General features: G+C 42.3%; 5 protein-coding genes across 10 annotated transcripts; 3 read left to right on the top strand and 2 right to left on the bottom strand.

Annotated features, from left to right (window-relative positions):
- Positions 1 to 290: 290 nt before the first annotated feature.
- Positions 291 to 42,283, top strand: rims3 (regulating synaptic membrane exocytosis 3). 2 transcript variants are annotated; one of them, XM_084378884.1, is made up of 7 exons: positions 291 to 489; positions 13,670 to 13,973; positions 33,608 to 33,749; positions 33,836 to 33,948; positions 34,663 to 34,764; positions 34,872 to 35,011; positions 35,141 to 42,283. In XM_084378884.1, the coding sequence occupies exons 2-7, from the start codon at positions 13,709 to 13,711 to the stop codon at positions 35,351 to 35,353; spliced, it is 975 nt and encodes a 324-aa protein (XP_084235010.1). In that variant the 5' UTR covers positions 291 to 489; positions 13,670 to 13,708; the 3' UTR covers positions 35,354 to 42,283. The 2 variants fall into 2 exon arrangements, with proteins under 2 accessions (XP_084235010.1, XP_084235011.1); XM_084378885.1 differs by having other exon boundaries at positions 291 to 482.
- A 955-nt stretch (positions 42,284 to 43,238) lies between these two features.
- On the bottom strand, positions 43,239 to 62,848 carry smap2 (small ArfGAP2). Of its 2 annotated transcripts, XM_084379235.1 has the most exons (9): positions 62,469 to 62,848; positions 50,322 to 50,455; positions 49,362 to 49,526; positions 49,141 to 49,200; positions 48,775 to 48,832; positions 48,489 to 48,646; positions 48,000 to 48,180; positions 47,242 to 47,753; positions 43,239 to 47,159 (listed from the first exon to the last, which is right to left on the bottom strand). In XM_084379235.1, the coding sequence occupies exons 1-9, from the start codon at positions 62,572 to 62,574 to the stop codon at positions 47,034 to 47,036; spliced, it is 1,500 nt and encodes a 499-aa protein (XP_084235361.1). In that variant the 5' UTR covers positions 62,575 to 62,848; the 3' UTR covers positions 43,239 to 47,033. The 2 variants fall into 2 exon arrangements, with proteins under 2 accessions (XP_084235361.1, XP_084235362.1); XM_084379236.1 differs by lacking the exon at positions 49,141 to 49,200.
- Positions 62,849 to 63,538: 690 nt separating this feature from the next.
- trappc3 (trafficking protein particle complex subunit 3) lies at positions 63,539 to 68,266 on the top strand. Its single transcript, XM_084379638.1, has 5 exons — positions 63,539 to 63,712; positions 65,233 to 65,330; positions 66,405 to 66,504; positions 67,258 to 67,440; positions 67,574 to 68,266. Exons 1-5 carry the CDS (start codon positions 63,671 to 63,673, stop codon positions 67,691 to 67,693), a joined length of 543 nt encoding a protein of 180 aa, XP_084235764.1. The 5' UTR covers positions 63,539 to 63,670; the 3' UTR covers positions 67,694 to 68,266.
- A 14,498-nt stretch (positions 68,267 to 82,764) lies between these two features.
- On the top strand, positions 82,765 to 89,205 carry LOC311272293 (uncharacterized protein; the record flags this gene model as incomplete). Of its 4 annotated transcripts, none has more annotated exons than XM_084378638.1 (8): positions 82,765 to 83,213; positions 83,257 to 83,618; positions 83,844 to 83,874; positions 85,060 to 85,849; positions 86,128 to 86,219; positions 86,354 to 86,464; positions 87,469 to 87,739; positions 88,990 to 89,205. In XM_084378638.1, the coding sequence occupies exons 4-8, from the start codon at positions 85,811 to 85,813 to the stop codon at positions 89,203 to 89,205; spliced, it is 729 nt and encodes a 242-aa protein (XP_084234764.1). In that variant the 5' UTR covers positions 82,765 to 83,213; positions 83,257 to 83,618; positions 83,844 to 83,874; positions 85,060 to 85,810. The 4 variants fall into 4 exon arrangements, with proteins under 4 accessions (XP_084234764.1, XP_084234763.1, XP_084234765.1 ...); XM_084378637.1 differs by having other exon boundaries at positions 85,804 to 85,849; XM_084378639.1 differs by having other exon boundaries at positions 85,804 to 85,849; positions 86,187 to 86,219.
- A 45-nt stretch (positions 89,206 to 89,250) lies between these two features.
- Positions 89,251 to 100,776, bottom strand: LOC311272300 (uncharacterized protein). Its single transcript, XM_084378645.1, has 17 exons — positions 100,303 to 100,776; positions 99,898 to 100,259; positions 99,642 to 99,672; positions 96,288 to 96,487; positions 95,680 to 95,887; positions 94,919 to 94,994; positions 94,478 to 94,731; positions 94,282 to 94,332; positions 94,032 to 94,108; positions 93,106 to 93,245; positions 92,509 to 92,706; positions 92,164 to 92,250; positions 91,592 to 91,845; positions 90,935 to 91,105; positions 90,420 to 90,560; positions 90,104 to 90,224; positions 89,251 to 89,870 (listed from the first exon to the last, which is right to left on the bottom strand). Exons 3-17 carry the CDS (start codon positions 99,666 to 99,668, stop codon positions 89,653 to 89,655), a joined length of 2,223 nt encoding a protein of 740 aa, XP_084234771.1. The 5' UTR covers positions 99,669 to 99,672; positions 99,898 to 100,259; positions 100,303 to 100,776; the 3' UTR covers positions 89,251 to 89,652.
- Between the last annotated feature and the right edge of the window lie 43,403 nt (positions 100,777 to 144,179).

Genomic DNA, 144,179 nt, shown 5'->3' on the forward strand with positions numbered 1-144,179 from the left:
CTTCGTCTAGATGGCTCACTCTGAGGTTACGTAAAAGCATTTTCAGGCAATTTAACACAAATGAAAACATAATTATGAATAATATATTTCTGTCAGGTCCCCCCAAATCCTCCACACTGGACCTTTAACCCGAGGACGTCTCATACAGGACTGATGTACAGTGTTTATCCTCCACATGGCCACACGTGGTCGCTGTTGGCCACGCCGCTGAGAGCAACCAGGCCTAATCTCCCCTCTCCTCCCCTCTCCTCCCCTCCTCTCCTCCCCTCCTCTCCCCTCCACAGCAGCGCGCCTCTCACCGCGCCTTGGATGCCGTGTGATCAGCAGCACAGAGCGGAGAAGAGAGCGTCCTGCACACCGCCGTCTGCACACCAGCACCGCAAAAATACAACCCAAAACGATGACATTCTTACAGATACGACAGAAGCAAACCATCATTTGACAACTTCCGAGCCCGCACCTTGCCTTCGCCGCTCCTTGCTGTAAGTGGTAAGTGCCTCTTGATTTGCCTTTTTTAAAATTTTTATTTATTTATTTATTTATTTAATTGCGGGGCTCAATTCCCGCACAGGGCAGCGATGATAGCGCCAACGGGCTGATGAGACTGAATAATGCAATTAATGGCAGAGAGGATGATCCAGCGCTGATCAGCTCAAACTGGGCGCTGTCAGCTGAATGTGTCTTTATTGTTATAATGTATAGGCCTGCTGTGGAGGTGCACTGGATGAGATGATGAACACTTGCTTCTCTTCTTTTTCTGCTCTCACCTTCGTTGCAATAGAAGCCCAGCAATGCCCAAGATGTGCTCACAGCTGACAGTTTCATGCCCTCTGCTACTTCAGCCAATCTCATTAACTGTCAGAAGGGATTAATATGATCATATGAGATGATATTGAGAAGATAATGCACATCAGGACTGTAGGGGAGTGATTGTAAGGTGACCTAAATACTCTTCTTTTATTTTTTTTTCAGCACCGATAACTCAAATGTATGAGGTGTTTGCGTGATTGTTGCTGAAGAACTGAGAAACTAATTTTGTATCCACTGAGCAGATGTCAGAGGTCGACTTTGCTGTGCCCTGACAGGGTTTCGTGGGGTCAAACGTGCACAGGAGCCTCAGGATAGGTCAGACGTGCACTGCTACCTCTTTTTTTCCGATTGTGTTTGTGAGCGCATTCAAGCGCCAGGAAGGGAGCGGGGAAGGGGGTGACGGGGAGAGAATAAGCATATTTTCAGATGCCCCGTCCTCTGCCAGCTCTCAGGTCAGGCCAAGTGCACGCTGAGGTGTGAGATTATATCAGATGGCCACACAGATCTGAGCTCAAACTGTGTTCCCCACCTGTGGATGGGGCAGAGACACGTGACGGGGCCCCAGAGTCTTTCTTTAAAATTTTTCAAAGAGCAGGCTGAAAGCTGTTTGATGTTTCTGACATGTGTAATTGTCAGAGTGTGAAGTGAGTACATTAACTGAAGGAGCGGGGCCCTCCTTGGCCGCTTTTAAAGGGAAAAGAATAATTATCCTCGCGCTTAACTCTTGAAATCCGCGCCTGACTCACACTTGATCCTCTGAGTAATCCATTGAGACAGAATTGAGACAGTAAAAGCTGGAAGGAGATTCAACTCACTCTGCTGTGGAAAGCCGTGTTTCTATAGCTCCATTTAACTCCAACATTTTAATCCAGAAAGATTTTTCCACAAATTCTGCATTCTTTATTAGTCCAAAAGCGAAGAGAAAAAGAGGCTGTCGTCCAATTTTCTGTCCTCAAACAGCTCACATGACTGTCTGTGAAGTATTCTATGATGTATTTGTGTCACATTTGGATGGGTGTGGCTGTCAAACAGATTTGAGACACACTCACAAATTCTGAGGGAACAAACCCTGTCTTTGTGAAATGTTCACCAAGGTGAAATATATTCAGAGCCTGAGCAATACTTGATTTTTGGTGGGAACTAAAAATTCCAATATTGATATATATCCACCTATATACACGCATTAAGTAAATGTAAATTAATGTGGTGTGTAAATGTGGTTATCGAACACCAGAGACAGGTTATTTTACAGCTCAACGATAAACTTTATTGTTTATTAAATAATACCAGTGCACTGAAAGAGGAAACTTCACTCTGACTTTAGTAATTATAGTAACATTTGTACCCAAGCATATTTTCTGCATTACAATGTCCAAAAGAAAACCTAATGCTGGCCCGTATTGGACAACATGATATACTATGTGTGCAGAGCTGCAACAATTAATCAATCATGTCGATTATTCAATTAATCGCCAACCATTTTGATAATCAATTACTGGTTTTCAGCGATTATCTAAAGAAAGAAAAAAGGCAGAATTCTCTGATTACAGCTTCTTAAAGGTGCAATATGTAAGAATTGGCATCCTCTCAAATTCATACAAATGGAGCGCAGCATGACATCAAGCAACCGCTAACTGCTGCTAGCTGTAGGTGCTGCTAGCTAGTTAGCTCAGTCAGTCATGCAGCGAGCAGTCAGGATTGGGAGCTTGAAGTGATAGGCTATTATAAAAAAAGGACAGGCCAGGGCTAGCGGCTAGCATGCTAACGTCAGTAGATGTCGCTGCAACACTACAGTGACGTCTTAGCTAAGATGTCAAAACTGTTTATTTTTTCACATTCTGTTGATATTGTTACTTTTTGAATGATTTAAACTCAATTTCTCACATATTGCACCGTTAAACGTGAATATATCCGCTGATCGCCATTTTTCACCATTTCCCCACATGTTATAGCCCAAACAACTGATCGATTAGTGGAGAAAATACTCGGCAGATTAACCAACAATGAACGTTATCGTTAGCTGCAGCCCTACGTGTGTGTGAGTGTCTATGAGTGTGTGTGTTTGAGTAGTAGAGAGAGTTGCATCAGATAGTGCGGGATAAACTGGCTATTCAAAAGGCCAGCCTGACTGTTATATCCACTGTATCATCCTCCATCAAAGAGTCTCTGCTCACACGCACGCACACACACTCACTCACACACACTTCTCAACATTTATAGCTAGAAAGGGCAAGGCAAAGTATAGTGCAGCACGCACAAACACAGAGACACACACACGCCCTGACACATCTGACCACACTTCAGATCTGTAGCTGGCAGCTGCTGGTCCTGCTCTTCTTTGAAATGAAAATAAAATGAAAACAACCAAGGGGCAGAGCAGACACTTATCATTGTAATGAGCAGGCTTCAGTGTGAGTGTGTTGTTGCATCTTATGTGGCCACACACTTGTAGACAACCCTCTGTAAGGCACAATCCCCTGGCCAACTGTTACGTATCATCAAAGAGGGCAGCTGTGATTGGCTGCCAATGAATGGTCGGTCAGTATCGCGCCTCACCTCCCGCTCCATTCTGGACTCGCTAATGAGGCACATATGAGGTTATTTTGCATACTCACACTCAACAGATATAGATGTGGGTTTTGACCTATATTTTTGAAGTCATAGTTTTCGTGAAAAAAAGTATGAACTAATCATGCAGTCGAATATCAATGTAGTTTTTCCAATCTATACTGGGACTCCGCAACAACAGACCTCAGAAAAAAATCAATTCCCCCGAACACCTGATACATGTTTGAGGCTGCTGCAATGGCAGAGGTGACCTCTATCGCATGCATGTGAGTTACTGGGTTACTAATATAACACCAGTCTAGGAGACAAAAGTCTTCTGTACTACCTCCTACAAAATAAATATACCAATATAAAAAAGGGGCAGTGTGTTTGAATTACCACATTTGTTTTGTTTTTTGAATTAATTATTTATTGACTTGTGCCATATTTATACAAAACACACAAAAAAACAACGTACCAGACAATGAGCTGTCCTGATGAATAAATAAAAAAAGTTCATGCACATTACTGTAAAACTAACATACAATCAAACATTAAAACTAGAATGGCACCCAATAGAGCGCATACCTCCGCCAAGTCACTAACTCACAGATACCAGCCACCTAAATACGGCTTATTTTTTACATCAACATTCATGCATTATTCAAAATTCCTGAATCCGTCCTTTTATCTGGATCTGCACCAAAAGTTAATGGGGTCTATTCTGGGCTGAGACCCATCCTCCACCAAAGTTTCGTGAAAATTTGTTTAGTAGTTTTTGTGTAATCTTGCCGACAAACCAACATGATAACAACCAGACGGGCAAAAACATAACCACCTTGGTGTAGGTAATTATGTAGGTCATAATCATTCATAACCAATGTAATCATACTGAATTTATGCAGATTAAAACAATACTAAGAAGACTTTTGACAGGGCTCCAGATGAACATTTTATACTGGTTGCACTGGTGCGCCTGACTTTTTCATTGAGGTGCACCCAATATACATTGAATTACTTAAGAACATTATGTACATTTAATTGCATTTAACAGATTTTTTAATAATCAAGACAAAAATATGAATTAAGTAAAACTTTTAAAGCCTTGAAATGTATCATATTAATGGAAACAGGACTAGATAACACCCGCTTGTAGAAAAAGACCACTATCAGCCTGACAGATCAGCCAAACACTCAAACCTTCAAGCAACCCTTAAAAATGAGGTCACATATAAAAGGAAGATGGGAGACAAATGGATTAAAAGCCTGTGATAGAAGTCTTAAAAACATAAGCGGGCTGAGAGATAAATATACAGCTCTTATCTTGTCCTCCCGCAGGACCTGACCACGTTCCAGTGCACACGTCCCTTCCAGAGGTTTAGCAGTAAATAAGACAGGGAGGCACGCTTTGGTTGACCCCAAAGGCCTGTTGTACCCCCCCACCTCAGCCCCACCACCCATGCTGTCTAAGCTGGGACTGTGTGATCCAGACTTGGTAAGCGGGAGTGAGATCCTGTGTGCTACTCTGCCCCGGGCTGGCTACCACAATCCCAGGTGGGACGGAGAGATGGGAGGGGGGCGGCTGAGGGGCAGCGAGAGAGATGTCACTGACCACATTAGTCACCAGAGAAAGCAGGCCATGAGTCAGGAAAGCTCCCGGTCTCATCCATCACGCCCCTCTTAACCCACTTTCCTTCCAGCCCAGCCACTAAGGCTCTTTATTTTTCTATTTTCTGTTAGCTGTCCGTCCCCCTGCTGCTGACGGAGGAACTTTGCTATCCGTCTTGTGACGGTGCATTGAGAGATGAGAGCAAGACGAGATTTAAGGTCAACCTTTTGAGTGCAACAAGGGAAACAGGCTTTCTTCTCCCAAACAACTTTTTTGCATTTTCAGGAAACCTAATTGAACAATTAAAGGCAATTTGTTCAGTCTGTGTCATTTTGACACCAGATTCCCCATAATGATGTGTAGAGAGACACCCTGTGAGCTGGTGTAACTGCTATGGGGTTGATAAGTGATGATATGAGAGAGGTCTCACTCCTCTAAAAGGCAGCTGGCTCCTGGACAAGGTATTTGATTCACCGCTGAGATGAAAACATTGTATTGCTAACTCAGCTGTGGAGGGATTAGCGGGGAATGTGGGGGAAGCAGGGGATGAGTGAGTGAACGATTGAAATGATACTTCACCATGATTTGATGATTATTGATGTGGCTTAATGCCAGAAGTATTTTCATGTAATTGCTAGTGTTATGAACCGGTAACCATCTACCTCCCAAATGTGTTTGTTTACTGCTTCATGAACTAGCACACAAGTGGGTAATCTGCATACGCTCAGTTCACTTATTGCTAATTATGTGCAGTATGGTGGTTTTACAGTACCACCATATAAAGTAGTTCGGATTAAATTGTTAGCTTGTTGTCTTATCATCCGACCACTCATGTTTTTACATCGTTGGAGAAATTTTGCTGTCTTCCATATTTTCATAACCAGCAGTAATGATATGTGAAACTATGAAAATATGACCCAAGTTGAAAAAAAAAAGCTAATTTGTCTAGCTTGATAACAAATGTTAGCTCGTTAAAATATTTATTCATGTCAATTAACACCAAGCTGATGTAAAGTGAGCATGTTAACTGCAGACAAATGTGTATATTAGCATAAGGTGAACAAATAAGCCTGCTAATTTTACATTTAAGCCACACGCCATTCTATAAAAAGTCTAGCAAGCGAATATTAGCATTGTAAAATATTTTAATTGAGAAAAGATGTTCTTAAAAAGTTGACCAGCAATAACATAACAATAGTTTACTGGCACATTACCGTAAGGACATCATGTTATAGAACTAGCATGCTAACGTGTTAGCCAAGGTTTTTGCGCTCCATCTTTGCTGAGTGGATACAGCTAAACACAACGAGTAGTTGTTATAAAGTTCTCTTGGAAATACTGTTTGGTGTTTACAAAGAAAAAAGGTGAATTTTGTTTTTCTTGTCCTATAATCAGTTCTTTTTTAATGACATATGGGCTTCAAAAAAGAAATTAAAAAAATACAGATCATGCTTTTCTGAAAATAGAGTTGTCATGTGCTGAATGCTTAGAAAACATGATGGCTTATCCATCTGTGTGCGTGCTGTTATCACCGGTCACAGATGTGTGCTGTTTGCTTTGATTCAACGTTCCATAAAAAATGTTAGACAACGTCAGACAGGCTAGTTTTACCCCTTAATTGTTGCTCTGATAGACAAAATGTAAACCTTTGCTCCCCTGCCACGGCTGATTCAACATGATTCAGCCAATCTGCGCGAAAACATGGTGTGACGGATCGAATTTATGTCTGCTGTCACAAGGTGATGCAGAGCGAGTGACTCAATGACTCACCTCATTAAAGATTTTATTGGATAAAAATTTGATTGGGCCAATGGGAGAGGCGAGGCGTAAGCGCTTCATGAGCTCCTTTTTCTGTTCATTTCATGGCTGTTAGTATTCAATTGACGTGTGTGTGTGTGTGTGTGTGCACCAGGCATATTATTGCTTTGCAAAGTGTGAAATGGGAAATTTGTGAATATTTAATGGTGCTGTGACTGTATCTGGACAATTTGTTTCTGATACACTGTAGTCTCTCGGTCAATGTGCTACTGAAGAAATCAAATCTGTGTCAGAGCTGAGTGTTTTACAGAAGACTTGGATGTTACTTCAGGTCCGCCAGCCAAGACCCATCAGTGTCAGTGCCCCTCGTCATTGGGCTCTTTCTTCTGCCACACTCTGGCACGCACAATCAGTGGAGCATATGTGTGTGTGCACTATGCTGGGTTTCTCTGTGTGTGATTTTGTGTGTGATCCATTTGGCTCACAGTCGTCCCACAAGCCTGGCACTCCTACTCTGTGTGTGTGTGTCTGTGTGTATCTGTGTGTGTGTATGAATGGCTGCAAAACCAACCTTCTGTTTTCTCGCCTTAAGAGACCCCTTGTGATCAGAGAGATACATCAGCCGCACACACACCACACACACAAACACGACGCCGGGCCAAACACAATGGCAGCAGGCGCCAGGCCGACACACACCGTATCATAACCTGGGAAGTTTCCATGGTTGCCTCAACAGGAAGTGAATTACAGCTCCTGCCTGTCCTTCTGCACTACCGGTGTGAGTGTTCGTCGAGTATTTCTTTTAATTCTTGATGTTTTTCACTCAAGTGTATGTACACAACACGTGTAGATGACCGTCAGCTCAGGGAAGCAGAGCATTGTGCTGCTAAACAGGACCGACAGCAAGATGTATTTTAGGTACGTAAATAAGGGACAAACTAAATAAAAATATATAAATGTACGCTTTATATTGAATACTGACTGACAGTCATCTACTGTAGGTAATACCTCATACAACCCCACATCAAAAGACCCCAACTATCGCTTTAATTAAAAATACTGTATCATGTTTTTATGTTTACATGTTTTAATTAAAGTGAGGCAAAGGCTCCTTGTGGTAAACACTGGCAGCTGGCATTCAAATAACCACACATGGCCACTTAAGAGTCAGTATAGCTCTCAGTAAATAGCATAAAGATGCTGATTTTTTAAATAATTTAAATGCCTGAGGACATTTGACTGCTTATTCATTACAGCACATTGCTGATATATATGTTTTTCTCCCATGTTAATTTAGCTGTGATTCAGCTCAGCTACTGTCCCACTTGGGAAAATTGAGTTGTAGCTGCCAAAAAAACACTTGGCAAAAACACATGAAAAGAGACTCGAACAGCAAACACAAGAAAACACTCAATTAGAGAAAGTAGCACGCAACAGTTCAAGCAAAAAGTAAGTAAGATAAGTGAAAACAACAAGTTAAATAAGACAATAACACAGATTTATTTTACTGTTTTTATTTGTTTTGTAGTTAGCTTGGCTTAATATGTTTTTTAGACACTTTGACCTGAAGTGTATCTTTACCATCTACTTTGCAGCTAAACTGAAGGCTAATTAACTGACCAGCATTAGCAGCGAGTGTGGTCTTCATACGAGAGAGCGACTTTAAAGAGACCATTAATGGATTACTCAGCCGTATCTAATTACAAGGTTGTGGCATTTGTGTTTATGGGAGAAACTGAAAGGAGAGATCATGTGTTAACTCTTGTTTTCTCTGCATCAACTTACACTGAAAGCAGACAGTCTTTTACATCCAGACAGTTTTTAAACCAGGGAAGACTCGATCTGGGAAATCTTGGTGTCTACCAACAAGGATCTGCGAAGTGTTTGAGAAATCGTCTAAAGCTCAGAACTTCACACGTTTTATTACATTTTGAGTCTGCGTAGTTTTAATGGTTACAAAACTGAACACCTGAGGTCTCAGGGTGTGGGGGAGGGGCTTTCAGCCGCCGGGGCTGGGTGGAGGGTGTCGATTTGCTGACGGGAGGAGAAATAAATGAGCTCTGAGATGAGAAGTTAAGAGAGCACAGAGACATATGGCAGGGGAGCTGTCTGGCCTCAACATGAAGATAGATGGGCTCCGGTTGTACCTTTAGGTCCAGCAGAAAACACTGCCGGGACATGTACATGGTGGCATCTTCAACTGCTGATATTAGAGATTGAAAGACTCCTCAAATCAGGTGCGTTTTTTTCTTTCGTTGAAATCATACATTATTTATGAACAGCATAAATATGACGTGCTGAAACTGTGTCTTTATTTCTTCTTGATATCACAAGGCTGCTTCTTGTCCCGCTTTAAATAAAATATTAATATTTTCTGTGGTTCACTTATATGCTACGGAGTTCACAAAATCAGAAACTCTTTAAAAACTGAGAAATGTTCTGCTTCGACGACAAAAGGACACAAAGTAACCACATGACAGCTTCGTAATAATGAGGCCGTTGCATTTGCAGTTGTATTTTACATATTTTTCTCAACTGACTCTGCTACCCCAAAAATAGATACCGCATAGATAAATTCAGAACTTTATACCCAAAAAGCTAAATAGGCTATTGTTGGAAAAACAGAGCTGCTTTCTCATTGTTTCAGAGCTTTTGCCTGTACCACACTGGTCTGTCTTATTGTAAGGCGAGAACCTCCAGAACAAGCAAGTAAGTCGACCATGAGTCAACATTTTGTCTACTGTAACAACATACATGATTTAAAAATTAAAAATGGCCATTACAAAAATATTGGTTATGAGTGTTTTGTGAATGATGGGTAACCAATTGTTTTTTTCTTAACATGTTTTGGGAAAAAACACTGCAAAGAGTCTTAAGGTTAAGAAAATTGCCAGCACCTTTAATGCTCAGGTTTAGAGCCAGGGTATTGGCTCTTGGTAAATGGGGGAATAAAAAACCTTTACTCATGCAGCTCCTCTAGACTTTACAAGTGTTATCAGCCCAAATGGATCAAGTTATGACGGTGAAGTGAGTCATTAGGCGGGGGGTTGGCACATTAAAAAAAATGTATTCACCGTTTTACAGCCGCTTCTTTCACAATGTAAGCTTATGGGAAGAAGTCTTTTGCGGCTGATGTGCATCACGTGCTGTTGTAATTGCACTGTTGTGCTATTCCTGGGGGCTTGGGCTGCATCGAGGCAAAACGACTCATGAAGCTTCGAATATGTGCAAGTAATTCTCATCGGAGCTTCGGTGCCCCCAAAATGGCTTACAGAACAGTATTCTCAAATGCGAAGCTAAGCTAACCTTGAGCTTATCTCACGGTATTGCTATGTATATTTCTCTAAATGTTGACTTATTCCTTTAACTGAATGAATCTCAGCATGTTAGTCTCACAAATAAGTTGTGAAACTTCCATACAGTATATACTTTATGATACCAACACAGTCACCAGTGTCACTTGTCAGTGTAAATGTACTCTGGGCAAACATATACAGGCCTACAGTACAATATATACAGTACTGAAGTTCACCCACACACACACACACACACACACACACACACACACACACACACACCATACACAGAGAGATAGAGAGACTGGAGATCTCATCATTAAGAGGAAAGGAGGAATGGATGCATGTCTCAGTCATTGTCACCATCAGTGTCATATTCCTCCTCCCTCTCTGGCTTTCACTCCATTATTTCCTCACAGATCAGGCCCCGGCTTCCCGCCGTGTTTTTCTCCTTGTCCATTCATTTTGAGGCGTCCTCTCCTCCCACGTTTCTCTCCCTGTCCTTCGTCTTCCCTCACTTCTTCTTCTTCTCTGTCTTCATGACTCTCTGAAAGAGACAGACTTATTCTGCTCATGGTCTCTCAGCATCCCTCCCCTATGCTCATTTTCTCCTGCTCCGCTCGCTGTGTGCTCAAAGTATACAGAAGCCCCCCAGAGAGTCGGAGAGAAGTGCGCATGGGCCGGAATAGAAAAGGAAGGAGGTGAAGGAGGGAGAAAAAGATGGGGGAAGGAAATAAGGCTTAAACGCACACCTGCATTTTAGATTTTAAGCCACTAACTCCCCTTACTCCCCCTTTCTTTACCCTTTTCCAGTCATAAGAAATGTCACTGCAGTAGATCTTCACAAAGCATGCGGTCTTCCACCTCCTCCTAGTGGGCTATTATTAGGAGTTTCATTACAAAATGCCAAAATTTGCCCTTTGCTACGTCAGTTCATTGTTCCCTAATAGCGCCCACTTTGGTTATTGTGGTTATACTAAATACCTCCCTGCAAAAAGTGCCTGTCAGCAGCATTTTTCAGGCTGTAAGCATCATGACTGTAGTGGTGTGACAAAGTGGGGCGATGATGATGATTTACAGAGACATCTGAAGCCCAGGACGTTTACATTGGAGTCCTCGATTCCAAGACGTAATAAGGGCAAATTCACTGTACTGTGTATGTATTATTTATGATTTCCAGTCATGGGAGTGAGAGTTTAAGTTGCATAAAGCATTTGTGCATCATTCCCTGCATGCGACCAGTCATGGAGAATGTAAAACTGATGACTTTTAGTCACGCTAGAAAACTTACCTTGGGTGGTCTCTTGCTTGGATCTGCCGCTTTGGTCCCTGGAGCATTTTATTCGTCCAACTATTGGATGGATCTGCATTCAATGTACAGATGCTGAAGACTGCTGTTTCTGGTGATCCTTTGAGTGAAACGTCTAAAAAATTCCCATAAATTTGGTACAAACATTTATGTTCCTCTTATAATATCTTTATGGATCCCATAACTTTCCTTATGGTGCTATCATCGGGTCAACGATGGAATTTTCCAATACTTTGGTTAATGGTCACATACCTGCAGAACTAATGGGATTCACATCAGCCTCAGCCGTACTCATGCTAATGCTACCTAGCAAATATGACCATGCTTACACACATTATACCTGCCTAATAAAAGCATATGATGTGTTTGCCATTTTCATGCTCATGTTAGTAATAAGCTGAAAATACTTTTGAAGTTGTTGCAATTTCTTGTTGCATGTGATTCAAAACATGTATGTGCACTTTTATTCCTGTAACAATCATTTACATAATGCGCTAAGAAATTTTATTAAAATGTCTAATTGTGTGCACCTCAATGAAAAAGGCGCACCCGTGTAGCCAGATTGAACAGTTAGTCTGAAGCCCTGCCTTGTGTTGGAGCGTGTGAACCACCTGAGCTGAACTCCAGCTGAAGTTCACAAGGCGAGTATTAAATGGGTTCTGAGACAGCAAAAGACCGCATTGCTGTACTTTCTGCGTAACAAAAAAGAAATAACAGCAGGGGTCGTAATGATTAAGTGAGAGAGCAGGTGGAAAGAGAAGTTATATGGGAGCGGAGAAGTGAAGAAAGAGAAATATTAATAAAGGAGTGTGAAATCGAGGTGTTGGCCACAGTGCATCTACATATTTCATGTGCCCACGGGCTGTCGTTTTAGCTTCGGAATAATCGCTCTGAAGTTAGGAGAAAGGAAAGGAGAGAAGGAAAGGAACGGAGAGACGCTGAATGTTTGACATGTCACATTTGGGGAAGCACAGGTATAAATGATTCTGTGACGTCACCCATTGGTTTGTGATTTCTGTATTGAAGCCTCAAGTTTGCCATTCTGGCTGTCACTGTCTTGGTTCTTTGGAGCCAGAAGTGTGATATTTGTATGAGAGAGTGGAGCTGGGGAAGATATCCAGAGCCTGACCGATATGCAGTTTTTGGGACAGATACCAACATTAGCGAGTTATGGATATATCGGCTCTTATACTCAAATTTCTTTTGCAGTGATCCCTCAAACGTGGGGACAATGATACATAATGAAGTTGGGATATTTTACAGAATAACAATAAACTTTTATGGTCTAAAATGACAGCAGTGTCCTGAAACAGTCCTGTCCTGTTGATGAAGGCTTGAAAGTGGCACTTTCAAGACCAGAAACTAATTCAGAAACTGTTTTTTGAGGTAATAAATCAAGTGAGAAGTAGGGTCATTTTCTCATAAGCTTACATTGAATCAGACTTCTTTTTGAAACCAGTCAAGTCACCACCGGCTGGCCATTAATTGGAACGCAGGTTTAAGGCAGTTTCGACTTAACATTTTAGGCCTGCAAGCTCCGTCCACTATTTAAACTGTCTGGTTTCAGGTATTTTTCATGCTGGCCCACTATTGGTATCGGTGACGCCTGTGCTTTTCCTACTACAACAACAAGGCTGTAGTGAGAGTTGTACCTCTGCAGGCAAAGAGTGGTGCATGCATCAGCTAGATATTACAAAGTTTATTGAAGTACGATGAGAGTGCGTGCACACACACACGGTTATCCTCCCAGGGTTCACCCAACCAGTGATGACTTGAGCTGCAGAGTTCATCATCTGTCACGGTTTAAGGTCAGACACAGAATGGGAATCCAAAAAAACACACGAGACAAATACCAGCTGACAGGGTCACCCCTCAACAGCAGGCCAGCCTTGACATTTGTGTGTGTGTGTTTGTGTGTGTGTGTGTGTGTGTGTTCCTGGAGATACTTTTTAACTCACTTGAACAGTCTGCTGCCATCTGCACTGTCCTCGTCTGCTGACCTTTGTGTTCTTTGTTTTCTCAGTTTGCAAAACTACTGGGGATCAGAGCGACTTTTCCGAGCTTTTCACTTTTTATTTTGTCTTTTATGGGGCAGGAAGTCGTTTCTGCTGCCTCTGCAATAAGGGCAATAATTGAAAACCAAACTGTGGTTGAGATTTCAACTCAGTGTCCTTCAGCCTCGGGGAGCTGCTGCAGCTGTAAGACAAGCTATTATTCTGTATTTCATCAGACACGCCGCTCATTGACACGTCCTTTTATTTGAGCTGTTCAACCTCTCCTCTCTACTTCCACCTTCACCTTACCGTCTCTTTTTCGCCCTCTTCCGTCTTCCTCTCTCAGCCCAGCTCCAACTTTCCGGCCCTCCAGTCCAGCGGGACCATGATGCTCAGCAGCTCTGTGGAGGTGCCCAGCCCGGGCGGGATGAGCGGCCTTAGCGGGCTTAGCGCGGCGGCCCGGAACGTGGTGCGCTCCTCCAGCATCTCGGGGGCAATGTACAGCCTGGAGAAGAGTCCCGGCAGCGGGGGCCCGGACTCCACGTCACTGGCTGGCAACAAGAAGCGGCGCTCCAGTCTGGGCGCCAAGATGGTGGCCATCGTGGGGTTGTCGCAGTGGAGCAAGAGCACACAGCAGCTCAACCAGCAAGGTCAGTTTCAAGTTTGAAAGGCTTCTGTTGGATGTAAACTTTTTTAGATTAAGTGCAAGTGAAGTGCAGTTTTCTCCCCCGACTCTCTATCTCAAGATGTTTTTCTTTTGTGTCATTTTTCCACCATTTGCACCATTTCAGCTCGTTCAGTGCAATTTAATCTTAAGATTTCTTCACTTTTTCTATTCTTCCAATTATCAGCTTCACAGTTTTACTTTCACTTGTCTTTTTTTACATCCACATCTGTTTTACATTCTTTCTATTTTGTCTATTTTCCCTAAGTGTAGGGATAGAAATCTCTTTATTTAAGGGCACTGATTCTTTCACTATCATTCAAAATTCCACAACATATGAACATGCAAATATGTTTCATTTCACAAGATAGATAGATAGTTTAAGTTTAACTGCTGGACACAAGATGTCTCCTACTTCACTGTAAAGTCCAGTTCAGGCTATGTGCACGTCAGGTTTCCACATTACACTTGTGTATCCTAATACTGGCCCTGGATTGGCCTCCAAACTATATGCGATGGGACAAATCATGCTCGGAGGCCCGCCTCTTAAAATCAGATTTTCATCAGGCACAGCGAAAATTTACACTTTGAGCAATGAATGTGAAAACTGCCTTCTGGCGTCAAACTCTGCACATACATCATTCTACACAGTGTAGCTTATAAATTCAACTATAGCACGAAGAAGGAAAAGATATTTCTGACTGGAGGGGGACTTTAAATTTTGGTGTAGATTTAAAGATCCAAATCATAATCCTCTCCCTGAGTGAGTACTGAATTTTTAATAGGTGGGACATTAAATCACCTTTACCCTCCTGGCTTGTCTTTAACATTTCCAAAATATTCCACGTGCCTTTATAATGATTAAATGCTTTCCTGATGCAGTTAAACAGTTCGAGGGAAGCGAAACACTGATCTAACAAGAGTGATTGTTTGAGTGTGCACAATAACATTAGCATAATCCACTCCAAAGGGTATTTGGTGGCGCACTGCCTCAGTTCTAATACCTATAATATCTTATTCAACAAGCTCTCACTGGCTTTACCTTTTGTCGTATTATCATTGTAATGAGCCCTTTTTAAAAAGCCTTTAATATTATTGTGAGCATCATTGTGTGCTGAACTCCAAAGTGGGTCTGACAGCTCGTATGCATGGTGGCTGTATGGTAATGATAGCGACACTACGTTCTTGTAAGTGTCCTGTGGGGTATAATTACAGATATTGTGAAACGGCAACAAAAGCATTTCTCACTGTGCGCCTCAGCGTCAGATACAAACGCACTCGCTCCTGGTGGGAAGCAGGAACAACGTGTCCCGCTCGGAGGCTTTGTAAAGGCTGAGAGGCTGGGCCAGGAGGGGCAGGGGATGCAACTCTTTCAATGCACTTCAATTCTTTTTTCTCATTCTTCTGTCTGTCGATAACAAATGCGTCATTCGTCGTCCCCACATCTTCCCAGAACACTCTGTCTCTGCTTCCAGTACACTGAACTGTAGCCTTGTGAGAACAGGGTCTGCATGTTACTTTTGCCTGCTCACTTTGTGGTCGTACAGTATGTGCGTGTTATTCGGTGAGAGCGCCGAGTCTTATTACAAGAGCTGAGCGTGGTTGCTTTCTGCTCCGTTAATCATAGCATACCCGAGTGTCTGTACAACTGTCAAAATCATACCTTTTTGTTTTGAGGTCTTTGGAAAAATGTCTTTCTGTGAAAATGTAATTAAACTGATTAACCATTTTAGTTGTTCTAAGCAATAATGTAAAAAAACACTGGCTCCAGCTTTTCAAATGTCAATATTTGCTGTTTTATTGTCTTCTGAGATATTAAACTGAAGATCTTTGTGTGTTCAAACGTTGTGTGTTCGGCTTCGAGAACTTGGCAGATCACATTATTAGTCCAAGTCAAACATCCCAAAAAGAACAAATAAGTATAGAGCCATACAAATCATAATCAGAATAGAGCTGCAATGATTAGTGGACTATTTTGGTAATCGATTAATTGATGCAGTTTGTAATTTTTAATGCAAAAATGCAGAATTTTTGGGCTTTTTTTCTGCTTTATATCATATCGTATCATATCATATCATGTCATATCAGCCAGACATAGCAGCAAACATGATGATCCTGCTCTCTGCATATTCAAGAGCAGACAGGACCAGTTCTTGGTCCTGATTGGATAACGTGAATATCAGAAAATGTCTTTTGTCTTTGCCTGAATGAGCAAGAGGAGGAAGAGACATGGGTAACTGACCAAACACTCAATAACAGTGATTACTGTTGGAATACAGAGCTATTAAACTATTAATTAAACGGAAAAAATATTGCGTATATGAATATCTTTAGGTTTTGGACTGACAAACATTTTAATACTCCAAAATTAGCAAAGTTATGATGATTGAGATCAGAAATTAAGAATAGTTAACAAGTCTTAGGATCTGATGAAGCACTCAACGCCAATTTTCGAAGCTTGAAAATGTTTCTACTTCATGGAAAAGACAGAATTTGGCCAGCATTTGACACCCAAGTCTAGTTCTCAGATGTTCAAATATTCATTACTCTAATGACACACAATGATGTAGCAAATGGTATCCATCCTCTGTCCCTCAGTGATCTGCACTCACACAACTTCAGTCCTTTGATAACACCTCTTCATCGGACCGTGGTTGTATTAAGTAAATATTAAAAGACCAGGCAGGTTTACATTTCTCTCTCACTCTCTGCTGTGAGGTGATGGGCCAGCGCTGAACGATAAGTGAGAAGAAGGAGAGGAAATGCGGAGGGATGGTGGTTTACTTCATACGTGTTCTCATGCCAGCTCTGACATGGTCACCATATGGCAAATGGGCAGTGCACACAGGAACACACACCTAAATCCTGCATCAATGTCTCATCATCGTATCATTACCTGTTTTTAGTACCCATCAGGAGATGGCTGTTTCTGCACACACACACACACACACACACACACACACACACACACACACACACACACACACACACACACACAAAGAGCTCGGCGCAATCATGCACAGCTGACACTTGTCTGACGCAGACAGAGCTGTCGATATTTTCACCACAGGGGCTTTCATGTCTCTGTGTTCGTGGTGATGAGGAGCGCACAATGGAGGGGAAAGTGGATGAGGAGGCTAGGAGGGGCTGAGGATGTAGAGAAGAGGAAGGGGAGACGAGGGGTGTGTCTAAATTTAGATGTTCTCAGCTGCCAGAGGAACACATCGCGCCTGGAACAAAAAATCCCAGTATCGGGCACCGCTCCTCACTCTTCCATCCACACCACAGCGCTCCTTCCCACAGCTCAGCTCCTGCATTGGAGTTTTCTTGCTGTGTTGGCTACAACAGGTTTCGAGATGCATTTCCAAAACAAACCTCTTGACTGCCTGAGCTTGAGTATGAGCAATAACTAAACAGATGGCTCCTGATACCTATTTGGCTGGACTGTGTACGGGACAAATGTGACCGATCCACATTAAAATACTTTAATTATTCTGTTCGACTCTGCTCATGTGCTGTGGTGAGCTAATTCTGATACTGCTGATGCTCATTCTACCCTGAATGTCCTCACAATAGGTGCATTTCATGGTGAAGCAGTGACAAACCTTTACTTGAAAGTGGAAGTGTTTACACTGCAATTTGAGGTAAGCTAACATTACAAAAACTAGCTCAATATAGTAAATAGCACTGGTTTTATCTCTACTTACTATTGGCAGATGCTATAAATGTAGGTATAAGGGGAGAAAAAGTGGGATTGGTGCACACCTGCTTGAAAAAACCTCAAGTAGACCCAAGAAACTGACTGGGGTGTAAACAGAATCCAGATCCAGGTATGTTACGTAAATTCCTTTACGTAAAATCCACTCAACAACAAGATTATGTCACTCTTCTACCAGGAATCGGCTGTTTCCTCGCAACAAACAAAGGTTGTTAACTCAATGACCCAGCGAGGCTGAAATGAGCTACCCTAATCTGTTGTTGCCCCTGCATTATAATTCATACCAGCTAGAGGCAAAAAATGTGTGCATGTAATTAGATGGGTGACCCACACAGACAGTCACACTGACCGAAGGTCACACAGACGGATGAACGGGCAAACATTCCCCCTCGCTTGGCCAAGTTCGATTAGGGTCCTCTTTGTGTTCCTTCCTGGCAATCATTAACGGCCCAGTCCGGTCAGCTGTCACCGCTCTATGTTCCGAGTGACACATGCATCGACTGGCTGATGGGGAGAGTCCAGGTGCCCGGCCCCCTGCTTCGCTCGGTTGGCCACCTAATAGCTGATAAGGCACGGGTTCAACTGGTCCCCAGAGAAGAGGGAATGTGTGAGGGAAGTCATTTGGACTCAGGATGCAAAAAAGGAAGAAGAACCTGGATAAATTCAGCTTGCAATGTCCTCCCCAAAATCCATGAAATGCCTTCATTCTGTATCCCCAGTTATCCTAAATGTATTGCATCCTTTTTATGACTTTTAAGATGATATCACCAGTCTTCTGTCTGTTTCTGTTAAATTAAATAATTAAGTAATAAATTCGATAATGAGATTTATAAGGGATGCTTCAATAGGAATATACAAAGTGATGAGGAGGCTATTGGAGACAAAAAAAGACAAAGTGAACCGAGACAGTGAGCGAATATGTCAGCGGCTCAACATTAAAGCGTTATTAGGTGGTAATTTGGTTATGGTGTTGTTATTGTGTCAGAGTTTCTGCAGGGTATGTTCTAGCCGTGCTCCATTTTGTGAATTGGATCCAGTCAATTTACAACTATCAGTAGAATCTATTCTGGTAAAACTCTTACGCAAGCGAGGAGGTGTTTTCGGAGATGCTTTCAAGCAAGAATTGCATGTAATTTTCACAACAACTTCATTTCCAGCACCATTCGTAGACTGTAAGGTGTGTCCTCTATTTGTAAAGAATAATCACTGTTTTCAAAATGCAGCTGTTATCTTCCCTCAGGTGGTTGAACTTTCAGAGCTTTGGCTTGATTACTCTTGAAAGATCAATCTTTTTACAGTAGTCATGATTAGTGGTGTGACAATACATTATCAATATTTGTTTTAAAGATGAAGTGAAAACAAACTCGTTAATCCTCTCTGGAATAAAACTCCCACCAGCATAGCTCCCAAGGTCTTTGAGACACACAAGCTTTCCCAGCACAGCCAGGTAACAGCACAAGAAAACAAGCTATCACTGCACACAGAGTCTCTAACTGTTTTAGCGTGCACTGCAGAGACAGATGTTCTTGTAAGTTAAGATGTAAAAATGATGATTTTTTAAAAAAGGAAACCAATTAGTTGTTCAGTTAAGAGTCTTATTTTCTCTTTTGTATTTTACTATTGCTCTTAAATAAAGCAAAAATAATTGAATGATGAAGAATCGCAGACTCGATTAATCGCCCGAATAATCGGTAGATTGATGATTGAAATCTGCGGCCCTGCTTCTGCATACATGTGTCAATTATTTTAACATCTTCACATGCACTCATTTTAGACGCCTGAAAGTAGGACAAGGACATTTTTTTTTATTATTTTTTTTTTTTATGACTGCAGCCCTGTCAACATTTTCAGACGGCAGCTGAGACCTCAGACAGTTCTGAGTGTTAATGAATGACATTTAATTGCGCCCTCCGGCGTTGTCAAACAACGACGTGTAACTTTAAAGAGTCGTAACTCGTCAGATTTATTTAACGTTAACATCTCAAAAGTTTCACTTTTCATAGCGTGATATGGTGCCGCATCTGTAGTCCTGAGCTGACGTCTTTCTGTACATGCTATCTGTCTGAATAAAGGTGTCAAGGTTAAAGGGATTATATAGATTATCTGTAGTTAAGTTGGATAAATCTTTTATCTCTGTATTAATGTTCACAACACTGGTGTAGTTGCATAAGGTGTGCTTCCAGATTTAGATCTTAATCTTTGATACTATATTCATGCATTCTTACAATCACACTGTATGTTTTTCCTCCATAATGTATCTCAGTTTCCTTCATGTCGTTCGATTCCCACTGCCTAGGCTGAGCCCTGGCTCCCACTGTGTCATTGTCTCATTATTCTGGGTTTTGTAACAGGCGAGTGTTGGGGATGGCATTTAGGTTCTGTCTGTGTTCCATGTATTGCCTGCTATTATTAGCAACAGTGAGGAGAAACACACACACACACGCAGACACTCACACAAATGGTTTCCCAGGTTTAATGGGTGAGTCACTCCTCCGCTCAACACGGTCTTATCTCCTGAGCAGGTTTATCCATGACTGTGAAAACAGAGCCAGCAGAGCAGGTCCCGGTACACTGTGAGTCTGCACGGAGGGGACGCGGCTCGCAGAGAAACACGCGCCTCTGATGAGATGCAGCGCACCGGGAGAGTTAGATTAAAGGAAACCAGGCGTGGGTGTGTGTCTGTTTGAGTGTGTTTTTGGTGAGCGTCCCAGCGAAAAGGCTTCAACTCTCTCCCTCCCAATTTGTACCTCATGTTTGGGTGTGTGTGGATCCAAAGCATTTGAAGGCTTTATTGTCACATGCAGAAATAAACCAGATATCAATGCAGTTAAATTCTTTACCTGTGAACCTAAAAAAAGAAGGATAAAAATGCACTTTCATATGAGGAGGAGTGCATATACATTTGTGTATTCCTGTACATTTACACTCAGTCGCCTCGCTCCTTCCTGCTCCATTTAGCTCGCTCAACCCACTCAACACCTATCCTCTTTTTTCTCAACCTCGCATTTCAAATTCCTTCAGATATCCTTTATTTAAATCTTCCTGTCTTCGGCGTGTTTATTTCTGTGGCGGCTGTAGATGCTGCTGGAAGAACACCAGAGACTCAAGAAAAGAAACAGAGACGGAAAAGTAAAAAAATAAAAGAAATCTGACACGGAGGAGGGGTATTTGTTAGTTTGCTTATTAAATTGATTCCAGCTTTGTTCTGAGACCAATAGCAGCCACATTTCTGAGTGTGCTGTTGTCACACAAATCATCTGGAGTTGGCTGACTGTAACAAAGAAGAGGCTTTCACCATTACGAGTTATGTTAAGAATCCCATTTGCCTCGCTTCTGACTCAGTATTATTGTGTTCCAATAAGATAACACTGCTGTTTCTGTTTCATTTCCCTGCCTATACAAACTGCCTGATTAAGTGTCTAATCGCCAGTGCTCCTCGATACATTTTGTTTTGTTATTGTGTAATGCCAATGACCCAAAATACTAGAATCAGAGCCTTTGCAAGCTTTGTTTGCGAGTGTAGAGCAAAATTAAAGGTACAAAGCTTTCACACCAACAGAAATTCTACCTGAACAGCTTCAGTATGGAGCCTCGCCATTGTTGTGATAGCCCATTATTCCAAAACCCCAATAGTCTGTTTAACATCCCATTATTCTGAAAAAAAAATGTCCCTCACACTGAAGGCCTGTTGTTCCAAAGACACACACTCTGCTTTCACTAACTTAACTCACGTAACCAGCGTAGCATGATGTTTTCCTGAACTAAATGTGGTTTTGGTGCCTAAACTTAACCAAACTGCAACCGTTTTACAACCTTAACCAAGTGTTCATTATCGTTTTAGTGACAAAGGTCACCTATCTTGGTCCTTTCCTGCACTTCCAAATACAGTAATATATCAAGGACAGAGAACTCCAGATGTGTATGTTTGGAACAACAGCCTTTAGAGCAGTGGATTTTTGTTTTTGGGATAACAGGCTGGCAGACAAATGGGCTTTTGGTCCAATGGGACATTTAGGCGTCTGAATAATGGGCCCTCAGAGCATTGGGCAGTCCTCGAGATCATATTCTTTATCGGGGCTCTGGGCCACAGTTTATCTCTATTCTGGTGGGCTGGATCTGGCTCAGACTTGGGCCAGTTCTGGTTTATTCGGTTTGCTCTTGGCTGACATGTGGCCACGCTACCGCCTGCTTGTGGCTCAGATCTGGCAAGTGCCATCATTCCACACGGTATGTGGGCCGGATGAACGTGTCCGGTGAGGGCCAGATCTTGGCCACAACAATTTTGCAATCTGGCATAGAGCCCCTTTGAACGTAAATCATGAATGTGACTGGCTTGAGTTTTCAAGTTTGAAACCACTTAAAGGAGCAGATTTATTTTTTTGTCTCAAAAGAACCAAAGGAAGGACTGAAGCAAGACAAAGATGTCGAATTTACTACCAGATCATTAGAAAGTTTCTGGAAACTCAAAGTAAAACAATTTTTGTGGATTCTCACCTTTTTCTAACATGAGAACAGCTAATGTAGCTTGTGCTCAAATTCACGCCATACTGTACAGCTGTTTCTGAATGTTGACCACTGAAGGTCAAACCCTAACCCAGTGAAGGTTGTCAGCATACATGTTGATAAATGTCCATCAAAGACAATCCCAGACTAGGTGGCTTTTGCTAATAATTCTGTTTGCCGGCTAACGTTATTCTCAAACTGCCCTCACTGTCTGATAGCCTGCAGACTAGGACACATGTTAGTGTACTTTTCCGGTTATTACTGATAAGCAAAGAGCTGCGCTGATGCTGTGTAACTCTGTTGACAGGAAAATGCTCGGCCAAAGTTTTGCTTTAATCAGTTTGTCTGAACTACAGTGTACATAAAAAATCGTTTGATGGTTTCCTAAAGAATGTTGTGCTCCCCCACAGAGATAGCTCTGCAGGACGGGCTGATGTGATGCAGATGGGAGATAGCTATGGATAGCATTTTCTAGGAGTCTGTTTCTCGTCTGGTGTATCAGCTCTAGACACAATTCAAAACCAATAACTAAAACACTTTCATCTAAACAGAAGTATGCCCTGTGTGTGTGTGTGTGTGTGCAGATATTCCCTCATTGTCACTTATGTAACAGTAGAAAACTGTAGCGGAAACTCTCCTTCCCAGATGACAGTCAGCGTTCTTTCAATTCCATATTCTTTCCTCCCTCATAATTCAAGATGCGTATCATTTTTTAAATGTTCCTCTGTCTTAACAATCCTATCGGTGGTTCTGTGAATGTTTGAGGACGTGAAAGTGATCAAGGATTGTTATGGCAAGAGAACGGAAAACAAAACAATAACCCACCAAAAGGTCACAGATTACCATCTCCGCTGGTTAAAAACATCTACCAGAGAATAGACCAGGCGTTTTAGTACTCAGGGGTGTTTTCAGGGTGACTCACTCGTGCCCTACTTCTAGCTCTGTCTCTGAGTCACAGCTAGGAAACACACTTCAGGAATTTTGGCAGACATTTTGGAAAGCTTACAGTGATCATATCCATCGAGGGAAAAATTCACCGCCGAGGAGGAGAATTGTGAACAAAATGAGCAACAGTGGATACAAAGCTACGAATTGTTCGAATAGTAACACTGGAAGCTGTTGAATCTCTGCAGCATCTGCGCCGTGGTAACACTTGAACTGCCCTTATATAATAATAGGCATTTCACAGGATGAATACACATGATAGCTATTCATATTCAGTACGACTAATGGAAAAAATAGTCCTTGTGTGCTTCAGGTGAGACTGCCGTTCTGTTGTCTCCCTCACTCCAACGCCTGCTCCGCCGTCTCATTTTTCTTTTGAAGCGTATTGAGTCACTGGCTCTCCTGACACACACAAACTGAAACCTTACTCGTGTCTCTAAAAGCTTTCCCTTCCCCACCGGTGCTTTTAGAGGCTACAAAACACCAGCTAAGCTGACCGGCAATCACTTTCTCTCCCCTTTCTGTCTCTCATCTCTCCACTCGCCGTACTCCCTCGTCGCCCTCTTTGTGCTCCTTCCAGCTCGCTGACGTCTTAATTTTCCCTCTCCTTTATCTCTCCTCCCTTCATCTCCATCTTTTCTTGCTCTCGCTTTCACTCAGAGCGTCTATCATGTTTTCTCAATCTCGCCCACCGACTCCTCCTTGCTCCGTGCTCTATTCTTAGCCAGACAGATTGGCCAGCCATTCATCTGTGAATCTGTCCTTCTTTGTATCTCCATACCTGCGAACCTTGCTAGATTCTGCACGTAGAACAATGCCCGTCAACCAAGTGTGAACTGATCTCAGTTGTAAAGCACTTCACCCGCAATCTGATATAAATACGTTTGTTTGCTTTCTTGCTGAGAGTTAAATAAGGGTTTTGATACCAGTCTGATGTCTGTATGTAAATATGAAGCTACCGCCAGCAGCAGGTAGCTGAGCTGTTGGCACAAAGACAAGGACTATCCTGGTTCCGTCCAGAGGTAACAAATCAGCGGAGGCAGTGGTGTCACTGTGAGGCTGTCAGAGACTCCAGGATGATAAGGTAGCTATCAACAGGTATCTGCGCATGAATGCAGATTCTGCAGGCAAGGGACAAGAGTTTGGTATCGGAAGTCTCATTGTTACCATTTGTAGTCCGAGCAGTATTAACCAATCACGTGCAAACAGTCCTCGTGGAGAGCTGAAGAACACATCAGCTACCATCTGATAATGACTTAGCTTTATTAGCTTTTGTAAAAACTGGCTTCTTATCAAACAATCCAAATGTTGTCAACCCCAACTCCACTTCTTGCATCTCAGTTTGCTGATAGGATTATACATAATGATCTGTCTATGCTCCTTATCATGTATCTGTATGTTTGCCGACTACAGCAACTCTAGATGTTCTAGATATTCGTAAGCACAGAAAAATTGGCCGTTGCCGCCAGAGGCTTAATCACCATCAGGCGATAGCCAGTGGGTTCCAAGGAATGGCCACATGGAGTGGATTTGCAAAGGGGCAAAGTAATCCTGCATTTTTTTAGCGAGCAAACTTGCGCTGTTAACCAATAATAAGCTGACCTTTGACGGATTGGAGGGTTTCAGAGTCCGAAATGGAGGAAGTTATTGCAATTTATGAGCGGTGTCACAGCATCTGGTTCTTCTCTGACAGAGGAGGCAGACAGTTATGAGACAGGGAGATGATGGACAGGACAAGCCCACAGGAAGAGCTTAACTGCGTAATTACAACGTCGTAATGCACAGTGGTCGAAAAATACTTTTTCCCCATAAGTTCAGATTGTAAAAATGTAAAATGGTGGATAAATCTTCTGAGCGTCACAACCCACACAAGATTACTCATTTTACTATCTGAGTATAATCCTTCAGGTCAAACAAGATTTGGAAAGTCGAGAAGAGCCACACAATTAAAACATTTTATCCCCTTTCCAGTTAGCAGAGGGCTAGACCAGAAGTTAGCTGGCTCTCTAATCTACAAGACTCTATAAGTCTTACAAGTCTCTGGTATCAGCCATGACATGCAGGTAATTATCGGTTATCATATTGGCTTAATAAATCCAACATTTCATGCAGGTGTTTTTTCCAAATGTCAATCGATTTCCTTAACAAAAATGCAGCTCCACTCAATTCAGTCAGAGCATGTGGTTTGTTGATGAAAACCATGGAATATTTCCTGTTACACACCATGTCTCTCACAGCAGAGCCAGCTGAGGTGTTGTTCCTATATGTTGGGCGCTTTTAGCTGATCTGGCAACCCCGCAACAATAGAGTAAGAGCTCTCAGAGTAAGCAACCTGGATCGAAAATGAGCAAGAGCACTTAGTGGCACCCCAGCAAGGCTTTACCAGGCAGTCAAGTGACACCGAGCTCAAGAGTGTGCGTGGTGAGTCACCATGTTGTGTGTGTGTGTGTGTGTGTGTGTGTGTGTGTGTGAATATCGGTGTGTAAAATACCTATAATCAGGGTGTCATTACCACTCCTCTCGGCATAGAGAGCTGTAAACAGACAATTACACAGAAAATACACCAGCCTGCTGCTGGGAAAGAAAAGGTGGACTGGAGAGCAGCTACTGGCGCAGAGGAGCAACACACACACACACACACACACACACACACACACACACACATACTTATGTTTGATTTCTAAATCTGTGTCATGGCACTGGGAGGCTGCTGCTGCACTGCAGGAAACATCGACTAAGAGATTTTGTTTGGTTTTAAGACTTAATATGTTTTTTTCCTTTTAAGTCAGACAGCACATTTATTTGGGTGCACAGTTTTTCTGCAGTGTACCAGACGTGTTCTCTCTTCGTCGGTGCGTATGTTATGTTCAGTGTTTAACGTGCAACTTAAGGTTTTATGAAATGTTTAAAATGTCTGTTTCGTCTCATCTTCTTCCCTATACGTGGTTCTGCCATCTTGCATCATTTGCCCGTCAACAGTTGAGTAACCAAGAGGAAATGACATCTGAATTAGATTACTCCTTTCCTCATAGTAATTAATTGTCATTAGACAGGAGTCCGTGTGGCATATTAACTCACTGACAGACATCCTGCCATACATGGAGGTTTCACATTTGAGGAAATCATTTCCGATGCAACATGGTGCTGAGAAAGGCTAATCGCCTCACAATGTCCACTCCCTGGCTTATGTCCCTGCCTGAGCTGTTAATGTGACTCACACGCAACAACAAAACAGGAGATTAGTTTTGTTTAACGCTCATGCATTATCATTAAACACAAAGTAGGCTACACTTAACTCTTCGGCACATTTATTTGCTTTTACACGCACTGCTAGAGTTAAATGACTGGCTTAGAGAAGTGGACTGGCTGGCGGTGTCTCATAAACGGCTGAATTATCAAGAACAATGTTTTAGGAAGAGCACAAACACACAAACACACACACACACACACACACACACACAAAGCAGCCAGGGAAGAAAGCACAGACATAAATACAACTGAAGAGACACGCGTAGAGATTCACAAGTCGGGAGATGAGGGAGATACGTTTAATCACTTTCCTGCAGAGTTAAATGAGGAGGTTTGATATCAGTCCTGTACCCGCACCTGCTAATTACTGAGCATTAGAGGTAGTTGGTGTGTGGATTTTATAACCTTCAGACAGAACCAGGCTAGCTGTTTCCCCTTGGGTCCAGTCCTTATGCTAAGCTAAGCTAACCCTCTGCAGTCACCAGCACATAGACATGAGAGTGGCATCAATCCGCTCATCTAAATCCACGTTTTCAGCTAATAACCACAGCAGTTAGAGGTCGCCACCTAACAGCAAGCATAAATATGGGGATGTAATAAGCTGCTTTTATTTTTTGACCTATACGAGGACGGACTTTTAGAAAGTGTTGCCCAACGTGTATGTAGAATGTCACAATGCCTTTTTTGCTTGGGAAACGCTGGCATGCTGTCCAAAATCACACACTTGGGAAGCATTATGCTTAGAAAAACAAAGCCAGCGTAAGGAAGAGCGTTTGTTGTGACAGTATTGTGTGATCCCTGTGTAGAAGGAGCTCACATCGAGGCACAAAAAAATCAACAACGCTTATTTCTCAAAATGTCTCATTGTCTATTCCTTTCACACATTCGCTCTTTAAAACTCTGGTTTCATCTGGCTTAACCCAACCATCATCTGATGTGGATTCATAAGTTGTTGTTTTTTTTCTTCAGATTAAGCCCACATGGGAGTGAGAAGAGCACATGGACAAAAAAAAACATGTAAAACAACCAAAACGGTTTCAACTTTGGTAGAAAAAAGTGTGTTAATGTAGGATCCCATTACTCAAAGACTTGACAGAGAAAACACATTTTCAGTAGGGTTCTACTAGTGTTCTCTCAACTGGAGGATACTTTGTATTGAAGTGCCCCTGAGCAACGCACTGAAACAATAAGGCTGCTGATTTGTCACACCAATGTGTTCACGGAGCTTTGTCAAGTTTTAACCAGGGGTATCCTGCAGGATGAAACATTGTTGTACCAAAGTACAATAAATCTATTATAAGTTACATGAAGTTTGTATAATAGCATTATATATATATATGTTTATACTATATATATGCTCTGTCAACCTCTGGCTCACCGGCTATGATCTTATGTAACTGTATGACACATAAACACGTCTCTGAATCACAGATTCGTAAATACAGTCTCTTTTCTTACTTTAGCTTCTTCCTCCAGTCTTTCCTTTCGTCCAAATTTAGAAAGGGTCCATCGGTATAGACACCAAAACAGATCTTTCATCTCCAGCACTCATGCTTGGTTACTGTTGCTATGCATGAGCGTTGCCGTCACCGGTGCATCCAATAGGCATGTCGGTGCGGCCAGGGAGTCTAAAAACAGCATTCTATATTACAGCATATAATGAGAGAGGCTTCATCAGTGCTCTCTCCAAATGTCAGAGCAGCTTTAATGATCTACTGAGCATGCACACACACACACAAACACACGTACACACACACACACACACACACACACACACACACACACTTAGAAGCTATATATTGTGTGCGTGCAGTCAGTGTGTGGCTCTTTTCTGCATTGTTGGCGTTTTCAGTAATCCCACCTTTCTTTATTTCCCTCTCTGCTATTAATTCTCTCCACTGAAGCTATTAGCTCCTTTCATCCCCGCCACTTCTCCCGTCCTAATCTTCTAGCCCGTGACTTGATCTTGCCTTATCGTGACTGTCAAACGTGGCTTGCATAAGTATCTTCAGCCAATACCTTGGTTTGTACGCACTCAAAGAAAGTTTTGCATGTGATTGCTCCCCAGGCTGCACCTTTCTATGAGTTTGTCTTCAGGGACATAGAATTACTCATCACAGTGGAGCCAACAGGAGACACTTTTAACAGCCCTGTAGCACACAAAGAACCCTCTCCAGCATGGTAAAGCACCAACAGCTTATGTAATGTTGTTATCCTAGCTGCTCAAACAGTGTATATGTGCGACTACCTCTAATTACTTCCTCCAGGATGTGTGTGCATTTGATGTTAACGCTGTGTAACAAAGTAAGTTCAGCAGAGCAAGGAGGAGGAGGAGAAAATGCTCTAAATAATTTAGACTGGATGGACCGGGAGCAGAGATAAGAGTTGTGTGATAGAGATGGACAGAGGCCAAAACGAACTGGGGGACTACCAGAAAAGGAAAGTGCGAGTGATTTGATGAAGCAGATGAAGCCAGTGTAATGAAGGAATCAGTGCATGAGGGGTGTTTGGTAGCAGGGACGTGAAAAGAGACAGCGAGGAAACAAAGAGCGTGAGATAAAGAGCTGCAATAAAGAAGAAAGAAAAGTGTTGGGAGATACGATTTAAAGACAGAGAGGAGAAGTGGTGGCAGATTAAGGGGTGAGACTCGTGGAGAGGACAATACGAGCAGAGAAAGACACACAGAGAGAGGGGAAAGGCTTATGAGCGAACACGCCGGCCGGGGCTCTTGGTGCAATGCAGACGGCATTGCCATGGAAACGAATGGAGGGAAAGCGCAGACGAGGAGGAGGGGATTAGAAAGGAAGGAAGAGATCACTGCTTCACACCATGGGGGGATGGTGGGGGGATGTTTTGATGGGAGGGGAGGGGTCGGCTGTCAAATGAGTAACAAGTACGGCTCTGAAGTTAAATGGATGGCTACTTGATGGTTCAAAGATGGGTGTGTGGTGGAGAGGCCCCACTCGTGTGATTGTACTCACTTTTATTGTGACAGATTCATCATCATTATTGACACACTTGGCTGAGACATAGATCAGACCACACACTTGTAACCTAATTATGTTCAATTATGTTTTTAACACTAACTTTTCTTTTAAACAACCTTTATTTTTACCTCGAAAGACCATTGAGGAGGTATCCTCATTTACAGTAGTGTCCAGATGTAGAACAACTGCAAACAAAATATGTTAAAAAAAAAAATCTGATTATTTTTGACAGATATAATGATTGGAATATGATTAATGATTTTCATTCACTTTAACAAAAAATACTTTTTTTCTTACATCTGGAGAACAAGATTTGTAGGACAGGGCACCTCTGCAGCACTACAGTTCTTCATTATAATGCTATTCTGTCGCACATTTTTCCTTTATTAAAAAGTTGCAGCTGCTGCAATTTGGATGTTGCCATATTCCTTTTTCAATGTTGTTTCACTTAATTGTGCATCCCCTAAAAACAAAAATGTGTGATAGCTAAAAGCTAAATACGGGATAATATATTTTCTAAATAGTAAATGGAAGAAATAAGTACGTTGAAGTACAAATAAATAATAAAATCAAGAAATGCAAGAGTTGTAAACAATAAAATGACAGTATTGTAAAGTTTAAAGGTCCCATGTTGTGTTCATTTTCATTTTCATACTTTTATTTTGGATTTCTACTAGAAAATGTTCACATGATTTAATGTTCAAAAATATTTTTCTTATACTGTACATTTCTGCAGCACCTCAATTCACCCTCTGTCTGAACGCTCCACTTGAGTGCCTGTCTCTTTAAGACATCCCTCCTGAAAAGCCAGGTCTGCTCTGATTGGTCAGCCCTCACAGGCCTGAGTAGGCACCGCCCACTGTGTTTCTGCATCAGTGGGCACAGTGTCTGAATACGCACTGTTCTCTTGAGTGTTTTCATATTTTCACACAGAGAAACATTTATGTAGCACCTGTATACCTGCTTTATAATCATAAAAGACATAGAACACTCCCTTTCTACAATATGGGACCTTTAAAGGTGCAATATTTTTATATAAGAATTTTACTTGAAAACATTCAAACATGAACTAAAATTATCAACTAAAATTAATGAAGTTAGCATGCTAACCAGCTAGCAACATTCCATCCTAGTCAAACATTTATGTGCTAGTGTTGGAAACGATGACACTCCCCTGGTGCTCCGATCTCCCAGTCTGGACCACTAGATGCATGGCTAATCACGCTAACGAGCTAACGCCAGCTACAGCTAGCTGTTACTCTGGTAAAATACTGCCACCTGTTGTTTTGAGTATGAATTCGACAGCTGGACAAGTTTGACACATTGCACCTTTATGGCCTTTTGCAGATCATTCCGTGTATAATGAGCACTGTAAGAGAATTACATTTTTTCTAGTTCAATTCTGATTACTGGAAGCTATTCCCTGAGTGAGTGCCAAGATGATGTGAGTTCAGCGTTAAATGGGATGAAATATACAGTGGAAGCATCTGTATTAAAGCTGGTCTTGCTTGACTTTTATATGCCTGTACGTATATGCTTCAATTAGGAGCGAGGTGGAGTTCAGGTTACTGTTGCAGTGATGCTGCTGGTCCTTTGTTTCAGTCCAAAGTGCAGAAGTTTCTGTGAAACGTTACCTCGATAGATTCATTAAAAAAAAAGTGATGGAGGATGAGCCTATCGCAATGGCGCCAGTTGTCTCAGGTGGCATTGTCTGGGTCCAGATCCGAGGGCGGGGGTTGTCATGGCAGCAGGAGTCCATGGAGTTTGTCTGGGAGTGATGCTGCAAGCACATGCACACACGCCACACACACACACACACACACACACACACACACATGCCACACACACTCTTCCTCTCTCTCTGTCTGTTGGAAATATTCTTGACTGCAGGATTATAAATAGAAGGCAGCAGAAGGCAGCACCCCTCTCTTCATCTCCGACACCCGTGGGACCCCATCATTCTCATCTTCCTCCTCACCCGTTTCTCCTCGACACTCACTCTGACTTGTCCTCTCACTTCTTTCTCAGCCCTCTCTCCCCTTATTAAATCTCCTCTTTTCAGCCCCCCAAAGTCTCATCAAGTGGCTTTGTTTGCTGTCTGTTTATCTCCATAGTGATGGTGATGATGCAGGGTGTCTGTGGTTGTCATGACGATGAGGATGGGCGCGGCGAGGATGCTTAATGAGCTCGGAGCTGCTCAGGCTAATGAAGTGGGACGGCTGTACCTTCCTGCGTGTGCGCTTAACTGGCAACAATGAGTGTTAAAAGTCTCCTTTGGTGACTTCACTGCACCACTCGACTATGTGCGCTCCTATAGAGGGGAGATGTACGAGTTCCTACAGCAACTGCACTCGTAATGAGCTGCATAGACGCTGTACTGAAACAGGAAGCTAATCAGTTTGTTCCCCTTGACCTGCTTTGCGGTGATTTACCTCCAAATTAACTAGTTGAAGGGGAAAACTTAGAGATGTCTCTAAAAGGTTTAAGACATTTCTAAGAATTTAAACTCCTGCAGCAGGATTTAAAAAACACATCTGCCAGCCTAGAAAAGCCACTGTCAAAGGGAAGACCTAGAAAAGAGACTTTGTCGAGGTCTTTATAAAAGCGAGCTTTGCCGACACAACGGCTCACAGCAGCTTTTTCATCCTCCCATCCGACTAAACTGTCGCCCTCGCCGCTCACGTGCAGACACAGTGCGTTAGTGTTGAACGGAGGTGTGAATTTACAGACAGTAGTGCTGTCTAGTGTCAGCGTGGTGTTTGTCAGTGAATGTGTGCACGTGTCTCTGTGGATCCTTCTGTTGAATGGCTTTGGGCTTCTTCTTTTTTTTTTTATTGCTTTATTGTTTATAGGTGTGGACCCCAGGGAGAATGGAGGTGTTTCTTTTTGTCTCTCTTCTTTTACACCTCCTTCCTCTCGTGTACCAGCCTCCAACCCTTAATGTGAATGTGTAAAGGGTCGCCCTGTCGTTTTGGAGGAGAAATTCAAACTCAGAATTTTAATATTTACAATATTAATGAGGTAATAATACAAACTCAGAAAAAAACATCTTTTCTATAACTGGATAAATAAGCTGTTGTCAGAGGAAAATAAGGCCAGCCAGCAGAAAGGTGGCAGGGTCCGCCAAATATAAACAAAGTAAAACAAATATATATAAACAAAGTAGAGCAGGAACAAATTGTGTTGGCCTGTAGGGTCATTTTGTTTATTCAGTTGAAATAAAATGAAAATGAAGGAGGTAGTTTATTTTCTCTGTTTGTGCCCTGGAGTGCATTGTTGAGAGCCTGCATTGCCTCCTCCGACCCTTGGAACTCTGGGTAATGTTGCGAGAAAGATAGCGAGACAAAGACTGGAGTGATAGAAAAGATGAGCGAAGGGTTGTCTCTGCCTCGCATGTCCTATCCTGACTCACTTCGACTGCGCTCTACGACTTTGAACTCAGCATGTCAAGCCACACAGAGATACAGTGTGTCATTACAGGGGATGATGCCCTGAAAGCTTCTTCTGGGGTTAGCAGCTCTCCGGCTTGCTCCCGTTCTCCCCGCGTCAGCAGAGCTGTAAAGCCTAAATACCTTACCCTCCCCCCCCCCTCAGCTCAGCCTCGCTGACTTCCTTTCCACCCCGCCGCCACTCGCAACATTCCTCAAGCTGCCAATTTGTGTGCTTCTACCTCGCAAGTTAGGAGTCGCCCCCTTTAAAGCTTATTGCCCCCTACTCACAAGAGCCATTGTGTTTATAATGTGCAGTAGTAAACCCTGCGAAGTGGAGAGATTTTCCAATAGTGCTGGGACGTCTCAGTGGAAATTAGGTGAGATTGCCTTCTCGCTTGAGTGAACTTGCTTCAAAATAAATAGTGGCGAGGTGGGCCGAGCTGAATTTATCCTTATTTCTAGTGAGTTGTTTTAAAAAAGCAGACGTTGTGGATATTTCTTGTACAGCCTTGACGGAAACATCAAAAAGTGGTAACAAAGAGAGCTTCACTTGAAGGAAAGAGACGTCTACCTTTAATTTAGCGTCTGCAGAGCAAGATATGTGGGGCTTCAGATCTTTTCAGGACACCTACTGTATTTCCGCCTAAATCTCAACAAAAGGCTTATCATGCAGGTGCTGCTGCGGTGTAATACCTGACTGCCTTATCAGACAGCTCTACGACTCCCTCTGATTATTATGCTCAGTGGATTATCCCGCTGAAATAAGGGTGACCTTTGTGCTTCTCAGACGGCGGGACGAAGAAGCTTCGCAGCACCATCAGACGGAGCACGGAGACCGGCATCGCGGTGGAGATGAGGAACCGGGTGACACGGCAGGGCAGCAAGGACTCCACCGATGGCAGCACCAACTCCAACAGCTCCGACGGAACGTGAGTATCCAACCTGCAGCTCACCCACCCGACTGTCCGTACATGATAACCATGCATCCGTCATCATTCTGCTTTTTCCCTCTCAGGTTTGTCTTCCCTACAACACGCCTGGGGCCTGAGAGCCAGTTCAGTGACTTCCTGGACGGACTAGGCCCCGCTCAGATCGTAGGCCGGCAAACACTCGCTACACCCCCCATGGGTAAGCCAAGAATGAAGACTAACACAAAATGTTTTCCTCTTCAATCCACCTCTTTCTCATCCAACAGTGGTTGATTCTCTCTAAGATTACATGAGATTCGTTACTGGAGCGTATCACATATGAGAAGCAACCAGACAATCAGAGATAATTAAAGCTGTAACACAAAAGTATATGAATTCTTGGGCTGTAGGATGACGGTGAACCAAAAACAAAAATCACCACCAATATTAAACCAACTTACAAACTGTTCAATGCACAGCAGCGTCTAAAAATACTTCAAAATACTCGTGTATTCACTCAGCACGGATGAAGTTATTCTTGCATGAGGTATAAATCTTTCATGCAAAGGTCATCGCTTGTGAAAAACAACAGAACAGAGAGCTGTGGTCCACAGCACCTGGTTGTGAAGACCAAGAGACTTACAGCTCTGTGTCGCCCTCTGCAGTTAGATATCTGCCACTGCAGCCTCAGTGTGCCCAAGCTTACAGCAAAACATGGTTAACTGAGCACCTCAGTGTTGAACTGAAACTGCCAAAATCAATGAATGGAATAGATAGATGAATGAATAATTGTTTTCCAATTGGGGAAAAGTTGACCCCATGACACACTTTGACAACCCCCTCATTTCAGATTCAGTCATATTTGAAGTTCTGGATTCTGATTATACAGATTTCTATTGGACTGTTAGAGATGGTGTTGTCTTTACCTCTACAGGGGATGTCCATGTAGGCATGGTGGACAGAGGAGGGCAGCTGGAGGTGGAGGTCAACCAGGCCAGAGGGTTGACCCCCAAACCAGGCTCCAAGAACATACCAGGTACTCTGAACTATCTTCACCTCCTGCAATACAAGTCTATTCACTTGGCTCATTTGTCCAATCCGTGTGCCCATGTCGGAGTTTCACTGTGTTGTATTTGTCCGCAGCGACCTACGTGAAGGTGTATGTGCTGGAGAACGGCGTGTGCTTGGCCAAGAAGAAAACCAAAGTAGTGAAGAAGAATCTGGACCCCACCTACCAGCAGGCTCTGTTGTTTGATGAGAGTCCTCAGGGCAAAGTCCTACAGGTATGGGATTCATTTTTGTTCCTGCTGACACACAATCTGAACGCTGATAAATGTCCATCCTAAAATCTTTTATCTGTTAAAAAATCTTCCTGCGCCAATGAGCATAATGTATTCTCCTCTTCTCTGTAGGTAATAGTGTGGGGGGATTACGGGCGTATGGACCACAAGTGCTTCATGGGAATGGCCCAGATCCTCCTGGAGGACTTGGACCTGTCTGCCACAGTCAGCGGCTGGTACAAGCTGTTCCCTACCTCCTCTCTGGCAGATCCCAGCATCGGACCCCTCACCAGACGCCTCTCCCAGTCCTCCCTGGAGAGCGCCACCAGCCCCTCGTGCACCTAGACACCCACGTAGACACCCACATGCGCAGGCACAGGCAGAGTCATGCAGACATGGACACACGTACTGTATATACACAACGACTGTATTTGAAGTGCAGGACAGGTAGACACACACACACACACACACACATATACATACATGTGCATCTGTGCAGGAAGAATCTCATCCACATGACGACACACATCCTTTACTGGACATTATTTTACAACGTCCATATTGTCACCCACCGATCTGTGTTTTTAGTTGAAAAAACGTTTAGCAAACTCAGCTTGAAGTAGACATAATTTTCCCAGAACATGTCTCACCCTCCCATTTCAACATTTCCCACCGCGACACGCCGACGACCCACCGGGTGCCATATTCTGCATTCCAAAGTACCAGATCTCCGTGGCACGACTCATCCCAGGGCCATCCCGATGCCAGTTTCTAAACTCTCTATGCCAAACTAAGAAAAAAAACTTTATTTTTTAAAACCAAAGCAATTGTTATTGTTGTTATTATTACTATAAGTAGTAGGTGAAGTAGTATACAATATAAAGTATGGATATGTAGCAGAGTCAATGACTTAGATGTAATGCAAAAAAAGAAGATACATTCTACACACACGGGCTGAGAACGGTAGGCCAAACACACAAACATACCTGGGCAACAGGCTTGGATATTCACATAATGGCTATTATGTGAGGTAGCAACACTGCTATTCTATAATTTTCACAGGGCAGAGTTTATATATAGATATACATATATATATAAATAGATAGTTAAAGACTTATTTGTGTTTATGTATGTATCGGCTGCATTCTGCATGTTTGCTTGCAACCCTCGTAGAGACATTTTAAAGCGCTTTAATCTTTTTCATTTAGCTTGACCGATGTAACGGGAGTATAGTGGCGCTTTATTTTGCAATCCGAGTAAAAGAGCACTGCACTGAGCGAGGGAGGAGAAGGATCGGGGGTGACAGGGGGAGCGCTATCATCAGCCATCTGCAGAAGACGAGAGTAAATTAGTCAGCCAGCTTTACCCAGAAACGCATTTCTGATCCTGCCTTCGTCTTTAGAGTCTAAAGGACCGTTGTAGCACACAGGGCGCTCAGCACAAAGGCATCGTCGGAAATGTGTCCAGCTCCTGTCTGGGGTTCTTGTGTTCCACATCCAGGGGGTGCCACAGTCTCTCTCTCTGTGTACTCTATACCAGCACCTAGACTTGTTTGAACTTCCTGTTGATTTCCCCTGTCGTGATGTCATCTTTTTTCACACTCTTCCTAAATCGATGAAGGAGGTAGCGTGCCTCTGTCTTTCTCGCCACAGCTGGCACCAACTACAACCCTCGTCTCTGTCACACCGACTGTAACTGAACCTGTTGTAAATGTGTAAACATGTATTTGATTCAAGACGAGTTTTTCTTTTTGATATCTGACTATTTTACGCCAGTATTACTTTGCGAGCAGGGTGTTTGTGACCCTGCCATATATGGTGATTTTACTTGTTTCAGGTGCAATATGTCACTCTTCATATTTCCTGTCAGGCTGTTTGTAATGAAGATGGCACTTTACTGTAAACTATGTATTATGTTTGAACATGGTTGAACACCTGTTTACTTATTTTTTTTTATGTTATTAGGTCACACACACTGCAGTGTGCGCCTGTGAATCATTTAATGGAATAACAGCATGGAAATGTAACTCGAGTGTATTTTGAATTTCAGCGTGAGGGCTCACTAGGACAGCCGAAACAGGTCAGTTCTGCCACTGATTTTAGATTGAAGTCTGAGAAAATCATTTGTTTACAAAAAACTTCTACAGCATAGACTTGCACAAGTGAGTACATTTAAATCTAACTGTAAATTTAGATCTAAAAAATGTATTTGCATTTAAAGAAATGAGTCATGCAATAGGTGCAATATGTAAGAATTTGCCACCTGTCGAATTCATGATCAAAACAAACAGGGGGCAGCATAAGACCAGACTAAAGGCTAACTGCTGCTAACTGTAGCTGCTGTATACTACTTAGCTCAGTTAGCCATGCAGCTAGCACACCTATTAGCTGTTGTTGTTTACTACTGGAAGAAAGAGTCTAGGGGCTAGCTAGTTAGCATGCAACACCACACATGCACAGACCTCTTGGACACAACTTAAAAAACTGTTATTTCTTCACATTCTGTCGATAATTTGTGCTAATCATTGAATGTTTTAAACTCAAATTCTTACAAAGTGCACCTTTAAAACAAGAACAGACGCTTTTTGTGTCTATTTTTTAGACAATGCCACTTGGTTCTTTCTATTTGAAGCATTTAATTTGAGTTTAAGAACAAAAACCAGGTAAGACTGACCTGTCGGCTGTTCAAGTAAAATGTGCAATGGTTCATTGATAGCAGAGGAGTGGCAGGGCAAACTAAGCTAATGGTGTTTACCGTTTTCTTTAAGATGAAAATATATTTTCTCTCTTTGGAGCGTGCTTTGAATCTGTCTGTCCTGAGACCAACACCAACCTTGTGTGTTGATGAAGACATTTGAGATTGTCGTATTCCACTAGTGTTGAGACATGATTGTCTCGAGCTATAGGCTCTTAAAAGCTTGTGCGTGTTTACGAGCTCATATTACGTTTTATCACCACCACATGTTCGATCGTTTGCTAAGGACTGTTTCGCTCGTTCCTCTCGTCATCTTTCTGCAAAAAGGGAAACTCTGAGGCATTTCATCTTCTCAGCACCTCAGACCAACAGAATTCACATTCGATGCTCTTTGAACTTTGGATAAAGGGATCTCTGGCATTCTTGAATTTTTTTGGGATTAAGATGACGGTCACTTTTGACCCTCCAATCATGTGTACAGCCCTTTTTAGATGAACCATCAAGGTCCTGGTTCCAATTTCTTTGTACGTTTTGGAGCTATTCCTTGTTGGATCTGTTACAGTAATGGTCATGTATATGAATTAATTTTATGTACCTTATTAATTTGTATCTATTTTTGTGGACAGCTGGCATGATGTAAAAATAAGGACTTATACTCTTGGTAATTGCACACATTCTCTTCAGTGCGCGCCTTTTGTGAAGACAAAAAAAGCTTGGTTGACAAGAGAGAAAATTAATGCAGAGAACATAAAACAAAAAAAAATATTTAACAGAAATCTAAAAGAGATTTCTAGACTTATATAACATCCATGCTGAATGTTTAGTCCTTGGTAAACTCCTAAAAAAATAATGTTAATATTTTTCCATGTGATTTCCAATATTTTGTAGCTTATAAGAGACCCGTGTGTGTCCCCTTTGCTGTACATTGAGTAGCCCTAGACATTAACAGTACTACTGATTGAAAGTAGAGGGAGAGACAATGCAAAGAGATGTATAATTATCGTATAAGAAGTGATTTCTATTGAGAGCAGAGAGCATTAGCCAAATTTTGATTCCTGCAACCAAAAGGAAAGTTGCAACATTGCCTTTCTTCAAAGTGTTGTGAGGGTGTATGTCTTTATCGTACTGCGTGATGCAAAAAAATGAGTGGCAGGGTGGCAAGATGCGAGTGAGAGGTCTAAATGTGTAGATATATTTTAAAAAAGCCACCTGTAAACTCAAGTTGTGGACCACGGTGAGGAGAATTTAAGGATCAGGGTTTCCATATATGAACATAACCACCTATTTCTCTCGTCATAGCATTTAGGGTTCTATAGATTAGAGAGAATTTACTGTAGTACCACGTTATTAAGATGCATTGTCTCATCACACGGTCATTATTTATTTGGACAAACACTCAACCGTTTTAAGTCAGTCGAGAAAGGATGAAGAAAGGGAGGTTAAGGGCTCACAGGTAGCAGGACAGAGTTACAGCAGGTTGTCAGAGAGTCTGAATGGTTTTGGGAAGCTAAGCGATGCTTAGATTTTTGTAAATGTGAAGGGAGATGCATTCCAGCACGTTAGCTAAATGTTGGATTAACCAAAGCGTTGATTAGACACTGAGCAGTTTATGGGAAACACAACCCGTTCACCAGAATGACTGTTGGCGGTGTACATTTCTGCAAACCAAACATTACATTCACGTTTACAAATGTTGAACGTTATCAAACGCACTTGCAAAGGCTAAAATGTGGTCTCTAACAGTGATCCCTCGTACAAAATGTCCAGTGGTTTCATTCTTACAAGTGTTAAAATGTTGTCAAACGCACCTATAAATGTTAAAATGTAATCTCTAACAGTGGTCTCTCGTTAAAAATATCCAGTGGTTTCATGCTTTGAGATGTTAAAACGCGTCTTGGACAGTGATCTATTGTAAAAAAAAAAAAAAACATCCCGTGGTTTCACACTTACAAATGTTAAAAAGCCTTCTTGAACGGTCTTGTGCTGAAAATATCCACTGGTTTCATTCTTACAAATGTTGAAATGCTTTCAAACACGCTTACAAATCTTAAAACCGTGATCAAGTAAAAACTATACAGTGGTTTTCACACTTACAATTCTTAAAACGCCTTCTCGAACAGTCCCTTGTTGAAAATATCCACTGGTTTTTATTCTTTATTCTTATTTTATTCTTATTCAAATGTTAAAACAGCGATCCCTCATAAAAAATATCCAGTGGTTCCACGCTTACAAATGTCACAACGCAACCTCAAAGTGGTCTGGCAACCGTCTTGCCCAGCCGTGACGACACCACCTTGCATGAAAGTCTCATATACATGTAATCTGAACGTGATATGACACATAATGTAGAAATGTTGTTATGATACAGATGAAATTTGAACGTGGTTTGCAGAAATGTACAAAGCAAACATTTCACTCTTGCGACTGGGCTGAGCAGCATGGAGCATGTGGAGCTTGTGTTTCAGACAGATGAAGATAGCATTAGCTTGAGTCGGACAGTATCTCAACACGGCTCAGCTGAGGTTTGAATGTAAAGGTTGCGGATGCTTGGAATGTAAACCCATACGCTCGCTTGCTTGCTTCCCTGTAAAGTCCACATTCTCCGAATCAGTTTTGTTTTGTGCAGAACTTTTATAATGTATCCTCAATCAACCCGAGTTGTCTCTTGAGCGCTATGTTGAAAATGTATTTTATTTTTGTAAGGAGAGAGGTATTATTCTGAGAATGAGGAGGAGAGAGAAGTCAGGTGTGGAGAGGAGGTGTGGGCAAAACCTGCCTTTAGATTTTTGCGAAAAATGAGGGCTTGTTCAGTTTACAATGGCCTTATTTTTGTGTAGGAGACATTGCTTCACTATTGTAGCACACAACTGAAAGTTTTGACAAATGTATTTTGCTTGAAATATTGTAATGAAGTTATATATGTGTATATGTATAGTTTTATGAATGTATTTCTTATCCTTACACCAGAACTGAGTGTAATTTTTGTGTCATCTATACCGTCTCTTTGAAGACTTTCCAGGGACCTCGCCTGTGTTGGTTCAGGTATCCCCCTACTTTTACTGTACTGTATACTGTACGTCTTATTCTTTGTGTGTGTTCATTTGAAAGAGCAGCTCTTGTGGTTTGAAACAAGCATGAACTCCGTCTGGCGAAATGCATTTTTATTTATTTGAATCGCCACGATGGGTGTCAAACAGAAAGGATTGCTATCCCCCCTCCTGCAGCAACGAACTAATCGATTCATCTATCAAGCTGATGGGATTGTTATGATTTTTGTACTTTGAACTAGGAAATGTTTGCAGCATGGTTACTCTGATGATTTTCTTGTATTTAATCTCCATGATGGTATGATATTGATGATAATAATAATGTTAACGACAGGTGACAAGTGACGAGGATGTCAATTAGACCCAGTACGAAATCAAAGGAAATTCATTGAAATGCAAATGAATTGTCAAAAAAATGCTGTATCTTAACGTAGCATGGACTTTAGCCTTCCATTTTCTGAACTACTTCTTCTGGCAATAACCACTGGCTGTAGCCTCTACTGTACTTCACTTCTGGCCTCGGCCTCGTTCTTACTCATTTGGGTCGTAGCAAACCTCAGGCTGAATCTGTATCAGCTGATGATGACAAATAGAATATCAAGTCGAATCACATTGTCAAGCACTAGAAGCAATTTAGACTCAACAGAGCATGCGATGCATTGTGAATAACTGCTATTTTATGATAGCCCCCACGAGCAACAAATTTCTATCTTTTTAACTTTTTATTTGACTCTTGTTTTCTAACGAAGCATGCATTCCACGTGTCTGTTTGCCAATGTAGCAGCTGTCAATGAGAACAAAACAGACATTATTCCTGAGCTGATGGGCAAGTTTTTTGCTGCTGAATATGCCAGTACGTCTTCATCCGCGTCTATAAACGTCTGTAACCACAGCACAAGTTTCCTGAGTAGGAATTTTTTGTCCTTTTAGCTGTCTCTTAGACTATATTAAGGCCACTGTAGCTCCCCTCCCCACTGTCAAGACAACCTTCATTTTATCAAACCCAGCAAAGCACAAACCGCACTAAAACAACATGAACTAATGGCTGAATGTGGGACGATTTGATTATATTTAACGATGTTTCCATCTTGGAATCAAATGTAAAGATGGATGGGAGCATCAAAACATTCAGCCGAGTTAAATTGGATTGCTGGTCTTGGTAAAAGAGCGGTTCTCTTTTCTATACCGGCCTTAACCTTTCCACCGAGGAGTGTGTTAACAGAGTACGTTTTAAAGGGCAAAGCATAGCAGACGGTCTGAGGAAAGGATGCAGTTTATGGCAAAGAAGAAAAAAGGGAGCTGTAATTTTATACCTGTGCTTTGTAAATGTTTTCTATGTGCAGTATTTGATAATGTAAAACTGGTATTTTTGTGGTTTGTACGCTGCAGAATTGATTACTTAAGGTGCACGTAGTTTTGTAAGAAAATAGAACCAAACTGAGGAAAAAAATAACAATTTCGGATTCAGAAGCCTGTATTTGCATGCCCTTTGACATCTGGACGCAAAGTCAATAAAGTTTATTTGAATCACAAACAGTTGTCCTGTGTATTTTAATCTTTTCAGCGTCAGCATTTATTTAGAATTGTGTTTCAGGCAAACTGACGAATGTAACTCCAAAGGTCACTCTCTTTTAGCTCTGTTTTTGGTCTCCACCAACTCCAGAGGAAGAAAGTTAAGTCTTCAGTGCTCCATCATGTTCACGAAGCTGCTAACTTTGTCTTTTGTTTTGTGCTGTAGCTTCTTTGGCCAAAAATAGAGCCATGAGAGTGACCATAAACAAAAGCTGCAGACCAAAAAACTAATACAATGAGCTGAAAGTTTCTATGAAACATTGAGAGTAACTGCATAGATGAGTGATAATTCTGTTTACCACGAAGAGAGATTACACATAGTTGTTTCATTGACTTTAACAGTTAATATAGCTCCTTTAAAAATGGACATTACATTCAAATATGGATATTTTGCAGTTTTTTCTGTGAAAAGTTGTTTTCAGTATTTATGGCTGTATGTAGAATCAAAGCTTGCCTAAAAAAAATGAAAGAAAATGAATTACCACATATAAATGTATATGACTGATATAATAGTGATCCAATGGGTGTTTAGCATTTAAAACATAAACATTTTACCTTGCTTTTACTTCAACCATGTCACTGATGTGTTTGACTGAACAGGGTTCACAAAAGCATCATAACCAATTCATGACGTCAGCAATTTACATGGCAACAATGAACTTCTTGCGGCCTGTTTCCTCACTTCACAACAAATCTTGATGTGCCCATGCTGCTTACATTGCCAATACCAACAAGCAAGGCTACAATCAAGAATAATAGGTAGTTTTTCTTGTAAGGAACTGGATTATTAATACAAAATACACCATTCATAAGCTTTACTCAAACAGCCTGCAGAATGTCAGCATTTAGACAGGACTGATATGACAGCAGGCCCAAGAATGTTTGAACATTTTTTAAATCAATACCAGGTATCAAAATTATTCAAAACAATATTTATTTTGTATATTTTCACAGAGACAAGTATTGTATGTTACATATATATTCTCAAATTGAAGTGACTACCTTGTGTCAACATGAAATCAAAAAGGGAAAGAACTCATATACAGTACATGTTCATCGATATTGTTTCAGAAACATAATATACAGAGAAAATCTGATAAAGGATAAGATACACAATATCTTGATTGCCAAGTACATAAAAAGATACATTCCTTCATTTGCTCTTATTTCACAGAAAATATACCAGACAAAACAAAGGAACAGATCACAAGCAACCTAAAGTTTGAGATAATTACAAATGAAAAAGCTGCTCAGGTGGAGCCTCCTCGCCCACAGAGATGAGTTGTTGCTGCCTCCAGGAAACTTCTCATCGCTAGCTGAAAGATCTGCTGTTACAGTGCACAGGCGACACATTGTGTTATGGTGATATTGCTCCCAGCAGAGAAAGCGACTGCTGCTGTCACACTGTTGCCTCAGCTGCCACAAAAAGAGCTAAAAGTGAAAGAAATACCTGGAAGGAACAGACGAGTTTCTGAGTTGCGAAGGCTGCTTGTTTATTATTAATGGGAATCTTATTATGCCAGAGTGTCATCATTTGTTTCTCTTTCAGCGGCTCCTTTTACATTCTTACCCCTCACATTCACAATGGCAAATTAACACAAAAATGCTTGTATGTAAAAACGGAAAGATTATTTACACTAATGGCTTCATGCATTTATAAGAATGGACATATTTAGAAACACTTTCAGAGAAATCAGTACAGAGAGATGGTCTGTGTAAGCGTGTGTTGGGGAGGTTGACTCGAACGTTGAGAGGTGACAGATCGTGGTCGTGCAACCGCTTTTTCTTTTTGCTTCACAATGTGGTTTGGCCAAATTGTAAACGCCCCCGAGCGACCTGAAATAACGCGTCAGCCCGGTCACAGTTTGCTCCTAACTTGACGGTAACATTTAAACTCAGTTGACTTGAACGACACACCAAAAAACGGACAGGACGCTGCTGACCACTGATCATTCAGAACGCACAAGTGTAAGTTGCTCGACAGAATCGTAGAATATCAAAAACAAACGCACCACGGCAACAATCAGGTGTGTGTGTAGTCGCAATGAGTCCGGTACAATCATGAAACACATTCAGGACAGCACATTCATTGAGATTTTTTTTTTTGTTGTTGGTCTTGGTCAGAGACTGATCGACGTGTAGAGAGAAACATTCAGAGACACATTCGGATATCATGATAAACATACAGTACACACAATCAGAGCTAGATAAAACATTCTCCTCATGCAGTTCAGTGGAAGAATCTGAAACACGACCGACCTGTACCGTAAAGTGTCCTCTCTCTCTCTATTTCTCTCTTATTTACGGACATTCAACATTGTTTGAGGCCTCTATTGTACAAGGTAGATTAACTTGAGGTGTGTGTGCGTTAACTCGACATTATACATGATGACTTGGCATGCAAGTAGTGACTTTTTAAGTGTCCCACCCTTGCTGAGGAAATAGCACAGTGAGTTGATACATCCCAACATTCATTGTGTAAGAGCAGGTATGACCGAACATACTGTTAAAGGACGGCTGAATTGAAGTTTCTAATAATCACTAGTAACTTGGCTATACAGATGTAACAAAGCATCGGAATACCTTACAACCTTAATAAAGCTAGCATTGATCTTTGGTCTCCCAAAATCCAGGTTAGGACTTTTGACACTTAAAAGTTGAGATTAGATATTGGTTCTAACAGGAGCCCTCTTTGAATTGAGCAGAAGACATCATCATTAAGGGATGCTTAGGTAGGTTTCATAGCTACTCTAACTTGTGAGACAGTAGGAACTTATCAATAAGTAAAGGGATTTCTTAAGTTTTAATATTATTGGAGGGGTAGGATAACTTAAGTGTTTAGGAAGGGATACATTGGTTTTTGTAAGATTTCACAGTTTTTCCTACTAACGCAGAGCAAGACAAAATCATGTCCTGTCTACTTGCAGCTTGAAGGTGTGATAAATTAAGAGACTAGCCAAACCAAGCTTAAATCGTCTGACAGGAAGGGTTGTATAACTTTAAAACTATGTCACCTGAAGAATGAGATCTTAATCCATGTGAACTTGAAAGCTGGTTGGGAAAACATTCATCATAGTTGGTTCTTCACAAACGGGGTTTGCGGCTAAAATGAAGCTAATTGTTGCTGCCGGGAATGATTTGTTAAGAGACAATGCTAATGCTGGGTTAAGAGAATAGTTCAGCATTTTTGTTTGACATAATCTGAACTCTTATTAACTTTCTTGCCAAGCGTTAGACGAGTAGATCGATACCACTCCCATATCTGTACATATGAAGCTAACGCCAGCAGCTGGTTAGCTTAGCACAAAGACTGAAAACAGGTAGTCCAAAGTAACAAAATTTGCCTACCAGCACAGCAAAAGCTCACTAACATTTCATATCTCATTTTTTTAACAAGATAACAAGCCTCCAGGAACTTGATTGGCTTGAAATAGCCAGGAAATGGTCCACACTTGACACCGCAATGCGTTAGCACTTTTTTTTTGCATGGATTAAACAAACATGATATAATGTATTAATTAGTAAGCTTTAGAGATGCTAGCAGGTGGATTTTGTCTCTCGTTTCCAGTCTTTATGCTAAGCTAAGATAACTAACTAACTTCATATTTGACATACACTCACAAGAGTAGTATTAATCTCCTCATCTAACTCTCGTAAATACGTGCATTTCTGAAAATGTCGAACAAATGAGGAAACAGTAAAATCTTATGTTGTTTTCAGACAGAAAGCAAGGTGATTTTTTGCAAGGTGCAATTACATATGAGGTCAATGCTAAGATGCAAATAGACACAAATGAGCAAAATTTGCATCACGCACATATTTGCAGGAGTATGAAGTATTCAACTGAAACATTGGTGTGTATCCTGAGTCGTGTGGGGAGGACCAGGCAGACTGGAGGGACGGAGCCCTGCTCGCCAACGGGCAGTCACTGATCTCTGGAGGAGAGAGTCGGGGGCAGAGCTGGAACTTCTGGAGGAATAAACACCTGAAGTCACACCGGATTCTGCTCTGACCTGGAGCCAGCGCCTGCCTTTGCTCTCTCGTTTACGGATAATGTAGTTACATATTCTGGTTGTTTGGTGTGAATAAACGTGAATGAGTCCTCAGTCAAACTCATTTGAGTAACACCAACACAAATGGTCCTGAAAGTTTGCTTTGCTTTCTGTCTGAACACACCATCAGCCTTGCAAAAGTGAAATATAATTCCAGTGCGTTTGAGTAAAGCTAGGCTAACCTGCGCATTTTATAACTTGATTCTGATCAAGTAAGAAAAACTGTAAAAGTCTCCAGAAACCAAGTTTAAGTCAAGCAGTTAGTTGACACCTACATACAGCAGATGTGCGTGCACACACACACACTCACATACAGGCTAAGTATGAAAAAAGATTTGTAGTCCTAAGCCATTAAACTCTGAACCCTGTTGTCTTGGTTATCATACGAAAATGTTCTGAAGGCAAGCATGGAAATATGCAAAACATGGCCATGGATGAGACGAGAAGAGGAAGCATGGGCAGAGAGGAGAGAGAAAGAGAGGTAGTAGTGGTTTCCCAAACCTTAATCTTCTTCACAACTGTCTTCTCTTCCTCCTCCTCCTCCTCCTCCTCCCTTGCATTAGAAAATGTCTCACAGAGAGTCTAATCCAGATTCCTACAACTCAGTCCCCCTCTCTTTTGCGGATTATTGGCATTACTTCACTTTTTGGATGTATGAGATCATTTCCAAATGTGTGCTGTCATGTGCGATGAGCTCGGAGTCGTCGAGCTTCCCATGTGTTGACTGCTGTATCCCATCATGCCGTTGGTGTTGTAGAGATTCGTGCCGGCCACGTGCTGAGTCATCTGAAAGCCGCAAAACACACATTGTTACTACTTTCAAAATTCACATGGTTGAAAACAAATATGCACACAACCCCAAACACACCTGGGTAATGTTCCACTGTAGCTGCTGAGCATGTTGCACTCCATACACCTGCTGATGAGGTAAACCTCCAACCTGCTGCTGTACCATCATCCCACTCTGCTGCTGTCCCATAATGCCATTCTGCTGTTGTCCCATCACCCCAGGCTGCTGCTGCCCCATCATCCCAGGCTGCTGCTGTCCCATAATTCCATTCTGCTGCTGTCCCATCATCCCAGTCTGCTGCTGTAGCATCATTCCGCTTTGCTGCTGTCCCATCATGCCCTGGGTCATCCCCGTCATGTAAGGTGATGCCATAGCTCCACTAGGTGGAGCCATGACACCCTGTGCAGCCATCAAACCATTCTGCTGTCCCATCATGCTGTTCTGTTGAACTCCAATCATGCTGCTTGGTTGCTGTGCCATCATGGCCATCTGTGATGTCATCATGGTGCCTCCCATTCCCCCTGCCTGGGCTAAAGAATGGTATGAACCGTATGGGTGGGTCAGGTATCCCATTTGGTTCATGTACAAGCCTGCGAAAAATAATGAAGGTCAGGAAGCAGCAATCTGCAAGCAATCAATCATGCTCTCGTCTCTTTGAAGAAACTAACTCACCAATTATATTAAGATTCAAAGCAACAATATATAACTTTGCGGATATGGTTGGATGGACGCCAACCCAATGTGTATTTGACAACCTGGGAATGAGACTCAGCAATCAACTATCTTTCTCCAAAATTGGAAAAGGCACGTCTGAGAAATGGTTTTCCAGTTCTCACCTTGAGTAGCCATACTGCTGGCGTGCACTGACGGGGTGGAGGCGTACAGGGAGAGAATTGAGTCCTTGGACAGTTTCTTGACAGCGCCCTCCTCTGCTTTGGGTGCTGAATCCAGGAACAGACTGAGGTTTTCAGGCACAGAGGCAGTCACTCTGCTCTGAGGCAGGGAGCTGGAAACAGGCTAGAGAGGAAGGACAAAGAGGTGGCATTAGGCTTATTACGCTAACTTCAGCATGCTACTGTGCTCACAGTGACAATGCTAACATGCTGATGATGTTTAGCAGGTGTGTTTACCATGTACAGTATCCTACCATTTGCTAATTAACACTAAACAAATTACAGCAGTCTGGATTTCAGTCTGGATCAGAGTGGTAGACTGTCCAAAAGACCGACCAACACCAACATCTCTTCAGCTTGCTTGGTAAAAAACATAATGGTGCTGTGGAGAGCAGACAGTGAGCAGTGTGTACAGTGTGCTATCTCTCCTACCGTGGTTTTAGTGGAGGAAGCAGAGGGGGGTGCTGGCAGTGAGCTAAAGAGATCCAGTGCAGAGTGTGCCAGAGCTGGATGAGACACCGCTGGGCTCTCATTACTGTCTGGAACACATCCTCCACCATTAGACACCGCAGGACTTGGAGCAGGGGCATCTAGGAAAGGATAGATGGAGGCATGGCTGTTATGAGCAACCTTCAACTTGACCCACAATTTACTGTATATTATACGTAAGTGCTATACTGTAAACGTGCGTATGTGTGCGCATGTGGGTGTGCAGTACCTAATCCAAGCAGGTCTGTAACAGACTGGGAATCTGTCTTCGGGCTGATGTCTTTTTTCTGTCACGAGAGAGAAAGTCGATATAATTAATGCAAAATGTCGGCACTGACAAACGAGCTTGGATCCAGAATCTTTTTCTCCACACTCCCTGTTAGTGAAATGACCTCCCACTCATGCCAAAACAGCAGAGTTACTCCCAATTTCCCCCTGCTGGCTGAAAACTCATCTCTTCAAGATGAACCTCATCATACCTCATTCTCGTCACTGACTGACGGAAACCCTCTTCCCTCTTTCTTCAGCTCAAAAGAGATCGATTAAATGTTCAAAATCTTCAGGGACAAGTATGAACATGAAATGACGTGCTCACCAATTTCATCTTCTCAAACACAACCGGCTCCTTGGGTATATTGTCACAGCTCTTTTCTTTCTGTACAGACAGAACAAACGTTACTGACACTTCAAGTGGACTGACCTTCCTCAAGAGAGACGAGACCAAAAAGTGTGATTCGCTGTCCTGTCAAGATTATTTTCCGTCTGCTGATCCTGTTTGAAGCACAAAGCTTTTTCTGTCTGCGTGTGAGGACTCACCCTAAGCATCTGTATGTCAATGACCTTATCCATGTACTTCTTCTTATCGTACTTGTCCCTGATGAAGATCTCTGCAGACTGGTCCGTCTCGGGCCTCTGGAAGCACTCAGGTAAGAAAGCCTCGTAGAGACGTTTGGCTTTGGCGTTTCCCATCTCCTGAACACACTGGTGGCAGCAAAGCACAACAAATCATGTCACGCTGTTCTAATACAGCAAAGACACAACATCCAGGGTACTTCTCACGCTGCATGTGGTGGAGTCCTCATAATAAAACAGTGTGAAATCCTATTGTGGGGGAAAGAGAGAAATCAAGATGCTGACCATAGGAAAACGATCAAACTGGGAAGCATAATGCTGACTTTCAGACAAGCTGAACTGGATACTGATGAGAAAGTGTCTACTTCCTCCACTATATGTGATATGTCTTTCAGATCCAGAAACCAGAAAGATTTGTAACACAAGGTTTTGTGTTCTAAAGCTGTTGGTTCAATACAAGAAAAGCACTTTAACAGTGGCATTTGTACCAATTAAACACTAACAGGCTCCTACTGGTACTTAAATGCAGTGTGAAAGAAAACAAGACCACGGGGAACAACGGAGAAACAACTGGGCATTTTAGAGGAAAGAAGAAATAAATTATACTCATTAAGACACTAAACCTGTTCAGGGCTCTCTGCTGTAACAACTGTAACATCTCTTTAGCAGCTTTTCTGTTTGGGCGCCTTACCTAATTACTGCCATTAGCAAAGGGCAAAAGTGTTTGTTTTTATTGTACTCCATTCATTACTATAAGGAACAGCACCTACACTGTATTCAATCCAAAGAACATAAGCTGGTATTGCCTCTGCAGTGAGCTAACTTACTCTAACTTAGTTATATGTGAAGCCAATCATCCTGTACTATATCACATTAACATTGAAACATGTATGTGGTGTTTGGCTCTGCAGCGTGACCTCTGACCTGGACCTGCTCCTGCGTCCACTGGTCCAGATTGACAGACTTGACCTTGGAGATGTGGACTCCCAGGTTTCGGTGGATACCGGCACAGCGGATGCAGATGAAGATGCCCAAATTCCAGGACGCCCATCTCGGACCTGGCGGAGAGAGGAAGCTAGCGTTTAATTGTTTTTAGGAGCCTGGTAAAGTAAGTGGGCAACAGAGCAAAAACTAAGTGAGGGGATGGAGAGTGAAGGTGGAAGTGTAATAGAGAAGGTAGAGAAAAGCTCTGATTAATTTTAGTCCAATTATAGAGAGACAAGCCTGAAATTCAATTATGAGTTTGAATCCAGCTGGGAACACATCTAATCCTGTGTAAGTCATACGGTGTCCTGACACATAATGGGATCCAATAGTTAGCCTACATAGCTGGGACTGAGCAGAGAGAGGGGGAGTAGCAAGTAACGCACACAAGCAATCACACGCACTCAGAGCCTGGATACCTGCAGGGATGATTACTCATTTGGTCATGAGCCTCTGTGTGTGGGTTGCGTGGTTATCTGAGTGGGCCATTTTGTCCATCTTACTGCCATATGTGTCTTAATGGCTGCACTGGATTGTTCCCCATATGTCTTCTATGTGTCATGAACCAGACAACTGTGAGAAGGGGGGAAATAAAAACAACACTCTCAGGCTATTTTGCTGCTGAAATTATGCAACCGACCTCTTCAGAGAATACAGTCGGCTTCAAAGAGAATACTGGCGCTCCTCTCCCCATCCCTCCCTACATCTTTCTCTCTCGTCTTGCCCCTCCTCCTCCATCTCTTCCCGCTCACCCCTCCCTCCGGGGCTGAAGCACTCTCTGCCTCGGTCTCCACCTCTCCCACTCGTCTCCTCTCTTGCAACCTTGCTACAAGTTGGTGCACCGCGGCCTTTACGCCACTAGGTGGAAGAGCAGCTTTCGATTTGGGTTTCTCAGTGGACCCTCCTGCCAGCCAGAGTCATTGTGCTGTTTTTAAGAAAGGCCATTCTATGCAAATGAAGAAGGAAGTTTCAGAAGGGAAAACATGCAAAAAAGCTACATCCTAACAGCAGCAGCGGAAACAGTGTCTGGGTGCTGAGTCAAATAATAGCTATGTGTCTTGGCTGCATCCTGCTAAAAGGGTTTGCAATCATAAGCTCTGTGTGTTCATGTTTTTTTTTTTTGGTTGCCTATATTTGTGAGCTATATTTTCAAATGAGAAAATGGGGAAAAAACAAAAGCACAGAGGGTAAACCAGTAAACATAAACAGAGGGTCACCAGACAGACAGAGCATGTCCATCATCCTGACCGTCTGGCTGCAGCATTAGCTGCCACGCCGGCTAATAATAGTAGAATTACTCTGCAAAGCCTGCTTAACCGCTGTAAACACTGGCACTGACAGACAGCAAGAGAGAGATTGTCTATTGTGTTTTGAACTCCCTGCACGCTGGAATTAGTTTGTTCTCCTCATCCTCATTCTAATGCTCCTCTGTGTCCTGGCCGCCATTTCTTATCTCTGTCATTCACCACCGCTGCCTCCCTCCTCCCCTCCCCTGTCTGTCCATATCTCTCACTCACAGTTATAATTCTCCCTTTCTGTTGCCCTCTCCACCCTTAGTTCTTGGAGTTTCGCCCAACTGCCGGCACTGTTGTGTTTTTATTTCTTTGCGTATTGTGCTGACTTCATATCTCTCTTTAGCCATGCTAGTGGCATGGCTTCAGGGATGGCAGTGTTGGACCGCTGATCCACAGCTTTGGTCCAAAGTGAAATATCTCAACAGCTATTGGATGGATTGGTATGACATTTGGTACAGAGAACAATGGTATCCAGAGGATGAATACTATTTTGATGGTCCGCTGACTTTTCCTTAAGTACCACAATGAGTTTAACATATTTGGTTTATTAGTGAAATATCTCAACAACTACTTGTTGCACTGCCATAAAATCGGATACCTCCATATCACCCAGAGGATGAATTCAAATGTTCCCTTGACTTTTCATCACAAGTACGTCGGACTTTTTTTTGCAGTGAAATATAATATAATTGCTAAAGGGTTCATAGACAGTGTATCATCATGACTTTCTTGAGCCCTTCACTTCCTTGTATAGAGGCCACAATGAGGTTGGCCTTTGTAGTTTTGACTTAAATGTCTTAACAACTACTGAATACTGACGCTCAGCTTAGTGTTTCATGCTAATTAGCAAATGTTTGCATGCTGACAGCCTGAACTAAGACGCTGAACATGGCAAACATCATACCTGCTACACATCAGCATACAAATGTTGTCGTTGCGAGCATGCTGATGTTAGCATTCAGCTGAATACAGCCTCACAGAGCTGCTGGCATGACTGCAGACTTCTAGTCTTGTTTCCATGAAGGCCATATTTTTAGGTGTCCATTGGTGCAAGCACAAGTGTAGGTCTCATCACGAGCTGAAGGTTAGTTATTTAAGTGAATCACACCTGCACACTGCACCACAGTAGCCTCTTTGGTTCCAATCCCGAGTAAGAGCCTGTATGGAGTGTGTCTGTCCAGCAACAATGCACACACCTCCAGGTACTTTGAACAGATATAGTAAGTAGAGAGTAGGAGGAATAGACATCTAAAAAAGGAAGGAAAGATCGAACAAACAATCTGTACAAATCCGATTGTCGGTGTTACAGCGTTTGCATTGCAGTGTCCATTTCTCCACTGTTGAGTAAGAGCAGTGAGCAAGCTCTCTCTTCTCTTTTTGTAATCAAGAACAAATGCCAATGCTGTCTTTGAGGTGTAATTAAACATTTACTAGGTTTGACTTATAAATATGTCCTCACTTTTTACAGGGCAAAGTACCCAAAAGTAGAGGGTTCGCATGCAAGACCAATGAGTCATCCCGGCAAAAACTGGCTGTGGTTGTGGTTGTCATACATGCAGCTTGAAGCACATCAGGGGAGGAGAAGGCTGAGCCGGGGAGCGGGCCAAAAACTGAGACAAACAAGAGGGGGTTTTATAGTCATCAAATGGTGGACTTTAGCTGTTTGATGACCCGCTGGGATGTGCAGGGGGTATGACGAGCGGCGAGTGCAAACACAGATCTATAATGAACCTCCATGTCACTCACCCACATACACGCTCATCGGCAATACAACACTTGTGAGGACCTTTACGAGCTACATTCATTTAGAAATCCCTCGCTGTAAATGTCTCCAGCACGCTCCAGACTCTGATACTTCCCATCAATAAAATGTTACAATCAAAGGGCTGCAACAGTGTATTTGCAGTGTTATGCACATAACTATTACTATACGCATGAATTACTTTCCTACTGATCATTTTTAAAAGCATGCGATACAGTTTCAGCTAGATGTTTTCCACATTTTATCCACCCTTTGGGAAACCATTGATTCCCATTCATTTTCATATAGTATGAAGATCATTCAGCAAACTCTTGGAACTTGAGTTGTTAAGTGTAAGCCAGCAAAGGGATTTTAGGCTACACAAATAAACTTGACCTAAACTATGTAATCCACTACAGTTAATGTGAAGTCTGCATACATTTAAAATAATATAAATAAAATGTGGAAAAACTGGAAATTGGAACACTGAACGTCAGTACCTCATAATGACAAATAATGAAAATTTGTCAAAAACTAATACAGACTTAATGTTCCCAATGATGAATTACACGTCTCAGGCAAGTTTCAAGATTCTGCCAACACATTTTCATACCATACGTAATTAAATAGAAATCAGTGGCTGGCTGGAAGGTAACCATAATCTGGGAGGAATTTCTTTAATTTATCAAATTTATGAGCATATAAATCATCTAAAATGTGGAAATAGAAGAATACAGACCACTAAATTACTTGTGTGTATGAATTACTGTAAGTCGCTTTGGACAAAAGCGTCTGCTAAATGCCCTAAATGTAAATGTAAATGTAAATCTAAATGTAGATGGGTGGAGAAAGAATAGCATTAAAGACCCTGGGGACCGTGAACAACAGAACTAGGTTTTTAGCTAGAAAAGCTAATTTAATTGTTAAAGGAAGTCAAAGACTCTTGGAAAACTGTTTGAGTTGCTTTTACTACAAAACTTTTACTACATAACTTTGCACATCTGACAAAACAAGCTCCAACAGCTCAACTCAGTGTGGTACATCACACTTCTAATTGTAAAGCCCCTGCGCATCTCAAAGACAACCTCCAGTTTGGGGGAAGCCAGGCATCTCTGCTATCTTTACATTAAAGAAAACATCTAGCACTTTATTGTGTAGTCATTGATATTTTTATAGTCGTAATGATGTCCTGATGTCAATGTCAGTGCTAGCACCAGGCAGGTAATGGCAAGCAGCCAAAAGTAAATAAATAAATAAATAAAAATAAACAAGATAATGAGCACATTGACTCCCCTCTTGGGAATAAATCAGCAGTGTGGGAATATTTTTGGATTTTGAAAAAAAACAAACAAAAAAAACAGGTCAACTGCTAACTCTTGCTACAGCAATATCAGCTGCTTTGTTTAGTCTCTATAGAGTCAAACTTCTTGTTGTTAAGCCACGTCTTAAGTCAAATGGGCATTTTATCATCATCCAAAGAATCAATATAATAACGTTTCATGATGAAACTTGTCATTTACACCCTTAATGACACACAGGCACACATTTTTTTCATGTACACACCCACTGACTGACACTGACACACATACACACACGTGCACGAGCAGGTGCATATGGCTCATTAGCCTATATCCCACAAGGATAAATGGTGCTCTGCATGCACCCAGTTAATCCCACAGAGCCTCAGTCATCAGTGGATCCTACGCCCTCTGAGCTGCCACCACACAAACACACACTCATGTATACACAAACACTTGTCCCATCCTCCGGCCTCTCAAGAATCTAAAACGATCCAGAAACCCTCAGGCCGCCCAGTGACCCAGTCCCAGTCTGAGCTAAACAGATGGACCCCTATTGATAATTTACTAATACACACCCACCATCTGTGTGTCAGTGCGAGTGTCACGACTGTGCTCCTGCAGGTGAGTCACTGAGGTTGAACGAGTTAGACATCAAAAGATGAGTAAGACACTCCATCACTGTGAGCTTTAGGCTCTTCTCAAAACACATGTTTAGCTTTTATGCGTCATTTGATCCTATTACTGATGTTATTGCTTGTACTCCTTCAAGCTAATATGATCATTGTTCCTGTCATGTTGCAGACAACTTTGTAATCTTATTAAGAGAACAATAAGAATGTTTCATCCAACTATAAATCTATGTAATTCAAGACATGAGATATAAACTGATGCCACCTACAACAAAAACACTACCTACAAGTCTGAATTTAAATTCCTCCTCAGGCCCTATTTTTCACTTGAAAGCTCCTGTTGGTGACACAAAAGGGGGGGGCAACATAACAGTAACAATATAATAGCCTTGAAATACCTGCCCGCCTCTGTGAATGTGAATTGTTTGAACTCTATGGTAATTTTTTAAGATGGTGTCACATTTATTTGCAAGCTATTCTTAGTATTTTGTCTTCCAGGTGTACAGTGACAAGGCAATTTTTAGGTAAGCTGGGCATTGCAGATGTTGGTTTGACTTTATCACACTTTTTATGTGTTTTTCTATCATACACAGTTGTACAAGGCTGGATTACCAACTGCCTTGTGGCCTCAGACTGCCAAACAAACTTTGTTAGAGAATGGGAATATGACTCTCCAAAGCAACAATATCAAATGACATGATGAGGACCTTAAAGCAACATTATCATAATCATTTTGATGGTACAGTGACTTCGATGCGTGGGTAGGACCACTGTGTGCAATGCTTTACGGCAGTACACCAACTGTCACTGATTTTGGTGAAACTGGATCATGTTTTATGGGGAAAATTATTTCTGGTTTTTCCTCCGATGTCCTCCGGCTGCTCTGCCTCAACTCTGTAACTTAAGGAGTTCCCTGAAAGCAACCTGTAACTGCAGCTGTGAGTTAGCTCTGCTAGCTGATTCTGCTTAGAGCAATGCCAGGAAGTCTTGGTGTTTATTATGGGATGAGTAGCACTCACTCTTTAAATAATTATTGTACGTTAAATACATCTTGTACGTTTTTCTAAATAGATTTTTGCTTGGCATCAAGTTTTATGGTCACAATTCATCTTGTAGTTGTTTGCCTTGGTTCCAGCCTGTTAAGCTTCTATGCCCGCCCCAGAGCCTACAACAGCCAATGAGCCACTGACTGAGCCACTTACATGCCAGTCAACTGATGATTGATGCATCATGTAGCCAATGGGATGTCAAATCCAGAAATACATGATTTATCCCAGTTTCTACAGCTGTAAACTTGGAAATGATGCAAGTGTATGTTGTTTTGTGCATTTTGCAAATAAGGAAATAAATAACTATAATGATTATTTTGCCCCTTTTAGTTTCAAGCAGGGGTCATTTGAGGTCACAAAATGGCATGTATTGCCATGCACCTGGATATTTCCTTAGAGAAACATGTGTTAAGGGTCCATTTTCAGTGTAATTGATTTTAAATTTGAGCGTGGACCATGTAAGACTATATGATGTGGACCCGTTGTGTTTTCCCAGCTAATAGGGGCAGTTTAAGGTTATCTCCAGGCTTCTTTTTGCATTAAGACATTTTGGCAAGAATGATACATAAATAATTCGGTGTGTTCAAACTCCTATAGATTAATGCCAGAAGCACTTACAGAGCTTCTAACAGCTTGTGAAAAGAATTCAGCTTTTATATAAAGAGCCCAAAACCACGTCTGTGCTTCAAATGGTTCAACAACAGCCTTCAATTTACTTTGGGCTGGACTGGTATCGGCATTTAAAGGATAAATAAACACACATTTTTGAGGAATAACAGCAGGTTAAAACTATTTCTAAAATGACTTTGTGAAACATCAATAGAGTGAATTTTACTTCCTGAACTGGAGCCGCTGTGGGATCAATAAAGGATTATCTCTCTGTAGAGGGGCTCTGAATCAAGATCTAGTTTTTATTACCATCACCTGGCTGTGTGGCTCTGGGCTGCTAACAGGGACCCAGCAACTTATTTTTCCTGAGCAGGTTAATCTGGCCGTGGTCGTGTTTAATACACAGTCATATACTGTAGACTCTACCACTGTGCCGCCCTCCCCTTGGTACTGTGGGACTCTGAACTCTATGTCGGCTAAAGGACGCAAACAGCCAATCGCCTCCTTGTTTCATTGGAAATCCCTCCTGGCTTCTGATTGGATGAGATTAAGGGGTGTGAGGGGAGGGGAAGTCGGTGGTGGTGGTGGTGGAGGGATAAGGCATGGTATCGCCAGGTGATACAGTATCTCCACGGCAACCGTGGCTTGGTGTGTGCGTAAACACAAGTACAATGGAGACAATAAAGGAGGAAGGCTTTCATGCAAACGCACGCATGCACGCGCACACATGTGCACACACACACACACACACACACACACACACACACACACACACACACACATACAGCCCCTTGAGACTGAGGCCAGAGGTAGAAGTGTTGACTACATTATGCACCTGCCTCGCCCTCTCTTCCCCATTTCTTCATTATTTCCTGGCAGTACTGAGGAGTTACAGTAGAAGTGTCACACTGTGAGGAAGTGGTAAATAAACAAATAATACAGCACCTCATGCGGTACAGAGGAAAAGAGAGACAGGAAGTTGGGCAGCACAGGCAGTAAAAAAGCAAGAGATATGGTTTCAGTGCTGCGGTATCTGTACAGTAAGCAAAGATAGGGACGGCCTGATTGCACCGCTGATGTGTTGTTGTGTGTGTTTTTTAACTGTGTTCACGCACTTGGCTCCATAGATCTCGCCACTTCCTCTTCAATCACTCAGAAGGAGGCAGGTGAGAAACGCACTGTAATCTCTGCCATAGCAAACAAGATTAAACCAAACCTCATCATGCTGCCATATGGTCAAACGCCCGACTTGACAGAAGGAAAGGGAGGGGACAAAAGTGTTTAAGGTGTGCACGTGTGGGGTTTTGTGAGAGTGTGCGCTTGTCATCTAATACGCACAAGAGTAACCCATCAAGACTGAAGAACATGTGCTAATCAGGTAGGAGGTAAAATACCTCTCTTCAAGCATCCACCTAGGTTACAGCGTTGGCTTATTTATTAGCACTGTCACATGAAGAAAGGTGGGTGTGGTGTATTTTATATTATATTATTATAATTTTTTTACAGAACTGACAGAAAACATGCTTTAGATTATAGTGAAAGACCACTAAAAAACTATTTGTTATTATTAGTAAATGAATTCTTAGATAATGGTCAAAAATGTGCTTTGAGAGGTAACAGTGACCTTGACCTTTAACCCCTGATCACCAAAATCTAATTAGTTCATTCTTGAGTGCAAGTGGACATTTCTGCCAAATTGGAACAAATTCCCTCCAGGCGCTACTGAGCTGTCACATTCACAAGCATGGGACAGACGGACAACCCGAAAACAAATTCGCCTCCGGCCGCAGCTGTCGAGGATACATAAAAATGTCCCTTTCATAAAGATTAAACCAAGAGCTTCAGCGTCCCTGCTGTGTGTGTGTGTGTGGTTGCTATTTTCTCCCCTACACCTTCTGTAATCTTATCTGCAGTCTAATTAGATCAGTCTGCTGCACAGCGAAGTCACGCCAATCAAAAAAAAGCATCGCACGGGCATGTTTGATGACCACGTGTTTGAGTATGTGAGAAAAAGAAAACAGATCGAAATGAACTTGGCCTCTCCACGTGTCCACCGCTTCACAAATACAAAAACGATGCCTTGTCATTTGTTTTCCGTGCGTCTCTCAGCTGTCGTTTTGTCTTAGAACAGTCACGTCTTTAGCTACAGTGAGCAGCGAGAGTCTGATCACAGTCTGCCTTCTTAAATTTGACTTCTGAATAGTCACAAGTGTCTTTGCCTGAAGTCGGACAACATCTGTAGCTCTATTTATACCTTATTAAAAAGAACATCCAGAGGCCGTAAGCAGTGGAACAAAACCTTGTATTGATAAACTCAGCATTCATGGTGTCCTGGTGACGTCAACTGAACCTCAACCAAGTTCTCTACAAATCTTGCCATCGTCTTTGTTCTCTGTGTGTGAGGGACAACATCTGATGAAACTCCATTTCACCTTTGTGTTCTGACAGGGAAATTATAACCTGAAGCGCCATATGGTTTGAGAAGTTGTCCATGGAAACTACTTTTAAAAGGGACGGACACTTTGGCAGGAGATCGGATGAACCATCTGGATATCACGGTCCATCTCGGGCTAACTTTAACCCATCACAGCAACGAACCACATGATGTAGCTGAAGCCAGTCAGGAGGAGGGCGGAAACACGTTTTCCATCATGAAAAGCTTTCAGTGCCGTCATTTGCTATACTTCCAATTAAGAATACGCTGCAGTTCTGATGTTACTGATGCTATAGCAGCATCTATGCTAACCTCTCTGGGAGCCGCCATTGTCACCTAAACCTCACCCACAGCTGCCAGCGGTTTCTCATAGGATGCATGATTTTCTTGCGTGATCTTGCGAGTTTCACATGATTGTGTAAATCCAACTACCTGGTCAGCCAGGTAAGGACAAACTTAAAGCCCCTGTTGGTAAGAAAGTTGATGTTTGAGTGTCATTCCCAACTCGTAAAATACTGTAGGTAACTGTAGGTATTGACAGTCGCTTTCTTTCTCAGCAGCTTTTTGAGCCGCTTTGTCTTTCACGTGAGATATTTGTGATGTCAGCATCAGCACCGCAGATCCTTTTTACCTGAATTTGGCAGCTACCTGAAATAGATACAGAGATGCCGACTCAGTAAATGAACGGGGAGGAAGAGGCAGAGAGAGACGGAGAGCCAGAAAGAGAGACAAAGAGAGAACACTTGGATCGTGACGTCTCAAACGAACAACTGGAGGTCAAAAAAACAGGCTGTTTGCCTGCACCAGCTCTCCGAATGTTCCCGTTAGAAATGTTTCCCCTCTGGTATACAAATCCAGAGAAAAGCTACCATAATTCAATGATTTCTACTCTTTCATCCCCTCCTGTCATGAAGCAGAAAGAGTACTCGTGGGCACAGACAGATTAAAGGATTTTAATGCATGGCACAACTCAGATACGAGAGTGCTTTGTACACTTCCCTATTTGTCTGATTGTTTGTCTATCTCTGTGTCTGTCAAGGAAGCAAACACAGATCTGAACTTGAACGCAGCACCACAGAAAACATCTCACTCCCTGTTACGTATGGGAAGCTGCTTACTCATGCCATTCATCAAGTTTTCATAAGGAAACCCCGGCCTGCAGTGATTTATGTACATTCAAGGCCTTCACTCGAGAATTTATGACAGAGCCGAGAGCAGTGACACGCAGCTGCCATGTTGAGGCATTTCTCGGACAAGGTGTGGAGAGGCCATTCTCATCAATTACAACACCAGCAGTGTTGCCGAGTTACATCAGAGCCAGTGTGAAATCGTAACAAGGGAAATAACACTAGATATTGGTATCAAATAAGCTAATACTGAAGCAGGGTTGCCTTTAAAACCTCACATAACTTGCAAGAAAACAAGACATTCGTCAAAACAGGATGAGACAACTTTCTAATAAACATGTTGACGGTTCAGTGAGACAAAATAGTTGTATAGACATTTGCAGTTTGGTGTTTTCATGTTTATCACACTTTATCTGCCAGAGCGTTTTGGTAAAACACCTCCATTTTAGAGGCCTAGAAATATCATGGCAAGTACGTGGTAATTACCACGCAACGTATTTGACATTTCTTTGAAATTACCCCCAAATTACCACAATAATCACCTCAAAATTGATTGAATATCATTTAATGATAACATTCTGATATTTTCCAAAAACAATGTTCATAAAGAGCTGCTAAAGGATCTAGTTTGAAGCCAAGCTGCAACAAATCACTCATATTAAGTCGCCTGCTGAGGGGAAGTTAGACAGAAACAAGGCGGAAATTCAGCTGCAACAAATCACTTCATTTTAGTCGCCTACTGAGGGGAAGTAGGAAATTAGGAAATTAGACATGGCATGATCAGCAGATGTCAAGCAAAAACCAGTCTGAAAATGTATTAAAGAAGTTACCAACAATTTATACCAGCTGTGCTTATTGGAAAATAGCAAAACACTATTATTAAACAATGTTGTGGGTGGTTTTCAATACATTTTGAGGCAATTACTCTGGTAACTGACTGGTTATTTCAAAGAAATGTAAAAATGTTACTTGGTAATCACCGCCTGTTTACCGTGCTTTACAGTAAAAGATGTCATCAACTTATTGACAGTTTAAACAGACAAACATGCCACAGATTGTTGATTCACTCTCCGACTCGGCGTATTTGTGACCAAAACATCAGTGTTTACACACCAGCGTGGCAAAACAGGTTCAGCGCATAGCTGGTGACATAGTCCAAGGCCTCGCTGAAGCTACAAACAGACGGAGGGACAAACACACAACACTGTGTCAGCGTCTCGCTATGGTGATGCAGAAGGATACTATACCATCACCCAAGAACATTAATAAAACATGAGGCACAGAATGACGTCAGAACCAATGCCTCACTGTGACTATTACTCTCTCAGCAGCCTCTTCACTGAGGGTGACAGGCTTATGACATGTGCCTATAATGCCGTTAAATATTGTGGTGCCCTCGCGTTGACAGCTTCTGTGTTCCCATCTGCACCCAGCTCATAGGAACAGTCTGTTCAGGGTGACTCAAAGTCAATACATGTGTCTGTCTCTGTCTGTGGTGTCCATACAGGGGTTCAGGGAGCCTCAGGTGTCTTTGCAAGGGCTCCTAACAGTTGGAGTCAATTTCACTGATGATCTCATCCTGTTATATAGCTGCCCGATACTAATTATGAACAAAAACCTTCTCAGATGGAAAAAAAATCTGTTATGTATTGAAGCTACCTGGAGGTGATTATGGATCCCCCCCCCCACCTATTAGTTGCTGGCATGATGAAGCAGCATGCCACGCTCCAGCCCTGTGAGGATGTGGCCCCCGTGTCTTGCACCATAGTACAATGTAATTGGTCGAGGGGGTGATGAATGCAATGCCGCATTTTCCAGCGTAGTAAATGAGGAAGACGGGTCGATTCATGCACCGACCATCATCATCCTCACGCATGGACGGGATCAAGACAAACACCTTACCTTTGGATTCGCAGTCAGCGCAGAATTTGTTCTCCTCCAGCGCCAGCAGAGAGTTGAGGACAGTCTGGTATCTGTCAACGTCTTTCACAGATTTGCCCGTCATCATCGCACCGGTCCTCCTCCTCCACAGCCCCTGTACAGTCCGTGCCGGCTGTAGTCTGATCGCCCTCTTCTTTCACCAAACTGAAGCAGTGTGTGTGTGTGTGTGTGTGTGTGTGTGCAGCGCTCCCTTCCTCTTCCTCCTCCTCGGTGTTAAAGCAGCAGAGCGAGTTTTGTTTCACAACGATGGGATGATTGCCTTTCAGCCAACCAGCTTGCGGGATTGTTCGAGATGAAGAGAGCCTAATGAAGGCAAACACACCATGTGATCGCTGTGATTCAAAATGTAATGTGATGGGCGACTTTAAAGAGCATCTGTAACCTATCACTGCCTGGTACTGAGTGATCCTCTCTCTCTCTCTCTCTCTCTCTCTCTCTGTCTCTCTGTCTCTCTCTCTCATACACACACACACGCACACACACACACGCACAGTGATAAATCCACTTCTAAAAGCCACAAAACACAGCTGTCATAAACAAAAAAAAACATTTTAAAGCTGCATTCCCCGCGTTACAAACAAAATCTCAGGTAGTTTCTTACCTTATTGACAGTATCTTAACTATTTATACTGCCATCCTGTGGTCGATCATAAGAAGTTTGTGAGAGTCAGGTCTCACTCTGGTCCTCTGTTCCCCTCCGGGACACCAGAGGGCGATAAAACAACCTGCCTTTGAGGACGACAGACGAGGAAAAGCTGGAGAAACAGCTGACTGAGGAGCTGCGTCAAGTTAGAGAAGGGTCACCGAAGCAAAACCGGAAATCACACGATTCGGTCTTCAAAATAAAGTGTGTAGTTTGTTTCTACAAGAAGACGAAAACTTATATGCAGGCACACGATAGCAACAATAAGTCGCTTTTGTCTTAAGATTGAATTTTCTTGAATTAACTTTTCCCTAAAATCTCTATTACTCAGATTTTCTTCCCAATAATTATCTTACTCTAAAGTACGACCGGAAGTTAGCGCCTTCAATCCAACTAGCTTGAGGTTAGCGGAAGCGTATGGCTAAACTGCTGATTACGGAAATAACTGCTTAGCCAGAATCAAATAAATAAAGGATTAATATCGACTCGCCACCTGTGTAAGCCCGTAACACTGTCCACAATGTCCCGGCAATCCAACCGAACAACAGACAACAAGAAGATGGTAGGCGACTCCCGCAGGATTAACATTAGCCAAACCTATCTAGCATAGCTAGCAGAATGATAACCGGGGCTAGCAAAATAGCTAACCTGACAACTGTAACGCTACGCCTGACGCTACTCGTCAACCTTTTATCTTTGCTAGACAGGTTTGGATAGATACACGAACAGTATTAAACAGTTGAATACGTATTTCATTCATTGTTTAATGTCACTGACTTTGACAGGAAGTGTAGCTACTTCGTTGTAGCACGCAAGCTAAACAGTTAGCTAGCCTTCGTAGCCGTACACGGTACACGGTACACTAGCCCGTTCACTTTAAAGATAAACTTCTGAATGAAATTAGTAACATGCGTAACAGTTATTGCTGTCATGCATCCTCACCTGGGCAGATGAAACTAAATAATTCAACATTTTTGCTGAGCTGAGCTACACTGTCAGTCACAGTTTCCTTTAAAAACAATGTAAACACTTAAGTCAATAAGAAGTCAGTCGGTGACTTTACCATCTGCGCCATGTAAGGGGTCTGTACTCGTATTCAGTTATGGATCAGTTTTATTAGCTCTGTTACATGGTTAGCGTTACAATTTTCCAGCTGCAGTGAAGCCCCAAACTTTGCCTGCGTATACGTAAAGACTTTATACATTACATTAATTCACTATAAAGTAGTGTTTACTTATTAAAACCTTTATTCTGTGTTACTGATGTCGGTCACCGTTTCAGCACCGGGAGCTGTCCATAGCATGACCTGTAAGACTTCCTGTTGCAGGAAGTAGGCCGGCATCTGTTTACACTCCTCTGTGTACATTGAATAATTAACTGATAGATGGCAAGTTAAGATCGTGTCTTATTATCTGTCTATGACAAACTTCAGGGTGTTTTATAAGCTTGAGAGAGGTTGTGTTATTGGCTACGCTGCGTAAAAAAACGTGGCCCTTGCTATCATTGTAACGCCAATACCACCAGGGTCTACTGGCTACTATTCATGTGTTATGAATATACGGTATAATTTATATTAGAAGAAATCTAAGAGATTGGTTTTAGACCTTTTTTCTGTCTGTCTGTGTTAAAGCTTGCTAACCTCAGGAATCTTTACGACAGATGTACATGTATGTTTTTGGTAATGGAAACAGTTTTCCACATACAGCAATAAGAAAGCCTGCTTTTATACTATTTTGATTTCCATCAAGCTGCCATTTTTTGATGAAGATAAAGTGCGTGACAAATCAGCATCATAACGAATTACTGTGCTACTGCAGAGATTCCCTGGACAACATAATTTGTCCTCCATGTGTAAGATGTACACATGTAGTTTTTCTTTCAGTGAAAACGGAAAGCGTGATGCAAAAAATCTCATCCCCACCAACAGTGAATCATGTCACTGTCGCGACATCTGTCAGAATAATCACAATATGATTGTTTTGTACCATTTCATGAAGCGCGTAGTTTGCCACACTCTATCATCGTAATTTCTTTTTGAGCAGCATTAACAGTATGATGCCTCTGTTGTTTTCTCTCTTGCAGAACTCTGAGCTGTTCACTCTGACGTACGGGGCGCTGGTCACCCAGCTTTGTAAAGACTACGAGAATGATGAGGAAGTGAACAAACAACTGGACAAGATGTAAGTATCTTCATGTACTGTCATCAGGCCAACTGTAGTTTACAAGGATCGGTGTGCTGGTGTGAAACAAACAAAAATCTTTTTTTTGTCAGTGATTTACGCACACAAAGCATGTCATGTTTTCTTCCTGTTTCATTAATTGCATGGATCATTTTTATTAAACAAAATATCAGTATTAATCTAACCTTGATCATGTCATACATCATGACTTGCAAAAATATGGTGGAATTTGTTGCTGGTACAGTTTGAAACGGACAACTTTCAACATCACAATATACAGTACATCACATATTGAGTTCATAAACTTTTTTGCTTTGCTTCAACATGTTAAAGTTTATCTTTTGCTTGTTCAACCGAGGAAAAAGAAGTGATTTATTTCTTGCCTCTTCGGTGTCTCTCTTTAACTCACATCTTCACACCGCTCTGACACATTCTGTGGCCCCTTTATTCATCATACACCTGCACACCAACCAGAGCAGAGGGATGACATAATCAGGTTTTTATTTCTCTCACTTCTGTGTCAGAGGTTCCCCTCCGCTCGTGTAATTTCATTGAACCTGTCGGGCCTTTGAAGAAGAGATGTGTTTTCATGAGAAAATAAATCTCTGGAAGGCCACGCTGGATACCGTTCCTCCACAAAATGAGATTAAGAAAAAAATCGATGGGTCTCTAACTCGAAAAATTCAAAACATCCTGTCATGCTGACAGGTCTTTGGACTGGATGTACTCTGCTTTTCTGGTTGTGCAGCAACCCTAAGCTCTCTCCGAGCTAAGTCGTGACGAGGCTCGTCTTACCTGGCCTTAGAAGGCAGTGAGTCTGCACTGCCCACTCTGTTAGTCGCCAGCCAACTGGTCAGAGGCAGACCATGTTAGGATCGGGATGCATCGGTTGGCTTCAGAACAAGTTGACTTGACCTTCTAATCAGACTTATAACCACCTGCCAAGTGTATGACCCAAAAATGTTGGAACCAACTTCTATCTCTTTGCTATCATTCTTTCCTCAATCCTTTCCCCTCTACAGTAATCAGCAATAATGACGTTGTTTCTCTTTCTCCTCTGTCTCTCTTTTGTAGGGGCTATAACATCGGAGTGCGTCTCATCGAGGACTTCCTGGCACGCTCCAGCATCGGCAGGTGTCAGGATTTCCGAGAAACAGCCGATGTCATTGCTAAGGTAATTGGAAGGTTCCGGGCCAATCAGAGCGTGACCGTGGACTTTTCCCAAGATGGATGGAGGGAGGAAGAAGGAGAAGGAGGGATGACAGAAAAAAAAAAGATCATAGATGAAACATCCGAACAATTGATGGGGGAAGAGGGGAAGGATGTTGGGAGGGGTAGGGGAAAACTGGTGATTAAAAACCTTCTAGACCTTGGGGCCAAGATGACGTTCCTCTTAGCTTTGTGTGATGGTAGCCTAAATAATCAAAAGGCGAGGGTTCAGTTACACGTGAGATGTAATGTAATCTCTTCCCTCGGCAAGGTGATCATCATGTTACTGTTGTGAGATGGCCTGTGGAGTGTCAACATACCCTTGTCTTGTTTTGTCAAAACTCAAGACACAAGCAAACAATGACCGCTCCTCGCAGGCCTGACTGTGTGTTTAGCACTCCAGCTGTTCTCAAGGTGTTACAGATGCTTTGTTAGTGGAGTCGTTCCACAGATGTAACCTCACACGAGCTTAGGGAACTGGCTCTTGGTCATGAAGAGGAGGGTCATGTCTGTAAATGGCCTGAGGATATCACGTGTCCTACAGGAAACTCTGAAACCAACTCAGTCATTCTGGAATAGATAATTGTTGAGTTTAGGCCAGATCGCAATGCCAATTTCTACATAATGTTGCTTTAATTAAGGTGCCATCAAACATTACTTTTTTCTGTGGAGTAATCCTCCATTGTTTTCTTTATTTGTGTGTTGTGGTCGTTGTTAGCTTGCGTTTAAGATGTACCTGGGAATCACCCCCAGCGTGACCAACTGGAGCCCAGCAGGAGATGAGTTCTCCCTCATCCTTGAGAACAACCCACTGGTCGACTTTGTGGAGCTGCCGGATAACCACAGCACACTCATCTATTCCAACCTACTGTGTGGGGTCCTCAGAGGAGCCCTGGAGATGGTAAGGTCAACACTATTTTTTTAATAAATTGATGGTCAACATAGAATTCAATCGTCGACAGAATTCCTGCACAAGTGAATGCACCAGTTTCAGTTTGTACGTAGAAACATACGTGTCTGTGTGTTTGCTTTAGGTCCAGATGGCCGTGGATGTGAGATTTGCTCAGGACACGCTGAGAGGGGACAATGTGACAGAAATCCGCATGAAGTTCATCAAGAGGATCGAGGAGAACCTCCCAGCAGGAGACGAGTGATGGAAAAGAGAGCTTCCCTCAACCTTTTGTGTCTCATCCGGGGAGGACCAAGTCACAAACGGAACAACACCGTCACACACAGACTGAAAGGAACGAATGAACTCAGAACATCAAGATGAGCAGCTTATCTCGATAGCCTGAAGGACGTTACTTTGCAACCTCGCGTTCTGGTATCTTAATCTACTGTGTTTTTTGTTCTGTGTGATTGGAGAAGAATGCTAGGAATGCGAAGTGACTATTGAGATACGCAGAGGATAGAAACACTGTACACTATTGGAACACAACACAATAACATGGCCCTGTTGAGAAGAAGAGTTTGCCTCTGACCATTTATCTGTTGCCATCCCTCATGAAAAGTCCCTTTTATTATCTGTTATCTGAATAGAAGAATGACGTCTTCATCATGTATGAACTTTTTTTTTGCTCCCGGTGTGAGGCTGGAAAACCTTACATCATAATGTTTGTCTGTTTTTTTTTTTTTTAAAGAAATCACACTCTATATCGCTGCCAATTATCTGGCATGTTAATTTATGTGGATGGATATGTCAAATAAATGCGGCATATTTAATATGATGCTTGTCATATGTGTTTTGTGTGAGTGGAGACACTCTATAACATGCCTGTTGGGCAACCTGGAACAGTTTTAACTAGTTACACACACACACACACACACACACACACACACTGTGTCCTCTGTCCCACCTTGTCAGATCTGCTCCAGTGTACTGTGGGAGCGTTATTCCTTTGGAGTACCGCAGCCGCTCTACAAGGCAAACAATAACAGACCTAATGCCTCTCTTATGTTTGTTCAGGGTACATGGAAGTAATCTGTGTGCTTGCGGTTGTGTGTGTGTGTGTGTGTGTGTGTGTGTGCGTGCGTGCTCGTAGAAAAGGACTCACCAGTGCTCAGTTCTGGCTGTCACACCTGTGAATGGCTTTACATCACCCAGAGGTAACGAACAGAACTTCTCATTTAGACCCGCTGCACACCTCATCAATAACTGAAAACACAGGCGCTCATTCACAACACACGCACACACACACACACACACACAAATCCTCCCTGGTCTTGTATTAGAAGCAAGAATCTGGTCTGGATACCACTAGAGCATTAGCCATGTTTTTCTTATTCTCAGTCTTTTTTGTTTCATTGTGTAACAGAACAATAACATTAGTACCAAACTCATGAGTCTGCTGAAAGCTCTTAGAGGATGAGATTGTAAGATAGGGATTTCCTTTTGGAGAAATCTGTCAGCTATTAGACTGCTGGAAACCTTCAGGCTCTACACATCCTATTTTATAGCTGCTATTACACGAACCCATTTATGCTTTTACAGTTTTCAGGCGGTCGAGGTGAAATCCTCCAAGAGGCCACCAGAGGTTGCTGTGCACATTAGCTTCCTGAGCTGTGGGCAGCTTTCAGCATGAGGCTTAAGTTATGTACATTTTAGCATTTTTTGGCCAAAGATGGGTACTGTGGGAGAGATACATTCCCTTATTTGTGGGAGTGAAGTCTAGAGCTGCCAGACAACATAAATAAAAGGTTCATTTCCAGATTATGAATATGAGAAGAGCAGACAATATGCAGTAGATGAGCACAGTGGCCGATGCCAATATGTGGACTCTAGTTTTGATTTGGCAGGAGATTAGACGAACGATGACAACATGCAGTCTTTGTACTTTATAATCCCGAGGAAGATGTATTAGGATGGGATTTCTTAGTATTATTTGCTGTCTTAAGCCTCTGCCCACTCCTGTCTAGGGTAGTGCTCATTTAAAAGGATGAAGAGTGGAAAGTGGCGGCCGACAGAATGCAATAAGCTCGGCGTGCCATTAGGCGAGCTCTCAACACATTACGTGCGCATATCTATGCACCCTGTAGGCCCGTGATGTGGATGTTGGATGGAAAGCGGGCAGGAAATAGTTTTTGTGCAGAAGCTCAATGTAAATGACTTGGCAGAATTAGAGCCGTGTACCTGGGGGATGGATGGACAGCTGGGTTTGTGTATTTGTGAAAACCTGTATTATTCTGCCATATGCTTGCAGGAATTCGACTTGACAAACACACGTATATATGCACACATACTGTACGCGCAGGCCAACGCGAGGATGAATTTATTACAGCCACTGTACTCACAAATAGGTGTTAATACACACTAGAAGGACCTTGTCCAAACAATTATTCAGTCTCCCGCCACTTTAAGTTCTACTAATATGTCTAGTGAGAGCTTTGTGTTGATTGTTTTCACAGTTTTAACCATTAAACGAGAAAGTATGATGACTACAAACCAACTAATGCTGCCTGATGACTTCACTCCTCGTAAGCTGTGCATCTGTGATTTCTATTAGTTTCGCAAGACAGCAGATGTTGTCACAGAATGAAAACACAAGGAGAAAAAAAAAAGACTTGCTGAGGCACTTTAAGGTTCCAAACTGTAGAAAGTGAGATTAGCATGTCTTTTTGGAAAATAAAGCAGGTCTAGGTTCTATATAAATACAGTGAAAGTGTCTCAATCCATGGAGAGAGGCACTTTGCTTTCAGAAACTCACCCACAGCCCAAACAGCCCGTCCCCATCAGAAAAACGACCATATGTTGACTGTGAAAGAAGCTCATTACAACCCATATTGATGTTTGTTGGAAGGCGGCAACCGTAGCGATCATTACGGCAGCAAAGGAGGAAGTCAGGTGAAGTAGTATCGAGGGCGACAAAGTCTGCATAAGGAGGAGGTTGGGGTGGATGGTTGGGATAAACAGCAGGAAGTCATCCAGGAGAGTGTTGTTTGTGTCCAGTGTGAAAGCAAAAGTCAGTGGTGAGTTATTTTTAACTGACTAACACAGGTAAGTCACGTACACACGTAACATCGGTACATTTCTGACATCATTTATGTTACTGTGCATTGAGGTGCTGTCGGAATTATTGGAAAATGTTTTTTCAACTTTCAACCTGGGAAGTCAGAGAAAATGTTGCTGCTCAAGTTGCAGAGTTGACGTCATATGACGCTGGAACATGAAGGACAAAAGTAGACATTGGGCTGATGGTCAGACACTTTTACCATGGTCATGTGTTGTATAATCATTTCCTTTTGTTCTTCCTCTCTGCCTTGTCACCCAAATACAGGAAACAGCTGTCAACATGTTGTTTAAACGCTCCGAGTGATAAAAAGGAACTTCTAATCAACGAAACAACTTCTTTTTGGCGTCTATGTTGCTCCCAAATTCTTACATGACGCACATGAACACACCGAAAATGGAAGAACAATTCCCCAACTCAGGAAATAGGACCATCTGAGGAGCACCTGAATGCAGCATTAGTAAAGTGTTTTCCTAAACCTAACCAAGTAGTTCTGTCGCCTAAACCCAAACTCTAGCTGCATGACAAAGGTCGGGTACGCCTGTTGTTGAGATGCTGCAACAGTCGTGTTGTTTTGGGAGGTTATTCAGTTGGTTAGGTATGTGTTGTGCCACGACACCGGCAGAGAAGATGCAGCAACATAGTGGGCAGTGTCAACAGACTCTTTGAAGCATGTTGAATAGAGGTGTTGCATCAATGGACAGTGTCAGAAAAATAATGTTATTGTTAACATTAAAGCATTTGGACATTTTCTACTAGACTCAACAAGTATCAGCCTGAAAGTAAGCATAATACGGTACCTTTAAGACCGTCACTGGCCATGAAGAATTGCTTCAGAGATACTATTTTTATCTGTTGTTTTTTCCCTTCTCCTTCTCTTCTAATAGTTGTGTGCACTCTAGGAGACGGACATTTCCCTTCTCTCATATTTCAGTTTGTTTGATGTCTCCCACTGACGCATGCGCCGTATTTATTACATATTTTATCTTGTTATTGTCGTTTACGTTATTTATGGAGGCCGACCATACTTTTCAGAAAACTTTATTAGGACAGACCTGGAAAACAAGTAGCAAATGTTACGGGCCCGAGACAACGTGCGCCGATGTGCTTTAAGCCAGCTAAACGTTTCCATGTGGCCTTTATGGGAAACAAATGGTGAAAGGCACGCTGTGACAGTAAAGCCCAGCGCACAGCCTGGTGTTGACCGGCGCTTATTGAATACCGCATCCCTTTCTTCTATCTCCACTCCATCCATTTTCATCCATCGGTTCTCTTAGTTGTCCCACTTTGTTTTCTCAGTCCTTTTTCATTGTTTCGATTTTCCTTTCCTTTTCTTTCTTTTTTTTTTTAAGCCTTGTTAATGTTTTGCTGATGTGCTCAGGCAGTTTCTAAATCAAAGAGAGGATGTGTGGTAGTCATGGGAAACATGCTGCCTCTCAGGTGAGGTAAGGGCTGACGGAGGATGGAAGTCACCCAAGATTTTCAGAGGTTTCCGGAGTGTGTGTTTTGTGTCTGGTCAGTGGAAAGAGAGGGCATGACAGCGGGACGGATGGCGCTCTTTGAAAAGGGAATGCAGTGAGTCAGCAAACAAGTGTGTTCATGGCAGCAAAAGATCCCAGACAGACTGAATAATGTTCCGAAGCGGTGGGGCGAAGTGGTCGATTTAATGAGCGTGTCTCTGCTGCGTACCTGAAAAGATGCTCGCAGGAACACGGGAGCTGTTACATCATATCTAAGCTCGACACATCGTGTCGTTCCGGGTGAAAGTGTGATTTTAGCGGTTTGCGTGGATGTTCGTGAGGATTTACAGGCATAAACACCTCAGTGAATAAACGTGGATGTGGTTTTGAGAGGTAATTACGAGATGATTTGTTATTTAGTCACAGTGTGTACCCACTAAGATCTGCTGCAGCATCTGCAAGCCATTTGGAATATGAATCATCACCCTCTTCCAGACAAACTGTTGAGCACTTCCTATAAATCTAATAACTCATGCTTTGCTCAGCCATTTAGCATGTGGCCCTACATTTAATAGAAAGTGAGAAAACTTTTAGGCCTCCTGAAGTTATGTTTGGGTCGTCAGGAGTGTTGGCAGGAAGGGCGAAACGAGAAAACAAAACTAGTAAAGCACGCCTCCCCGAGCTCCAAAATAAAAGCATGGATCCGATCCAGCTAACCCGTTCAATAAAATCCTGGATCGCCAGTGTCGCAAGGGATTCGTGTTAACAAAGAAAACATCTTCTCGGCAGGAAGACATGTCAGGTTGATGTTGGTCCAAAGCTGGGTCTCTTTTCTGTATCAGCAATGACCTGGCTGGTTCCACAAGGGTTTCAACCGGAGCCCTGGACGCCTCCGAGCCATTTAATGCCTTGTTTTTAGTTTTTCCTCCTTCCCTTTCTTCCAGGCTTTTTGGATGGGAGCTGCTAAGCTGCCTTCACTCTGCTTCCAATTTCCTCCTGCTCTTTTGTTCTTCCTCTTTTCCCTGGGATCTGATGAAGAGGAGTTTCTCGACGCTCCTGATGATACAGGTTTTACCTGTTCCAGATCCTCTTTATCTTTGTGCCTCATTTTCCCACAATGCGTTCGACTTTTTGTCTTGTTTTTTCCCCCCTTCTTTCTTCCCTTTTTCCTGACCCCGCAGCCGTTTCGAGCTGGAGTTTATGTAACAGCGGCAGAACTTTCCAGCTTGGAACGGCCTCACTTGAAGATGGAGTGAGGAGAATGAGTGGGAGAAAGCGAAAAAAAAAGTGTCATGTAATATTACACTGCTAGTCCTGAGGGCAAACGGCACCTCACCTTAGCCTTCATTATTCCAGGGCCTTTTCCTCCAAATGCACATATGTAAGAATATATTTATATCAGTCTCCCAGGCAGTAACAAATACGTTAATTCCAATTGAAAAGCAGGAATGTGAAAGTCCTGGTTTGCCCTGGACTAAAATCAAACCAGGCTTCCCTCCCAGAGCACAGGGCTGCCTGGAGGCTGCACACCAGCTGCACTGGACGGGATATCGCCGCTCAGCACTGCCAAGCATGAACCGACCGTGTGTGTGTCACATCAAAATCATGGAGTGACAAAACACACACCATACACTGATTAGATCGAAGTACTTCTGATGACGTAGCTCTCCCGGGCAGGCCATCTATCTAACTTTTTAGAGCATGATATCCGAAGCTGATGTCCCGGCATAAATCTAGACACCAGCTCAAAGGGTTTATGTCTTCAGCAAGTCATTTATTATCCGCCCACTGCGAGCACCTTTCACAACAGTCAATGTGATTGGAAGGGGTCTGGATGTCCTATTATGCAGGCTAGACATTGCAGGTCTGTGAGTATGACTTTCCATATAAAACACCTCAAGCTGTCACACTGGAAAATGAGACTGACTGGAGTCTGACAGGTGGACCGAGGCTTATGAAAAATTCCCAGTGTGGGAGATGCGTGATGGGGCATTATTAGCTGTATTTCCGTTCAACTGTTGTGTAAATTGGTATGCGGTATTTGAAATGGCTCCAAATGAAATGCTAATTATGTGTGTTTCCATTAAAGCCAATGCCCAAACCGATCAGCGTCAGTCCAACACGTTCAGCTGTTACATAAAGTAAAAAGGCTTTGAAGAAATGGTGCTGGGCAAGTTGTTATTTTTTCACCACCAATGGCGAATGGTTGTGACATGTCATGCTCCACTTAGGAATATTTCAATGCATCAATTTATTAGAATAGCACTGAGTAGACCTTTTTAATGTCTTCCCTACATTTGTATGTAGCTGTCATAGCTGAAAAATGCTAACACCAGGATGCTAACATGCTCACAATGACAATGTTAACATGAGAGTGATTTGCAGGTAATATTTAGCATTGTCACTATCTTAGTTTAGCATGCTGACAATTACTAATTAGCACTTAACACAAAGTGCGGCTAAGTAATTATGGTAATATTGGTAGTTTTGGTCAAAAAAGTTACATCTTCTCCTGATTGTGGTGCTAAGTAAAATGTTAGGGGATCAGCAAAGATAGTTTATCCTGTGACAACATGTTTCATAGTTGCTCACTCAAAACCAAATGTCAACCTCTTGACTTCCTGACCTCATTTTGTGCTTGACAAAATGTCAGGAGTCAATTGGATTCATCCTCGGGGGACAAAACCTCATGGCAAACCATCCAACAGCCAAGTTGTTGAGATGTCTTAGTCTGAACCTGGCTTGCAACAAGTATGAGATTTTTGGGTAACAATAACCATCTCCAAAAATATCACAATTTCACAATATCACGGGATTAAACAGTTCACAGTATGATAACCGTCAATTTTCAATACCGCAGCATACTTGGAGCAAAGTGGTGGATCGACTGACATTGCCATTTCTAGAACTCTGCCTGTAGTGTGGTTGATAAAAATGATAAATTTGTTTTTGTAACTCCTCTCTTTTGTCTTGATTACAAGGCCAGACAGTTGTTCACATTGACATGTGTAGTGTTTCTCTACACATCCAATATATTGGCTTCTGCGGTGGCGTGTCTGCCCAACTGTAAGGCCTTCAAAGTCTTTCAATCGCTGCCAAGTTTGAGACCTCTTCTTCACCTGCTGGGCAGAGACACAAAGGCCTCGGGGTGATGAGAGATTTATGTAATGAGCTGTATTCATCTGACACACCCAAATGCACAGATGCGTGCTTCTTCACTGATCCATTATGGAGATAAGAGGTCAAATGAGATTAGAGACATTGGATTTAAAAATGCATTAGAAGGTGACACATCTAACACAGCAGGGGCGATTTTCTCTGCCATGTTATTGCCTGTCATGATGTCCCAATGATGTACAATAGAGTTTTACTTCACTCTGTCTGAGAGAGTGCAAGAGGACATGTATACATACATCATATTAGGGATGTATAATGGGAGTCTATTCTCAAATGGCGACGTTCGTGCCAAACTTGTGTAGCTGAATGTTCAACTTTTACCTTTCCCATTTCCTCGCTCATGTCACTCAGTAATGTGTGCCCCGAGCCAAAAGTTCCTCTTAATTTTATGGCCTTGAAAACGTGCCGTTTGCGTCTGCGTGCGTACATACATGCGGAGGATTTCTCCCCCCACACGTGTACATGTGTGCATCTGCTTCACCTGCGAGCCTCCCTCTGTGATTTCGTTACTCGTTCGACATAGAGGTGCTGAAAGCGCTCTCCGCGGGCCTCATAACGCGCAAACCTTTTTCCAATTAGCCGGCCAGGTTGGGCTCAGTGGTGCTTGGATCTACCGTAAATCCGACACAGACAAAACACCCACTGGGTCCTGTTCCAAGGGGACAGATAGAGCGGAGAGGAAGGGGAAGGAAGTTGTCAAAAGCTGTGTAGCATTTTGTCGGATGGTTTCCGGGCCTCTCATGCTGCAGGTCAGTGTCTGGACCTCTGACTGTCAGCATCCACATCAGTTAGCCAGTTAAAGAACAGTCATATGGTTTCATGCAGGGAAAGATTAAAAAGCCAGACGGACTCTGATCTCTGTGGCCGTGTTACAACCACACACATGTATACAGGCAATCACAAACAGCCACACACGCAAACATCAAGTCTTTTCTCTCCGGACCAGAAGCATGAAGGGTTTCAGAAAACAGCGGGATTGTCACCAAGTGAGAGTGCCTGTGTGTGTGAGTCTTTCCAGCCTCCGTCCTCTGAACACACTGCGGTTTATGTTTCACAGTCACTACAAATCAATTTTGTTGTTAATATGTTGTGAAACCATGTAATTATTTCCTATTTCCCCTTCTTTAATTCTATGAAAGCGTTTCTTTGATTCAGAAATTCAACCATAATCAGTTCGACCAAAATTGTATATGCAAGAAACAAAGGAAAGTGAAACATAATCACTGAAAACAATGTTTTTTTTTTTCGGAACACCACATTTGGTTTCATTTGCACACAACATGGAGACATTTTCAGCGGACATAAAACCGAGTGCAGCTGAGCGAACGGGTCCTGGATGTCCTCGGAGATGTGCGTTGGAAGACAAAAGCATGACTCAGACAGCACGGGAGCATCCAACGATCACATGTTTTCTCCTCGCTTTTATCTCTCCCTTTTGTCCCCTTTCCTGGTTTATCTACTTCTTGGCAGGTGTGAATGAGTGCAAATAGATGATGCTGTGAGAAAAAATGAGCACATGCCTCAGCCAAGCAGAAAGTGATGACACTTTCTTTTGAGCGGTACGTTCATCTGGCATGAGTAACAACTTTGTGTCTCCAGACTGCAGTGAATCATCACATGATGTTCTTATCAGAGCATTAAACATGATTACCCTGTTGAAAACACAATATAATGAAAAATTACTAACGCAGATAAATGTAATCTGTGTTTCTCAAACTTTTTACACCGTGCACCGCCTCGGAAAAAAATAGGCTCTCTGAATACCACTGTTATGACCGACATTAAAATACGCAGGCCGAGTATATCCATCTTACAGTTTTGCTGCTAATGTTAGCATGCTTAAGCAGCACTGCCTATGTAACCACTAGTGCTCATGCTCGGTGCACTATCGGTTAATTTTCCTCCTGCTCCGCACATAGTTCCCATTTGGAGCCATGTTTGTAGTGTTTTTTTAACTTTTTACTTAAACTCTGCTCACTATCTTGCCATCACAGTTTGAGTTTAGCTTGTGACTTATGCACGTGCAACATGCATGAACGTGACTAAGGCATTACTTATTTTTCAAGTTTCAGTTTAGGTATTTTATTTTGGAATCCTGCAGTGTTTTGATGATATTATATGTTTTTAAATTAACTTGTTTCATCGTCAAAAAACATTTCTAGGATTCCTCCACATACCACCAGAGGAAGCACTGTTTGTGAATCGTGGATTTAAATGATTTGTCACATTCACCCATTGATAGCAGAGGCTGCCATGCAAGGTGCCAGCTGCTCATCAGGAGCAATTTGGGGTCCAGTATCCTGCTCAAGAATACGTCAACATGCAGCTCCGGGAGCCGGGGATTCGAACCAGCGACCTGCCGATTACTGGACTACCCGCTCTACCTTCTGAGCAACAACCATGTGGAATCATAAATGATCTCACTGGTGGTGATACATTTTGTAGTAATGTGATGTGATGTGACCACAATTCTGTTGAAACACTACATCTACTCTAACGCCTGAGGCCAGAGGCACCGACCATCCTAATGGCGACACCTCTGCCATGAATGCTCGATCCGCTAGGGTGGATCTGGTTGCGGCGGCTCAAAGAGTGGACTGTTCAGGGACACAACCCCCCCATTCACACCCAGCTCTGGTGCTGCATGGTCTGGTTCAACTTTACAATATGAAGGGGGGTCTTAAAAACATGCCCTGTCACTACTCACACCTGCCCATGGCTCACCAAATGTTGACACGTGTGAGGAGGAAGGTGGGGCTGCAGCTCTAGCGGGGTATTTATGACATCATGACATCATCAGGCCAGGTGATGGAGTGCTGTGTCATGTTTTGTTTGGTTTTCCAGCGCTAACCGTATTAGCAATAACACCAGCTCTGGGAAAACATGTCAGCGGAGGATTGAGCTGTGATTGGCGCACAACGGTGAGGAGAGGAAAGTAACACAAAATAATAAGCCAAGGGGGTGATTGTGTTAGGAAGAAATCCAGGTTTGTACATAGGTGTGTAATTATAACAGGGTGCCGTCAATCACAGTTTCAGCTCCCTCGACCGGTGCCCCTTCTCCTTCTTCACACCTCAGTGACCCTTGACCCCCCCGACACACAACACAACACTAACACTGGGCTCCTTGTGACACATGACGTACCTCTCAACACCTTCATACACAACGTACTGTATGATGGTCACATACACGTGGCGCTAAACACACACGTGTACAACTGAAGGTTAATTTAAAGCACTATATACAAGAATGAACACATATCACACATACTGCGCCATTTTCTAAAGTATTTATTTTGTTTTTAGATTGATTTTCTACCATCGAGGATTTTCGCATGCTACAAAATGACCAGGGAGTACATTTTTTATCATCTTTCAAGTAATCACTTTGGGGATCCTTTCACCTCGCACCATCATCATGTCCAATATTTTCTTACTTTGCTAAATGTTAGCATGCTAACACTAAGATGGCGAACATAGTAAACATAAGACCGGGACACTGGTCCAGTAAACTAGAGTGACTGTATAATCTTAATCGTGATCGTGTTCAACTTTAAGGTGATCCATTAGTCTTTCACCCAGCACCATTGGTTGATGTTAATGTGGCTAGTTAGCAAACGCCAGCTAAGCTAACCACCTTCACAGTCCAGAAAAACAACAAAAAATGCCAGAAAAGGCTTCTGAAAGAGTTTGCGTTTAGTTTTTGACAATTTAAATTCCAGGAAACACACAACCTTGTTAATGTTTGTACGACAGGCCTTAAAAGTTGCATTAAAGCTGCTGTAAGTGTTGTTGTAATATTAGCTAACTTCCTGCGTGTCTTGCCGTTAACAATCCCCTCCCTCCTCTCTACGTCACCACATGACCGAGCACTGATGAGCAGACAGGTCTGCCTCTTTCTGGAGTTCTCTGTCCTGATTGGATAAAGTGGGCAGGGATACCAGGACATGTCTTTTCCCTTTTACTGCATGAAACATGGGTAACTGACCAAACACTCTATAAAAATGATTACTGTTGGAATATAGAGCTAATTAAAACGTATTTTAATGAAAAATATATCAGTTACAGCAGCTTTAACTTGTGACAATAATGTCATTTAAATAAAATTACTTATGATGGATTATATCAAGCTAATATATTCTCAGCAAGATTTTATTGCAGAACAATGAATGGTAAGTGAGAGGCTGCCTAGAAAGAGATTTACTGTGATTTGTAGCTGAAACAGCCCATGCTCTTTAAGTGTGTGAACAGGAATCATAGAAAGAGTGGAGACTGGACAGAGAGAAAGGCTGTTGGATAGACTTATGAATGAATAGATGGATGAATGAATGGGTTGTGAAAGAGTGACCCAGTGGTCCTCTTTCGCCATTTTATGATTACTTGTCTGCACAAGTAAGTTAAAAACTGAGAGAGTAAGCGTCGACATTTATGGCGACCGTGAAAATAACAGAACGGCTGTGGTCAGTGATGCAAGGTGTGGACGCTTGAATCAGCAAGGAAAGAATGACAGGCGCAGTGGAGGCTTCCACGAAATGTGAGTCATTCATTAGCACCTCTTTATAGAGTTGTGTACTTCATTTTAAAAAAGGTGCTCTGTGCCTAAAAATAGGTGTAAGCGTAAGCAAGACGTTTGGAAAACTGCATCTGATATTTCCATTTTCACATCTTGGGCACTTATGTCAAGTGTGTGTGACGGAGTAAGAACCAAAATGATGGTGGTGGTGTGATGTGTTCAAAGACACATCACACCACCTGTAGACCCGCCCTCACTACTGGTGTTCAGAAGGCCAAACAGGCCTTTAACACCAACAGGCAGCTCCAAGGAAACGTATAATTATTTCCATTTACTGAACACGTCCTCTTTTTGCATGTATGGGTACAGTGTATGTACAGTGTCTGAATTTTCCAGTTGTAAGGAATCATTCAAAATCAAATGCCTCACATCTGCATCGTTTCATGTATATAGTAGCGAACATCAGAGAACTTTCTTTAATCCAACAGAGACTTGTTCATGTTGAAAGGACTGTGGGATGGTAGCTGTGTTTCCTGTCTAATGTTTCAGGGCACCCGAAGACTGACGTGAAAGGAGTGTCGATGCTCGCCACAGCTGACGGATGAGGTCACTGCAGGAAAAGGAAGTGGAGTGCACTTGTTTGACCTGTCGAATGGGCGTAGGAAATGTGAATCGTCATTTGGGGCCAAGCCAGGCCAGGTCAGTCTGTCCGTCTGTCTTAAGCAGCCGATCTAGCTTCCGATCTCTGTCGCGTGGTGATTTTCTTTTTATTCTATTGTCAACTCAGATGATGCAAAGGACCACAGGTTTGCATTAAAGTTCAATTTCATCCAAACTGCTAAATGTAGAGTGACAAGTGTTGGCGCCTTAAAAGGTAAAACTAGTTATCTGTGCTGAGTTAGCAATGAGGAGGACAGCTGAACTTAAAACCCTGGTATGCTCAGAACTAGTTAGGGTGTTTAAAGCTATTATGACTGACCACACTCAAAGCTGACAACGAAAGCATGAGAAGCCTGAAGAGGTTAACCTACAGTACCGTTCTTTGCCCTTCTTTCAATTAAATATAGTCTCCATTTATGATATAAGTGATGCTAAACCCTAGAGGAGCGGCCATTGTTTTTGCAAATCAACAGTTGCTCCACTCGCTGGTCGTTACACGTAAACTCACATCAGTAGCTGCCAGTAGGTCCTTATCGGACACTGATTGGTCTGAACCGCTGTGGTTCAGACACGAGCACATCGCTAGATGCCTGACAAGATGGATTCTCGTGATCTCGCATACCCAGCTGCCTTGTAAGGTAAAGATAATGTGTAAGACATTACCCCATCATTTTTCAGATGGGGTAATGCTATAAATGCTTACAAAAAGTCACAGATTTGGTTGAGGCACGCAGACGCCTTTTTCAGGCGGTATTTCAAACCTCATTCAGACCCTCTGCAGAGGTGAGAAGGTGAGTTTAACGCAGGGTCTGTTCCCAGGTTTATCATTCTATCTATCAGTCTAATTGAAGGAACTGATCGGTTCCTCTTGACAAGCTTCGGTGGGAACAGATCTATCACACAGACCATCCAAAGTAATTATGAAGCCAGTGGCGCGAGATAATCGGCCGCTATTATCCGTGTCTGGATGAGCGAGGGCAAACAAAGCTGTCCTGCAGTGGAGAGGAACAACGGTCATCCCGCTGCCCATAATACCTAAACCACTTTTGAGGTGAAACTGGAGAGGATGTCCCATGCTGTGGGAGAATGTTGGCTAGCTGCGGGGATGAGATATGGGAGAAGAAATTAGAAGAGAAATAATTGTTTAATAGAGATGTTACACATGCCAGATAGAGGGGTGGATTAAGGGGTTGGATTGGATGAGGCCTGGCCTCTGTACATGTAGCGAAACCACAGCAAACCATATATTCATGAAGTCATTCCTGGGCAGTTTTTGGCATAAACCACTGATTCATTTTCCTCTTTTCAGTGTCCTGCTCCATCCTCATCTCTTACTCACTCAGCTTCTCCTCTGCGTCAATTTCTCTTCGTGGTATTATGGTTTCAAATTGATAATTCCCGTTTACCTTCATGCTTTTGACACACAGCATAAATCTCTCTCGCTGGTCTTCAACATTGACTTGACACCGCATAGCAGGCCCAGCCCAAACGCACTTTCCTTCATAAACCTCTCGATCCTATTTCCCAGACTATTATGCTTGCATATTTCAATCGGCATGGAGCGCAACGGAGGGGTGGAGGAGAAAGGGGGGAGGGGGAGGGGAGGAATGAAAAACACAAGGAGGTCAGCGAGAGAGACATTTCTTTCTTTCACACCATGTGTTACTGTAAGATATTCATTTCCTCTGCGATTCCTCTCCCTCCCTCCAGCCTTTTTGTTTTTCTTCTCCATCACTGTCAGTGTGCACTGGCTGAGGTAGTCCAGGTCGCATCAAGTCCACTGGATCCCATCTCGATCTTGGATCCATCCTTCCAAATCGGTTTCCCAAATTGTGAACCGTGCAGAGTGCAGCTGTGGAAACCCGATAGCCTTCTGTTGTAGTTCGGAGCCGCCAAAGCCCATTAAAAGTGAGCATGTTTGACATCTGAGCCTGCTTTTGTGATTGAACTGAAGGGACAATCTTATTTATCAAATCGAATCTAGATAGAGATCTTTGACTTCATGTGAGATTTCACGTCAGGCTTGGATTGACTGTGAGGTAACATGGCAGCAACACGACCTGCTAACAGGACCTTCATTTGCAAACCAATGAAATGTTATTAATTCATGTCATAGAGTAATTAATAGAGTCTTAAACATCGAGGCAAATGGGGGGAAAAAAATGATCTGTTTCTTGTTCTCTTTGTCCATTTCTAAACCCTGGCCTGGACTGCCTCTCCAGCACGCCTGAAGTTATTATTTAACAGTGCAGCATGGCTCTGAGTTAAGACATTCTCATCATAAAATCATAAAAAAAACACGACTGTGGTTGTTCTTTAAAATGCAAAGCATTCTGGCAGTCAGAAACAGAACATAAGTCATTCCATGTGGAGGAGAGGTATGAAGGTATATTTGGTGCAAAAGTCCTGAGCAGTTGTGACAGTGAATTTGTATCTGTAGAAAAAGAGTCACACATGTGTATCAGTAAAGTTGAAGTCACAGAGAAGGAGTTGCACACCTGTAGAATTTTTTTGTGTCCCACAAATACAACTCAACAGTTACACCTTCTCAAATTCTTCATTACAAGTACACAAATCCTCTGTTACAAATCACAAATCAAGAAATTCCTGCTCTCACACATTTTGCTCCAATAAATGCAGCAAAAATGGTGCAAAACACATTTGCACACCTGTATCAAAGAATCTGAAGCTGTGGACAAAATTTGAACATCTGTAAATCAGTATGTGAGTCCGTGTAATGAGAGTTGCACACCTGTAGAATTCTTTCTCACAAATATACATTTTTTTCTTGGATATTTTTTCAGCACACATACAAATCAGTAACTACAACTGCTTGAATCTGCTGCTACGGGTCACAAGTAAGTAACTACAACTGCTTGAATCTGCTGCTGCGGGTCACAGATGCCGTTTTCCTCTTTCAAATCACAAGTCGCCCGCGCTCTGACTTTTGCACCAAATATCTCAGCGTACTTGGGGCAAAAGTGATTTGTGTACCTGCAAACGCGATTCGTGTCTGTAGAGAATGGGGCGGGCTTTGTTCGGGGAACAGAGAACTCCAATTGGCCAGTTCTTCTTCTTCTTTGAGTCGTTATGGTGGTAGGCAAAGTTGCTTATACGCCATTGCCGCCACCTATTGGCTGGAGCGTGGAGCCGACCGTGGCATCTTAACAGGAAACATCCCGCCTAGCCATCAGCCAGAGCTGCGATCGCGCCTTGAAAAGAACGCCTTGACTCAGCGGAGCAGTTGGCGTGTGATGTTTAAGGTACGTATGTTTTCTGATATCACCACCGTTATACGTCTGTGTATCGTTTCATTATGCACTCCAGTCAGCTACGTTGGTGAAACATGTTTAGTTAAGTTAGCTCCCCTTGCCTCCCGAAACGTAACGTAGCTAGCTAACATATTATAACGTTAGCTATGGTATCTAGTCGTCTGTCGATATACCCTCATATTCAGTTATGTGCATTGATTCTGTTTTGCCTTCTAGAAAAATGTCAGATCAGGCCGGGTCTTCCCAGGTGAGTGTCATATCGTGAGTATTTACTTAACATGAATGATGAATGATGTTTCCTAAATAATTATAAAACAATAAGGTGAAGGCTAGTATGTGTAGGCAGTGGTGGAAGAAATATTATGATTTACTTAAATAGTAGTATTTAAAGAATAGTTTGGGTTCTTTGAATTGTGGTTGTATGAGGTACTTGTACACAGTCAGTGTATTACATACAATAGACTGTGGTACAGAGATGCAGACTGGAGTACCAACATCAAGCTGGACTGTGTACTGCTGTGTGGATGGCAGCAAAATATATTTTTAACACAAAAAAAGGCAAACCTAATAAAATCACTGTTTAAGTGTGGGGTATATTAAGAATTTGTTCAGTGCTTTAACTTAGTGTTAGACAGACTCTTTTGAAACGTTAACACACTTGTTAAATCACTTTCCCAGCACTAAACTCCCTTGACTTCAACATAATTTTAACCTCTCACACCAGAGGAGCTGCTGGTCTCTGACTGCCACTTTGATTGGGCTGTTTGTGTGACTTCAGTAAATTCAGACTCATTCCAACATCAAAATCACAAAATACCACAATTAAACTGACTGAGTGAGGCAGAAGTTGACCAGCAGCTTCTGAGCTCTGAGAGGTAAAATCACTGTTTTTGTCAAGGGACACTGGTGCTGGGGAGAGAATGAGTTAACAAGCAACACAAACTTCAAAAGGCTGTCTAACTACAAGGTAAACAGCAAACATATTCATTATATAAAGAACACTAAAACAGACATACATTTACATACAGACATTTATTAGGTTTGCCTTTTTTATGTGACTTTAATCCGTTGTTAGTGTATAGCCTCATTCACAAAATTAGACAAAAATACAAAATTCTATGTAACTGGAGACAAAACTTTGCTTTTGTTCTCTATGTAGATCACAACCCATGAAATATATAAAAGAGTTAATGAAATCTGTTGAGAAATGAAAACTTAATACTGCTTTTGTATCCAGATAAACAGCAGTTCCTCTGTTTACTTGTATTTGTTTACTGAACTGTGCTTGGATCATGTCTAAATCACAACCAGGCAGAAAAGATCTGGGTATACCTCCAAAGCATATAAGCACAAAGCGTGTCACATATTCCCCTCCCCCAGCCCCAAAATGTTAGAGACATCATTGTACCAGAATGTTTTGTTTCTCCTCCAGGAAATGGTGCTCAGCCAAATACTGGACAGACTCTTCAATAGATTGTCAAGTTGGCTTGATCGTGCCCCTCTGGACCGAGACTACCTTGACTTCATATGCTCACAGGAGCTGGTTCTTCTTAGTGCATTATCAAGCGTGCTAGAAATCCCTCAAGCAGTTTATGATGCCCTAATGGAGGTACATCGCCTAGTGTCAGGGCAAAATGAAAGGGAGACATTTGTAACAGTTTCTCTGGAGAGGGGAAATACTGGTCGTCCCACGGTTGCAATATGCAAAGAGTATGTGTCTGAGCTCCTTAACATGGGCCTGACTGTGAAGTATATTGCCAAGCTCATTGGGGTTTCTAGGTGGACGCTGCAGAGACGTATGAGTCATTGGGGTTTCTCTGTGAGGGGTCTGTACAGTGACTTAAATGATGATGAACTTGACGTGCTGGTGTCAGCCATCCACTCCAGCAACCTTCATGCAGGGTACAGAATGATGTTGGGACTGCTGCGAGCTCAGGGACATAGAGTTCAGTGGGAGAGGGTTCGTGCATCAATGCACAGAGTTGACACTGCAGGGATTGTGTCAAGAATGTCAGAGTTGCGGTGTGTGGTACGCAGAACATACTCTGTCCCAGGCCCCAGATCACTGGTGCATATCGACACAAACCACAAACTCATAAGGTTGGTTGTGTTAGTTAAATAGAAATCTATTGCAGGACTTGTGGTAACATACTAATAGTAATGTTTTTCAATTAAGGTACAATATGGTGATATTCGGAGGAATAGATGGCTTCTCAAGGAAGGTAGTGATAATAATAAGTTAAAGGCCCTTTTCACAGCATGTGTTTTTAAGGTAGCATAATCATTATATAATGACTAGTAAATTGTTAATGTTGTTAAAAGTTAAGATCATAAATGTCATATTTACTTGAATCATGCTTACAACATCAAAATTTTCTTAGTAACAGACATCAGTTTGTTTTTCATTGCTGCACCCAACTGTGTGACTAATAAGGTCAGGATAGTTGCTATAGTATGTATGATTTAGGGTATAATGGGGTTTTTCTGTATTATTTTATAGATTATGTATCTTGGTGTTGCCAATAACAACAAGGCCTCCACGTCCCTTGCCTTTTTCAGTGAAGCTGTTGAGAAACATGGCTTACCACAAAGGTAAATCCTGTACATTTAAATTGATATATCCTACCCTTAACTATATCACACTAACTGTTCTTCATAGTAAATGCTGCATCTGAAGGAAGTGTAAAAATATGCTGTCCTCAGTTACACCACATTCAATTCTCTAGGGTTCGGGGTGACCATGGAGTGGAAAATGTTGATGTGGCTCGCCTTATGTTCTCTATCCGAGGAGCTGGGAGAAACAGCTTCATTGCAGGGAAAAGTGTGCATAATCAGAGGTACTTATGAAAACACACATACATACATATATCGTCACCCTCTTAAAATATTGGCCTAAGTCATTTTCAAGTTTTTCTAAAAACAGAAAAAACGGATAGAAGATATTTGGTTCAGTTTTTTCTGTTTTTAGAAAACTTCAAAATATGACATAAGCCATTACTTTAAGAGGGTGAGAATATGTAATATACAGTGTGTATAGGGTATACATGTATGTAACAATTCAGTTTACGCAAATAGAAGAGATGTCTGTTATTAAGAACATTTTGATGTTGTAGATGTGACTTTGGTAAATATGAAAATCTTGACCGTAACTTTGAACTAAAATTCTTTGCTGTCCTTATGTAACTTCAGGTTTTCAGCATTAACAATTTACTAGTCTTTATACAGTGGTTATAGTACTTTTTTAAAAAACACATGCTGTGAAAAGGGCCTTCAAGTTATTATCATCACTACCTTCCTTGAGAAGCCATCAGTTCCTTCAAATATCACCATATTGTACCTTAATGGAAAAACATTACCATTAGTATGTTACCATAAGTCCTGCAATAGATTTCCTTTTAATAAACACAACCAACCTCAATTCATGCTAAAGCACCAGTGATCTGCAGCTGCATGTGGGTTGCTGGAGTGGATGGCTGACACCAGGGCATCAAGCTCATCATTATTTAAATCACTGTACAGATACACACATATCAAGAAGCTTAGACACATATCTTAAATATTACAACCCCGTAATATGCAGGGAAACTGTTCCTTTTCATTTTGTACAGACGCTAGGCAATGCAGTTCAGTTAGGGCATCATAAACTGTTTTAGGGATCTCAAGGGCAGTATGGTGGCTAGCTTGCATGGGCTTCTTTCAGTTTTTCACTGTCTTGGCATGTCTTTCTTTTATTAGCATGGTACAATAATAACTGTATTCGGCTGACTTTATTACTTGTTTTTCAATGCAAGTATTCTCAATGCTGAAATAATTTGAATTCTAAATTATGTGCTTTTAACAGAATTGAACGTCTCTGGCGAGATGTCTTCAGAGCAGTCACGTGCCACTTCTATGACATGTTGCATCACCTGGAGGAGGATGGTCTCCTTGATCTCTCCAGTAGCACTCACCTCTTCTGCTGCCACTGGGTCTTCATTCCCCGCTTGCAAGCACAGCTTGATGTTTTCAGGGATGGCTGGGACAATCATCCCATTTCAAGTGAGAGAAATCGCACTCCCAACCAGCTTTGGCACATGGGACTACAGTGCAACTCTGAAGAGTACAATGATGAGGTAACTATTTCTGAAATATAGTCGGCACATCACGGAGTTGAGGCAAGAGAAATTGTGTTGCTACAAGCCAGCATGCAATGCACACATTGAGCATAATCTCATCACACTCATTCACTCTTTCCTCACCATGGTTTTGCTGAGACATGGAAACAGACACAGACAGTAACACAGAACACACACTGCTGCCCTGTTGACTCCCGTGATCATTAATTTAGAGGGTTAAGGGTTAGGTTCAGAAAGGGGTGAATCATAAATTATGAGGCTATCCTTTACCTGGGCGGACCACACCTTCCACTCAGACACCACTACGTAAATTTGCAGATATTACAGGCTCTGCTTACCTTTAAATTTTGGGCCTGTGGGTCTGATGAGAGGGTGTGGACGCCTCTGGTGGTGGGTTCCTCTGATTCTGTCCCCTACTGGCTGAAGGTGTGCTGAAGTGTTGTGTAAGAATATTGATGTCCCTTGAAACCTAAGTCCCAGGCCACTGGACCAAAATTTTAGGTGGTTTTAGCAATGTTCAATCAGTTCAGGAAAAAAGCTTCTCAATAGTGTTCAAAAAGATCATCAGGAGTCAGAGTCTTGAGCAGCAAAAAAAACTTGCCTCTGAGCTTCAATGGCTAGTGCATTAGCTTATATTCCCTTTAGATTTCACTTTTCCCACACCTATTGACCAACCTCTTAACATTCACATTGGCAGAAAATTGACATCTTTATAATTCTCTTTGGTCAATATCATTATTTCATTACATCATTACTTGTGGGGCATTTTAGGGTTTTTCCAGACCCTCAAGGAGAAATCCGGCTTTGCCCAAATATGTACAGGCATATTTTTTTTTTAAAACCTCTTCCGCCATCCTCATTACACCGCTATGTCTTTGACTTCTTCTTGTCCTTATTTTTACTTACTTACAGCTGCATTTTTGACACCCTTATCTCTTTCTTGTGATTATTTTTTTAAGTAAGTTTTATATGAGTGCACTTTGTAATTTCAAAAGTTCACACATGGGGTCAGATTCACTCTGTGGTCACACAACAAGTCATACATGGTGCAGTGACGCTTACATAAGATATGTTTTGGATGATTACTATCCCTATATTAGGCATTTAACATTTTCTTCACACTATTGTATTACTTGATCAACACACAACATAATATTTGATTATTATCTGGCATTGCAGTTTATCTTTCTTCAGCACGTCACGTCTTGTCGAAAAATTATACCACAAAATAACTTTGTATCTTACAGGATTTGCGCATGCCACCAATTGACTGGGAGAGTAGTGGCCTTACACCCAGCAATCCAAACTATGGTGTGCACATCCCTGAGAGTGACTGCCCCCTGAGACCTGAGAACCTGGCTGGACTCTGTGCTGCTGTGGACCCAATGGGACCCTCAACGTGCATGGGGGTGGACAAATACTTAGCTGCACTGCAGTATATGCACAGCATTGGCTATGTGTAGCCCTGAACAGTGGACTGGACTGTGATAAATCAAAACAGAGTTGAATAAAGTTCAACAACATGGAAAAGCTAGAAATATGTTTAATGAAAATAGTGAATACTTAAATGTACACTGACTGCTTTAACAAAGTTTGCCCATAAAGCTTTTGTAAATAAAAAATAAAAATAAAGTTCCTTGTAGTTGCTTACATTAATGCAGTTAAATGGAAAACAAGAGGTAACTTGTGAATTTGTAAGTGTTAAAATTAATTATTTTCTCATTACTTATTTTGTATGTGTTTTGTTTCTTTCAAATGAAATGTCTTTCTTATGGGCACACATCTGTGTTTCTTTTTTCTTTGTAAGTTTGCAAAAAAAAAAAAAGAAATAAAAATTTTATCACAAAAAAAACCCCTCTTAACATTCTGTTCAGACTCTTGTTAACATTCTTAACAGGTGTAGTATTACTCTACAACAATCCAAAGCCACTGTCATTTGTGGCAATGCAGTTTTGTAAGTGAGAGCTAAACTCGCTGTAACTGTTGTAGTTAACAGGCAAGCGAAGGGTACGGAAGCATGTGGATGAAGTTGGATGTTCTGCCTGCACCACCTCCACTTTCATGTCAGCCATGGGTATCTCCCATCCAACCCAGAACTTGACTAGCTGTTTCAGCTGCTCTTGGGACACTGAAAGCAAAGACAGCGAAAGAACAACAATAAAAGTTCTCGAACAATTGAAAACTGAGATAAGTGAGTGACTACATGCTACAGTACAATAGACAAATACTGTGCTAGTCTGTAAACAGACTATATAGTGTACAAGTACACAGGACAGAAAATAATTATGCATTTTAAACCTTATTACTGTGGGAGGGACATTGTGGAAAAAGGAAAAAGTATGCAATCGATATGCAATATACCTGTTCTCACAAACTCACGCAAGTACCCCATAATTCGGCATTTGGAATCAACCGAGTAACCATCGCTGTCATCATCCTCCAATGATCCTGCTTCAGGCCATTTGATTTGGTCTAAAACAATCTGCAATAATTAAAAAAACAGGATGATTATGACAATACACAAATTATATCACCATTTGCAGGTTTCATTCTTGTGTGGCTTCTTTGACTCATTTTACTTCAACGTATTCATTCAGACTGAGGGTACATAGTTTAAAATGGTCAGATGGTACTTAAGATATGGTTTATTATTGGGGAGAAAAATTACATGCACTACCTGGGCACTGCATACAGCCCTCAACTGACATGGAAAAACTGATGCCACAGTGTCTGGTCGAGATTGCAGCAGTGGCAAAATCAGTGACTCCTTCAGTCCCTGCCTGAGCTGCTTCAGTTGGTGCACATTTCGCCCAAGCACCTTAAAATAAATCATGGATAAATAATAATTAGTCTCTCCTGTCAAGACCATGTCTTTTGTTTAATTTCTGTCTGCAAATTATCTGCAATGTCTAAAGTTCTTCAATCTATCACATACAGTAATTACTGTCTATTGTTGTAGTCCTATGATGAAGATTCAGGGTGTTCGATAAGTTTATTCAGAAATGAAAATTTCAGTTGTACAAAAGCAAAAAGTTAAACTACATGGAATAAAAACAGCGATGGAAGATAAAGATAGAAGATAATCTAAAGCATTAGACTACAAAGAAACTTGCTCTACAATACTTAAACACCATAGCGACCAAAATCTAAATCCAAATCGTTCATGGATCGAGTGTTGGAACTGGGATTTACTGCATGCTGAAGCAGATTGTGAAGAAGCCAGGTGCTGTTGGTTTCTGTTAATACAGGGAGGTCCCATGCCATTGCCAACGCATTTATAGCTGCCCTCTGATCCAGAGTGAGTGCACTGCATTGGTTCTTGCATTCATCTCTCTTCCTGCTTGATTGTCCATCTTCATACAGCTTTTAAATCAAAATGAGACCAACCACAATAACATTTAAATTGTATGTACATGTACATGTACATTGAGTGCTGTCCAAATTTTCAGTGACACTGCTGTCTATTAAATATAGCATATTGGGCTTGGCAAGAAACAATATATTTGAGGTTAAGTGCTTGAGAATATAATGTTATGATATGAGCATTTACATTCATATCAGGTGAATTGTATGGTAGTTATGGCTCTTTTTTTTACACTCACCACTTTTATGTGAATTAAAGTGAGTGGACAGCTGCTTGACGGCTGTTTGGCTATTTGTGTTTCAAAATTAAGATTGAAAAATACAACTTTTTCTACATCACCTGTTGAGGATGTAAATACCCTAATATTAAAGCTGACAATATGCACTCTTACATCTTTCATAGCTTCATTTAATACAATGTGCTGAGGTACAAAGATTCAAATGAAACAGTTGCTGATGGAGTGCATTGCACCTCTCTATACTTACCGGTTTTATGGTCTCCCTGATGTCCATGTCCGCCACATCTTCAAGGGTGATGGTGGATGTCTGGGGTGGATCACCCAACAGCACATGAAGAACTGCTGGGCTAACACCTGTCAGACGAGGGCCACCATGAAGGAAAGAATGGCCTATCATTCTTCCTGCCACAATAAACATCTCATTCTGCACCAACACTTGGGAGGTGGAAGGGATTAGGTGGTCAGGTTGGCCCTCAAACAGCAACGTGCCGCATGCATTTCCTACAGAGAAATAATCAAAAACAGAAAGTACAAAATAATCGTTTCTTTTGACTGCCGTTCAATCTTTATGCAATACTCCAGTGAGGAAGGAAGAAATACATACTTTATCATGAAAAAGTTTGACAAACATTAGGAATGTGCAATGAGACAGATAGCTTTTTGTTTTTTCTGACAATCTATAAAAATTCAGATTGAGAGTGAGCCAAAATTATTACCTATAATATGCTTCCGAATCTCAAATATTTAATAACTTTATTTACTCAAATATTCCTTAACTTTTATGTCTATTCACGTAGCAGATTTGTCCAGAGGACTTACCAAAATCAACTGTGAAACCATGGTGCAACTTGTGCATGACCATACTGAAAAAGTGTCGATTCACACCATCTCCAACGGCCACATCTCCTAAAAACACAGACAAAGTTTAAAAGTGTACACTAGTACTAATCATGCCTATTCAGGTATAATTTTACTTACACACACACACACACACACACACACACACACACACACTTTTGGCATTATGTTTCATTAAAATCAATATTAAAATATTTTTCACACGTCCTCAGGGGAAAACAGCAAGAAACAGGTGAACAGACAACCATCATTCTCTTTACATGCAATTAAAACAGTAAGGCGTACAGCTTAGTTAAGTTACAGTACCCTGAAGTTTCGCTTGGAAAGGTCTTGCCCAGTCAATGTTGGGAGCCTTATAAAAGGAGAGGATTCTGCCCTCTTGGTCCTCTACATCTTCTGTGATGTCAATTTTAATTTTTAGGGTAGGCTCATCTTCTCTGGACTGTATCCATTGCTTTTTGTACTGGTCTGCTGCCACTTCTGGATCGTCAATGCTTTTCCAAGCTGGAAATGAAAAAAGAAATTTTGTTTAAAGTGATAATCACACCCTAGCTATAACAAGATGTCTGAATCAATGTGGTCAACATTCCTTGCTCACTCAGTACACTTAACTCATTACTGCATGAGCAAATACACAAAGACTGGTTAGTGAAAATTCAACAACATTTGGTCTATATAGTCTACATGATCTGTATTTGCCCATGTGGACCATGTAGACTATTATAAAGAATGAAAACCAGGCTGACTCATTTTGCAACATCTACATTGCAAAGTGTATGGTGATGTAAGGTTGCATTTCTGAATTGTGGCATTTATTGTAAAAGCAATGTCATTTTAACCATATTACACAATTATGACTAATTGTATTGTATTAGAATTAACTCTGAATGAATAAATGCTAACCCAAATCATCTGTTTCGAGTGGTCTGGACAATGGGACATCGTCAAGCGGCAGGGTAGTTGATGTGCAAGGTCTAGGGTCAGGTGTGCTGACCATGTGCATACTCTCAGAGTCAGATGGAGTTGAAGAAAACTCAGAAAACCTTAACATAAAGCATAAAGAAACAACAATAAGCAGAAATACAATAATGTATATAGTCTAAACATCACAGTTCAACCAAAATACAGAAGACCTCTGCAGACCTCATATGGCATTGTGCCATGAGGCCCACCTGATTGCACCCATTGAGCCAACCTACTACCTGCAACACATGCATATGAAATGAGTATCTAGAGCATTATGCTACAAATCAAGTAACCTATACATAAATGTTAAATCATTTGCCGTTTACAGTGACGACTCTTCATTTAGTGTGTAAGGATGACTTTAAACTAAATTTAAGATTTTACAACAACATCTTACTATTTAGCAAAAACTCTGTTCACTTGTGAATGGCCTATCAACTGTTCATCCAAACTACTTCAAACTTGGCATGTGTCTTGCTGGTAACCCGAGGATGTGCATACTCATGATCATAGAAAAATTGGTGCGATTTGGACGTTACATGTGTGCGTGATATATGTATATGCCTGTAGCTTTTTACCTTCATTTGATAGTGCAGCCAAAGTGACAAGAAATATGGGAGAGGTGGGACGACATGCAGCAAAGGGCGCTGATGGGAATCAAACCCAGCCAACTCAGGCTTAGTACATGGAGCATTACGTGTAATTGAGTAATAAAAAAATATCTTTAAATTAAACATCAAAAGTGAAGAAGTAGTGTGAAGAAATATTTTGGATGAGTAGTTCAAGAAAGTTACAATCAGCCTGTTACGAAAAGGCACCTTCTGGACAGGCACAGAACTAGTTTGTTATAATGAGTGGAATACCTTTCCCCACATGAACTTGCATGGTAGGCAACAGTCTCTGCAGGAAACTGCTTTCCACAAATTGGACAGGAGAAGTCCTGTGGGCCAAGCAGGTTACAAAGGAGTATATAAATGAACACACCTGAACTTGACAATACGACGGTGGTAAATGAACCAAAGAAGATAACATGCTGATGTCTGTGATATCAGTATGTGTAATTATCTAAAATGCTGCTTCAATATTATAACTGAAACATCAGTGACATCTTACCACACAAATGATATCCGAAACCTGTTCCGCTTCCTCTTCAGATGCACCTCTCTTTTGGGTAATATAAAACACAATGGTCAGCTCAATATTAAGTCACAGTACACAGGCAGTGCAGGAGTTCATACAATCACAGCTGAGGAACTTAAAGGTATAGAAGACTCTTTTTTGGTTATTAAAGATGTTTATGAAAACTTACATTGTCTTGACAGGACTGAATATGGAACTGAATCAGGGGCAGAGGAATCAAGCAGCCACAGGTCATGCATTCGTTTTTTGGCATTTTTTCGAACTCTGCAGCATCATACGGCAGCGGGGTGGTATCCATTTTTTCTTGAAGAGGGACAATGTATAGCACATTTTTCCCACTGTTTGATGAAGACCGAAGTATCTTTGCAGTGTACCCTTGGGACCCCTGGGGCAGTGGAGTGGTCTTTCTTTGTCCACTTCCCCCTTTAGAAATGAAAACATTTTATTAGCTCATTCTAAGGGCTTAATCTTTCTATATATCATAGAAAACATTGACATTCCAGATAACATATCACGATACATTCGTAACGTTTAACAACCTTTTCATGCATATCTTTTATATATACAGCAGGTTTAGATATGTTATGCAACAACGGAAAAAGAATATCACCTGAAGCTTTTTTGAGCAGCCAACCACCACGCACATCTCGCATTTTGGGAAATTCTTCCAACAGTACTCTGCTTATCTGGAAAAAGTTAGCAATGCGGTCATTGTGGACGCACTTTTAATAATGTCATCAGCTGTAGACGGCAGAAAAAGATCATAGTCCAGTTAATGTGCTAGACAGAGATGGTTGACAATAATAATGATACTTGGGAAAAAATAGAGCATTGTAATAGATGCACAAACCATAACCAAAAGCATAACTAAAACAATGGAGAGGCCATGAGGCCAAGATGAAGCTGCCCAGAGAGTAAGAGATCAGCCTTGGAGAGCAGCCCATCTGAGACTTTTGCCCCTCCCACCTCTCAGGTGCAGCCTGTTACATTGATGACCCACCCAGGCTCTTGCAAATGAGCAGAGCAGCAGACAGGTGTGCCATCACAATGTAAATATCAGAGATTAGCAGAGCAAAAGTGATTTGATGTGAATGAGCTCTGATATTTCGTAATGTAACTAGCTGTCCTGCCACCTTGCTGGTTAATCAATATAACTGTGCCATCACTAAGAATAGCATATCATCAGGATTTAGTATCTTTACGACCGGTGTTTCTGTATTAGATGCAGTGAATAAGCTCAATGATGAATTAACTGCCCACCATCTACCAGCAGTATGGTGGCCACGGCAGAAATCACAAGATTTGAAATATCAGCTGAAAAACTACTATGATGTTGCTTGAGTTCATTGTTGTCTTATTCTTAAGGCTCACCTCTGCGTGATCTGCATTGTTAGGCACATTTATGGTCCGCCTTCCAAGACCTGCTTGCAGGAGCATTGCCTCATCCTTTGGTGTTTTGTCTGTGTTTGTAGGTTGTAGGCAGAACTGCAGTTCCATAAATTTTACCACCGACATACATGGAGGATCTGCTGACTTCCTTTTGCGTTTCTGGCCTCCAGAATACAATGCTGGGAAACATCTTGGATGAAGCATAGACAGTTATTGAGTGAACATCTAAATATCAAAGGACAACTTTTTTAAATAAATGTAATTGTTTTAATACTTAAAACCATAAAATTCAACATTACTGTCAGTTTAAATACATGCAGTATACTGGCAGTATTGCCAAGTTTTTAGTAATTCCTTCACTGACACATACAAATGCTACAAATCACTTGCAACAAAGTATGTAGTATGAAAGGATGTAGCAAGAATAAAAAAAACCTAAATCTTGGATAAATGCTTTGCATTGTGTTGCCTAATTTAGCTCAGATTAAATAGAGGCTTTCAACTGTTGAAAACTGTTAGAACACTATGAAACTTTTTCTTTAAAGATAATAAAACATTATATATTCTATCTTAGTCAAACAGTCACTTACCTTTGCATCTCCTGGTGTACAGTAGCTGGTCTTACAGGTCTGCTGCTAGTAGGCCCAGAGGCAGTAGGCTGAGCAGCTGTAGTAGGTCCAGTGGCAGTAGACTGTGCAGCTGTGTGTTGAGGTGCATGAGGTCTGCTGTCCCTTTCACCTCTTATGCAGTGCAGAAGCGTACGAACTGCTGTCTCAATGTTTGTTGTGGGCTGGTAAATTTGACAGATGTGGAAATTACATTTAATTAGATGCATTTGGAAACTGTGCAAAATTTGCAAGACAGCATGTTTACACATAAAAGACTCACTTTTGCAAAAAGCTTTTTCTAATGTATTGTTGATTATATGGTAGGTGTGTAACGATTCATCTACTCAATCGATTACTCAATTTATGTTCCTACGATCCAACTTCATCGATCTGTGCTCGGCAAGTTGGCCTTCCGGGCTTGTATCGATACTTGGAAATTGCACATTGGATTTAAGCATGGCAAACTTAATGGATGTGTGTTTTTTTTAGCACTTTTAACGATAAAGACACATTAAACGTTACTCGATTCAGTCTGACTGTCTGTGATGTCATCGGCACACGCCGGCAGTAGCGCAAATCTCAGAGTGACAACAACTACTCTTTTTATGTTGTAAACAACAGCAGAAGTAGCAGATAAACCTACTATTAATTCAACCTGAAGAAATGCTGGTTGCACTTACTATACTCTTTTTATTAGGGCTGCCCCTGACCAAGGATTTTCTTGGTCGACCAGTGGTCGTCAATTCAGAGCGATTAGTCGACTAATCGACGCATATATATAATGTATATATTAAAAAAAATTTAAAAAGTCTCTGCGGTAAAGTGGATGCGCCTGTAGAGAGATTTACACAATAAGTAAAACATAGTGAGCTGGATAATTTAGCCTTCCCAGTACACACGAATAGTCTAATACTAGCGCACATAACAATAATAAAATGTATTTATCTCTGCTTTCAAACGTTCGGCTGCCATGGGCAGGTAGCTAGGCTACTTACATGTTTAAGGTGGTACATCATGTTCGTCGTGAACAGTGATAGGCGAAGTTTTTCTTGCAAAGTTTGCATGTCACCTTCTTTGGGTCATCCTTCTTCTTTTCAAAATGATCCCATATTTTAGATGTCTTTCCCGACATGGTTGGCTATTAAATGGTTGATTAATTGTTAACTGTCTAACCCCGATGGAGGGACCTGCCGTGTTAAAAAAAACAAACACTGACAGTGAGTGGGTGTCACGACTTCCTGTATCTGGCCCTTCAAATTAAAAGCCCTCCAGCCTTTTATACACAGTCCAGCCGCCAGTCAGTTTTTTTTTCTGCGACCAATCGACCAATGAAATTTTGGTCATCTAATGACTTTTTGGTCGACCAGTGCTTGGTCGACTATTTGGGGGCAGCCCTACTTTTTATATTGAAAATGAGCGCAGAAAAGGTTAACCTCCTGGTTGCACTTCATTCAAATAAAAGGTTAATACATTTGCCATTAATTGTTGTGTACTTGTTTATATCCATAATTTAAACCTGACACTTCACCTGCACTGTCCAGTATCCAGGTATTTATTTCACAGTCACACTGGTTGAATATTTGGCTAAAAAGTTACTGAATCGATATCAAGTCACTGAATCGTATCGGATCGTATTGTTCTAAGTGAAAGACGATCGTCCTTGAATCGTATCGTTAACCACGAAACGTGATATGAATCGAATCATTGTTAAAATGAATCGTTACAGCACTATTATATGGACAGGCCATATATTCCTGAGGCCTGAACAGACATGTCAATTGTACTTCAATATGGCATTTGGTAGTTCTACCACAATGCACCTACTACAAGGTGCACTTCCCTGCAGGAGAAATACAGTCATTAATGGGAAATTTAGATTTTAAATTAACTGTAATGTAAACTCTGACATCCCTTTACTTAACTATAGTATTCCTAACATCAATACAAAATATTGCAGTGCCGGTTCAAAATCTGCCTCTTTGTAACAGGCCAATTGTTTGACCTCTGGTGTTGCTGTTTGTAGCTTCCTTGAGAAACCGCTCATTCAAACTACTTCACACTGACACTGACTGTGCAGATTTGTCAAAAGGTTAACATTACAACTCCAATTAGCTGACGCCTTGTTAAGTATTTATAACCAGCAATACTGAGACAGAGAGAGGGGGTAAGGGTTAACCTGACATGTGTATTTCCCTGTTGTGGGAAGAATAACGGAATATCTTATCTTCCATGTAGAGAGAGGCTTAACCCTAACACTCTCTCTCTACATCGGTCTCACTATAGTTTTTTTTTATGATTTCTCTGATAACTCTTCACCACTAATGTATAGATTATTCTGAAGAATATTGTTTTATTACTCAATTAAAATAACAATTAATTTACCCCAAATAAATTGCAGAACTTATCTTGTTAATATTTCAGTAAAAAGTCAATCACCTGATCATCATCATCTAATGTCCATGTCACTGCTGTATATTTATAATAATAATAATAATAATAACAACAACAGAGACAAATTTCTGATCAGAAAAACACTGGAGCTCATATTCAAAAAGACTGCTATGACACATACAACAATGTAATTATATACAAACTTTCTCAGAATTGAAATGCAGAACAACTTAAACATGACACATTAATGTTTTTTGAGGTATACATGAGCAAGTTGTATATCTATGTATTTATTTTTCAACATTATATAAGAAACTCACGAGTGGAGGAGTGCGTGATTCAGGTCATTCATTGGGGAAATAGACTCACCAAGTCCAGCTACTCACGATCAGAAACACCGATGAAATACACTGTGGTTCACCGAAAAACACAAAAGTAGTGGCTACTTGTGATTAAAAACACCGGTTTAATACACTGTGCTTCACGGGGAAAATGGGTTAACTTTAGGAAAGCTAGGGAACTTTCTGTGGCCCACAGTTTTCAAATAGCCTTGTTATGTTAGACGCCTGCTAAATAAACACTGCAACTATAGTTATTTTAGGTTATCAGATCGTGCTGGTAACTCACTGGGAGTGAAAAAGAGTTGGTCTGTAGTGTACTGCGACTGAGCGGCGACCAAAAGGGGGAGTGTGTGTTCCCTTATTTAATCGAAGTAGATTAATATTGAAAGTGTCGCGTGTCCAAATCGCACTAAATTCCAACATTTCCTTGGGTCATTAGCGACACATGTACTAAGTGAGAAGTAGATAGGATGAACGGTTCTCTACATTCGCAATTAACAAACTACTACCAACAGAGATTTATTGCTTTATAACGTTCGTCCCCCCCCCCCCCCCAAAAAAAAGGATGTTAACCATGGTTTTCTTATCATAGTAAATCACTCACCTGGGAAGACCCGGCCTGATCTGACATTTTTCTAGAAGGCAAAACAGAATCAATGCACATAACTGAATATGAGGGTATATCGACAGACGACTAGATACCATAGCTAACGTTATAATATGTTAGCTAGCTACGTTACGTTTCGGGAGGCAAGGGGAGCTAACTTAACTAAACATGTTTCACCAACGTAGCTGACTGGAGTGCATAATGAAACGATACACAGACGTATAACGGTGGTGATATCAGAAAACATACGTACCTTAAACATCACACGCCAACTGCTCCGCTGAGTCAAGGCGTTCTTTTCAAGGCGCGATCGCAGCTCTGGCTGATGGCTAGGCGGGATGTTTCCTGTTAAGATGCCACGGTCGGCTCCACGCTCCAGCCAATAGGTGGCGGCAATGGCGTATAAGCAACTTTGCCTACCACCATAACGACTCAAAGAAGAAGAAGAACTGGCCAATTGGAGTTCTCTGTTCCCCGAACAAAGCCCGCCCCATTCTCTACAGACACGAATCGCGTTTGCAGGTACACAAATCACTTTTGCCCCAAGTACGCTGAGATATTTGGTGCAAAAGTCAGAGCGCGGGCGACTTGTGATTTGAAAGAGGAAAACGGCATCTGTGACCCGCAGCAGCAGATTCAAGCAGTTGTAGTTACTTACTTGTGACCCGTAGCAGCAGATTCAAGCAGTTGTAGTTACTGATTTGTATGTGTGCTGAAAAAATATCCAAGAAAAAAATGTATATTTGTGAGAAAGAATTCTACAGGTGTGCAACTCTCATTACACGGACTCACATACTGATTTACAGATGTTCAAATTTTGTCCACAGCTTCAGATTCTTTGATACAGGTGTGCAAATGTGTTTTGCACCATTTTTGCTGCATTTATTGGAGCAAAATGTGTGAGAGCAGGAATTTCTTGATTTGTGATTTGTAACAGAGGATTTGTGTACTTGTAATGAAGAATTTGAGAAGGTGTAACTGTTGAGTTGTATTTGTGGGACACAAAAAAATTCTACAGGTGTGCAACTCCTTCTCTGTGACTTCAACTTTACTGATACACATGTGTGACTCTTTTTCTACAGATACAAATTCACTGTCACAACTGCTCAGGACTTTTGCACCAAATATACCTTCATAGAGAGGGCTGCCGAGGCTGAAAGTGTCACATGCTTCTATGGTTCCCATGCACAGTAGCCAAGGATCCTCATTAAATGGTGTGTTTTCATTTAAGTCTTAATATGCTGATGCTCACTCGTTACATCATTGAAACCCATCATAACAGGATGTTTCTGACATCCAGCCAGATCCAAGTGAGATCCCTTTTTGTATCAGATATACTGATAAGACAGATCAGACTCAGGTGTTCACAGACACTCTCGTAATGGTTCGGTACGCTAACAGGAAGTTCAGCTGTTACTCAGGGCAGCCGCAAGATACCATACTCTTCTGTCCCGCTGCTGAACTTTCTTTGGCGTCATTTGTGGATGCAGTCTTTTTGTGTGGTTGATGAGATTCGTGTCAGTGCCGGGATCCTAACCCACCAGAGCCCTGGGGATGCCCGAATGGCATCCATTGTTCAAACTTAATCAGATAAAGTGTATTTTCCTTTAAGAAGCTGTGAAAAAATGTACAGTGTTCAGCCCATGATGAGTGTTTTTTTTTTACTCTTTTCCAAAAAAGGAAACTTACGTTGAAAAACCCACAATTGACCACTTGCTGAACCCCTCCCCCAAACAGCAACCGACCAATCATAGCTCAGAAACCATAAGTAAGCGGGTAAGACCTGTCAGGCATGAGATTTTCTCAGCGTGCCAAAGCAGTGTGCATTGGTCTGTTGTAAAAGAGATTTAAGGAGATTGGAGGACATATTGTTTTAGACACAAACAAACAAGTTCAAGAAATACATTAAAAGGTGTGTTTAGCTCCATTAGCAGCAACCATTAGCATGTCCAGCTAACTAGCTTAGTACCATCTGTAGTAACCAAGCCTTCCAGTACTCCAAAGGCAGAGGCACATCATTGAGCAACCACATTACTTTGCAGGGCTACAAGTTACATTAGAATAAACCCTATTCACAACCCTACTCACTGGGTGAAGCCGTTCCTGGATGCTAACACAGTTTAGGCTAACGTTAGCCTCTCTGTCCCACTCTCTATTGAATTGAATTTAAGTTACAATCTTTTGGCTATATGTATTATTTGGAAGGATCCATTGGCAGGGTATATTGGAATATAGTATTCATAATTATGTTTTTACCCGAAACTATAATTCTTCTACACGCTTGGAAAAGGGAGGTAGAGTGGAGGTGTATTCGGTTGGTTGCAATTTGCAACCTCCCCCCTAGATTCCACTAAATCCTACACGCTGGACCTTTAAAGTTAAAAGTAAAAACATGCTTTGTGAAAATAAGAAGTATATAAGCTAAGTAGTCTAACAGGGTTATGTCAACGAAATAAGATCTTACATTTTTTGGTACATATCAAGGCCGACAATACTAATACTAAAACTAACTCTACAATGCAATACAAAAACAATTCTGTTCCTTTATCACATCTTTATCTCAACATTGGCTTTATCATGTATGTAGTGCATACAAAAAAATGTGTACTTCCAATTCCTCATAAATTTTAAAATAGTTCAGCTAAAAAGTCAGCTGTACGAGTGTTCAGCTGACTCATGGCGCGAGCGTTAGCTCAATTAGCTAGCTCGCTAAAGCTGAGCTTTTGCCTATTTCTGTGTGAAATGAAAGACCCATTGTTTCAAAAATGACAAAGAATTTCAAGTAGTAAATCTGTCAGCGTTATCATCGTAAACAGCAGATGTGCTGTTTGAAGAAGCACGTCGTTAATCACAACAGAGTATTTGTCATCGGACGATACAGTCGTGTTTTCTGAGGACGTCACCAAAGCACTGCTTGGATAATATTTAACCAGGTGCTGAATGTGGATCGGGAGACGTTTATAGAGCTGAGTGCTTTATGGAATCCATATCCCTCCTCAGCGGGGCCCTCTTTGGGATCAGAGCAGAAACGCAGAGGCCTGCCTGCACAATGTCCCCCAGAGAGACACAGAAAGACAGAAAGGAGAAGATGAAGTGAAGAGGAAAGCGCAGGACACAATGATGGAGAGAGCGGAAAGAAAGTGTATACCAGATATAGACAAAGACAAATATCCCATGTGTCTGACGGTGACAGTTGAATCTTATACCCTGTATCGCTGCAAATCAGGCCCTGTACTCTTGCTGTTTTCAAACAATTTGTAAGGGAGATAATCACATTTTGGACCGAAAGAGCTCCACGCCACAGTGAAGTCGAACTGAAGAGCTCTGCTAAATTCCTGCCTTTGGAATTTGGATTCCTGTGTTTGGAGACATACACGAGCCTGGACTGGGCCCACGCACTGCTTTATTTTCTTAACCAGACACCCACCGGCATGTAACGTAACTGTGGTCAAAAACAGGGAGAGGCTTCAGCAGTGTTCAGACCCCACCCTGATTGTCGACGTCCATGCACGGCGCCTCGCCCCACGTGCTCAGCTCGCTTGTATGTATCCGTGAAAGTGAGAGAGGCTGAGACACTCAGGAAGGAGAATAGTAGGATTTGGGCCCTACCAGAGGGCCACCTCGGTGGCTAGGGTTACCTCCGCTCATTCTCCCCTCCCCTCTTCCATCCTTTTTTCCACATGAACAGGAAAACCCTGGCTCTCCCTCCCTCTGAGCAGTGGTGTGTCTATGAGAGAGAGGTGGGTCGAGCTGGATCTACTTGGCCTTGGGAAAACCACATACTGGAGTGTACCCAGCCTCCGACATGCTTCCCACAGAGAAACGCACATCAGGGACGTTTACGGCCGCCCTCATAAAATCTGCACCTCACTTTCATCTCCACCATGTCTTCTTTGTTTCTTTGCGTCTTTCTCTCTTTCTTGTTTTTCTTAGGTTTCACCCAGTTAAGCATTCCTTCTTTCCGTCTTTCTCTTTCAAACGTGCAAACATGTCAGTGGTAATTCATGTTGATAGCGGCCTTTTGTCCAAATATTTCCACTGTAACTTTAACCGAGAAATCATTGGTAAATCCTTTTAATCGAGCTGTTTGCTGAGGTGGCCACAAAGTCCTGCTTTCCTTGGCTAGTTTGCCACGACCTGTTTAAACATACGCCCGTCTCTCTGTTTAGAGTGGAGTTTTGGATTTAACCCCTCAGTCCGCCAGTCATCACACCTGATGGGAACAGATAGGCTGAATCTGCTTAAGCTGTCAGTCAGAGTTGGTGTTGGCTGCAAGTGCAGCATGTGTGGGAGGTGTGTATGTGCAGTGGATCGAGTGTGTGTCTGTGTGTGTTTGTGTTGTGCTTATGGTTTTATGGGTACAGAATGTATGCAGGGATGGTGTGGGTCATCTGGATGTACTGTGGTTACGGAGAGTTTGACGTATGTACAGTGTGTGTGCAGTTTAGCTAGCTGTATGAGTGTGTGCAGTGTGCTTCAATCTAGTGTGTGAATTGTGTTTCCATCAATGTATTTTTTTGCACATTTTGTATGTATGTATTGTGTAACTTCGACTGGTCCTTTTGTAATGGCGTCATCTTCTTCTTCTGCAATTGTATAATGGTTTTCTGTGATTTCCTGCCCAGAAGAGGGACTAGTGGACCAAAAATTGCGAGCAAACTCCAGCAAACTGTCAAAATTGCAAAAATACAGTACATTTCGGTAGTGGGGGGGTGCGATTGTTTGCGAGCTTGCAGCCACTCCATATTTAAGATGGCGTTTTCTCATTGTAGCAAAGGATTTGCCTGATGAAAGGCCAAGTGCAAAAACATGGCAACTAAATGTATTTTTGCAAGTTACTGTAGACAGTGTGTGGGAGTTTGCCACCTGCTGCTTATCTCATCATCAGCAACTTATAATCATCAGATTAAGGTGGTGGATGGAAACAAGCAATCAGTCGCATTTTCTTTTGCAAATATTCTCCAAATGCAGTTTGCTTGGAACCCTGGTTTGTGTGAGCCTGCACACCAGCTCCTATTTCCGTGCAACATTTTAACACTCTTCAACAACTCTTCAGTAGTTTTTTCATATTCACTCCCTGGATTGGCATTTCTCAGCGACTGTATCTTAAAGATATAATGTGTAACATATCTCCTTTTAAATGTCTATAATGACTAGACTTTTGTCAGATATTTTGTTGAGTTGTGTTCATTCTAAATATTTACAACAATGTTCAACCGCAGAGAAATCCCAGTTTTATTTAAGGTAACAGTGCGTTTCATCCTGTTGCTATAACCTCCGAGGAAGGAAGCTGTCTTCCATAGTCATGTAGGTAGATTATCATCAGCAATGGTGGTCATTTCACAATGAGGGTAACTCCCATGATCCCACACTACTTATACCGATGTATGTTGCACTTGACAGTTTTAGTATAAAGTCAATTCTTCATACCTAATTGAGGAAACTGGTTGTCATTGCGGTCCGAAACAACCTGCATGACCGCTATAGAAAAAGCTCATACTGATGTTTTCTCATCCGCCACCACTATGGTTAGAGTCTGGTTTGTAGGCAATTAAAATTGTTTTGTTAAGGTTTTGAAAAGAAATGGTCATGGTGGTAAACCTTTGAGAGAGACTTCCTCCATGGTTAACATGAAACCAGCGCTGACTGCTGGTATGAGACGGGACGCTAACCGCAGTCAAGTAAGGTCAGAGTAACAAGCTTTGTTCGCCAAACCGTCCAACCCGACCTCCTTCCCAAGAGGTTTTGCTTCTGTATAATATCATGCTGCCTCTACCTTTGCTTGTTAGAAAGGGCAGTAGTTATTTGCATGACAACAAGAGGTTGTTTGTCACATAAACACTGGTTGCTTTCAGTGTTTCAACACGCAACTGATAATACTGTTTCTAGGGTCAGAAAGTCTTTCAGTTCAATTGTCAGCATATTTCAGTGTCCATTGTGTGTACATGCAATCTGTGTGTGTAGTGTGTGCTGCTGCATGATACTTTTTGTTGTATTGTTAAAGGTCTAATATGAAAGAATTTGATTCCTGTCAAATTCATACTCAAAACAAATGGGGGGCAACATAGCACCACAGTAACTGTAGCTACCCTTTACTTGATAGTTAGCTCAGTTAGCTGTGCAGCTAGCAGTCCAGACTGGAAGCTCGGAGCACCAGGGATGTGTCTGTCTTTACACCGCTAGCATAGGGCTAACTGGTTAGAATGCTAATTTCAGTAGAAATCTCATTTTTTTTATGTTTTCAACTAAATTTCTTACATATTGCACCTTTAAGGACCACGCCATGTTTAAGTGCAGTTGCGTGACCATGGAAACCTGTGTTTAAGGTTGCAAGAAAAGGTTAAAACAGGTCTATTTCAAACAATCTCATGAAGAAACATGATAAAAAATTATAGTCCCAGAACATAAAAGTGTATTAATAATTGTCACTTGTCACTATGTAGTAAGAAATTCAAACTCAGAATTTTTATGTTTACAATATTAATTAGGCAATCACATAAACTCAAATGTATTTGTTTCTTCCATAACTGAATAAACAAGCTGTTCTCAGAGGAAAATAAGGTCCCCAGAACTCTGTTTGAAGCTAGAGAGGTGGCAGGGTCCGCCAAATATAAACAAAGTGAAACAGATTGAGATCATGTTGTCCTTTAAGATCAGTTTGTTTATTCAGTTATGAAAACAAAGAGAGTTTGTTTATTTAATTTGGTTTGAAATGAAGACCTTTCTCTTCGTTTCTCTTATGATTAAAATAACTTCCCCCCAAAACTACATAGCGCACCTCTAATGTGTTGCTGTGTCAGTCTTCATTTATTTTGTTTTATTCTTTTTGAATCCTATTTGTATTTTTGCTTCTTTTACATCTTTTTTAATTCCTCGTCGTCTTATTTAAAGGAACTTGAGTTTGAACACAGGCCTCTTATTGGTCGATTCATGCATATGATCCCAATTACAGAATTATGTACCTTGTAAACAGTACACACACACACACACACACACACACACACACACACACACACACACACTCACACTCACACACACACACACACACACACACAGACACACACTTAAACATAGTAAAACTAGTAATTAGGTTTCCACAGGACTTATACATGTCACACAAACATGAACGTAAGCACTGTTTGACATAAATCATAACTTACCCATCTATTCATTCAACCACATACAACCACAATCTCCCTTTCAAACACACCCACACACACCCACACACCCACCCAACCACACACACACACACACACACACACACACACACACACACACACACACAGCGCAGTCTGTTCTCATCTGCAGATGAGATCTGCACAGATGTTCCCTCTCAGGGTGATCTCCAGGATTTGGGTAGTGTTTTGAAGCGTCGGGCCAATGACGCGCTCCAAAGCCCCGGAGATTTCGATGGCGGGTCCTGAAAGAGAATTTGCCCTACCTGCTGAACTCCACAGAGATGCCAAGTTACTACTGAGCATGGTATCTGAAAGGACGACAATGAGCATGTGTGTGTTTGTGAGTGTGCGTAGAAGGACGCACAAGTTTGGAGATGTGTGTAGCACAGCAGTCCTGTGAGCTTTCAATCTTGAAGACCTTTATTATGTACAGATTAGATTTTGGCAACCTGCGTCTGATACACATGTTTTTTGTTCTCTAATTGGAGAGACTCCACACTGACCCCATTTATGTCTTTTTTCCCTAATAGCTGATATGTTTTGTAGATTCGGCCTCTCAAATGTAAGAGCCAGTGGGGAATGTTCCCAATAAAAACCTGAAAAACATTTGTATACAAATCTGTGCCTCAAATGTTCCTTCAGCTCTGCGCCACACTTTGAACTGTTCTTCATATTCAAATGTTTTTAGGATAGTTTCCTGAGCAGTGAGCACGACATACCGCGGCATGTCCTTTATTATAACCGTGGAATAGTAACAGGCACATCAGTGATATTTGTCATGCTCGCCCCGGAGGGTGGTGGATGAAATCATATAACCAGGAAAAATTGGCACCACATTACCATTGTGTTTTTCCTGACATCATGTCTACACATCCAAATGGTTTTGCTTTGATAGATACCACACATAAGAGGAATAAGATGATAAGTCAAACCATAAAACGAGTCCAGACTCAACACGCTGTCATAAATATTTCACTTGATTAAATTCTGAAGGAAAATCTGTGAATGCTTTTACGTTTTAAAGCAAACCGTTCTTAGTCTTATTCACATCAATGTGTGGTCACTATAAAGTATCTCACAGTCTTTGCACATTCAGAGGTCTGTGAAGCTGTACTGAGACACAACAGCTCTTCTAGCTAACTGTTAAAGGATCAGTTCTCCCAAAATTGAAAAGCCAGTCATTATCTTCTCGCCCCCATGACAATGGAAAGTTAGGTGAAATTTGTAGTCAGTGGTAAGCATGATAAACATTATGACTGCCAGACATCAGCGTATTAGCATTGTATGTTAGCATGCTGACATTAAAGGAAAAGTTCGCCCAAAAATGAAAATTTTGTCATTATCTACTCAGACCAGCACTGATGGAAAGTTTCGTAGTCCACAAAACATTTCTGGAGCTTCACAGCAAAACAGTGTTGCAGCATTCTCCTAAACAACTGAAGTAGATGGGGACTTTTTTGAGACAAAAAAAACAACCAAAAAAAACCTGCAGTAGTCTCTGGAAGCCCCAAGATCCCAGATTGATATCAAAGATGTTATTTACAACCTTTTAAAGTCAAACACTTCAGTTTACCTGGTAAGCTAATGGCGTTAGCGCACACCTGGTCTGAGATGGGTGCACAAGCTTATCTGCATGTCGAGCTGTACAGTAGATAATGTCTTTTCTAAACAGTTTTGGATTTAAAGCTGTATGGAGCCTTATATAATTTTTTTCGGTTGTCTTTATTACGTTTCAAACAATAACCACATCTACTTCAGTTGTTTAGGAGAATGCTGCAGTGCTGATTTTCTGTGACACTCCACAAATGTTTTTTGGACTACGAAACTTTCCATCAGTGGGAGTGTGAGTAGATAATGACAAACTTTTCATTTTTGGCTGAACTTATCCTTTAATGTCAGCATGCTGACATACTCACAATGACAATTCTAATATGCTGGTGTCTGGCAGGCATGATGTTTATCTACTGACCATGGTGTTTTCAGTAGTTGCACGAACTTGGTCATCGACCAAAGTATTGGACAAATTAAACTTTTGACCCGGTGATGACAGAGGGAGGGTTAGGAGATCCATAAAATTTACAGCAATTGATCCTAAGTTAAGTGTGAATGTCTGTATGAAATATCATGGCAACCCAAATGTTGCAATATTTCACCACAAATGTCAGCTTCCTGATGGGAGGAGGACAAATCAAAGGACTTCAGAGGCGTCATCTTCTGGGCGTCAACAATGGATGTCTGTACCAAACTGTACCAATCAATTTGTGGATGTCAAGATATTTCACTGGATTGCTGCTAGATCTGACCTGCTGGTGGCCTACATGAAATGTCAAGGGAGCACCAAAGTCAGTGGGCTTAATTCTCCTGGGACTACAGATGCCTGCACAAAATTTCAGACAATCCATCCAATAGCTGTTGAGATATTTAAGTTTGGTGGGCCAACCAACAGACCAACACCGCCGTCCCTAAAGCCACGTCAATGGCTAAAAGTAAAAAAAAACAATGAGGACAACAGTTGTAATAAGAATTACTCTGGCCCTCAGTCAAATACCATCAAGTGTGTTCCAGTTATCCTATCCCCTGATTTTCCATTGATACCCTGCTGAATGTAATATGGGCTCCCGTGATGGATGATGGTATAAAAATGAGACATGTTTAGTGTCATTGTAATCCTGCTGTATGGTAAAATCATTCCTACTCTGACTCTATGGTTTGATTTTAACCAGAGGCAAACAGAATATGCTTGTCTGCACTCTTGTTTTGGTGGTTGAACAGCCTGTGGTCAATTTGGCTTCCTTCCCTTTTGAATTGAATTGTGAACACAGAGGACATTAATGATTTGATCATTCCCACCATTACCATGGGAAGAGAATAAGAGGTGGTCGTGGTCCAACTGTGGCTGTGGGTCCACAGAGCCAAACTGGCGGTGCAGGGCCTATTCCAGACCTTGATTATACACTTCAGGCTCCCTAAAAGGAGCCGAATATCGAGGCGCATAATGGTACTCCAAGCTTTCTGAAATGGAGAGCTACAGAAATATATACAAGCTGAAAGGAGTAGAATATGTGCGTTTTCATGCGAGGCCGTCACTGAGACGACCAGGGGCATTTTGTTGCCTTGAGTCTCTCGGTTTCGCAACGTTTGTTATGTAACTCTTTCTGATTCAGCAGTGCTCAGTGCCTATGAAGAATGTACACAAGTAAAAGAGAGCTGGATCTGTACCATGGTTTCAATATGTTTCCATTTTGATCCTCAGAACCCACACTGGAAACACAAGGCTCTGGCCAAGACCCTTTCTGAAACAAGCGCATATGAGTGAATGTTACAACTTACAAACACGTTTTCCTTTTTCTATCATACAGAATGGAAAAGGAAAGAGGAGAGCACTTTAGGACTTACTAATAATCACTGTCTTTAAATAGATCAACTCAAAGGAGGGTCAGGCTTTGCTGTCATGAAAACAACACTGCTGGCCGCCAGGCTACTGCAACATTTTCTCCATTTTTTGGTGTTTTTTGTCCATGATGTGCACAAAAATACCTTCTGGGGTTTGTCACGGAGATTTGCATTTGTGAGACTAGCGGACTGTTTCTGACAATTCAAACTGAAAAAACAGTCCTGCCTTTAATCATTTTATATGAGATTGTCAGTCCAGGAGATGTCAGTTTTTGCAAGTTTTTACTTAAAGGTGCAATATTTAAGAAATGGCCAACTGTCCAATTCATCTTTAAAGCGGATAAGGAGCAGTGTAACCACTAACTGCTACGAATGGTAGCTTACATTAGCTAGTTAGCTCAATTAGCCATGCAGCTAGCAGTTGGGACCAGATGTGTGTGTGAGCACAGGAGCTTCAGCCTGGGACAGGCTGGGGCAGCTGGCTAGCATGCTAACCTCTGTGCAACACAATAAATAGATGCCATAATGTCAAAACTGTTATTCTTCACATTCTGTTGATGATTTTAGTTCATTTATGAACTTTTTCCACTAAATTCTTACATATTGCCCCTTTAAAATGTGAAGCTGTTTGAGCACATTACACTCAGTGACTATGATTAGGTGATCATTATTAATTATCATTCTAAAATGAGCCTCTGGCTGGTATTAGTCAGAGTTTATAAAACCTCTACATCGGAAATGATTGTTCAAACACCGATCACTCGAGATATATTTGAGTTCTATTCCCCGATTCTACCAAATGCCTTTGTTTCTGTGGTTCTGAAATTTTCCACTGAGTCGACATAGAGTGTAACCATCTCTCCAGGCCATGGTGTGTGTGTGTCTGTGCACTTTTAAAAGGATGAGGATGGGATTCATTGAGGTTTGAAATGGGAAACAGACTAGCAGAGACTCTTCCAGGGGTGATTATATCTGTGGGATAGTGGGGTCCATCCAAATGTGTGTGGCGTCTTTGTCTCTGCTTGGCCCTCTAATGCCCCTCGGGTGTGGAGAGCAGCTCGAGGCTGAAGGGTCCCGCTTCCTACCTGTGTCTGTTGACATCCAGTCATTACCGTCCTGGCTGATTTCTCAGTAAGGACTTTGTTTTCTGGTAGGTCCATGATCAGACCTAATATTTACAAGAACAGATTATTTGTGTTTTACTGTGCCAAGCAAAACAGTTAAAATACCAAGAGGCGCTCCAGCAGACGTCATGAAATCATGATTTAGGCCAGAGGTTATCTCGGTAAAGTATGTTGACTGGGAATCTGTTGTCACAATCGACTAAGGGTGTGGGTTGACACACTAATATTGACTTCCCGTCTGTCGGTGTCTCCTTCTAGCTCGGAGTGCTGTGGATTTGTTGTTTTGTTTTGTTTTCTCTCTCAGATCAGAAACAGGCCCCGTAATAATCTGCATACACTCTGGCCTCCATTAGGAACAAATTCAGAGACTACTTTGCTTTGATTGCTTCAAGATGAGGATCTGCGCCTAATTTCTGTTACCTGTTTATCGGCGGTGCATTAAGACCGCAGAAACAAAAACACGGCGCGTTTGTTCGGGAAGAGGTGCGTCTGAGCCGTTAGTCTTTTTCAAGTTACAAAAGCCATGAAAGCAAGCTTTCCGCTGCCTAATTGACGTGACTTGATTACACATGATTAGACGCTGAAACGACGGATAATTTCATGTTGTTTTGTGTATGCCGTTTGCAGATGACAGCTGGCTTTTCCAAACAGTTTATCCAAAAGTCAGATGCGCCCCCGACGTTGTGCAACACAATTGGGGGTGGGGTGTGGGGTGTGGGGTGTGGGGGGAGGAACGGCCGACGGGGGAGTAAACAGGTTGTGTTTGAGCGTGTAAATGTTGTTTGTGCAATGTGCTTCCCCACAGGAAACAAAACGTCCCCTCGCAATTGAGTGCTGGATCAGGGCAGCGTGATGACATGCCTTATAAATGAACCTGTTTGCTCGTGCCCCCCACCGAATACCTCCAGCCACACGCTGCCAGTTTTCCTGGCTCGACGCGCGGCTTCTCCCATCGGGATGTTCATGGCATCGAGTCGTAATCTGAACCTCATGTCTCGGTTCCATTCGCTACCATCCTCATTCCTTTTCTCTTTCATTCCAACTTCCTCCTACTCTCTCTTCCTGACCCTGCAGCTGTTTCGGGGGGAATATTTCCTTTGTTTCTTTCATTCTCTATTCCATCGGAGCGTCTTAATATTTCACCTCGTCGGAGAGGGTGTGTGGCGCTTACCTCCCACCCCCTCTGAGCATTTACCTTGGCTTAAATCTTTCTCACACTTGCAAGCAAAGGTGAATATGTGTATGTTGTGTACTAGGTCCATCCGCTATTCGGCACATCTGCGCCGCAGCTGAACACTCCTTCGGGCAACGTCTGCACTGTTTGGTTTTCAACGTCTTGTATGTGTGCGCGCGCGTGCGTAGGGATGTGTGCACTTATGTGTGCTCCATAAGATAAGACGACCCCGAACAGGATAAGCGATTTAGAAAAAGGACGGATGGATGTCTTTTATGTCTCGGCATGTACGCTTGTGCTTTGTTCACAATCATAATTGCGGTGTGTGTGTGTGCGTGCGTGCATGTACATCTTGCATGCATATAATGCAGGTGGATATGTCGCTCCTTTATGAACCCAGTCACCCCCTGCTTCTTTACGGCTTCCATACTGTTCCCTCCAGAGCTAATATTTTATTAGGTAACCAAACACAGCCAATATGGGGGGAACTGTACATCGCAGTCTCTTTTATTTTTAGCTCCAGGATCAGGCCGAGGTCCACAGACAGCCGCGATGGCTTTCAGAGAACGACTCATACACGCCGCAGCCTCCAGACTCTCATGCAAGCTTCGAGTCTTTGGCAGGCTTCGAGGGCCGTGTGAGCCGAGCCAGGTGATTGTCTTTTTGCATGTGTATTTTCTCTGCGCTCAGGTATAAATATTTATTACACGGAGAAACAGAACAGAAGAGGGCTGTTTGTGTTCACTACCTCTGCTCCCAGATGATTTGCTTTATTCATGTGTTATGGATTTTGCTCCATAATTTGGATTTGTTAACATAACTTTATAAAATTATAGTAACAGTACAGAACAAGGTGGCTTTGCTTTGGGTTTTTACCATATGGAAATCTGACATATATAGGAAGTCTCGGGCTGATTTCGGCTGGCCCGTACAAGCACACGAGTAACTTGGAATGCTGAGCTCGTTGAAATGTTTTGCACAACAACCACCGATGCATGATTTTCTGTGATTTGTCTCAATTTTCACACTTTTCCGCAGACTTTTTGAACAAATGTCTCATCATCCTGGCTCCGTCTCACTGCTTACAGAGCAAGCGGACAAACAAAACTAAGCTGCAGCAAGTTCACACTGTTCTATGTGGCAATGTTTTCAGCTGTGGGTATTGCGGGCGAGTTTGCCATACTTTGCAAGTATATCAACACATTTTTCTGGATAATCCCATGCGGCTCACTGGCCTGGTTGTTTTTGAGTTGAACTTTAATCACTCAGTATCAATCATAACAAAATTAAAATTCATTTTTGTGCTTTTGCTATTTTGCCCAGATATAATTGAAGACATTGATTTTTCTGAAGTGATTACGCCTCCAACGTTGGAAATGTTGGAAAACGTCCAGAGGTCTCCTGAAAAATACCTAGTTTGTGCTTGTGTGTTGAAAAGCAGATTTCCCTCCACCACCATCCCCTCCCCCTCCTGACATGACAGTCAGGTCATAAGCATGTAATGTGAACGTGATATGACACGTTTTGTAGAAATGTGAATAGGGAACATAGGCCTGTGGCATGTACAAACAAGGGAAAGAGGGGAGACTTCAAATTTCACTTTAAACAGTTTAGTTTTAGGTGCTAATAACCATTAATAACTACAGAACAAAGATGCCAAGCTGAGTTAGGATGAAGTTAAAAACTCAGTTATGAAGAAGGGCTTTAGTACACGGCAGGGTATTTATCACCAGGTACACACTGGTACACGTGTTTTCCATTTTCAGTGCTGTGCGACCTGTCTTGTCTCTCACTGTGTCACGCAGACTGTTATTCCACAATTTGGCATTTCTTGCTCCCGTGGCAAAACAAACCGCTGAGCGACGGACGTGAGTGAAACGCAGATATAGGAACAGAAGACAGAAGAGAAGGGGGGAAAAAACGCAGAGAATTTCCTGAAATGATCCCTGACGCTTTCTGCACATGATTCCAGTGATTAATGGGCGGGGAGCGTGGGTGATTTGGCGTAATCGAGGTGGCAGGGACCGGCACTATATACATCCAAATTGAGATTAATGGAGGGGACTTTATGTACATTGCTGAAAAGGTGCCCTGCACTACCTCATAGGGTGGGTGAGTGGCTTGCCAAGACTCTTTATGAAGTCAAGTCATGTGGATATGGGTAAATGTTGTGTTTCAAGACATATTGTGGGCTCCGCCTCAAAATCCATCAGTGCCTGCTTCTTATGAGGATTTGAATTCTACTTAATATATTGTGTTTTCACTGTGGCTGCTTTTCACATTAACTTGAGTGAGTTGAGTTCCTTGGACTCCCACTTTGTATAAAAGTAAATATACATTATTTCTAAATGGTCCATTTCACAGATAGATGTTTGCACATTTGTCTCTTATTAACCACGTGTTTGTTTAATCCTTTTAAAACTGTGGGAAGCTGAAGATGAAAATATTGACCTCTGACACAGACACACACACACACACCCACACTGATTCTTCCTTATCACTGTCTGTGTTTGTGTCAATAGCATGCTGCCGAGGTCAAGAAATACATCACTTAACCTCAAAATAAATCAGACCGAGATTAACGACACAGTGGCTCTGCTCTCGTCCTAACAGTCACTCCCAGGTGTCAAACAATTCATCACGATGAATGTCACAACATTCACACACGCACGCATGCACGCAAAACTTTCAACGCATCGAGTGGTCATAGCACGGGAATGCAAAACCAAACGAAAAAGAGGAATTCTGGGAACAAAAGTGAAAACAAGCCAACAAAGCAGTATACCGTAAATCAAGAGTGCGCTCTGACCGCTGGATGATGGATGCTGGCTGCACTGTTTGTGTTTACTGGGGTATCGAATGTTGTTTATGAGCGAGATGAGATCAGCGCATGGGGGTTACCATGGGAGCAGACAGACCATCCGGGGGTCGTGTGACGGAGGCCCAGGGCACTCTGTCATCACCGAGTGGAGCTCCCTGCTTTGATTCCCTTTATTAGCTCCCTTATGTTTGCCTGTGTGTCTGTGTGCATGTGTCGGTCGGGGGCCGATTCACTTCACGGGTGCTTGCGTCCTTGATGATTAATCTAACAGTGGAATGTAATCCATAAAAGTTGACTGACACATTACAGTGCTGTTCGGCTCTTTAGTCGCAGCCTTCTGGTTTCTTTAATCAACACATTTAGTGCGTGACAGCGTATGGAAGTGGCCGCTCCTGACATAACACTGCAGACACACACTTTACTGTGTGCTGCGGTTGATACAACACATGGGCCAAAGTCTTTCACAAGCTCAGTGTTGATGTTTTGGAAGTGGTGCCTCTGTGTTGCCTGGTGCTGAGTGTCTTATCACAGCAGACGCTGATACGATTTGCTGATATTCATTCATTTCAGTGGAATCCCTGCAAAAAATAGCATATTTTTCTGTAGAGTTCAAGGTTGGTCTATGCAAATATGCACCGCTGAATTGTTGATTGAAAATCCTCTCGGAAACTTTGACCCAGTCTTGGAAAACAGCTATTGCCTGATGATGATTAAGCCTTCGGGTGCAGCGGTTGATGTTTTGGGGCTTCCGTTCTAGCCAAAGGTATCCGGATGAAGGATATCTTGGCCAAGACTTCCTCTTCTGTCCTGTAAGATGGTCGGTGTTTCCCACACACTGTCAACACAACAATCAACTTTCTTCAGAATAGCAGTGAGAGTTCATTAGTCCCACATAGTGTTGCTTTTATTGTCCATCTTCATGCACACACGCTGGCTTGCCTTTAATTTCTGTTTTTCTCTTAGCAGCAATGTCATCATAAAGTTGCCCAAAAAACACACCTCCCGTTCAGTAGGATTTTCAGTAGACAGGAGGGGGAAGAGCGAGGGCAGATTGTCACCTAGTTATTCCATCATGGGTGGCGTCATTCCGGCAGATGGTTTTAAGAAATGAAAGTAGCCTGTAAAATGCTTAAATGGTTTGCCAATTGTGTGTGGAAAACACTGGTTTACAGGCCAATTTGCAACCTGAAAGAGCCTCTTTTTCCCTCCACACGCACTGTTTGCCAGCACGTAAAGGTGCAATATTAGTTCAAAACATCCATAAATGAAAATTACAACAACCGCATCTCAAAATCAATAATAAGAAAACTTGCAGCAAAGCGATGTCACAACGCAAAAATCAAACAGGACCAAAATGACTTAAAATGAGCTTTTATGAAGGAACTAAGCTGTGGAAACCTTTACTGAAAGATTTTAACAACGACGGCAAAAAGACCTTTCCAAATACTTTTACAGTCAACATTCACATATTTCACGGTCTTCACCGTGAAATATGTCAATTACATCATTCAAAGATGCACATTCTTCCATCATTGGCTGTGGCCTCGGCTCACTGCCGACTGGGAGGACAACAAAAATGAGATTTCTCATCAGATTAACAGGTGGACAGCATCCAGGCCACAGAGCAATTTTAATTCAGACGTTAACTCAATGTATCAATGTATCTGTCAATCTCTTGGCAGTGCCAAAGGACGATGGGGATGTATGAGACTGAGCTCAATGAACACGAGAGCTGGCAAATGTAGAAGTATGATCTTTTTTTTTTAGAATATGACACCATGGTTATGTTTGTTGTTTACTTAACTGATTTATGAGAGGCCACACCAGCATGAATATTTTCTGAGATTATGAATTACAGGCCACTTCTTTTATTCCTATTTTCTTCCATATATTAATATTTTCCGCTTTTCCTTTAACATTTTCCAGTTCGCATACTTGCATTATAAAGTTATGCCACCTGTTGAGCTGCATCCGAACTAGTGAGATCACTCTTGCCTCCTCCGGAGCCCCGACATGTTTGTTTAACTAAGCGTCCAATCTGCTGTTTGCGCCCGAGTGCAGACAGGATATTATGATAGGCCCACTTTCACAAACAGGAAGCATTTTAACCCAAGCGACAGTGCAGTTTATTTTGATTATGATTTGTTTAGACCTGCGTAACATTTCCCCCATCAGTATTGTATGCAAATGTGGATTTATTTTGATACACTTGCTCGCTCCACCAAGTGATGAAACACGGAGGCTGGTTCTATTTAATGTGGTGAAAGCTCTTTTTTCACAGTTTCTTTATCAGACCTTGTTTGGGTTTCTCCGCTTGATATTGAATGCTAAAAGTCCATTGTTTTGCCGTGTCAATCAAGCCGAGCAGAAGTGAAAGACACACTGTTGGCTGTGTAAACAAAATGTGATATGACATTACAATTAGCTGAAACATAAAACATAGAAAGTATTTGTGCCTATAAAATGCAAAAATTCGTGTTAGATTCCCAAATTACTTCATTTCATGCTATTTTGTGAATGTGCATGTTTGTGCTTTTCCACTGCTTTGCACCGCTGCAGCAAAATTGATTTCCTCAGATTGTCTCATCACGCAGCGAGCGCAGGAAAAGCAGGAAGTGCTTGTTGCCATGGCGCAGCGTGAATGTTATGTCCCGACAAACACTGCCCAGTGACACTTGGCAGCGAGCGTTGTTGCTGTCTGGACCGCCCTGCGAATATGCAGACGCGCGTGCGTGTGTCCACGTCCGTGTGAGTTTTCCTGCCCCCTTAATGCGTCGCTTCCTCCGTCTATTTGTCTTCTCGCAGACGGGCGGCTGACTTTGCACAGGGGGCTCATGGGAGATAAGCTTCAGAGGCCTCATAAAGCACTCCCCTCGTTGACCAGGTCATTGAGCTCAGATGTTTTCGAAACCTCGCTGGACCTTTGCATCACCAAGTATCATTCCAGCTAGAGACAAAACTTTGATAAATGTGGGACAAATTACAGGAATAAATAAAAAGAAACACATTTTTGGCTTGGAGAAGCATCTTAATTGATGCCAAATCAGTAGTAGGCCTCAACTTGAAGACTGTCAAGAGAAATCTGTGATCTACAACTTTACCACAATTGCCAAGACCGCTTATTATAAGCATCTTTAAACTTGCTTTTCTTTCAAAGTCTCTTACAAATATCGGGAGTCTGGGTTTTTTTGGGCTTGTTTCCGAAAGTCTTTTTGCTTATTTGGGCTTCCTCCCTCTCTCATCTCTCTATACCTGTTATTTAAAGGAAACATATTATGCTCATTTTCAGGTTCATACCTTTATTTTGGGTTAGAGGTTTACAAGCTTTAATGCTCAAAAAACACATCAGTTTTCTCATACTGTTCCCCCTCTGTCTGAAATGCTTTGAGCGCCTGTCTCTTTAAGGCCCTCCTCCTGAATACTCAGTCTGCTCTGATTGGTCAGCTCACACACACCTGAGCCAGCAATGCTTAGCGTGTCTCAGATTGACTCTGTTGTACTTTCAGCTTCCAGTTACCTTCACTTCTACCGTGAATATTGACATAAATTGTGCAAATGTGCGACATGGTGTGAAGTCAAGAAGTCAGAATTAAAGGACTACTGATGAGGCGTTTCAAACACAGGAGCTCCTGACTTTGGGAATTTGAACTTTCGAGACCTTTCACATGCACATAAACATATGTAAAACGCTGAAGGAAAAGAAAAAAAACTGAAAAGCATAATTGGTCTTTTAAATACATGATAGTTTGTCCTGTTGCAGTTCAATGGGTGGAGTAGGTAAAAGGCAGCGGTTGCCCCACCCTCATTTCAGCAACCAAGGTGCCCCTTAAGCAAAGCCTATGACTCCAACTGGTACAGATGTGAGTGTGTAACAGTGTGACTGCGATCAGGTCTTTTCTTTTGCTCTCAGTGAATCCTCACTGAATAAATAAAAGCAAAACATTTTTACTTTAGCTTCTTTTTGAATTGGCTTGGTTTGTTTCTCTCGCGAGATCTGGCAGCACTGACCATCACACATCTGACTGGAGCTGGCCGGAGGAGGCTGCCGTGGGGGCTTACGTGCGCTCTAGGAAAGATGGATGAAGTGGGGCTCGACCTCCGCCTCTTTCCCTCCGAGGAACGCTCTCCTCTTTATCCCTGGAAGTCACCCCTGACAGAGGCCCTATTTGTCCAATTCATATTTGCTGTTTGTCAAAAAGGAATGATGGGATGGAGGACAGGACCGAGGCTGTGTGTGTGAGAGAGATCCTTACGTAACAACAGCACTTTGATATCTGCGCCCGTGAGCCTGACACAAAGTGGTAGGCATGCTCAAGAACACATGCGGCCGACTGTCAAAAAGTGCCTTTGATTGCAGCGAGGCTGGCTAGTGTCACGTACCCCAGCGTGGGTATATGTGAGGTCGACAGTCTAACTACCCACTGGGGAACAGAGACTTTATAACCGACCTGTAATCACCTGTCACCCCGCAATCCCCTAACTACCACTGAGGTCACGCAAGCATGTGTGTGGTTTCTAGTCGGAGGCAAGAGGCAGACAGACACATGGGAAAAAAGAAATACTGAAACTCATTTATCATCTGAGCTGCAAGACAAATGCATGGAGAGAATTAGTATTAACTTGTAATTTCTTGCAAGACAGCGGAGTGCAGAAGTAAATTAGAGTCTCTAAAAGCACTTGGAATGTATAACAAATGTTTTGGGCGCCGTTTTTCAGTGTTTTTACATTCCAGACGTACAGTGATGAGGGTCATTTGTCTTATGTGGTCATTTGAGTGAGTGTGTGTGCAAACGGGTGTGGGCGGAGCGCACAGGATGGGAAACAAAACGATTTTGACCGAGGGATTAGGTATAAATGGGTGCACTGCGAAAGACAGGAAAAACAAAGTGAAGATAGATAAAGTGAGAGGGTGGAGTGAGGCGGAAAAAATTAAAGGAAAATAAATGGGCGGGCAGAGAGAGAGGCAAGTAGAAGTGGAGGAGCGGAATAGGGTGGAAAATAGTGGAAAAAAAATAGAGGAGGGCAGGAGGGAGGGCTGAGGGCCCGAGGGAGTGGCAGTGAGGGTCGTTTGAGTTGGAGCGAGAGGAGAAGGGGCTTTGGGAGGGGAGAGGGAGAGAGGGACACTGTGAAATGTTGAAAAACCTCACAATTGATGGTGTTTGATTTCCACAGTAATTACCATTCCTCTGGCTACGTGAATTCCCAATCTGGGCCTATCTTATGTCCACGCCACATTCCGCAAATGATTAGCTGGCCCACTGCTTCTCCCTGCTGCCCACGGACCGAGTCTGCGAGAGAGAGACAGTGAGAGTTTGAGTTGAGATGTTCCTCCTAGAAACAAAAACAGAGAAAAAGGTGCAGAAATACCTTTGAAACAGTGAAATCTGGAATATACTCAGAAACTGCTTCAGGCTAGGGCTGGTAAGTTATTCTCCAAGCATTTTTTGTTATATTTGTTGAAAATCTCTTAACATCTTGACAGCAATCAATAAATCAAATGTTCCAACTAATTAAAGTAAAAAAAAATCCAGTAACTGTGGCTGTCGTAGGAATCTAACTTGGATGGAAAGATTGGACAGGCTACCTGGCTGTATACTTCCACATGGCTAAGGGGATATATTACGAAAGCTATCAGCGAACTAGCTAGCACACAAGTAGAAGAGAAAAAGACAAAATTTCCCAATGCTAACATGCTAGCTTGATGGCGGTGATGTTGGGTGTTGTCTTACATTTGAATGAGACATTAGTTAGTTCAGCAGCCAACTAACTCAACAACAACACAAAGCACACTGTCACTAACTAGCACTATTCAGTTGCTACTGTTAGCACAAAGGACACAGCCCCCTGAGCCAAAGAACAAACCGACTCTGGCAGCAACAGGCTCATTTAGCGCTAACCTTAGCACAAAGCACACAGCCCCGAGCAAGAGAACGAGTGAGCTGCAGCGGCAGTGACAAAGTATTGTTCAGCCACTAACACTAGCACAAAGCACACAGCCCCTCAGCCAAGCTAATCCATTTAGCACAAAGCACACACCTACAGCAGTAAGGAGGAATTTCTGTGCTGGGTAGCCTTTTCAGACAAAGGTATGTTTGACGTCTGTTTTTCTTGTGTTTATAATAGAATTTAAAAGATTGGCTCTATGATCAATGGCTATACTCAATGCAAAAGGTGCCAAGACTATCCCTAACAGTGTTGTCGCAGGGTAGGTAAGATTCTTAGCCTTATTATGTTGAGAAAAATGAAAGAATGAAGGACGGGGAAAAGAAAGACAGACAGAGAACACGAGATCTGCCGTGCCAAGCGTATCCGCACACAGCTCCAACAGCAGCCATGCTAAGCTGTGTGAAAAGAACTGGCTGCAGTCGTTCAGAAAACGTCCGCTTCACTTTTCTCTGTTGATAATTCTTCACCGAAGGAGGGTTGGTGCGCGAGGCCAAAATACATGCAGCCCATCATAGTGAACTGGATTACTGACTTAATGCCTCTGCCGGCGCTGCAGCCTGGTGTATGTGGGATTATGTGTTTGTGTCTACAAGTTCTTCTCATATCTGTTTATGTGTTTGTGTGATATAAAGTTAGTGTGTAAGAGATTTAACGCTGCCACATGCAGAGGGGCAGACTCTAGATCAGCTGGCCCTCAGACTCCAGAGCACCCGGAGGTCTCGGTGGTCCAGTCGCTATCCCATCAGCCCCGCCATCAATCACTGTCCAGTTACACAGCAGGAGGCCTCGCTGTATGTCCCCAAAGCCTGCAGAGCAATAAAAGTTGCGCTCATATTTTCCAATCTTGCACAGCGCAGCATGTGAACAACCAGATACTGTAAGTATTAAGGCTTATGTGCACTGAGCAGAGTGAGGCTATTAAAGAGACATATAGACGTACCTACATTCTGTATATGCAGATACTTGCATCTCACATGGATATATCAACCAGGTGCAAACAGGATGACCTTCTCAGATGGCAATGTTGTACACCCAGGGGTGATCCTAAACCACTGCAGTGTTGAAAGGTGTTTATTTATTTATTTATTGCCTATTTCAGAGAGTCCCAAGACATGGTTCTTGGACTATGGGTGGTGAGTATGTGGGTCAACATTTCTGGAATAAGACTTGACTCAAGAGGTCCTTTAAGACTCTTCACTGACAGAGAATAAACTAACTCAGCGCACAGCGTGAGCCATTCTTGTCTCAGGTTTGCTTACATTTGAAATACAATGCAATAAACAGTATGAAGTAGAGTGCTAGTTTGAGCATGTAATGCTCTTAAAACACGTTTGGAAGCCAGAATAACCCAAATTATTAGTTATATCCCTAAAAAGTTATTACAATGCTTTTAATGTTTTGAAGCCCAAAGTGATGCATTGTTTTATTTTTTTAACATTGAAGGTTTAGCATGGTTGTTGGCACTGCCGTCTCACAGCAAGAGGGCCTTGAGTTTGAATCCATCACAGGCTGAAGTGTGGAAAATAAAACTTATATATGTGTCCTGTTAGCTCGTGCTGAGGAGAGAGTGGGTCCTCATTTTGTTTGTGAAGGACACTCAAACTTTTGAGTGGAGCGTTTTACATCCTGCTGCTGGTTTCACATTATTCCTCTGACCGACGAAGACGTGAAGAAAAAGACTGCCAGCAAGCAAACATTTGGGTTTTAAAATACCGTAAGTTAAAATTGGTTTTGCAAATCGTTTATGAGGAGGACATTTGTCAAAAAGATACACACGTGTGAACATAACTTTGGTTTGTACGTTTAATTTAGTACCCAGGGCTACACCAATCTATTCATTTCATCACTGAAACATATTTTCAACAAGTTTGATGAGAATATTTATATTTCCTCGTTTCCTCAGAAATTGGGCATTTCTCAGACTGGTTTTGTACTAACGCCATACAAGGACTTTGACAGTAGTTTCTGACCTCTCCATAATATTTGTTATTCAATATTTTCCTTTGCCAAAACTAAAGAAATCATTGTGGTAGGAAAATATTGTGCTTTGTTTGTCCTTGAAAGACAAGCCATGAGAATTTCTGCATTAAATAACAATGGAAACACATTTCATGAATAAGTAATGACACACCATTTATAGTAAAGTGTTTCCTGATGCTGTTCTGTTCTTTTTATCGTTTCTATTTTCTTTGCCAGTCAAAGCACATGTAACTCACATTACACTGTTTGGTTACATGTTTATGTAAGATCAGCACAGCTGGATGGAAACATAATTACAGATTACTTCTGTCCAGCAGTTTTAAACATGTCCGCGTTGGTGTTGGTGTTGTTGATAATTTCGGACTGAAAAAAATGACCAAATACGTTTATTTTACGTGAAAGAATTGCACAATAGAACTTTCTCAAATGTGTTTAAACAGGCCCGGTTAAAGCCGTAGCTGTGGATTCCTGCATAAATGGGAAATGACGGATGAAAGCGATGGGGTTGCTGCTGCCGCTGGAGGACTCTTGGGCACATTATCAACATTTCTTCTCCCTTAGACGTTGAATATTTGGAGAAGTGACAGTTGTGTATTTAAGTAAGGATGAGAAAATTCGTTTAAGCCAAAATAGAGGAGGGAAAATGAAAGTGAGAAAACAAACAGTGAATTCAGTTGCACACTTCAGTTGTGCAACCATAGCAAATATGAAATACATTTTCCCTCTCGCTGTCGTTCAAGGACACGATCGCGTTCCCACCTACCTCCTTCGTTAATTCCTCTTTTAGAATCTTTTCTTGACTCCGCAAAGCAAGTTTTCTTCCACCTCCTCTCTTGGGAGCCAGGATCAACATTTAGTATTTCCCTGTTCCACACTGGTGTCCCGCTGTATCACATGATTTTTTTCTTTTTCGGCAAGTGGTCACAGGTGTGTGGCCACGCTTTGGACGCATTTTCCCTCTACAAGGTTTGATCAATATATCCGGTAGAAGCTCGGAGCGATGCCACGGACTGGGATTTCACAGGATTTTGGAATTATCTGCTGATGGGAAGCAAAGGGTCTGGTGAAACGCTCCTCAACACCAGGCTTTGATCAGGCGTGCTTGGAGAGGACAGGAGCAGCGCTGACTGTATATGTTTTGACTGGCCTAAGTGAAAAAAGGCAGGCATGGAGTGTTCGAACTGGCACGGCAAAGGAGAAAGTGTAAAACTGAATTTGTCTGAGAAAGGTGTGCCGGCCTTAGAGGAACATTTCGGATTCATTCATATGGGTTTTATTTTCTTAGTGGCCATCATTTCTGTCCATATTAATAACATTTGCCTTTAGTCGCTTATTAACTCATCTCTAGATATCGATTTCTTACTTACCCGGCTATCCACTGGCTACACCACACGCGCTGAAACATTGGCTATTGCCACTAGAGGCTAAATGGTCACCAGATGATAGCCGATGGGTTTAAGTTCTTTGAGTTAAATTTAAGTTAAGGTTTTTAAGTTCTTTAAGCTCTGTCAATTCCAAATATCCATTACAGCTGAAAGACTCTGGTTAAAATTTGACTGTCCCTTACTTGCAGTAGTTGTGTGGCCAAAGTTATCCTGTGAAATGATGAATTATTAGCAACATATCAGGTGTATTTGACAGCTTAAGTCTAGAAACAAGGGGATGCTGCTGCATGAATTAAAGTGCAATGTCTGCTTGTTTGAAGATCTCATCGGTTACTTTATAAGGATATCAGAACAGATAGAAACAATGACCAAAAACATGGAATTAAAGGTCCAATTTATAAGAAAGTTGACTTTTGAGTCCCATTCAGGCAGGTCGGGTCGACCACCAACCGAAAGCGTCAGTATTCGATGAGTTGTAATGAGACACTTACACATTGGACCTTTAAGACTTTGTTAGGTAATTAACAAAGACTTTCCTATAAAGCATCAGACCACACAAATCATATTTAACAGACTTTATCTCTTACCCGTAGTGGCATCCAGCCAGTGGGACAGTTTTGGTTTTATATGCCGAGGTTGAGAGCTGTCTGCCTCTAGCTGGGATATTATTTCTGAAAAGTTGCTGCGCATGCTTTCAAAGGTTTAGTAAGCAACACGAACAACGTTTCATTCACCTCTATCCAACTGAGGCAGGTGTCAAAACCTGGGCACACAACACTGAAACTATCTGCGTAGCTGGATACCAACAGAGGTAAAAACGTAATCGTATCACAGCAGTTCAACAAATTGCCAGGAAATATAATCTACAGGTTTTGGTACATAAAATGTTTTTGTGACTCTCAGCAAGACCACTGAATCTTTCTGGCCATCACCATCAGTCATTCATTTTCCATTTAAATCTCATACTGACAATCACAGACAATGACAGTCTGAGCCCATGTACACCAATCCTACAGATTTAATTTCATGATGCTTAAAAAATGATTAATGCTAATGCTTCATTTTCAGCTTCATCGTGGAACTGGACAATGTTGAAGCAAAAAGTAGCCAAATCAAGGCTGATGAATATATTAACTCCGTGAGACAAACACTGCATTTTTCTGTCTCTCTTTACACTCTTCTGTTCGTATCTTTTACAAAGACCATCCATCAAAGTCCTTCAGGTTTCTTTCCTCCGTTCTGAACTATGGCAAAAATGTGCCTGTGAGTTCCCTTTTTAGGAACTGGAAGGAATGCTTCCATCACTCTCTGAGACTCCTCTTTTTTTTCCACCTCTTTTCACTTACAAAAGAATCAGCAGTGACGAGGTGCATGTCTAGACTCCAGTGCAGAGATAGTAGTCAAAATAAATTTTTGGGGGAGACGCAAAGACAAAGTGGAAAGGTTCGGCGCTGATTGGCTATGAATCGCTCTGTTGTGAGAGGAGCGGGCAGTGAGGCGGTAGGAATAGTTGGCATTGTTGAGAGCATGACGAGACCTCGGGGATGATAAAATGATTCCCACAGTCACCATTCATCTGTTTTCTTTTTCTCTTGCAAATAATGTCGTCATCCAAACTGTACCGGCCATCCTCCCATGACTGGATTGGTTAAGCAATGGCGTGCATGGATTTCTGTGTTTACTTCCTCCTTCTCATCAGGCCAGGAAAACCAAAGATGAACTGCTGAAAAGATTAGATGACATTTTCAAAATGCACTCCTGAAAAGATGAAATGAATTCGAAAAATTTAAGGAACAAAAGAGTCATGGAGAGGACATAAAGATGAAAAGGATCCTCATGAGCGCTATCTGTTCATTTATTTAACAAGGAGACAGAGGGAGAGAGGGAAAGCCGTCCAGGGAGCAGTGTGTGTATTTGTTTTAACTGCCAGGTCAAATACAGGGCAAGGGTCAGATGTGTTTTAGCCTCCAGCTGCTCTCACTGAAGTGGGAGAAGGGGAGAGGGATTTGAACAGCACCTCCAGTGATCTTTTATCGCTGGATCCTCCGCCAAAATGTTTGACCTGCAGCCATCAATCAGGGACTCTTATAGGTAGTCCAAAGGACACGGAGACGGTGAGAGGAGGGGGGAGAGGGTCAGTCAGAGTGTGCGACTGCAGAACCGTGTCTTGTTTCTACGATTGTGTGCGTAAAGGTGCGATGTTCAACCTCGTGTGGACATACTGTATATACTGTAGCTGTCCTTCCTCCTTTGCGCTTCCAGCAAGATGCTGTAATGGCGGCAGATTCCAGTCTCACCCCCCTGCGCTCTGCGATCCGATCTTAGCAATTCCTCCACATTTTCGGCATTCTTTGCCCACGCTGGCATACCTCATGAAAATTGTCCCTTTGACACAGATGGTGAGGGGAAAAGCCAAAGAGCGGTCATCCAAAGTTGGGAATATTGAACAGAAGCAGGCCGTCTGAGTATAACAACATAATGGCGCGTTAAAATGCAGGTTATACGAGGCCCCTGATGTTCGGGCTCAGACGGATAAGCCACAGACCTCAAATAAAACGTATAAAAACATGGACATTGTTTCAAAATGATCTAATGCCTACAATGTAATTTTCTGCCTCTGAGCAGGCAGGTATTTGCCATAGAAAGGTTCACAGCTTTTATAAGCTATAAGGGCCTGTAAAATGTGGCCTGAGGTGTATTATACCTCCTGAGTGGATACACCTGGCTAGACATTTTGCATGTGTGCATGCCAGCGTGTGAGCGTGCACAGTGCAGTGTATGTGCTGTTTTGAATTTCTTCATTTTGGTTGTGTGCAAGCTGCTGGTTGTATGGCTAAGTCGGGAGGCTGTGTCAGTTTAGTCTCAGTTTTTGACATTTTGACATTTAAACTAATCACCTCTTACTGAGACCAGGCTCCTGGCCACACTTCATTAAAAGAGCATTAAAGCAACAGCTAGTCAAAACTCCACTGAAGTTCACAGGATGCTGTAGTTTCAACTCAACCTTTTCAACGGCGCAATGTTAAAAGCTCTGAAGGGATAAAATGTCAGATCTTTTCCAAAAATCTCACTTAAAGCCAGACAATTGCAGGTCAGAAAGCAGGTCGTGTGACTTGCCGAGGGACAGGTATGTGTTACTTGGCTGTTGGACTCTCTACCTCCGCCATCTCCCAATCCCGTGTCCCATCAACAACTCTGTTTGGCTGTATATTAGCAAATGCACCGATCTCTAACTGAGGGGGAAAGGCACTGATGCACGGCTCTATGTGTAATAGTAAACTGAGGACCTCAGTCTGTGGTGAGGCGGGCCATAAAAATTATCATTCATTTGAATAGCAGATGGGAGGCTGGTCTGTGACATAATATCTTTAATGAGGAAAATATTCAATGCGTTACCTGTAGTAATCCGGACAGAACACTGGGTCAGGACACTGAGCAATAATAACAAATAAAGATCTTTATCAGTGCATAATTTGCAGGGCATTAAACGCCTTGGGAAATGAGCCTTTTCAGTGTAATGCTGCAATCCGTTGCAAGTCGTACATCTATCGGTCAGAGGCATTATTAACGACTTCCACTCTAAATGCGTCCCAGTCCATCTGCATGGGAAAACATGGATGAACAAGGCACACTGGTGTTTGTATGGCAAGTCTACAAAGAGTAAAAAATTTATGAAAAGGCAATACTGTTGGCTGCATGCACTACCATATTGTGGTGACATTAGGCGTATTTATGTTGGTGACTTGGAATTCCGACTTGAAAGATCGTTCCATTGTAATGAACTGCAGCATTAGGCAGTTGCTCAGATGTGCCTGTTGGACAACTTTCCTTGGAATAAATGGGGCACCATGTTGGAGACATGGTATCCAGTTGTCTTAATATAACTATGAGTCCAGCCTTCAAATAAACACTATACAATTTGTGCTTATGAAATAGGAAAACTTTGATTTCATCATATTTGCTTGTGTGAAATTGTCAAAACAAAAACCCACTTACTAATGATTGTGGGCTCTCAAAGTGCAGATAAATCAATTGTAAGTCTGCGTCTTGAAGAGAAACTTCTTTTTCTATTTCTAGGAAGTTGATAAAACATATAATTACATTTAAAAGGTTGCCAGAAGTCTACTCCAACTCCAGTAAACAGCCCTCTAACTGACCTTCCAACTTTTGACTCCTGAGTCCATCGAAACTCTTTCCTATCTCTGACAGAGATTACCTGTTTCTGAGGAAGAGGTGGTGATATGTGTTTGAGTAAAATCTGACATGCTTGGAAATGTTTTCTCTTGCTTTCCCAAGAGCTGCAGTTTGAAGAGCTTCCAGCCCCTTCTCAAGTTCTGAGGCAATGATACACTGCAATAGAGGATGTTTTCATTCAGAATTGGCCTTTTGCTATGACCTGACAAGCATGAAAATAAGGATAGGATTGGGAGTTTTACTTTGGACTCTGACTTTTAAATGTAATTTGAAGATATATTGTTGTTCCACTTTTGTATTGAAACACATGTACGGAAAGAGTCAAGAGGATGCATGATGGGAATCCCATTTTCCTTTATTTGGACTTGGCTTCCGAAGGATCAATAAAGACTTTCGCAGTATGTCGGGTTCAAGACAGTTGCTGGCTGATCAGGACAAGCTCGGCCTTGAAAGTATCACATATGACTTCTATTTTCTTCTGAGAAAAGGAACTTAACTATTAGCAGAATAACACCTAAACCAATGCGTCTTTGGCACTCGGGCTGTTTCCTGTTACATTTGAAATCAATGACGAGGCTGTTTCTCACCTTGCAGAGCCTGGCAGAAGGAAGTGCTTTGCAGTTTGTCATGTGTAAATAGCGTTTTTTTTTTGGTCCCTGAAAAGACATGAATAGATGGAAGCAGAGGGCCCACACCACAACAAAGGAATGAGCCCCAAACTGTGGGCTTCTTACTTGAATTATGTTGTCAAACGTCCTCTTTATGGCTTTTGATCAGGCGCATTAGTTTATTCTTTCAGCTCCTCTTTTTCCAAATTCCAGTTGTGTGACACTGGGCCTCGTGTCTCCTTTAATATTTCCACACTTACATTCATGCACACACTCTCTCAAACACACTTATCCAATTAAATAAACATCAGAATATCCTCGCACACATTTGGATTTGAATTTTCACCAGTTGGTCTTTCTTTTATCATTTTTCAGCTAATCGGAACTGATGCGTCGATTACACAAAGAGGAAAATCCTGACACTTAGGTGTGAAACGGTGCACCACCTTCCTGCAGCCTCGATGGCCACGTCCAACTAATCCCAAAGCAACAAGCCACGTTTTCGGCATGTCTTCACTGTGAACACTTGATGTCTTCTTTGTGATTTCACCTCATGGGAACCCATGAAACACCTGGAACATTCCTCCGAAACTATGCATGCACAGAAGAGGCTAAGAAGGTACAGTAACTGTTGAGGCTGCAGCTGCAGGCTGTTTCTCCTGCTGAAATACTGCGCAGTTCCTCATGTTCCACCCACCTTGTCTCTGCTCATGTAACCATACACCAGTCCTGCTAATGAGCTGGCTGAAGACAAGATGATAGGATAGAGAGCTCGAGTACAATCAGTTCTGAAGCTGTGGGGCATTCCTATTTTGATTAGCGTGATACACAGTGCATGTTTTAGTGGGATTCATTCATCTTTTGTATTCTTTGGTTATGCACTTGATGTGTTCTTTTGCATGTGGCTTAGCACTACTTTATGCATGTCTTAGTGCTCGTGTGTGGTCCACCCGAAGCACAACATGAGGCCGTGGTTAAAAGTGGATTATTTCAATTGTTCAGAAATCAGAAAATGTCTTCATCTCCCTACCCTCCCTCTCCTTGTCACCTCAGCAGAAAACAAATGGAGTCTAATGGCATTCTTTGAATTCTTGGTGCGCGGAGCCGCTGTTTCCGTATTTCACGGATCTGAATGGTGTGGCCCAGGCAGTCTGGAATTCTTGGCTGGGAGATCAGAGGCCTTGATTTATCAGGATGTACTCGCTGTAAGGTGTGTGCATGGTAAGGGAAACTCAGATAACAGTGCACGCACACCTGCGCACACAACATTAAGTGAAAGTCTTTTACGCCGTGACAAAGACTCGGTCACTGATTCAGGAAGTGAAACAGGGTTTTCAGGCATTGCGAACAGAAGGTCCACAGAGATAAAGACATATAAATGGGAGGGAGAACTGTGCTGCAAACAAGAAGTCAATAGACTCAGCCAAGAGAAGGGCCCTGATACACTGGCTGATGGTCAACAGTCGACCAATGTTGAGGTCTTCGTTTAGCGTCGACTGAGCATGTTGAATTAGTAGCTGAGCCCGTCGGTGAGAGAAATCACTGTCACTGACTGGCTGTTTAGCTAAGCAAATCAGTGCATGTGAAGAGTCAGTGCCATTTAAATTTTTGTAGGACATCTTTTTCAATCAGAAGTGGCTATATTAAGCGAGAGGGAAGTGACAGTGATTGACAAATGCAGTGCAAACTCCTTCAGTTTCCCTTTTTGAATGACTAACACAGACCACCTCCTCCTGGTGATATGGTCCAGCTTTTTGGCTGAGCCTCAGGTTGACAAGTTGGAAAAGATGCCAGCTATGATTCGAGTCTGACCTATGCTGCATCTCTCTTACCCTTTGGCTACTATCATGTGTGAAGTCTGAACCAATCACAACAGGCCTTTATACATTGACCCAGGCCTGTCTCTATATTGCCTTGAAAGCATAGCGCAGTATGCTGCTCTCTCTCTCTTGTTAAAAGTCAATCTAGCTCATCCAGTTGTCAATATCTCTCTCCCTTATCTGCAATCAACTTAATGATCTAAATGAATGGCTGTACTGGCTGTACAACACAAAGGATACTATGTTTAATTTTAGCACATTTGAGCACTAAATCTGTGTGTGCTGCTTGAATGAATATAAACTGTCAGTAAATAAGTGTCACAATCAACCAGACGTACTATTCAACTTCCACAGCATGATATCAGTCATTTCAGTGTAATCAGTTTTATTGAGAGGCCACCATGAAAACTGTCAAGGGAAGGCAAACAGTATTAACTTCTGTAATTAAAAGGCCCAGCCCAAATGACTTTGGCTCAGCCAAAATTGAAATCCTGGTGCTGTTCCTTAAATGAAGCGACTAGCTATGCAAAGTTTTCCTGCCTTGTTCCCTGACAATCTTAGTGTTTTTCTACATGTAAAACTGTGACCATTATGGTTTTACAGTAGAATGTTCAGGCCCAAGCATTGGTCCACCCAAAAACACAGCATGAGCCAATCAGTGTCGTTATCGTACATGATCTGAATAAGGGTGAATTACCAAGTATGTTATGAAATACGGATAAAAATAATCCTGACATAAGGCCTTTGACTGGCCATATTACTCTCTACTATAGATCGATTCATTAACATACTGTATATGCCTGGTAATGATATGTGATTTTAGCTGATTATTCCTTTAGATTAGTTCTGCCAGATGCAGTTAATTTGAGTTAAGTGCTTCCAGAGGCGTGCTCCTTTTGAGATGTACAGTATGTTCAAATGCTTGAGCCAGAATTAGGGAATGTATGTCAAATGTACAGTTTCAAACCAACAGACTGACAATGTGAAGATTAGTTCATACACACTTGATATTGTTTTATATCGAAGTATGTATCTGTTATTTGGGAAGTTCAGAAAGATGTCATGAAGAGAATTAAGTGATTGTGACTTGGAGGTTTAAAGGAGCAAGTTGTAAGATATGGCCAGAATTTTAGTTTAAAACGCAAAAAAAAAGAACAGTATCACCACATTGCGGAGAAACAACAGTGGTGAATTTATGTCATGGATGTCGTTGTATTGTGTTGAGGAGATGTCTACAGAAGTAGGAGATGTAAAAGCAGCGAGTTCCTCATTTAGTCTATTAAAGCTGCTCTATGTAAGAATTGGCCACCTGTGGAATTCTTACTCTAAATAAATAGGGGGTGGCATATCACCAGAGTTATCTCTAACCACTAACCACTGCCTGCTGTGTCTTCTCGTTCCTGTGATAGTCCTAGTGAGAGCCGCTGTAAATCGCCTCTGTATCAGCTGTCTTCGAGCTTGCATGTGTTGGTCTCAGAGGCTATGTTCTGGCCCCTCTCATCCGATGTTGCAGTGTAGGCAGACTTCAGTAAGATAATAGGGCCACGTAGCTCCACAGCTACCTGAGCTAACGTCAACTGGTCGCTACAGCAACAGATAGCTACAGCAACGAGTATACTGAGCAGCAGTTAGCGGTTATGCTGTCCCTTATAGTTTTGCTGCTAAATTCAAATTTTGGCTATTTCTTATAAATTACAAAAAGGCAAAAAAACAAAACAAGGTTAGTGAAGTACCAGTGCAACCAAAGGACCCCAATTTAGCATATGGCCCGAATACAGCCACCAGCCTTTGTCATGTCAAAACTATTTAACTGAAGACATGCTTTCAGTATTGTCTTGGCAATTTGCTTAGGAGGGCATGTCAGTTCCAGAAAGCTCTCTTTTGCAGTGTGAAAGTCAACCCATTCACTGAGCAGGCCAACTTGGACAAACGTCTCTGCAGGGCAAATACAATCAACACAGTTATGTTGCTGGGGGCTGAATTAATCACCGAGTTTTCCAGACAGGAAGCCTTTTCATTCATTCAAGTCATGAGGTAAATGTTGAAAAGGTTAAGGCTGGATATTTTGGGAATGAACAAGCTCTTAACCTTTGACGATTGACGTAGAAGAGAATGATGAGGGGAGCAACTGTGTGCTTTGCAGAGCTGTTATTAAGAAAAATAGTAACATTATGGAGAAGTGGCTTGAACAGAGAGACCAGAGGTGGTGCCTAAAATCTTCTTGTGTTTGCTCTTAATGTCAATTACAGTTTGGACTGTAACACATGCCCTATTCGGTGGTTTCATCACAGTAAGTGTTGTTTTTCTGCCTCCTGAGTTATAGCCGTGTAGGAGTAGGAGTGCTGAGTCATGGCTTCAAGGTGGCTGAAAATCACTTACTCACCTGTGGTACCCAGGTCCCAAACCCAGCACTTTTACTCAATCACAACCAGCTGTCCACATGTCTGAAAGCACATGGTAAGCCACAAAAGTTTGTTAAAATAAAGAGTGAACCTGCTTTAAAAGCCCCAGATGTATAGCTGCCTGCTGTTTTTGCTGAGGACTGGAGCCGCTCCTGAAACACCTGCGGCTTTCAGGATCGAGTGCTCCTCCGAGGCCTTTTAGTGAGCACTTAGATGGTGCATTTTGCGCATTTTAGTGTCTGTAAATAAAAAAAAAAAAGAATTTCTTCTAATCATAATACTTGAGTGTTAAATGTATAGAAATATATAAAAACATTATTGATGTAGAGTTGTCTGAATTCAGGCTGAATGCCAGGTTTGTGTCAGCTTCATTTGAGGACTCTTAATAGCCACATGTGCGACATGTATGTATGGTGAACCGGCTCTTGGGTTGAGATCACAGTAGTACACTAGTCATATAAATGAATCCAGAACAGATTTTTGAATATAGCCAGTCAGAAGCCACATACATGCTTAAGTACAAGAGAAACCCAGACAGAGGGTCTCCCAGAAATCAAGCTGTCAGGCAGTCCATCATTCAGGCATACTCACACGCGCATACTCACACACATTATGTAGTTAAACTAACTAGCTATCTCAATAATGGCCTGTAAAAAGTCCTCTCATTATCCCTAAAGCAAACGGGTATCCCTGCAGAAAAGCCTCAGTAAGATTCTGTAAAGTCAAATATACATGTATTTTACAGCCTGCTATTGGATCCACATGCCAGGGGTAATTTAGGAGAGAGCACACTTCTACATGTGTATCCCTATGACTTTTTGATTGTTTTAATTACATGTGCATGGCTCTTGTTAAGGCTCCTGACCGTTTATGGTTTCCGGCTGAGTACACAGGTTCAAATATTTTTTTCCTCACATTTAAAGGGGAACATTAAACACCGCCTCTGAGGCCTTTCTCCGCACATGGTCCGATGATTTGTACGCCGCTGACCCCACACTGGAATATTTGTACCCTTTGCTCCCCCCCACCCCCGTTCCTTCTCTGCATTTTGTCATTTCTCCTGCCAACCAGCAAAGCTTCGCTCCCTGAAAGCCATAAAACGAGTGTTTCAACAAAAAGCACTGGCACGCTGTTGCGCTCCTTCAAAGGGGAGTTTTCTGGCGTTGGAGGCAGCATAAAGACTCCGCTCATGTCTCATTGGATATTATCCGACACATTCTCAAACGACAAACATGGAGGGGTGGTATGTTCGCATGGCAAGTCCAAACATCACCACAAACTTAAGACACATGGTGTGCAGAGACAAAAGACAGGAGTGACAAGTCATTACAGGAAAAAATAAAACCCTCAAATCTGTAATCTCCATAAATTTGTACCTGAGATGGCCTTGAGAGAGAGCGTTCCCAGGACTCCGATGAGTGCTGCGCTCTGGTGCTGTGGTTCCCAGGAGGTTGCGCGCTCCAATCTCTCTAATGAGAGAACCTTCCAGGCTAGACATTGTGGGCTCTGGCTTCAGCCTCCAGCCCATGCTGTTCTCACCACAAAGAAACAAGCCAAGTTATTCACTGATTCCTCTCTGACATCCCTGGCCAAAAAGTCTCCAATCCCATCCTCCTACTGCCACCACTCTTGACTTTCTCTCTCCCACTTACTCTCATCTTTCTCTTTCTGCTCTTTTTCTTTATTTTCTCTTCTTAACTGTGCTTGAAGTTGTGTTTAAGACTCAGGAAACGCATACTCTTCTATTAAAAACTGATGAGACACACAAATAGAAAATCTAAAGGCCGAAATCCTACATGGGCAACACTTCGGCCAACTGACTCACACATTCAGACTCATACAGGAGCGCTGCTGTGCTTGGCATGTTCGGCGAGCGTCAGTGTTTACACAGCATGTGATAGCTCAGGCTAACGGGCGGGAGGAAATAGCATCGACCAAAAGGGTGGCCAGTTCTGAAGGAGGAGGTCCATCTGTGCAAACAGTACCTAGTTAGGAGAGTTATTAATTACCCCGGGTCGCCGGCCAAACTTTTGGCCCAGCACAAGAGCGGGAGCGCAGAGAGGGGAGTGAGGTGATGTTAAATAACAAAGAGATAGGAGACAGAAGATGCAGGGGTGAGGGTAGTGAGGTAGTCAATGATGTTAGGAACCATATTGCCACTATAATTAGAGAAGTACCGGCTGCAAAGATTTGACTTTTAAGATGTGAAATTAGTAGACCGTGAGCAGAATAAATGTTGGCAATGTACATTTCTGCAAACCACAGATATGCTGAAATTTTGCATTTCTTTAGATTCACTTTTCATTTTCATGATATGACAACGCTGTGGTTAGGTTTAGGGACAAAATCTAATTGGTAAGGGTTAGGAAAAGATCTAGTTCTGGCTTACATGGGTCTGTCACAACTAAATTGTCCTGAGGTCTCATTAAAATATCCAGTGGTTTCATTTTTATGAATTATGAAATGCTGTCTTGAGCAGCCATCTCAGATATTGTCTGGATGTCTCGTCAAAAATATTAAGTTGCGTTGCCGCTAACATGACTGGAAAATGTCCTGGCATCTTGTTAAAGCTATCCAGTGGTTTCATGCTTATGAATGTTGAAATACTGTCTCGAGCAGCTATCTCAAAAACGGTCCTGATGTCTCGTCAAAAATATCCAATTTCCTTGCCACTAACACGCCGGAAATGTTCCCAGCGTCACATTAAAATATCCAGTGGTTTCATGCTTGTGAATGTTGAAACGCTGTCTTGAGCCGTGGTCTCTGGCTTGGCAGCTGTTTCAAAAACTGTCCCAACTTCGTGTCTAACATATACAGTTTTGTAGCCACTAACACGCCTGAAATTTTCCTAAAACTTTCCAGTGATTTCATGCTCACGAATGTTGAAATGCTGTTTTGAACAGTGGTCTATTGGAAAATGTTCTTGGATCTCGTTCAAAATATTAAATAGTTTACAAATGTTGTAACAAATGTTGGCCAGCTGTCATGCCACAACCATTCCCTCCACCTCCTGACTGAAAATCAGCTCACATACATGCAATAACAACCTGATATGACAAGTATTGTGGAAATGTCAATATGGTACGTATGACACACGTACCAGTGGTTTACAGAAATGTTAAATGCCAGCATTTTATACTTGCGAGGTGGCTGTGGAGCAGCCAGGCACGTTTTTTTTTCACATGCCCTCTTTTCTCCTTAACTTTCTTCTCTTCTTAAATTTTGGAGAGAGGGGTCAATGGCTGTTTTTTTTACCCTTCTTTTCTGCTTTCAAGAATGTCTGCAATGCTTCCCAGGAATCCTGCCTTGTTGACTTTGGTTTGGGATAAAAGGTACTGCCTCCTCTGTTCTCCAAGCTGATCCGAAAGGTGATTAGGCTGGCCTCAACATGAGCCCATGCATAGCCCAGCACATTGGCCCAGACAGATTACCCTACGTTCCTGTGTGCTCCTGTTTTTATGGGGACCCAGGTGAAGAGATAGATGTGAGGGGAAAAAATTAAGGGAAGAATGTTGGTAGCTTGGTGGTGGTAGAGAGGACATATTTGTTATAAAGCAGAGTCAAAGTTCATATGCTTGTTGTATTGGAATTGTTTGGAGATGATGCCGCTGTCTTGTACGGCTGTACGGCTTAATGATTCTGCTGGGTTTTTTTAGAAATACCTGTTGTACCAGCTGATTCCTGATCCGATCATGTCTCAACTAAAACAGGGGTGCAAATTACAATCACTCTGCTGATTCCAATAGTTTTAATTCAGGGTCAAAATCTGCAATCTACAATGCAAATAAGATGCATTTTGTAATTTCAGCAAATACAATTGGTTGAATCAGATTTCCTTATAAAAACAGTAAGGCACTTTTCATGACTTAATGGAGCATTGGCTGTCATGATAAACATTTCATAGACGTAATAAAACATGTAACCGAGTAATCCGAGACGATGTAAATGATAATCTAACAACATAATGAAGCTGTGCTGATTATAGTTAATTGTAGTTACTACCCAACCTTGGTGAAGTATGTAGTCTGAGTCGGGAAGGAGTTAAATAATCTATTTCTTCACCCAACAACAGTTCAGTGTCTCGACTGAATAGGTTCAAGTTCAACTTCATTTTTCCCCAAAGGGCAACTGGGTTTTGCAGCATAGAGTGCAACATAAAAACAAACATGAAATCACATTAGGACGATTAACACAGACTATCAGAATCAGAATTCCTTTATTTGTCCCGCAAATGGGGAAATTTCTTTGTCACAACAGCCAAAGGACAGTATCACACTTAAACAGTAATAAAAGTAAAAAATAAACAATATAATAAGACATAAGAAATAGAATTTAACTGGTATATACATAATATCTACAATATGAAATTGGTATTTACAATATGACATAGTATTTATTATTTATAATATGGACAGTGTAAGTTTAAACAGTTGGTATTTTTATTTACAAACAATAAATAATAAATATGGATATTAAAAATTGTCCAATTTGTGCAAACCAGAAAGTGTGTGGATATGTGCAGAGTTTTTTTATTGCACAGTGCACAGTGAGGTCTACTGGGAGCAGTGCTGGTTGTAGACTCTAACAGCAGCAGGAAGGAAGGACCTGCGATACCTCTCCTTCACACACTTGGGGTGTATCAGCCTGTCACTGAAGGAGCTGACCAGTGCTGTGATAGTGGCCTGCAGGGGGTGGGACTCCTTCACCAGCAGCGATGATAGCTTGGCCATCATCCTGCTGTCTCCCACCACCTGCACTGGGTCAAGAGGGCATCCCAGGATGGAGCTGGCCTTCTTGATAAGTTTATCAAGTCTCTTCCTATCTGCTGCCGAAATGCTGCTGCTCCAGCAGACTATACCATAGAAAATGGCTGATGCCACCACAGAGTCATAGAAAGAAGTCAGGAGTGCCCCCTGCACTCCAAAGGACCTGAGCTTCCTCAGCAGATGGAGTCTGCTCTGACCTTTCTTGTATATTGCTGCAGTGTGATGAGTCCAGTCCAGTTTGTTGTTCAGGTGAACTCCCAGGTACTTGTAAGACGTCACCATCTCAATGTCCGTTCCCAGGATGTTCACCTGAATGCAGGGTTGTTTGCGCCTGCGGAAATCCACCACCAGCTCTTTGGTCTTCCCGGCGTTGAGCTGGAGGTGGTTCCGCTGGCACCAGTCCACAAAGTCCTGAATAAGTTCTCTGTAGGCTCCGTCATCCCCGTCCCTGATGAGGCCGACGATAGCAGAGTCGTCAGAGAACTTTTGTAGATGGCTGTGGGGTGTTTGGTGGGAGAAATCAGCAGTGTACAGGGTGAACAGGAAAGGGGCCAGGACTGTTCCCTGTGGGGCCCCTGTACTGCAGACAACCGTGTCCGACACGCAGTCCCGAGTCCTCACATACTGTGGCCGGTTGGTGAGGTAATCGAGGATCCAGGACGTGAGGTGTTGGTCCACCCCCGTGAGCTCCAGCTTGTCCCCCAACAGTGCAGGCTGTATGGTGTTGAAAGCACTGGAGAAATCAAAGAACATGATCCTCACAGTGCTTCCAGGCTGCTCCAGGTGGGACAGTGATCTGTCCAGGAGGAAGATGATGGCGTCGTCCACTCCGATGCCAGGCTGGTAGGCAAACTGGAGAGGGTCCATAAAAGGACCCACCAGAGGGCGGAGATGGACAAGGACCAGCCGCTCCAGGGTCTTCATCAGGTGTGAAGTGAGAGCAACTGGTCTGTAGCTGTTGAAGTCCTTTGGGTGAGGGATCTTTGGTACTGGTACCACACAGGAGGTTTTCCACAGCAGTGGCACTTTTCCCAGCTTCAGGCTCATGTTAAAGATGTACTCCACAATCCTGCACAGCTGGTCTGCACAGGACTTGAGGAGCCTGGAGCTGATCCCGTCTGGACCCGTGGACTTCTTCACCTTCATCTTCCTCAGTTGATTCCTCACCTGGATAGTGGAGAGGGACAGATTGGAGCAGGGGGGCTGAGTGTCGGGTGGGGGAGGTGGGTGAATGTCAGGGGGGGCAGTGGAGGGTGTCTGCGACATGAAAGCAGTGGAGAGGGAGGTAGAGGTGAGAATGGGGCAGGAAACAGGGGGGGTGGAAGAGGTGGTGGGGGGCAGCAGAGATGAATGGGCCGGGGGAGGGGTGGGTGTCTGGTCAAACCTATTGAAAAATAGGTTCAGGTCGTTCACCCACGTCTGATCCCCGGCAGCCTGGGAGTCTGGTTTCCTCAGTCCTGAGATGGTTTTAAGGCTTTTCCAGACTCCACTGATGTTACTCTGCTGCAGCTGGACCTCCATCTTCCTCCTGTAGCTGTTCTTCCCCTCTCGGATCTTCTTCCTCAGCTCCTTCTGCACAGCCTTCAGCTCCTCCTTGTTTCCTGACCTAAAGGCCCTCTTTTTCTCCTTAAGGAGAGCCTTAATGTCAGGATTAATCCAGGGTTTGCTGTTTGAAAAACACCGTACAGTCCTGGTGGGTACAGTGTTTTCAACACAGAAGTTGATGTAGTCCGTTATGCATCCTGTTAAGCTGTCGATGTCCTCCCCATGAGAAACACATAGTTCTTCCCACACAGTTGAGTCAAAGCAGTCCCTCAGAGCCTCTTCAGACTCCTCAGTCCATGCTTTAACTGTGCGGGTTTCCACTGGTTGCCTGTTTACAAGGGGCTTGTACACAGGCAGGAGATGAACCAGGTTGTGGTCAGATCTTCCCAGGGGAGGGAGGGGGGATGAGTTGTATGCCTCCTTGCTGTTGGCATAGAATAAGTCCAGTGTTTTATTGTCTCTGGTGTGGCAGGTGACATACTGAGTGAATGTGGGCAGGGTGGAGGACAGAGAGGCATGATTGAAATCCCCAGAGATGAGGAAGAGGGCCTGTGGGTGCTGTGTCTGCAGTGAGCTTGTGACTGAGTGGAGAGCGTCACAAGCTGCATCAGCGTTAGCAGAGGGGGGGATATACACAGCGAGTACGATCACCTGTGTGAACTCCCTCGGGAGGTAGTACGGCCTCATGCTAACCGCTAAAAGTTCAATGTCTTTACTGCAGACCTGCTCTTTAACAGTGATGTGCCCAGAGTTACACCATCTGTCATTAACAAACACAGCCAGCCCTCCTCCTTTCCTCTTACCGCTCTCTGCCGTCCTGTCCGCCCGCCGCATTTGAAATCCGTCCAGGTTAGCGTCCGTGTCCGGGGTCTGCGCCGTTAGCCACGTCTCAGTAAACACCATGATGCTGCTCTCACGGTAGTCCCTCTGATGCCGGGTCAGCGCCGTTAGCTCGTCCATCTTGTTGGGGAGAGATCTTACATTCCCCATGATGATGGACGGGAGGATGGGTCGGTAGCGTCTCCTCCTGCTACGGCGAGCAGCTCCGGCACGGCACCCGCGTCTCCTCCTCTTCAACTCCCGCGGGACATCGGGCCGCTTGAGCGGCGGCACCGCAGCGCTACTGAGGGCCAACAGCTGATCCCTACTGTAAACAATAGGGCCGCGTACAGGCTCCCCGGACACGGCGGAAAACAGCGAAAGAAGCAGAATTAAGACCAGAGCGATAAAAACAACTCTGGTCTCCATACTGCCCGGAGAAAGAGCTCCAAAGTCAAGTAAAATAAAAAAAGTTAAAAAGTACTAAAAGTTATAAAAAAAGAAGAAAAAGCTCAAAGGTGAGCGAGAGCTGCTGTAACAGGCTGCCACTCACGCGGCGCCCTCGCGTTGGTAACTGGGTTTTGCAGCATAGAGTGCAACATAAAAACAAACATGAAATCACATTAGGACGATTAACACAGACTAGGCAGCACTCAATAAACACATCAATAAAGAAGCATAATCATCAGAACAGCAGTATCACTAATACATGAATGACTGCCCTGTCATCCCCCCCACATAAAGCACGACCAGCAAAGCATTACAGTCAACTCTCGCTGTTTCTTCTCGTTTCCCACTGCTTCCAGTCTTTACGCTTAACTAAGCTAATCACCTCCCGGCTCTATCTCCATACTAACTCGCAGACTTGAGATCTAACTCTTGGCAATAAAACAAATAAACAATGTCTGAAAATGCTGAGCTAATCTTTTTACCACAAACTGTGTCCATGACATCAAAGTTGCTGTTGACGCTGAACCTTGAGATGCAGACATTGCTGCCAGGGTGAAACAACACAAACTCTGCAGTGCAACAGCTAATTTTTTCGCTCCTTCGCTGCTCCCATACTCCTTCCCTCCCTCCGCTGTGATTACCCTCTCACAAACACCGCCATCAGGAAGCTGTAAGTAAAACTGGTATTTTGAAATATGGACTATTTCCACATGCACTCTGATGCATGGGTAAGAGAAAATCGTGATTGGCTTGCAATGGGCCAACAATAATATTGTGTTTAATCTAGATATCATTACATGCAAAATGAGCAGGGGAAATTCAAGGGCACCATTGTTTCCCTCGGACGGTTATTCGGGGGTCCAGTGATGGAGTGTTTCCTTTAGAAACCCAAACCAGGAGAGATGTGGAGCTGCCACTTACAGTGTTTCAGCGAAATTAAGAGAGAATCAGAGAGACGGGAGGGAGAGGGTGAGACAGAAAAGGGGGGACACTTTGGAATTAAAACAATTATCAATCGCCCTCGACACAGCTCTTTTATACAAGTGGTGACAGCACGTGTGCGCTCTGTGCCACAGCATGGATAGAGCTAGTCTCCATGACAAGTTAATCATTGTTATTCTCGCCCCCTGAGTGAGCCTAGATTACAGCCTGGCTTAAAGACAACAGTCCAGTCTTTTGGGAAATCATCTTGCTGGGAATTGGATAAAAAGGTCAATTGGCTGATTAAGCAATGGAGAGTAATGGCATCTTGAATGCGTTTGCGCTTCCACCAAAAAAAATCTTATGTCAAGCTCACATTATTGATGTTAACTAGAGCTTACTATGAGGAACATTAATTGCCAACAATTTTGCTGATTGATGAATAGTTTAAGTCATGTTCTTTCGAGAATAAATGTCAAACACAATTTCCATCTCTTTGATTACAAGCAGGATTAGGTGAAAAGAATATTGTGAAAGTATCAAAACGATCAATCCATGGAGAAATGCACTCAGCCCATATTCAGAAAGTGTGCCTTAAAACAAGCTCTCAGGACTTCTGTAAGGTTGTGATGTCACAGCTGTACAGTCACTGCGCTCAGTCACACCCCCAGCATGGCTGTGGTTGCAAACACAAGCAGAGCTGGGGTGGAAATACAGTCTGCGATGCCTGCTCAGGCTTGTGAGAGCTGACCAATCAGAGCAGACTGGGCTTTTAAGAAGGGGGGCCTTAAAGAGACAGGCACTAAAACGGGGCGTTCAGTCAGAGGGTGAATAGAGGAGCTGCAGCAATGGACACTATGAGACAAATGCTGTGCTTTTTGAAGATTAAAGCACATAAACATTACCTAATAAAAAGGTCAAAATAAGATAATGAATCTGAAAATGAGCATATTATTGGTCCTTTAAATTTAAAGATTTGCTGCTTTTCTGCTACATGATAGTAAATATAGAGTCTCTGGGTTTCGGACGGTTGTTGGACAAAGAAGCAATATAAAGACATCGCTTTGGGCTCTCTGGAAAATTGTGATGAGCATTTTTCAAAATTTTTGACTATTTTATAGACAAAACGATTGATTGTGAAAATAATCAGCTGATGTATCAATGAAGAAAACACAAGTTAGTTTATAACCCACTGGTAATAAAATCGTTCAAACCATTCACGGTTGTCACTTTCAGCCAGCATTATTCAAAAGCTGTTGGCTAAAAAACAAGCTCAGGGCCTGATTTTTCTCTATAATGGGTTTTCAGCTTCCAAAGGTCAGGAGAGGGAACGTGAAGTGGAAAACCCACTGCTTCTACTTGGAACTAGTATGTCCTCACGGATGAGGCACTGGGACAGAGGCAATCCTCTGCCGCCCCGTTTCTCATCGCCTCTATCCAAGAGGACGAATCAGAGCCAAGTGCAGCAGTGGAGAAACAGGAGGAGGAAACAGAGGCAGGGACATCTGTCGGTTCTCTAAATTGAGCCAGAAAGACTGACGGAGACTTGTTGGAGCTTATTGGGGAGGACACATAGCTCCAGAGTAAGACAGTGGAAAAAGTATATAGAGGTGAGCAGGGCAAGGACCAACCACTCATTCACACTTTTGGAAAGACGTACTGAAAAATGATACAGCTGCACAAAATGTTAAAAAAGTGATTTCTGCTGCCCCCTATATTTATAGCTAGAAACCATATTTGTAGCTAGCTAGCACTAGCCCTGGTCCAGCTACCTTTGTCTTGGTGCTAAATTTGAGCACAATAATAATTGATTTTCTTCAACAGCGAAACAAGCTGCAGACGTATCAATGTATAAAACTCGTTATGTCAAACATGTTAGCAAACAATTGCATATTATCATGTCTACTAGACGCGGAGCCACATTGTCACTCATTTGAAGTCACGTTTCTGGCCAACAAATGAACCTGAGTCAAATGTTAATTACGGTTTTAGCTCTGTTTTGGTCTTTA

Source organism: Pagrus pagrus (genome assembly GCF_965226575.1).
Source record: "Pagrus pagrus genome assembly, chromosome: 17".
NCBI classification, from domain to species: Eukaryota; Metazoa; Chordata; class Actinopteri; order Spariformes; family Sparidae; genus Pagrus; species Pagrus pagrus.

Excerpts from the sequence above, each read along its gene's own strand:
- rims3 (XM_084378884.1), top strand. The coding sequence starts at position 13,709 with ATGATGCTCAGCAGCTCTGTGGAGGTGCCCAGCCCGGGCGGGATGAGC. Across the intron at positions 13,974-33,607 it reads ACAGCAGCTCAACCAGCAAG|ACGGCGGGACGAAGAAGCTT; the intron begins GTCAGTTTCAAG and ends TGTGCTTCTCAG. Across the intron at positions 34,765-34,871 it reads AGGCTCCAAGAACATACCAG|CGACCTACGTGAAGGTGTAT; the intron begins GTACTCTGAACT and ends ATTTGTCCGCAG.
- smap2 (XM_084379235.1), bottom strand. The coding sequence starts at position 62,574 with ATGATGACGGGCAAATCTGTGAAAGACGTTGACAGATACCAGACTGTC. Across the intron at positions 48,647-48,774 it reads TACAGACCTGCTTGGATTAG|ATGCCCCTGCTCCAAGTCCT; the intron begins GTACTGCACACC and ends ATCCTTTCCTAG. Across the intron at positions 47,754-47,999 it reads CAGCAGTATGGCTACTCAAG|GCTTGTACATGAACCAAATG; the intron begins GTGAGAACTGGA and ends TATTTTTCGCAG.
- trappc3 (XM_084379638.1), top strand. The coding sequence starts at position 63,671 with ATGTCCCGGCAATCCAACCGAACAACAGACAACAAGAAGATG. Across the intron at positions 63,713-65,232 it reads CAACAGACAACAAGAAGATG|AACTCTGAGCTGTTCACTCT; the intron begins GTAGGCGACTCC and ends TCTCTCTTGCAG. Across the intron at positions 66,505-67,257 it reads CAGCCGATGTCATTGCTAAG|CTTGCGTTTAAGATGTACCT; the intron begins GTAATTGGAAGG and ends GGTCGTTGTTAG.
- LOC311272300 (XM_084378645.1), bottom strand. The coding sequence starts at position 99,668 with ATGTCAGATCAGGCCGGGTCTTCCCAG. Across the intron at positions 94,109-94,281 it reads TTTCGGATATCATTTGTGTG|GACTTCTCCTGTCCAATTTG; the intron begins GTAAGATGTCAC and ends CTTGGCCCACAG. Across the intron at positions 90,225-90,419 it reads GGGCTGTATGCAGTGCCCAG|ATTGTTTTAGACCAAATCAA; the intron begins GTAGTGCATGTA and ends TAATTATTGCAG.